General features: G+C 41.3%; 2 protein-coding genes and 1 long non-coding RNA gene across 13 annotated transcripts; 2 read left to right on the top strand and 1 right to left on the bottom strand.

The window, feature by feature from the left end:
* Nucleotides 1-13,080: 13,080 nt before the first annotated feature.
* LOC136954733 (uncharacterized) lies at nucleotides 13,081-34,706 on the bottom strand. 3 transcript variants are annotated; one of them, XM_067248381.1, is made up of 8 exons: nucleotides 34,581-34,706; nucleotides 17,526-17,593; nucleotides 15,619-15,723; nucleotides 15,135-15,284; nucleotides 14,761-14,919; nucleotides 14,333-14,468; nucleotides 14,109-14,204; nucleotides 13,081-13,625 (listed from the first exon to the last, which is right to left on the bottom strand). In XM_067248381.1, the coding sequence occupies exons 3-8, from the start codon at nucleotides 15,701-15,703 to the stop codon at nucleotides 13,586-13,588; spliced, it is 666 nt and encodes a 221-aa protein (XP_067104482.1). In that variant the 5' UTR covers nucleotides 15,704-15,723; nucleotides 17,526-17,593; nucleotides 34,581-34,706; the 3' UTR covers nucleotides 13,081-13,585. The 3 variants fall into 3 exon arrangements, with proteins under 3 accessions (XP_067104482.1, XP_067104481.1, XP_067104483.1); XM_067248380.1 differs by lacking the exon at nucleotides 17,526-17,593 and having other exon boundaries at nucleotides 34,585-34,706; XM_067248382.1 differs by lacking the exon at nucleotides 34,581-34,706 and having other exon boundaries at nucleotides 17,526-17,623.
* On the top strand, nucleotides 33,877-92,115 carry ogt.1 (O-linked N-acetylglucosamine (GlcNAc) transferase, tandem duplicate 1). 9 transcript variants are annotated; one of them, XM_067248377.1, is made up of 22 exons: nucleotides 33,877-34,245; nucleotides 35,171-35,321; nucleotides 35,872-36,115; nucleotides 36,265-36,333; nucleotides 39,811-39,927; nucleotides 40,095-40,174; nucleotides 54,639-54,834; nucleotides 55,596-55,736; nucleotides 55,940-56,040; nucleotides 59,622-59,775; nucleotides 59,874-59,975; nucleotides 60,080-60,259; nucleotides 71,984-72,142; nucleotides 74,314-74,403; nucleotides 74,591-74,716; nucleotides 77,780-77,950; nucleotides 78,094-78,210; nucleotides 78,465-78,629; nucleotides 89,730-89,882; nucleotides 90,112-90,364; nucleotides 90,541-90,664; nucleotides 90,835-92,115. In XM_067248377.1, exons 1-22 carry the CDS (start codon nucleotides 34,209-34,211, stop codon nucleotides 91,013-91,015), a joined length of 3,111 nt encoding a protein of 1,036 aa, XP_067104478.1. In that variant the 5' UTR covers nucleotides 33,877-34,208; the 3' UTR covers nucleotides 91,016-92,115. The 9 variants fall into 9 exon arrangements, with proteins under 9 accessions (XP_067104478.1, XP_067104476.1, XP_067104474.1 ...); XM_067248375.1 differs by having other exon boundaries at nucleotides 90,508-90,664; XM_067248373.1 differs by having other exon boundaries at nucleotides 54,639-54,849; nucleotides 90,508-90,664.
* A 31,620-nt stretch (nucleotides 92,116-123,735) lies between these two features.
* Nucleotides 123,736-125,055, top strand: LOC136954746 (uncharacterized). Its single transcript, XR_010878129.1, has 3 exons — nucleotides 123,736-123,834; nucleotides 124,607-124,740; nucleotides 124,954-125,055. It is a non-coding gene; the product is annotated as an uncharacterized lncRNA (long non-coding RNA).
* Nucleotides 125,056-128,527: the final 3,472 nt, after the last annotated feature.

Raw genomic sequence — 128,527 nt, 5'->3', positions numbered from 1 at the left:
CTGTCTCTACACAATCCTCTTTAGGGAGAGAGTCAAGAACTTGTTGGCTATTGGAAACAAACTTGTGCAGTCGCAATTTTCCAGTACTGCAGAGTTGTTTCGCTTCATGGACTAGACCGATAGCCTCTTCTTCTGAGTGAAAACTGATAAGGTCATCATCCACATAAAAGTTTCTTTCAATGAATCTTATAGTTGCTTCACTGAACTGGCCTTGACCTTGTGCCGCGATGTACTTGAGACCAAAGTTTTCACAGGCCAGTGAAGAGGCGGCTCCGAACAAGTGAACTCTCATTTGGTGGACTGATGGACTTGTGTGAAAATCTCCTTTATCCCACCACAGGAAACGGAAGTGGTCTTGATCTTCAGCTCTGACTCTGAACAGGTGAAACATACATTCTATGTCGCACATCACTGCTACTGGACCCTTGCGAAACCGGCACAGGACACCTATCAGGGTGTTGGTTAGCTCTGGCTCTGTGAGCAGGTGATCGTTTAATGACATGCCTTCATACTTCGCTGAGCAATCAAATACTACTCTTATTTTCCCAGGTTTTTGGGGGTGGTACACCCCATGATGTGGAATGTACCAGGCAGGGCTCTTGTCCAGTTCTTCAGGTGGGACCCGTTCTGCATCTTCACGCTCTATTGTTTAGTTCATGAATGTTGTATAGTCTTTGTGATATTGTTTGTCCCTTTCAAATCTTTTCTTGAGACATTTGAGTCGGTGTTCTGCACAGCTCTTGTTATTTGCCAGACTTGGCTTGTCCTCCTTAAATGGCAAAGGCAGCTCACAATGTCCGTCTGCTTTCATTTTCACTCCTTCCTCCATTATAGAAATGAAGCGCAGATCCTCTTGGGAGAAGTGAGAATCTTCCACCTTTCTTTCGTTGAAGTCGGACTCAAGGACTTTAATCATATCTCGTGGTGTGACTAATTCCTTGACTTGTGTGCGACAAACGTAATGAACTTCATTTGGCAGCTGATCTGATGACTGACTGGGTGTTACTTCCTTGACAATGATCTTGTGGCTGCTTCCAATAGCATCACCATAGTCAACACATGGGTCGGCACCACCGACTATTGTCCAGCCCAGGTCTGTTCTTTGCGCGAATGGCTCATTGTCTTTTCCTGACACAACTTCTCTGGGTAACAGCGCTTGCGAGCAGTTGTAACCTATTGTGGTGGAAATTTGGAATACAGTTATAATGTGTGTGTTTTATATATGAGGAATGTGTTTTAATGGAAGTCTAAAGTTCGTTAAGAAGCTTGATACAGTGAAAGTTGATTCAACTCATTTGGTAGAGATGCCACCTGTAGTTTTATAACACCTAACTAGGAGACGTGAAGTCTAGGGACGGGAAGTCTGGGTGACCTGGGAGAGTTCTTGTCACCTGGGGAGGAAGAGACAGCTGGGAACTGATTAAGCTGCTCTGGCCCTTCCTGTTGCATGGGTGGTGTTGATTAAATACTTGTTTGAAGATGCCCACACAAAGGACAGTTGACCATTTGACTGATCAACTTCTGTGCCTTTAGTATCTACTGGTTTGGGGAGAGATGCCACATCAAAGAACTGTGGGACACTTGGTATGGAGTCAAACTGTCACTGAGCAGTGCTGACCAATCACAGAGTTTGCTACATTGATGGATTGACCATCAGAAGAACCATTTGATCTAAAGTTTATATAAGGCAGGGTTTGAGGGTTGTTCTTCATCACTCTTGCGAACGATCTGTGGCTAGCACCTCCTTCGTTATGACTGATCACAAAGTACTTTGTTAATTCTTAATTTTTACAAGCAAAATAAATTTATTGAAACCGCCATCTCTTGACTATTCAAATCTACACAGTGCCACTAGAATTTTTCCACAACACCTATGAGCAGGTCAACATCACATCCTATGAGAGGTGCGATCTCTTCGGCAAGGTGCTCTACGTGGGGCCATGCTCTTGCTGTCTTAGGAGTTGGGATGTGACTTAGATTGGCAGGAATAAACTCTCTTGTATAGGTTACAGGAAGAGGGATTCTCTTGGAGGAATAGAAGCCTCTGACTTGTAGCCCAGACAGCTTTTCACTTGGAATGACTATCTCTGGTCATCTGCCCTTTCTTGTAGAATGAATGTGGTGTCGCTCTGACTGTCTAGAAGGGCGTACAGCAGGATTTCGTGCTCTGGGTCACTTGTTGTAGATAACCACACTGGAACGATTGTGGATGTGAGGTCACTGCTATTGTGTTGGACTACACGGTGTGATATTGCCTCGCAGGGTACTTCTTTACTTTGTTTGATTTGCTTGTCCCATTCTTCATGTAGACAGGTTGGGTGGTTTCTCTTGCATGTGTCACAAACACTTCTCTTCTCACATTTCTTTGAATGGTGTCCAGTGTTAAGGCATCCAAAACAAAGTCCTTTAGTTTGTGCGAACTTGACTCGTTCTGTTATTAGCTTGTCCATTAACTTTCGACATGTGTGAACACTATGGTTAAATCTTTCACAGAAGACACATCTCTTTGTATTTGGTTTCTCTTCTGCACTGCTTGCTAGCACCTTAGCTCCAACACTTCGAGTCTTTATGGGCTTAATCTTCTCTGAGTCACTTCCTTTGAGTGCATGGAGTGACGTTATTGGATTGCACGCTATCTTGGCTTCTCTTGTGATGAAGTTGACAAAGTTACTGAACGTTGGAAAGGAACCGTGCTGCTCTTCAACTTCAATGACTTTTCTATTCCATCTGGCTGTTAGCCAGTCGCTCTGGATAAGAGCGTCTGCTGCTGCTAAATGACTAAATGTAAATGTAAATGTTAGCCAATCAGGAAGCTTGCTTAGCATTTTCTCATTTTCGCTACTATCATTTAGAACTTCAATACTCTTGACTTGTAGCATAGCAGCTTCACAGCCTCTGAGAAAGTCTGAGAATTCTTGTAATTCAGCACTGTCCTAGGGGTTTAATGCCAACAAATGAAGAAAGTAGGTCCACAGCTTTGTTTTAGTATATAAAAAACACAGAAATTCCAATCTAAATATGTCTTACTATGACATCCTTACTTTTAATTAGTTTAAAATTTAACAAAATAGTGTATTTGGCATTGTCATATGACAAAATACAGATTGCATCATGAAATACAGTATATTGGCTATGCGGGAAACTTGGTAAAATATTACTTTATAAACCTGCTGTATCATATTTGATACATACATTTTCAACACGATTTTACTATAAAATAATGAATGAAACATTAAGCAATTATAGGTTGCTTCAACACAGTAAATATTCATATTGAAAAATCAGAAACACTATAAATGTTATTCTTACTGTAACTTTTTCAAAATTAGCAACGATCGTCCCTACCGAACACAAACCAGTCACTTTGTGAAGGCAGCCATTTTGGAAATGGTATTTAAATGCCTGATACTGCCTGTAGTGCATTGAAAATCTGCCAATTGGCAGAATACATCTAGGATCGTATGCAACAGTTTTTTTTAGGAAAGTATTGCTCATGATAATGCTGTAGAGCTCTCTGAAACTCATGTATCAAATATGATACAAATGGCGCTACAGGGTTAAATAAGGTTTATGTCATTTATAACATTTGTGTCTTGGATATAACAAAAAAAATCATGTTGAAAGCACATCGGCCGGATTTTTACGAAATCACCCGACTTATTTTGGTGACGTTTCATAAAAATCCGAAAGCCGCTCATCAAAATCTATGGGAGACGTAATGCGTCAAAATATTAGCCGAACATATTAACGTGGAAGTCAATGTGCGTCCCTAGGTGTAAAAAAAGGCGTCCCCCGGCGTCGGTATAGTGACGCCAAAAGGGCTCTGCCCAAGCGTCAATATTTGACGAGTTGGGATGAGACCGGGTTGCACATACACACCCATGTAAATCTCAGAAACGGTTTGAAAAACTCATGAAACATAATCAGTGATATTAAAAAAAGTTGAAAAGATATCAAAAGGCTGAATTAAAGAAAAACATGTTTAGGGTTTTGTCTACATTTTAAAGTTTAAATGGTGTCTGTAGCTGAAAGATTGAGGAAGAAGAAGGATTTGAAAGTTGAAGAAGTTTAACAGGATTGAGAGGATTTGAAAAAAAACTCAATTGGAAAACCATGTTAAAAATATTATGAATATTAATATTTAGGTTATTATGAAATATTATCGATGGTCAGGCTTGGGATCTCTCAAGACATCAAGAGACAAAGAAATTACTTTATTAAGGTAAACACTTCAACAGTTATTAGCCAAAACACGTTTATGCTTCCGGCCACGCCCCCTTTTAGAATCCATCGGTACCTCATTTTTGACAATCGGACATGCGCTTCAAAAGTCACTTGTGTAAACGCAACTCCAACTTTGACCGTTGGTGGCGCTAGTGTCCAAGTATGAAACATGAAACTTTGTCAAATGGACCAGGGGACTGTGCCAAATTTCACAACTTTCGACCAAGCGCTTCTGGGGGCTGCCATTGACACCCATGGCGGAAGAATAAAAACTAGAGAGAGTACAATTTCTGGGGAAATTGTAGGGTGTGCTTGCTTGCGTCGGTTGCACAGGGGTCACATTTTTACAACTGATATTTCTGTATATTTTATATAAAAATGCATAGGGCCTACTTATTATTTATAAAGATTACATAGATTTAAAAGCATCTTTTTTTGCTGCTCATTTACAACTCAAAATACGAGTGAAGTGTAGAATGAAATATGATGTCTTCTCATTTCCCCTGCAAGAGGCAGCCTGAATCAAAATGAATAAATTTGGCAGACCGGTGTAAAAATTGACCTAATCTCTATGATTTAAACGTCCTCCCTTCCCGTTTTCCCTTCTCGTGATATTTTCAGGCATTTAACCATACTCATATTGCATTCATTAATCAATAAAGAACCCCCTTTGAAGATTATTCTACGACGTTACCGGCAGTAGAAGATGAAATCGCGATTCAAACAGTACCATCTGCTAACTGAAAATATGCCCCCCAAAACGTAAATAAGCTTGACATTTATTTAGTGGAAAATCGCTCATTCATAAAAAGCTTACTGGTAGCGATCATTGTGAGTAACAACGCAAAATGCGATATAACCCTGTGTGGAGAAGCTGCCCCGGTAAATACTACTACAGTACAGTAGACCAATGGTTCCCAAACGGTGTGCCGCGGCACACTGGTGTGCCGTGAGGCAAGGCCAGGTGTGCCGTGGGATTTTGTGACAGCCATACACATTTTGCAATAAAATATCAAAATGTATGGCTTAGCGCCAGTAAGATTTGCAACAAAATATCAGCCTTGGTGCACATAATGAACTTGGTGGCGCGTTCGAACCGCTCTCGCGCAAAGAGCGAGAGCCGCAACACAGACGCGCAAAGAATGTTACCTCAGGATGTCCTGTCAAACAACAATAACGGCTTGCGGTTAGCTATTTTTGCTCAAACGTCATTAAGAAAGAAAGAAAATGTATCGCTTTATTGTGAGGAGCAAACCACAGATAGTCAGCGTAGAAGAACCACCTAAAGAGAAGAAAAGAAAAACTGTCAGCAGACAGTATCATGAAAGCTACCAGTCTTATGGCTTCACCTGGACCGGGGATGTCAACTGCCCCCATCCTGAGTGCGTCATCTGTCGCGAGAAGTTGGCTAATGCTAACATGGTGCCAAGTAAGTTGAAGAGGCACTTGGAAACCAAACATCCCTTTCATGTTGAGAGAAACTTGGCCTTCTTTAAAAGAGCGAGGGATCTGAACCAGAGGCAGCAAGACCGTTTGTTGGGTTGTGTAAAAGTGTCTGATAAGGCTATGGAGCTTTTTGCAAAACAGAAAAAAACACACACAATAGCGGAGACGCTCATCCTCCCCGCTTATTTTTTTTTTTGCAGGTGTCATGCTGGGTCCAGATGCCGCGAATGCCTTATCAAAAGTGCCTTCGTCAGATAATACAGTCAAAAGAAGGATCGACGACATGTCAGATGACATAGAACAACAGTTGACGGAGAAACTGCAGGTCAGCGGCACATTTTCTCTACAGGTAGACGAGTCAACTGACATAAGTGGGGCTGCCCAACTTCTGGCAAACGTCAGATATGTTGATGGTGATTCAATCAAAGAGACTTTTTTATTCTGTAAAGAAATGGAAAGCCACACAACAGGGGAAGAGATATTCAGGGTAACTAATGACTATTTAAAAGAGAAAAGTCTGACCTGGGAAATGTGCGTCAGTCTTTGTACAGATGGTGCGGCATGCATGACGGGGAGAGTGAGAGGTTTTATTGTCAAGGTGAAAGAACAAAACCCAAATATTGTGACAAACCACTGTATTTTACATCGAGAGGCATTAGTTGCCAAAACCATGCCCCCGGAGTTGGCTGAGGTGCTGGATCAGTCTGTGCAGGTGGTGAATTACATAAAATCAAGGCCCCTAAAGTCTCGGCTATTCTCCCAACTGTGCGCTGAGATGGGAGCTGACCACCAAAGCCTACTCCTCCACACAGACGTACGTTGGCTGTCACGGGGAAAAGAGGTTTTGGAGTTTTCGAATGAACACCCTGTCCCTCATAAGGACAAGCTCGCGGATCCGAGGTGGTGGGCCAAGCTGGCTTACCTTGCAGATATATTTGGGCATCTCAACGAGTTAAACACCAAGCTTCAGGGCAGGAATGAGAACATTCTATCGTCCACAGACAAGATTCAGGGGTTTATGGGCAAGCTTATCCTATGGCAGGAGGCTTTGGAACAGGGTTCCATGGAGATGTTCCCACTGGCATCAGCCGCGCCACAGGCAGCTAGGGAGCACGCTTTATTTGCTGAACACCTTCAGACATTAAAAGAGAGGTTTGAGCGCTACTTTCCACGTGTGGCCGACATCGAGGACTTTGACTGGATTCGAGCCCATTCAATCAGGAATCCTCAACAGAAAAGCTCATTTTGAGGGAGAGAGAGGAATGTGCAGAGCTCCGGATGGACCGCACAATGAAACTCAAATTTAGTGAGCTCTGAACTTTTTGGAACATTATGAAGAGCCGTGTAATAAATGCAAGATATCAAAACTCAAGCTTGTCTTGTGAGGGAAATTTATTCAATAAGAAAAAACGCTCAAACGTTTTGCAGGTGAATAGTCTACACATGTGCGCGTCTTTTAGCAAAGTTGTGTGCAAAGTCTTTTACCACACTCTTTACATCTAAACTGCGCGCATATTCATTTTCTATGCTAAGGATGGCCAGACCTGACAGGCTCTCTTGTGACATGGATTATGAGATATGTTTTGATCAGTTTCAGCTTGGAAAATGACCTTTCAGCGCTTGCGACAGTCACGGGTATTGTCAGAAATAATTTGATGGCCGTGGCTACATCAGGCACACTTGATAGTATGGAGTTGTGTTTTATTATTAGCGTGTTCGCTAAATCATAAATGGAGCCATTTTTTGTCGTGTGAATCTTGTAGAAAGCAATGACTGTACGTTTTACACGATCATAATATGTATATAACTGAAATACAATGACTTATTGTAACTTTGATTGTTTTTTTGTATGTTTAAATAGTCAAACGCAATCGCTGCAACTGCACGATACTACTGTCGCATACGTTATCTTGTTTGCTAATAATGTCAGCTATGTAGGCTAATATATTTTATAATTAAGCACTTTTTCTACTTTCTCTTTTTTTTGAAGTTTCACTCCATTTCAATGTTGTCAGCTTGATAGGAAGTCAATAAAGGAGCAAGGCTAATTTTCCTGGCTCTTGGAAAGGAGGCTCTGTTAACGCTAGGAAGCACAACACAGACAGAGCAGTACAGCTGTCAAAGTATAGGCTAACGTTAGCTACGTGGTACAGTAATGTTAGCTATAGCAAACAGTACAATACCTGTCTCTTCTGGCAGATGAGTGCATCCTTCACCGGCTGGTCGAAAAAGACATTTGTAATTTTGGGAAGTTTGGCATTTAATTCAGAAATGTTCTGTTTTGAATGCCGCTTTTGGGCACCGCTTTTAAATATGCGTTTCATTTTTCCTACGCTACAGTTAGCTACCTATTTGCAGCGGGCTCGCCGGTCTGTGTGACCATCTGACCTACTTCGTCATGTCACTTGCCTAGCTAACAAAGAAAGCACAATTAAATATACTTTCCTTTTTTGTAATTATTCTGACACCTTCAGTTTCGCCAACGCACCAAACAGTTTAATTGAATAAAAAAATTGTTGAAGAAAGGGTTTTACTTCGCCTCTTCACTAACGGAAAGACTAAGTTTAATTATAAATAAAGTAAAGTAAGCAAACAGCGCTTGATCGGCCATGACTGACGTCAACGCAGCAAACCACGAGAAGCTGGAATGTCCGACTTTACAGAGACGTTTTCAACTCCTCCCCGACTGCAAGCGGCTACTCTCGCCGGTCGTTTCATGCAGCCGCAGTCCATGTCGAACGCACCTAATGTTCTGCTAGAGGTAGTCACGCGAGGTTTCGTGACGTTAGTGACGTAAGTAGTGTCATTGACTGTGGCTAGCAAGTTAGCCACGGTTAGCTTCAGTTTTCGCCACAAAAACGAAATTTCTACTTAAACCGTGCAACGGAACGTAAATCCCAATAGAAGCAACTCAATCGCTACCAAGACGAAACTTTTGACACCTAGGTTGTCTATGTAGGCCAAATATTGAGTTTTAGGGGGGCAAAAAGAATAATAATAATAAATATAGCTGCAAGCAGCAATGAGGTGGCCAAGCAGTCACATGAACCAGAAAACGTTTTAGACATCCTCAGAACAGTGTTCCGAGCACATGCAGCAAGTTTGGTGTGAATCCATCAAAGATTTGCTGAGATACGACCCAACTTCCTGTTTGCTGGCTTAACTGCACATTTTGATTGGCTGTACCGGGCAAACGGTTTAGAAAATCTAAAAACCATGTGATGCGCTTTGTGAGGCTTGGTCTGAAGATAATCTCTGCCAAATTTGGTGAGGATTGGACACACTTGCTAGGAGGAGTAAAGAACTCAAAATGGCGGCCGCATCAATTCGGCTGTTATCACAAGTTATCATGTGTCACGCACGGGATGTCCCAAGATATCATGAGACAAAGGAATCACTTAATAAAGGCTAACAAACCAACAGTTATTGGCAAAAACACATTTTCAATGTTTGTAATGTGTAATGTGTTTCAAATGAATGCTGTCATCAGAAGCCTGGTAACAACCCGATTCATTTTGAATCAGGTGTGTTGGAAGAGCTAAACTTATCAAACGTGACAGGGTCCCCAGGACCAGGGTTGATATTGGATACTCAACCCTTGTCGTCAGTACCCACTGTCCTATGTGTTTTTGATGTTTCCCTTCTCCAACACACATGATTGAAATGATTGGGTTGTTGCAAGCTCTGTGGAAGCCTGATAACAAGCATTAATTTGAATGAGGTATACTGAAGCATCTAAAACATACAGGGACATGGACCCTGATGACAGGGATTGAACACCCCTGCTCTATACTGTCATCTGTTTCTGACACCTCTATTTTAGGATGAATGTTGACAGTTGACAATATAGTACTTGATTCAGGGCTTCTTGAACAAGTTAGCAAGCCCTTTGAGTATGACTGCAGGAAATCCAGACATTAATAAAATATAATTTATTTCTGCCCCCCTAAACACTTTCTCGCAAGAAGTCCCACAGATTCAATTTCTAATGTCTCCATTTTGTTATACTGTTGGTGTTATTCCTGTCTGAGCATTTTTGCTAATAAAGTTCACCATTTGTGTCACTCTATTGACGTGAAGCCCTGTGCAGTTTTTTATGGAAGGAAAATAAAGTAGGATTGTTGATGACCAATTGGTGTTTGGTGTTTTGTTAGTCTATTTACCTATCTATTTCAGTTAAACTGTCTCTGCCTGGTGGTCTATGTGTTGCAATAATTAGCCTACAAATTATATAATTTTTTTTGATTGTTTATGTCAATCCTGCCTTTACTGACATACATTTTAAGTTGAAGTTTCAAGTTATTTCAATTTGCCATTTATAACAATTACAAGTAGGCTGCATTAGAATTGTTTTCTTCCTGCACCTCTTTAAAATCTCTAGCAGCCTATCTAAACCTTTAGTAACGTTTCCGATTACATATTAGTTTGGACTCAATGCAAACAGCTTGTAGGTGGTGTATGCACCTTTAAATTGCGACCCGCCAACCAAAGAAGAAGAATCTAACTCAACGTGGAAGAAGACGATCTAAACCTCACTTTGGATTCTCGACAGACAGGTGGGCTACGCTTTGAATATGTCTCAAGAAAATTAAATCTATATGGGGATATGTCGTTAGTCATTTTAGTCTTGAACAATGTATGAAAATATAACTGACTGTTAAATGTTAATATCGCTCTGGATAAGAGCGTCTGTTAAATGAGTAAATGTAATATAAAATGGTATCTTCATGAAAGTCAGTTGGTTTAGCTAACTGTTAGCTAGCTAAATGTGGAAATGAGGCCTACCTCATGCCACGTGGGAAACGGCAGATAAAGTTAGAGCTAGCCTAGCTAAATTGGTCGTCCTGTAGTTAAAGCTAACAGGTTGATATCAGTTTGAACTACGTAATGTTAAACCTATATCGTAAGGTGCTTGTTCTTTGGAATGTATTCAATAACGTCAGGTAGTTAGTCTGGCTACGGTTGGAGATGGTAGCTACATACTAGCATACATTTTAAATATGTTCGTCTTTTCTATGAAATATGTCAACTAAACTAAGCAGCAAACGGTGCTACTGTAGGATTGTGTAACTGGGTAATGGAGAATAATACAAGGTTAAATATCGGACCAAGTTATTTGTAGTTTAATGTAAGTAATGATGCAAGTAATGATGCAATCACAAAATACACAATGAAAACAACACAAGATGTTCGTAGTCTAGTACAATGAATCAGTCGATGATGCAACAGCAGTCTCACAGAATAGAACAAACGAAGGCCTTCGTTGAGAAAGTGGTTGTGACAGAGATCAGAGACAGTTCTGCCCACACCAAGTTCTGTCTCCAGGAGAAGGGGTGAGGCAGACCAGGCCAGGGTCGATGATGTATGGGGGAAGGTGAGGCAGGGTCTCCAAGGGGAAGGGGTAGATCATCCAGTGTGAAAGGGGGGGGGGGCAGGGTCTCCAAGGGGAGGGGTAGTGTGAAAGGGGGGGGGGGGGGGGGGCAGGGTCTCCAAGGGAATGTGACCTCAGAACAGAGTATATCCAAAGGTGGTCAGTCCGGCTGATCTGACCCGTCCTTAAGCAGAGAAGAGTTACTGTCCCAACATTACCTTATCTCCCAAGTTGACACTTTTACTCCCAAGCGCTGAGAGGCCCTATTGTGGTCACTGCGGTCCCTGAGCATTACAAACTCGCCTCCCAAAACAGTCTGCCTGACATCGGCATTCTTGCCCACACACCGAAGTTACAATTTAGCATGATCTTACTTTACACAGATACATTTCAGCACGACCTTACTTGCACAGAAAGCATCCTGTTGCATGATCTCATATGTTCTTTATTAAATCAATTGATCACAATTGGATACATGTTTTAGTATAGAGCATTACATAATGTGTATAGTCAAACTACATGGCACAGGTGTTTTCAGATATTTTAAATCTGTGTTTGTTGATTCTATGAAAACTTAAAATATCTTGTTTAATTTTGTTTTTAAATGTTTCGAATCTATTTTTCTTTCTTATTTTTCTCCTCAATGTCTTCTTTTTTATTATTGCTTAACCATACCTTTCTACTCTGCTTGATTATAATTTTCTCATTTTATTACTCTTTAGCATTGATTACTGATTCTATGTGGATATTTTAAATTTGTGTTTGTTGTCACACCCTTTTAGAGGGTGTGAAAGGAGGGATTTATTTGAACTTAACAATATCTGCTTTGAATCCTCAAATGTGTTCTTGATTTCAGTATTTGTGTTTAATCATTGGTGTTCGACTGTTCGCAAACTCATCTGACTCAATTACTGCTTGCTCATGGAGATATTTTAAATTTGTCTTTGTTGTCTCACCCTTTAAAGGGTGTGAAAGGAGGGATCCTAGAAACTTTAAAATATCTGAAAACACCTGTGCCATGTAGTTTGACTATGGTTCTTAATGCCCTCTAAGTTTTGCTGTACTCTGTTTTCATTACACGTTTTATTTTTTCCAGATTCCGTGATCTTACCTGACCTCTACTGTTTGATCTCACTGGGATATTTTACATTTGTGTTGGTTGTCACACCCTTTAGAGGGTGTGAAAGGAGGGATTTATTTGAACTTAAAATATCCCCTTTATTACCTTTCATTTTCAGTATCTGTATTTACGTAAATTCAGTGAACTCCCTGATCATAGAGATATTTTAAAATTGTATGTCTGTTGTCACACCCTTTAAAGGGTGTGAAAGGAGGGATCCTTTGAAACTTTAAAATATCCAGTTTTAATGTGTCAAAGGAGGGATTTGTGAAGGAACGATAACATACTGCTAATTAATGCTGCTATACCAATCACTACCTTATATACACATATATTAGGTAATGCTCTATACTAAAACATGTATCCAATTGTGATCAATTGATTAAATAAAGAACATGAGATCATGCAACAGGATGCTTTCTGCACAGCAAAAACGTCAGAGTTATTTCAACTCCCATAGTGTTAAATTTAACACTTTCCCTGAGTTTAAATAATCCTCACCAGTTCAGAGTTAAAGCAACACTTTGGATAGTGTTAATATTTTAACTCCATAATAGTTTTAAAAATGTAACACTCAGAGTGTTGTTTCTTAACACATTTAAGAGTAATTTTTACACTAAACTAGTGTTATTCCTTTTCACTGGAGGTGTTAATTCCTAACATTCACAGTGTTATTTTATGACACTTTAAATCGTATTTTTAACTCTTAATCGTGTTACTCCCTTACTCTGAAAGTGTTAATTTAAATCATTCAGTGTTATTATAACACTTTAAAGTGTATTCATGACAGTTGTGTTACATTCAATGTTCTGAAAATGCTTTTTCACTACAAGAAAAAGGAAAAAAATAAACATACGATTAATTCATCTTTTTTAATAAAGACAAAATATCCAAGCACCATACAACTGAAGTCTATGCACATTTACAGAGACAATAATGGTACAATATAAAGGCTATCATTTCCACCATAAGCACTTTGTAAGTCAAAAGGCTTATAAAGACAGTCTGCTTGACAAATGAAACATTTAAACATATTCATATGTCATTCAAAAGTTTTGCCAGCAACTCACGAATTCTTGGAGACTCATCTGTTGTGGTAACGTCAAGGTTGTAGACAGTTGTCTGCAGAAAAGTGTAGAAATGGACCAGGGAGTCATCATAAGACAAGTTGAAGATGTAGTGGGATTTAAACAGTTCATGCACTAGGTCCTGACGATGTTGAAACGTCATCTTAATCTTCTGTAATACACTTGTTTCATCAGGACAGTGAACAAGAAATGAAATGGCGTCCCTGCAGGCATCTCCATCCAGCTGCTGAGGCAGTATGGCTGATCTTCGGCGCTTTGGTCCTTGTGCTTGATGCACTGAGGCTTCCTTGACTGGACGTTTTCCTGTAGTCCTGGAAATGGTTTTGAGGCGCCACGCTAAATATCCAGTGCCTTTTTCCCCATCATAGAAATGCTCCTGTTACATTTAAATGAATAAACACAAATAATCACAAAATGATTTTACAGAAAGTGCAGTTAACAAAAGTAATTTCAAATCAGGGCACTGTCATCGATATTATTGTTGAATTTTGAAACTTTTCACTTTTATAAGCAACTGTAGTCATTTTATAATGAAAACTACAATGCCAAAGCCCTTTTCTGTAAATCTGGTGCTGTGTTTTCTTAACCCTTGTGTTATCTTCGGGTCATTCTGACCCATCAGTCATTGTGACCCACCGTCGTATTGCGACAACTTCACAGCATACAAAAACAAAATGAAGCATTTTCTTTTAATCGTTGGGCTGTCTCAGACCCCCCACATTGCGAAAGTTCAAAGACAATTATTTTTATTTGTTTTTGTATTGGGTAAAATTGGATAAACACAACGATGGTTCGTTATGAACCTTTGGGTCATGTGACCCGAAGGCAGCACAAGGTTTAATAAGGTGGTAAAACTTACATAGCCCTTAGGAGAAAAAAGGGATCCTTCAGTGCAGGAAAGAGAGTAATAAATCCCAGGGCATACTTCTCCAATTGCTGACGGGAAGGAATCCTGCTATAGAGAGAACAAAGTTAATCTTTGATCATTTTTCTTCATGTAGTACAAGAAACATTAGTTATATCATTACAGGTTTACAGCCTTTAATTACATTCCGTTGTAATAAAAACCTTTTTAAATCTTACCCATGGCTCTCAGTCATATCACTCGCCAATATGTTGACAAGCTGTCTCCGAGTGCGGTGCATAAGTGAATTTTCTGACTTGTACTCTTCAAGAATATCTTCTCCTCCAGGCTTCTTAACAAGGCCTTTTCTACCATCTACTCACATAACAGGAAAAGGAAAAATACGTTTTAGTGTTCAATTCTGTCTATTAGATAACATCACAACCACAACATGTCTGTAGACTAAGGGTGAAAGTTCAGAAGAATGTAAAAAAACAGCAGTGTTGTGAAAGGTAAAAATCTAGGAAGGGGGCAAATTAATAAAATGTTCTTTGATAAAAAGTGAGTTTGGAACCAAATGCGTTGATTGGTGATAATCTCAATTTAGTGTGACACCTTATAATTGATGGTAAATCTAAATAATAAGACTTTATCAGCTCTCAATTACCTCCTTTGCCACCCTTTGTTGCAGAACTGCTCATGTCTTCTTTGTTGGATCTATTTCTGCCTGTGGGAATACCCAGTTCTCTAAAGTCACTTTCACTTGAATAAAGTGATAGGGTATCCGTGAGGGAAGATGGTGTTGAATGATCTAAAGGAGAAAACTCTTTGAAAAGAGAGAATTTTATTAACTTAACTTTTTGTGGCTTTATCCATTTTAGTATAAAACATGTAAGTAACCCTAAAGTATTCAGATGATATTTTTTAGTAATCTGTAATAAACTTGACCCAACCTTGCCCACTGCCATGTTTGTTCCATAAAGAAAGGTCAACTGCATCAAAGAGCCCTATTCATTAACACGTTTTCTGACTGACACCAACCTTCATCTGAAATGCTGTCACGTACTGTCAGGCACAAGTCTGGATTGCCCTCCAACAGCTCTAGAAGAATGTCTTCCTCTACTGCTGTGTCAGTTTCATCAAAAATGTAAAGTTGAGCTGCATCATCAGGAAGCCCAAACTTGTTTTTGACTATAAAAGAGGGAATGTAACCAGATAAAGTCACCTGGAGCAAATTTTATATCATCATGCTTAACTTTGTATTTCCTTATTTTGTAAATGTTAAACTGAAAGAATCTGCAGCAAAACGTATACTGCCATGTACTAACTAATGTTGATGATTCCACTATGTACTGTCATTAAAAGTAAAGCCCTGCAATTAAAATAAAAGATGACACAACATTCTAATAAACTGTTAAATACAGCCAAAAATACTGAAATAATTCAGCCACAGAGAATCTTGTGCAGTGATTTGTTGCAAAAGTGGCTCCATATTTTGTTGGGCCTTTAACGGATGGCTATTTACCTTCCCTGATGAATTCTAAATAGGTGCAGCCTGAGTGCAATTTGATGTATTTCTTGATACTATGGTATTTCTCCTTCAGCAACATGGTACATCCTGAAACTGCACCTAGTGGAGAAAAAGGGTGAGATGTTAGCTTATATTTAAGTGGAAACCAACAACAGTGAAGATTGCTTATCATATGCAGGAAAAAAATCTAGTACAAATCTACAGCAGCGCAATTAGCGTCACTGTGTCCAATCCCGACCGGTTTTTAGCTAACATTCTGATAAAATGCCACTTCAAATATTGATAAAAATAATCGTATCACGTTTTCAGCTGATTTACTGATTTCACGTTAAGCTTTAACTTCTTACCTTTCGAGCTAAATATTGTTAAAAAATTTAGAGTTAGCTTAGCCTTTACTAGAGCCGGTCAAAAGACGCTGGCGCCGGTAAATTAGCCGTGCGCTACCCTTGTCCAAACCCGACCGCACTTCTAAACACTGGCCGCTGCTGTTTTTCTGGGGATATTAACTTGATCCAGGGTCACCAAACTGACCATCAATGCTGTCAACATATCCGTGGACGTAGTTATGTCCTCCACAATAAGATATCACGCTTCAACATCTCCAAACTATGCGATAAAATCTCAATTTGACTGTATACCACCACCTGCTGGATGTTTTGTTGAACTGTTCTCAAAGTTTGCTAGCCCCCATCCCTTCCTCCCCTCGACTACAGATCACGTCACACATGATCGTGTATTTTCATTGGCAAGACAAAGTAGTGTTAAGCTAGCGTTGAAAGACATTCATATGCTAACCCATAGTAGCAGTACGATGACAACACAGACACACTTGTCAGAGTAAAGATCGTCGCCCAAGCGTTGCCCGAGTGTCGCCGAGTGGTCTTTCGGCCAAAGTAACTTTCCTATATTATTTAGACATGTAAACGTCCATATATGTTCATGAAATTTTACACGTAGATTGTTTGGTATGCCTAAAATAATACTACTTACACTTTGCTGGCGATAGCAAAAGAAAATGCAGGCAAAAAGACCGGAAACACTCCAAACCCCTATTGTCCAAACCCCGTTCGGGTTTGGACAATAATAGTTTACAGCGGTCGTGATTGGACACAGTGATGTTAAACATGAAGGATGCAAACGGCGCGAAGTGAATATGGCGTAAAGACGCCAAAAGCCTTGTGCAGGCCATCATCACCAAAAAAAAAATGAATTCTCCCTGCTTCACTGCAGTGGACGTGCACAAAGCATTTTGAACCGGACAACGACGATGCCACATTAAATGACTTTCATTAAACGTTACTGTAGTGTAAAACACTGACCAGACCATGATTTTCTAAAACACCCTTAGCTCTAAGTACATGTTTTAACTTTATATTAAAACATGCTGACCTAATTTTACCGTTTTACAGTTGCTGTACTAACTTACCTTAGAGTGTTAGCTAAAGACATTCTTTATAAATTGATAAATGTGGTTCTCAACCTTTGAACCGAATATTCCTGACAGAAATGTTCTCTCTCACACACCAGCCGTCCCCATATTTAAAAAAAGCAAGGATGACGCCCCACCCCCACACATTTTCAGTTAGTGTAAACCCTGACTGGTATCTTAATAGAACCTTAGTAAATACACTGTTAAGAACTTTTATTACATTTAAACACGTATATTTTACCTCTAACGTTAACGTACAGTTGATAAACTTAATGAGAAAATGTAGGCTAACAAACGTTACTTAGCTACGTTAGCAACTAACGTTAGCTAGCTAGCTTAACTATAAGCTAGCAAGTAAATTCCATTAATCCACACGTTGGCACATATCGACTGCATCACACCCCTCTTAATGTTAAAACATGGTTTGAATAACGACCAACACGCTTTATAAATTGATAAATGAGGTTCTTACCTTTTAAACCGAGTATCCCAATCCCACACAATTCTCTTCTGGGCGCACTAAATTCACTGGCACGTTAGCTAAATCAGTGACGACAAATGTCCTTCTCGTCAATGAGCGCGAATTAAACGGATGTGGAAAGTAACTCAAAATGAGTGTATGCTCCTGACTCCTTGAAATGACGCCCCCCACAGAGCTTTTTCAGCACTGCAAGTGTTAAAATAACACAAAAATCAACACCCATTCACTCTGAATAATTTACACTGGGAATTTAACTCAAATTAACACTACAGATTTTGCTGTGTGTGCAAGTAAGGTCGTGCTGAAATGTATCTGTGTAAAGTAAGATCATGCTAAATTGTAACTTTGGTGTGTGGGCAAGAAGGCCGATGTCAGGCAGACTGTTTTGGGAGGCGAGTTTGTGATGCTCAGGGACCGCAGTGATCACAATTGGGCCTCTCAGCGCTTGGGAGTAAAAGTGTCAACTTGGAAGATAAGGTAATGTTGGGACAGTAACTCTTCTCTGCTTAAGGACGGGTGAGATCAGCCGGACTGACCACCTTTGGATATACTCTGTTCTGAGGTCACATTCCCTTGGAGACCCTGCCCCTGTCCCCCCTTTCACACTACCCCTCCCCTTGGAGACCCTGCCCCACCTGCATTCCCTTGGAGACCCTGCCCCCCCCCTTTCACACTGGATGATCTACCCCTTCCCCTTGGAGACCCTGCCCCACCTTCCCCCATACATCATTGACCCTGGCCTGGTCTGCCTCACCCCTTCTCCTGGAGACACGACCCCCCCCCCTTCCTTGGAGGCGCAGCTCCCATCTCCCTGCACGCCATCAGGACCTTGGGGCGATCTACTCCCTTCCCTGGAGCCCCCCCCCCTTAGATTACCTCAGACCTGTGGGTCTTGTCTGCCCCCCTCCCTGAGTAGACCTGTGGGTCTTCTCCGCCCCCTCCCTCTCCGAACATCACCAGATCCTTGGACTGCCCACCTTGTGCCACCATGAACACCCTGGACAACCACATTCCCACCCCACGGTCTTCTGACCAATCGCCTATCACAGACCTCCCTCTCTGGGGGGTACAAGACCTGTCTCCCGAGGACAGGGAGACAGAACTTGGTGTGGGCAGAACTGTCTCTGATCTCTGTCACAACCACTTTCTCAACGAAGGCCTTCGTTTGTTCTATTCTGAGACTCTGTTTCTGTGAGACTGCTGTTGCATCATCGACTGATTCATTGTATTAGACTACGAACATCTTGTGTTGTTTTCATTGTGTATCTTGGTGATTGCGTCATTACTTACATTAAACTACAAATAACTTGGTCCGATATTTAACCTTGTGTAGCATAGTCACCGACAAACTACGTGCCATCACACCTTTCCCCTACCCCTGACAAGGAGAAAGGGGGTTACCCCCTTGTCCTTATCTCCCAGAGCAGGAGCTTTAAAGCTTCTGGCTCAGCATGGGGTCAGAAACAGAGGCCACATGGCCTCAGTATCAGACAAATGATTTATAAGGAAAAACTTTCTTATGTGGATTTACAAACATATTCTCAAGGACTACATGGCTCATGGACACTATTTCAATGATAGTAGTTGATGTGTTATAATGTGTGCTTTTCTCATTTACTTAGAACGTTGTTTAATTGAGGTTTGATTATAACTTCCTTCAGGTATAGTTAAGTCAGCCAATCTTGATATCAAAATGATTGTACCATACTAAAAAACCCATTTACGAATGTTGTATTGTTATATTCTGAAGTTTAAGCATTCCATGGCCAGTTGAAATAACGGAACTCAAAAGCCACAGCCACTTCACACCTAGGCAGATCTCAGGACGATGCCCAGGTGGGGAGAACCTGACCAATGAAAGAGGTCACCTTCACGGGGACCCCCCCCCCCCCCCCCCCCCCTTGTTCTTTGGAGTATAAAACCCCCAAACGTACAAGCAAACCTTGCTTTTTCGCAAGGATTCACCGGAAGTGTTCGCGACACATCTGACCTATCCTTCTCAATCAGCAACTCACTGGACCACTAGGAACTTGAACAAAAGATTCCTTTGCTCTAACCATTTGACAACAACGAACGGAACTTTGACTCTTCTTCTTCAACTGACAACTGTAACTGCGATATTGCTACATTTCTTACTTGTGAACATTGGCATATTGTGTGACTTAATTTGTTACGTTTTAATTTTAGTTTGCAAATGATTTAACCTAGGATTAGTTAACATACTCTCCCATTGTTCTCCAGGAGCCGAGTGCACCAGCTGGGCGTACGCCTGGGTGTAACGCTACGTCCGACGTAGAACTGAAAGTTACGACTAACTTAAAGTTACGACTAGTGCACCAGTTAGACTTAAGCCCTTTATGTGCTGCACCTGGGTGTACATTTTATGCCTAGTGGGGAGCAGGCGTAAATTGGAAAATCGGACTAATATCCATGGTAATTATAATGTACAACAGTTTGATCGCACATGCAGCGCGTCTTGTTTATAGGCAATATATGGAAAGGACATTAAGGCGAGAAAAAGTTGTCCGTGATCGCACAAATCCACTGTTAATTTTATTGGTGATCGATTTCCAAGCTGATTGTTTCTGTTTGTTTGTGTTGATATTATTACATTTCCCCGTGAGCACGCTTCTATTCTGAGTAAACAACTCTAGAAGTTTTATAATTTCTCTATCAGTAAAATGTATTTTCCTTTTCTTTCTTTTTTAAATCCATGGCTTGTTTTGAAGGGATAGGCTACCTAAGTGCGCTTTGGATAGGCTCTTAAATGTGTTGCTTGGCAACGATCGACGCTTTCGCATTTTCACAAGGACGCGCATCTTAAAACCAGGCGTAGCTACGACCGTGGCCTGTCAAGCTTGGTACACTCGGTGTAAATTCAAATCACAAGTCGGACGTAGGAGTTAAGACCAACTTTTTTACGCCCAGCTGGTGCACTCGGCTCCAGAAGCCTATCTCTCTCTCTCTCCCTTCCCCCTCGCGCTCTCAACCTACCATCTTGTACCAACCCTCATCATAGTTTAGGACCTACTGTATACAGTTCAACTCAACTCTCAACTAACCTATAACTTCTCTGGTATTTGTTCATTAGTGTGTTTGCTGCAAGCAAAAACACTATTGTTATTCTGCATACTTATTATTGGGTGTGCTTTGCCTTCGGCAAGGGCACAACCTTTGTTCTCTCACATATATATTATTATTATTATTATTCTTTTTGCCCCCCTAAAACTCTGTAAATATTTGGCCTACATAGACAAAGTAGGTGTCAAACGTTTCGTCTTGGTAGCGATTGAGTTGCTTCTATTGGAATTTACGTTCCGTTGCATGGTTTAGGCTGAAGTTAAGTTTTTGTGGCGAAAAGTGAAGCTAACGGTGGCTAATTTTCTAGCCACAGTCACTGACGTTACTAACGTCACTAACGTCACGAAAACACGCGTGACTACCTTTGGCAGAACATTCGTTTCGCATCTGTTAACTTGGGGGATAGCTAGGCTAACTATAGCTTTACTGCAAGGCAGCTGCAGGAACGCCACAAGCAAAGAGGCCAGGGTGATGACTATTTACTAATTTTACTTTGTGATATGACACACAATTGTGACGTGTAATGTACAGTATAAGCTGATATTAGTAAGGAAGTACATCTACTTTCGGAAACAGTAGTCTACTATTTCACTGAAGTATTAGCATCATGACATTAGCCTGTGTTGCCCGGGCAACACATACTACAGTGGTCTATGATGTATCTGTTTTCAATCGTTAAAATAAACATTCCTCACATATACATTTTCGTTGTAGGATTTATTCTGACATTAGTAAATGATTTGTTGGTGAAATTACCATTACCTGTGGTTTCAAACCAGTGTAGCTCACTGCAACGCTGTAGCTTACGCGAGACACACTACAAAAACATCTACAGTACACAGCTGTTTAGGAACTCCCCTTACTTAAATCAAAAGTCTATCTAACTACTAACCTGAACTTCATTGCCACAGCCTAAACGTTGTCAATCTGTTCATGAAAATAATTAATTTCAGCCTAAACCGTACAACGGAACGTTAAATCCAATTCAACCAACGCAATCGCTACCAAGACGAACACAGCAGTAGTCTACTACTGTACCGTAGTAGTACAATTTACCGGGGCAGCTTCTCCACACAGGGCTATATCGCACTTGGCGTTGTTACTGACAATGATTGCTACCAGTGAGCTTTTTATGAAAGCGATTTTCCACTAAATAAATGTCAAGCTTATTTACGTTTTTGGGGGCATATTTTCAGTTAGCAGATGGTACTGTTTGAATCGCGATTCCATCTTCTACTGCCGGTAACGTCGTAGAATAATCTTCAAAGGGGGTTCTTTATTAATGAATGGATGCAATATGAGTAGGCTAAATGCCTTAAAATATCATGAGAAGGGAAAAACTTAAAAGGACGTTTAAGTCATAGAGATTATGTCAATTTTTACACCGGTCTGCCAAATTTATTCGTTTTGATTCAACGATGAGGCTGCCTCTTGCAGGGGAAATGAGAAGACATCTATTTCATTCTACACTTCACTGGTATTTTCAGTTGTAAATGAGCAGCAAAAAAAAACTTTTAAATCTATGTAATCTTTATAAATAATAAGTATGCATTTTTATATAAAATATACAGAAATATCAGTTGTAAAAATGTCATCCAAAAACGGACCCCTGTGCAACCGACGCAAGCAAGCACACCCTACAATTTCCCCAGAAATTGTACCCTCTCTAGTTTTTATTTATTTTTTCCTCCCACTTTTTTCCGTCGCCTACTCCTTTCACACCGTTTAAGCTACAAACACCGTTCAAACTTCATTTGATAAAGTCTGAACTGCTCTAGTGTGCTATTACTTTTCTCATTGATAACTTTTAAGGTTTTTACGGTATTAAAGTTTAAAGTGCTTAAAATGAATGGGTTTCAATGGTTCAGAATGTTCAAGTGAAATTCAATTGTGACGTCATGCACTGACAGAACTGTTTCTCAGCGCTGTTTTTGACACTGTTTAACAAATAAGAGGTGGTGCCCCTAAGAACTACATACTTTATTATAAATTAAGTATTGCTAATCTTAACCGTGCAAACCCCGCTACACCTGTATTATTCTCCACTACCCAGTTACACAATCCTTAACACTACATAGGGTAACAAGATGACGGTATTAACTAACGGAGATTTTTTTGGTGTAAATTAGGAAATAGCACAGAACCACTTGTATAATCTTGGACGTTAGTGTCTCGACTGTACCCGCATTGGTGAGCTATCTAGAGCTAGCTTGGAATCTAGTTATTAGCGTTCGGTAGCAGCGATGCTAATTCATACAAGGGAAATTGCCATTAGCCTATGCTAGAAGTGTTAGCAATGCCCTTTTGAAGTGGAAACGTAACTTCTTGCAATGTAATATTTACATTTATGCATTTAGCAGACAATTTTATCCATTTAAAGTTGGTGGATGTAAGTTTTGTATAATGTTACGGTTTAGAGATGTTTGAGTTTTAGCTCCTAATCGCCTATGTTTCCCCCCCTGCATAAAGGTAATCTATAACTTTTTAAATTGGTTGTGCAGGTTGCTATGTCGCATATCACAAAGCACTGTTTCTAGTATGGTGAGAAATGAATGCCAATTGCCACGTTTTGATAGCAACTAATTCTCATTGGTTTAAATTGTTTATTATGTTGGGGATGCAATGAGCATTTAAGTTAACGTTAGTTAGCATATTAGGTATCTAACAATTGGTCTTTATCATTGTTTAAACTAACAGTAAGTAAGTAAGTAAGACTTTATTTATATATCACTTTTCATACAAGAATTGCAGCTCAAAGTGCTAACCTTCATTTATTCTTAAATTTTCCAGATACAACTTGTGACTGCTGTAGTGAAGGTAAGCATAAGGTATTGATGAATGTGATGTGGCTTACTGTACACTTGCATATAAATAAAGCAAGCAAGATTGATAGGTGTAGGGGGAAAAGTGTTCCAGCTGTTATGTGGTTGGTGAATTAATGCATTTCAGGAAATTAATTTATGGGAACATTCAATGGTTGGGCTCAGTGGAGTATTTTGTAAAGTACAAGTTGGGTATTTTAATATATTTAATATTTAATTTACCTACAGGAACATCTTATAGGCTATGTTTTATCATTTCAAATGTGAATCAGTGGCTTGGCAGTATCTCAACAGTAAGGTTTGCTTTTATGTGAGCAACTGTCATGATTATTTTGGTGAAACCTTAGGTTAATGTTGAAGCCACTTTAAAGATACATTTCTCTCAATTGGTCTTAATTTTGTATTTAAAGTCAATAGTCTGTTTCTGTATGTTTACATTTTACAGACTTCAATTAGAATTTACACAGTTTAAATAGAATAAAGTTCTAGTGATAACTAGATGATCAATAATATTTCAATAACTGATCTACCCCTCTCAGGCCATCATTATATACTTTTTAATGTGGAAATTATCCTAACAAAAACCATAAAAGAATTCTTAGTCCATAGAAGATATTTAGACGATACAGCTGTGATGACATTTTCTGAACAATTTGCTCTATATGAGCGGACTAATCATGATTGCTCTCTGAATGAAATGGTAGAGAACCTCAATGATGCACTATTATCTGTGTTAGACTCTGTTGCGCCACTGAAAACCAAAAAGAAGTACACAAGCAGAACCTCCCCATGGCTGAGAAATAAAAATGTTAGTGAAATGAAAAGAAAATGCCGTGCAACAGAGAGAAAATGGAGGAAAACAAAGATTTACAATTAGTCATTTAGCAGACGCTCTTATCCAGAGCGACTTACAGTAAGTACAGGGACATTCCCCCGAGGCAAGTAGGGTGAAGTGCCTTGCCCAAGGACACAACGTCAGTTTGCATGACCGGGAATCGAACTGGCAACCTTCGGATTACTAGTCCGATTCCCTCACCGCTCAGCCAAAGATCACTATCCACTACAATATCTACAAAGATACACTAACCACCTATAACAAAACCATCCGTCTAGCAAGGAGAGAATATTTCGGCAACATTATTACAGAAAATGCCAGAAATTCCAGAGTTCTTTTCTCCACCATTGACCAACTGCTAAACACTGTCCCTGCCCCACCTCCATCCTCAGCAGTTAAATGTGAAGAGCTTGCTTTGTTCTTCAAGAACAAAATAACTTTGACCAGAGCTAGTATTATTAATAGTGGGGTCGAAACTGACATCAGTAGATTCTGCAACGTAACCATGAGCACATTTACCTGTATCACACTGAGTGAACTTTCCAAAATTGTCAACGAATCCAACTCCACAACCTCAGATATTGATCCTATACCCACAACATTCTTTAAGCGAGTGTTTGATAGTGTCTCAGGTCTGGTGCTAGAGATTATAAACACATCCCTTAGAACTGGTGTCTTCCCAGATGCCTTCAAAACAGCTGTTGTAAAGCCCCTATTAAAGAAACCCAAATTGGATAACAGTCTACTTGCAAATTACAGACCAATATCAAACCTTCCATTTATTAGTAAAGTACTGGAAAATATAGTTTTAGTCCAATTAAATTATTTTCCTGAAGAAAATAACATCCTGGAAGTCTCGCAGTCAGGTTTCAGGAAATATCACAGTACTGAAACTGCTCTGTGAAACTGTACTGAAAATAATTAGCGACCTCAGACTAAACTCTGATGCAAATAAAGTCTCTATCCTTATCCTGTTAGATCTCAGTGCAGCATTTGATACCATTGATCACGACATCCTAATCAATAGACTGGAAAAGCTTATTGGGTTCACGGATAGTGTATTGAACTGGGTGAAATCATATATCACAGGAAGGAAGTTTTATGTTAGTTTAGGTGACCATAGGTCCAAGAAACATGAGAACTGCTACGGGGTTGCTCAAAGAAGCTGTTACCACTCGGCGACATAATCAGAGAACATAACATAGATTTCCATAGCTATGCGGATGACACACAACTATATATATCCACTGAACCCAACGATGCAACGGCCATCAATTCCATTACCAACTGCCTGTTGGCAATAAACAAATGGATGAATGATAACTTTCTTAAATTAAATGAAGACAAAACCGAAGTCCTACTATGTGGCCCCAAATCCAAAAGAGAGATGCTTATTAAGAATCTTGGAGGCTTAACCCCCTGTCTTAAACCAGAGGTGACGAGTCTCGGTGTCGCTGGACTCAGATTTGAATTTCAACTCTCACATTAATAAAGTGACCAAAACAGCTTTCTTTCACCTAAGGAATATAGCAAAGGTACGACCATTCATAAACCAAAATGATGCAGAGAAGTTAATTCATGCTTTTATATCCAGCCGGCTGGACTACTGTAACGCACCTTTCACTGGTCTCCCCAAGAAAACCACTGAAAGACTACAGTTCATTCAAAATTCTGCAGCTAGATTATTAACCAAAACTAAAAGGAGAGAACACATTAGTCCTGTCCTAGCTACTTTACACTGGCTCCCTGTTACCTTCAGAATTGACTTTAAGGTCCTTTTCCTCACATACAAAGCTCTACACGGACAAGGACCTAGCTACATTGCTAACTCCTTTATAAACTACACACCAGCTAGAACACTGCGATCATCAAATGCAGACCTATTAGAGGTCACCAGAAGCAGTCATAAGAAGATTGGTGATTCGGCCTTTGTCAATTACGCCCCAAAACTATGGAACAAATTTCCCATAAATATTAGGGAAGCAAACACTGTAGACATTTTTAAAAGACAGCTTAAAACCGACCTTTTTACCGAAGCATTTAAGTAATTTTATCTCAAAAGGGTTTTCCTACTTTTATTAGTTATATTATTGTAGAATCTTGGTTTATTAAATTTGGGTCATTATTTGACTTGCTAATTTTACTTTGTCTAGGTCAGAGTTGGCGAATTCTGATAGCGTACAAGAACTCTGGTCGCTTGAAGTATTTAAACAAATATGTAAAACAATCTGTATTCTTGATCTGAGGCAAAGGATCTGTTAACAGAGAATACGGCCCATACTCTTGACCTGGGGAAAGGATCTGTTAACAGAGTGTATGGTTTTATATATACAGACCAGGGTGAACCAAATGTATATGTTACTTTTAAGATGCATGTGTAAAGTTGTTTCCTCTCTTGAACAGAGATCTTATTGGGATTTTTATTTTTGTTTGAATTGTTTATCGCTTGTATTATTGTTTTTATTGATTTTATGTAAAGCACCTTGAGCTACAATTCTTGTATGAAATGTGCTATAAAAATAAAGTCTTACTTACTAAAGGATAAATATTGGATGTCTAAAGTGAATAGAGATTGGTGTTTTGAGAATCCTAACCATCTCAATAGTCTGTATACTAGAACTGTTGAGGATAAAGGTATGATAATGTAAGATTATGAAATAGTTAAGCAGTCGTGTGGTATGTGGCATTTCATAGTTTCTGATGCTTTTCTGTGTTTATTTAGATGCCGCTTTCCAACAAGTGATCCAGGGCAGCAAAGAAGAGGTGTGCTGCTCCAGAGTACCACGCGTCCACTGGCGAGGTTAAACTTCCTCATGAAAAAAAGCTAAACCATCGGGGGTTGGGCCACCTCCCTATCCCAAGGCCAAACAAACTTTACCAAACTCTACCAACAAACAAACTGTTACAAACTCTGAAAAACAACCAACTATACCAAACTCTACCAACAAACAAACTGTTACAAACTCTGAAAAACAACCAACTATACCAAACTCTACCAACAAACAAACTGTTACAAATTCTGAAAAACAAACTATTACAAACTCTAACAACCAAAAACTTTGTGCAACCCGTTTCTGCAATGAGATGTCAGACTCCGTATCCGTACACCTTTGTCAAACAGACAAACTAACTCCAACTAACTCAATGCCAACTACTGTGGGAAACTCTGTGAACAAGCACCCTGTTACTGATGATGGTTTCTCCTTGACTAAACCTGTTACTTTTCCAGAGAGATCAGTGCTGATGGGATCGTTTCATCAAGGTCATCCACGGTTTGGAGATGCACAGAACAAGCAGTGTGGTGCCATCAGTCTGACTGCAGTTTTGAAGAGCAAGACTAAGAGTGTGTTGACTTGGAATACTCGAGATTTAGATGATGTTTTGGTGAAAGGGACTTGCCTGTATAGATCAATGAGAACTCAGGGTAAAATAAGAGTATGTCAGAGGAAGAGGTTACATTGCTGTGTCTGAACTGCCAACGAGACATAGATTGTGGAACTCTGATTTCAGAATAAACTTTGCTGAGTCGTTTACTGGATTTGTTCATGTTGAGGATTATGACCATGCTGTACGTGATGTTGCCATGCCATTTGATGTAGCGTTACAACGAACACTGTTGAGTCATGATGCATGTCTCTTAACCATTTGTGCTAATACATGTGCTATTGTAAAACAGGGAACATGGTTTGCGCTAATTGATTCACATGCTAATCGAAATGTTAACAAGAAACAACACATGGCAAGTATTGTTGCATATTTTAGCTCTGCTGAATCTCTGTACAGGTATGTGTTTGACTTTGCAAGCTCAGTTGGGGAAATGTGCAGTGCAGAGCTGCATGGAATGTGTAATGATGCAGGTACGTCTTCCAGTTACACGGTTAACACGGCAATCTCTCCAAACAGCAGGCCGCTGTACAGTGAGGTTGTGAAAGGAAGTGGTAAGGTGTACAGACAGCAGGTAGTCAAGTCAGCTATTGGTAACAGCACAAAAGATCCTGTGCCGATGAAAGCCGCTGCAACTTCTGATGTATTCTCAAGCACAGCACTCTACAGTGAAGTTCTGAAGCAGAAGCCCAAGGTTTGTGATGGTGGGTTCTCTGGTGATGTTGCTAAAGGTGTTGACATGTCTGAAGTATATGCTGTTAGATCTGATGTTAACACAAATCAACACAGTTCATTTAGCAGACGCTTTTATCCAAAGCAACTTCCAAGAGAGAGCTTTACAAAGTGCATAGGTCACTGATCATAACAAGATAGCCACAAAACATTGCGAGTAGCCAAAACATGAAGCACACATTGTGAACAACCAAAGTAAGTGCCAAAGGGAAGAACCATAAGAGCATGTAGTTAAACAAGTTACAATTAAACAACATGAACCGCTATACGTGCAAGTGTACCTGTGGAAAAAACAAGCAACAACTAGAGAGGGTACAATTTCTGGGGAAATTGTAGGGTGTGATTGCTTGCGTCGGTTGCACAGGGGTCCGTTTTTGAATGACATTTTTACCACTGATTTCTGTATATTTTATATGAAAATGCATACTTATTATTTATAAAGATTAAATAGATTTAAAAGCATTTTTTTTTGCTGCTCATTTACAACTGAAAATACGAGTGAAGTGTAGAATGAAATAGATGTCTTCTCATTTCCCCTGCAAGAGGCAGCCTCATCGTTGAATCAAAACGAATAAATTTGGCAGACCGGTGTAAAAATTGACCTAATCTCTATGACTTAAACGTCATTTTAAGTTTTTCCCTTCTCGTGATATTTTCAGGCATGTAGCCTACTCATTACATTCATAAAGAACCCCCTTTGAAGATTATTCTACGACGTTACCCGGCAGTAGAAGATGGAATCGCGATTCAGACAGTCCCATCTGCTAACTGAAAATATGCCCCCCAAAACGTAAATAAGCTTGACATTTTTTTAGTGGAAAATCGCTCATTCATAAAAAGCTCACTGGTAGCGATCATTGTCAGTAACAACGCAAAATGCGATATAGCCCTGTGTGGAGAAGCTGCCCCGGTAAATTGTACTACTGCGGTACAGTACTACTAGACTACTGCTGTGTTCGTCTTGGTAGCGATTGCGTTGGTTGAATTGGGTTTAACGTTCCGTTGTACGGTTTAGGCTGAAATTAATTATTTTCATGAACAGATTGACAACGTTTAGGCTGTGGCAATGAAGTTCAGGTTAGTAGTTAGATAGACTTTTGATTTAAGTAAGGGGAGTGCCGAACATTTTCTGTCGCCGTTTGACTTCCTAAACAGCTGTGTACTGTAGCTAGATGTTTTTGTAGTGTGTCTCGCGTAAGCTACAGCGTTGCAGTGAGCTACACTGGTTTGAACCACAGGTAATGGTAATTTCACCAACAAATCGTTTACTAATGTCAGAATAAATCCTACAACGAAAATGTATATGTGAGGAATGTTTAATTTAACGATTGAAAACAGATACATCATAGACCACTGTAGTATGTGTTGCCCGGGCAACACAGGCTAATGTCATGATGCTAATATTTCAGTGACATAGTAGACTACTGTTTCCGAAAGTAGATGTACTTCCTTAATAATATCAGCTTATATTGTACATTACACATCACAATTGTGTGTCATATCACAAAGTAAAATGAGTAAATATTTATCACCCTGGCCTCTTTGCTTGTGGCGTTTCTGCAGCTGCCTTGCAGTAAAGCTATAGTTAGCCTAGCTATCCCCCAAGTTAACAGATGCGAAACGAATGTTCTGCCAAAGGTAGTCACGCGTGTTTTCGTGACGTTAGTGACGTAGTGACGTTAGTAACGTCAGTGACTGTGGCTAGCAAATTAGCCACCGTTAGCTTCACTTTTCGCCACAAAAACTTAACTTAAGCCCAAACCATGCAACGGAACGTAAATTCCAATAGAAGCAACTCGCTACCAAGACAAAACTTTTGACACCTAGGTTGTCTATGTAGGCCAAATATTGACTGAGTTTTAGGGGGGCAAAAAGAAATAAAAATAATAATAATATATATGTGAGAGAACAAAGGTTGTGCCCTTGCCGAAGGCAAAGCACACCCAATAAGAAAAGGTAAAAACACTTAAGGTGGCTTCGCCGCTTCGTGGCTTGGCCACCAATAACAAAACAGGCACTGACAAAGAACCCACAAGGCCGAGGACGACCCAAAAACACCTGGGGCCTGATGTATAAACGTTGCGTACGCACAAAAAGCTTGCGTATGCTGGTTTTCACGCACACGTTGTGATGTATAAAGATATACTTGACGTGAGAATGTGCGGGCCGTCACGGAAAGTTTTGAGCAGACGTGCGAATGTGCGGACCGTCCGCAAAGTCTTGTCTGGCTCTGTAACTTGGCGAATTCTAACTGAAAAGTGCCGAAACTCACCAAACATTACAAAATAAAGTTTCCACTACTACGTTTATGACGTTGACTATTCAAAAAACGTAAAAATTAAAGTTTGATCATTAATGTGGATGATCACATTAAAATGCCAAAACCCAAAACGGGAAATGCTATATAGTCTTCTGTTTAATCCGCCACCACTTAATAACTTCTGTTAAACTTGAGGGTGTCAAACGAACGACAAAATCACTCAGGAAATGCATGTCACGCTAACCCTATAGATGCCATGCTGTTACGATGCGCCACCACTCGTTTCTTCATTTAAAGTTTTACATCAGACCATTTCTTTTTAATTTCTGCCATGGTCCGGTTCTCTGAACCCACATCATTTATGGCCCTATAATAATAATAATGATTTTATTTGTAATGCACTTTACATTTAGCTAAATCTCAAAGTGCTTCAGGTTAAAAACAAGGGCGCAAATAGTGACAGTTTTCCACTCCGCCGACTTTCTTTTGTCGCTAATACCTGATGACAGGCCGACAAACAAGACACATTTTCTCGCCTCCACCTCTGTTGTCAGAACCTCGATCTCACAGTCACCGTATTTCTTCGAATAAACGCTATGGCGTTTATAAAATAACGTTCATTTTTGGTGCAGCGTTTATTCGAGGGCGGCGTTTATTCGAAGAAATACGGTAATTCAGACAAAGAAATGACCTCAGGAGCGCATTTATAGTCCATCTGCATATTCATTTATGGGAGGAGGCAAGGCGGGGTCAGTGGCTCGTTCACGTGCGGTCAATCTCACGTTGATTGTGATTTATAAAGGAAAGGTGCGCAGGACCTGGGGGGTATTCGTCGTAGCTCGCTAAGCAGTTTAGCGAGCTAATTTTCAGGCTAAGATAAAAAACGCCCCTCTTTTTGGTTCGTGGAAGCAACTTTCGATAAATCACCATAGTAACATATCAATTAGCACTAACCTGCTCCAGAGCAGGCTAACGTAAGTGTAGCTGGATAAGCTTGCCACACCCCCGGAAAATAACATGGCAGCTCCCTTTTTGAGAGACCCAGTTGACCAAGGAGCTATATTTTAGTTCGATTAGCTTTCCATACCAATAGAGTTCTTCGCGATTGCCAAGATCGTTTATTTCACACGGATGAGTTCTTGTTTGAGCGATATCGATTCAGCCGACAAGGACTCATTTATTTGCAAGACCTTCTACATTGCCGCACATCACAAATATCACACGCCGCAGCAAGCTTTATGCTTTATTATGAGCTTATGCTGCTGTATGTGAATATGTAAAGCTATGTTTTACGAAATGTCTTGTCTTATCTGTTGTGCCTGTGCTTTTTATATGTTTCACTGTGGGAGAGTGGGAAACGTCATATTGATTCCTTTTTATGTCTTGACATGTGAAGAAATTGACAATAAAGCTACTTGAAACTTTAACTGTTCTTCAGACTGCATAGCCTTGAGGTTTTTTGCGTCAGGTAGGCTATAGGCTACATTTTTATACAGTATAGGCGATGCAGAAAACATTGGTAAAGCCGCAGCATGCGTTGCTGTAAGAAAAGTGTACTTGGCGCTTAACCAGCTGATGAATCAATTCATCATATTCCCTGGCCATGTCCCAGTCAATTAAATCAAAGAGGGATTTACACATAGGCCTAAATGCACATATATAGTAGGCCTACATGATATAAGCGCAGTATATCCTCATAATTGTCTATGAATTCGTATCAATTAGATACTCTTTGGCCTTGTTTTTATCTAGCCTACTTATTCTGAAAGAGTTGAGATCATTATTTTCGCTAGCAAGATCTCATTCGATTATTAATTTCCATTAAGCCTATACCAGCAGGCACATTTAAAGAAATGTGATCTGATTGATTGGGGTAATGAGGCACAAAAAAATGAGCCTATACATTTCCCCAAAACTTTCGCATTTAGCTTATTGGCAATTTTTTGCCAAGCTGCTTGTCTTGCTCTGGCAGCGGTGGCGGTGTTTGACTTAGCCATGATAATATATGCTTATTGTCTTATAGTGACTCATTATAATAGTTTTGCTCGGATGGCGAGAATAGCCTATCACCGCTCTCTCTTTCGTATTTTCCGCCATCATACCGTTAGAAAATCACGGTTTTGGTGATCGACCTTTCCTGCCTTTTGAAGTAGGACGTGCACGTGCAATTTCCCTGATAAGTTTAGCCTGATTGAAATTAACCACATGATTTGGATGCGGATCAGCCGTTGACGAACCGATATTTGCTATTCTCACTCATCTCGCTAATGTTAACGGGCTAAAGGGACAATTGATTAACTTAGCTTCAACCCTTACGACGAACGGGGCCCTGGCGTACGACCGGTTTTATAGATGTAAATATTTCTGTGCGTAGGTACTTTTCGAGTTTTGGCCGTACGCCATCTTCTGGTATGAAAGCTGCGCAATCCTTTATACATGAGGCCCCTGGAGAAGGAGCACAGAGCAGGAATTCAAGAAGAAAGGGCTGACGTGGAAACAGGTGGAGAGGATGGCTCAGGACAGACGAGGGTGGAAACAATTCATCAATGGCCTATGTTACATTTAACATTTAATCATTTAGCAGACGCTCTTATCCAGAGCGACTTACAATAAGTACAGGGACATTCCCCCGAGGCAAGTAGGGTGAAGTGCCTTGCCCAAGTACACAATGTCATTTTTGCACAGCCAGGAATCGAACCGACAACTTTCTGATTACTAGCCCGATTCCCTAACCGCTCAGCCATCTGACCCCCAAAATGTCCCAAGAGGAATACAAAGGCCTAACTAACTAACTAAACTAATCCTAAAGTAGGATTTCCTGGGGACATTAAAAGGCACCGGTTAACAGGATTGACCCACATGTTAAAACGGCTTGCCAGAAGCGGTCCGTGACCGCCACCTTGCGTGACACACTGACATAGCATCTCTGCCGCAGTGGGTGTATCTCAACATTGAGTCTTCATCCGCACGGTAAATGTTCTAATCTAGAATATTATCCCTACACTGGCAACTACAAATACATATACAATTGAACGAACAGGTAGTGTTACATTGTACATTATATCTCACATGCACTCAAATTATCATGTTGTATACATGCATAGTTTTATCTATGCATGTATACAACAATCAATCATTTTCCTCGGAACTATTTTCTGTCCGATTCCGTTCTTCCTCTCTCGCCATTTTTTACTGTAATCGAGCGCTGCTTTGTTGCGAGGATAGCTCATAGCATAGCAGGAGCTCGTGTTGAAATGTAAAAACAGCTAGGTAACTGGCGCCAGATGTTTGTCCTTTAATTGTACGATACCATTTCATAGTACTTGCAGCGAGGCAGATATTATTACCAGGATTAAGGCATGATCCAGGATTTACTTTGTTAGTTAGCTAGATTCATCTCGTGAACACAAAAGTTGGCTCCACGAAGATAGCTTACTTAGTGTTAGCTGTCATTAGCTGATAGGCTAGCTGTACGTCGACTGACGAAAACCCGTATACTGAAGTGGACCTTGCCAAATTACACACTGACGACCACCGTACAAGACTCGAAGGCCGAGGGGATGGCGAGCTCAGTGGGAAATGTGGCCGATAGCACAGGTATGTTGGAGATCTGAGAAAGTTGTCGAGTAGTGCCTAATTTACTTGAATTGCTAATTTTAGCCAACACAGCTAGACTACTTGCTCCTTCTTAGGCCAGCTAACTAGCTACTTAGTAAGTAGCATAGCTGACAATAAAGCAATGCATAAAAAAGATGGGTTGCTTGCTGTTTTTGAATTGTTACCACGCAATGTTTGGCTAGATAGCTAACCATATGAAATGCAGCAGTTGTCTTGGGTTGCGTTGTGAGTACAAATTGTTAGGCACGACTATATAGTAGTTAGGGAACTATGTTAGGGTGTTGTCCGATAGATAGCATTAGCTAGCTAGTTACCCACGATTGCTCCATGTCTTCCTAGCCATGTGTTGTCATCGCTGCCTTAGCTAAGCCAGCCCAGGATCCAAAATTAAATGTCTTTGTTCCATTTGTATTCGTTTCCTCCCTATAACCAATCATTTGACCCCCTGTCCTCACACTCCATAAGCCAGTCATTTTCAGTCAACATTCCGCCCTACTGGTGGAAACAATTTTTCAACTCACAAACAAGCTAGCTAGTTGTTACGCAATGTTGTGACTCAACTCACTGTTGATTTGGACTGCCACTGCTATCTATCAATATGAATTTCGCCATGGAAATGATATACCGTATCTAGGTATTGGATAGTGAGTTGGGCAATTTGCTATGTTATAAACACTGTTAGCTAGTTTTGGATGCTCTTTCCACGGCCCAAAATGGTCTACATTTCTATACTTAAGTTACATGACCGATTACGATTTTATCAGCACCATTTCATGTTCATTTTTTTTCCATTTATTATTTGTCTCCTTTCCTTTGCCTTCCATCATCTCTAACATGTTGTTTCCCCCCTCCTTGGGTTGTGTTGGTGCTCCAGAACCGACCAAACGTATGCTTTCCTTCCAAGGGTTAGCCGAGCTGGCGCATCGGGAATACCAGTCTGGGGACTTTGAGGCAGCAGAGCGCCACTGCATGCAGCTGTGGAGGCAGGAGCCGGAGAACACAGGCGTGCTGCTACTCCTCTCCTCTATCCACTTCCAGTGCCGCAGGCTCGACAGGTGAGGTGGGGAGGCCGATGGCACCCCCTCTCTGTCAACAAGGGTCCCAATTATCCCTCTCCTTTACTTTGAAAAAAGAGGGAGAGGCTCCATCTGTGGGTCTCCCCTTTATTCTCACACTTACGATGCTGTCAGTCGTCCGCTGGGAATTCCATACTCTCCTGATCCATGTCCTTGATTTTCATTTCTTCATAATGACTTCTACTTTTCCAGTGGTGGTGGCTTAGTTTTCTTCTTACAGGTGGTTGGATTTGATGCTAGTTTCTGCTGCCTGGTGGTTCCTAGCTTTGCTGTTAATTTAATGAACAATGACCGGTTTTGGATTTCATATTGTACTGGTGATATTGTCATATTTGAAAATGTTCAATACTGTCATAAATGCACACGTCTTCTAATGTGAAACAGTTATCCAAATGTTAATTCTCGCACCACATTTTCTGAAGCACATTTCCAGCCAATAATAATCACTCTGCCTCCTTATCAGTTGTTCTCTCAAACAGCCAGTCTCATGACTGACAGTCCTATTCTGCCCTCCCACATCCCTTTCCAGGTCTGCCCATTTCAGCACTCTGGCCATCAAGCAGAACCCCATGCTGGCTGAGGCCTACTCAAACCTGGGCAATGTGTACAAAGAGAGGGGGCAGCTACAGGAGGCCATTGAGCACTACCGCCATGCTCTGAGGTTAAAGCCGGACTTCATTGACGGATACATCAACTTGGCTGCAGCCTTGGTGGCGGCAGGGGACATGGAGGGAGCAGTGCAGGCCTATGTGTCTGCTCTACAGTACAACCCCGTAAGTGTTGGAGGAAGAAAGGGAGATCGAGTTATTTTACTCAAGTCTGGCCTATAAATGCAGTGTCCATGCAGGCTTCTACACCTATGACTTCATCTATTGAATCTCATGTTAAGAGATCTAACAAAGCTGTGTGTCTTGTTTCACAGGATCTCTACTGTGTTCGTAGTGACTTGGGCAACCTTCTTAAAGCTCTTGGGCGTTTGGAAGAGGCTAAGGTATGTATCATCAGGTCAACATCTGCCCAACTGTAATCCTTTTATTTTTATTTATTTACTTTGTACTTTGGTTTATTTGGATTTTGTTTACCATTTTAAAATCAATATTCCCCCATGAGACAACTGTATCTCTTCCCCCCCTCTCTTCAGCCTTCTGCCCCCATTGCCTTTTTTCAGTTAATAACTTTGTAGGCAGCTATGCATACCTTTTCACTGTTGGCATAGTAGTTCAAACATCTTTATTCTCCCTAGTCACTCCCTCTTTCCTAATGCTTTTTGCCTCACCCTATGACCCCCCACCCCTGGGTCAAACCCCCTTCCACAGGAAGAAAGGCTGTATGCTTAAATTTGGCAGTAATAACACATTCAGTTTATGAACAAGACCTGGTCAGTTGGTTTTGGAGGGAAAATGCTGGCTCGGCCTTTTAGGATAAATGAGCTGATGAGAAGTTTAGTTAATCTTTGCAATGCAAAAGGTAAGATGGCCTCTAACTAATCCACTACACTCCATTTTTGTTAAATCAAGAACCCACCACTCTTATGGCCTTATCCAAACCCTGCAGATTTGCTAGTCTTTTACCTTATATGTTTGATCCCTTGCCAACCCTAATGCAATATATACTGGATTGTTAGTTGAAGCGTAATGATCTTGTCTTGGGTTTTGAATTAAAACTCAAAGTTTACGTTTGTGGTTTGGTGACATTGGAGTTGAAGAGTAATCACTTTGAGGTTACAGGCCATCCTATCTGGAGGGGGGGGGAGTGGGGAGGAGCTCATGGAGCGTCCCGCCCCCGCGCTCATTCGCTCCGCCCCCCGCGCGCTCGCTGAGGACCGGTGGAGTGTGCGCGCTCAAAGCTGTCTTCCTGACCCCACAGCTATGCCAAAATAAGGCTCCAACAGACCTCTCACTGCTCTCAATCTTCCAAAAAGTCCCTTTAGCTTAGTTCAGCTACTCTAAAATGTATCCCAAATCTTGCCAATTGACAATTGTCCCAAGTAGTTATGTCTGGTAAGGTGGGTTTGTAGTGGTATAGTCCCTGCCCTCTAAGAGCAAGAGGTTGGCCCCAGCTGTGTCAGGCAGACAACTCTCCTTCTGCACTCTGCCGCCCGCGACAGTCTGCTGGATTAGACAGAAAGAAACCATGCACGCGCAGCACCAAGCATTGACCTCTTTATTTCAGAGCTGTGAAGAGGCTTCTAGATACCAATCATTAAATCTCAAGACTTTTCTCCCTACTTCATTGGCCAGGACTACAAGAAAGCAGGACAGGATAAGGATAAAGCCAAGTATTCATAAAAATACAAATACACTTTTGGGGAAAAGGGGGGAAAAATAAAATAAAAAGTAATGATCATTACTTCTTCCCTTTTTTCTCTGAGGATGCTACAATGATTCATCCTAAAGCACTGTAATCAGCTCATTTGGTAAAGGTCAAGCCAATTAGCCTCCCTCCTCCTCTGCCTCAATAGTTGGGACCTAAGATTAAGTTCTTCCATAGTGATCAGTAAAACCACACCAGAGCCTTTCTTCCCCTCCCTGTCCCTCTTTTAGACATGTATTTATTTTCTTGTAAAAAGAAGAGAAACAGTTCATGCATGTAATTAGTTAGAATACTTTGTGTTTTTCTGTGACTTCTTTTGTTGAAGACCTTTAAACAAATTCCATATGAAGAGATAAAAGGAAAATGTGTTTGCAAACTCATACTAACGCTATTGTTTTCTTATTTTGTCTCTTTTGGTTTTTCCAAGACTGATATTGTTATTTAGAAGGTTTCAGGTGGGTGACAGAGTATTCCTGCGTAGGTGACTGGCGGACAGGAACTCTAGGGCAGCCTCAGTCCTCACCTCCTCTTCCAGCCAGCCGAGGCCACCTCTCTGACACACTCAGAAAATATGGTAACGGGTTTGTAACTGCCAACAAGAGAAAAAAACACTTCACTACTACTCCCTGCCTGAGCTCCTCCTGTCTTGTGGCTTCCTTTGAAGAGCAAAACGACAAAGTTAGCCAAATAAAATAAAAATGTAAATAATTAAGAAGAAACACAGTATATATTTTTAACAACGGCCAACTATATAGTGAGTCAATAAGGAAAGCATAATGAATTTGGAAGCATTTGACGTGAAAGGTGAATGTAAGCAAAACACAGTAAGAACCATCTAACTCTTACACTTTGGTTATTTTTTCCTGTTGATTTTATTTATTGGTTATTTTTTCCTTCTTGGTTTGGAGCGGCAGCGATCTGTTGGTGACGACAGATATTGCGCTGTGAGTCTGCAGTAGCGCAGGGGCTGCGCAGCGAAAACCCTCTAGCGACCATAAAAAGGCGACCAGAAAGAAGTGTCAAGCGCAAGCGAGCTCCCTGGCCTCAACCTCCCCACCCCCACCCCCCCCACACACACACACACCCGTCCCTTCACCTTCCCTGGCCCGTTGGCAGCAGACCGCCCCCCTCTTCACCCACTCCCAGCCTAGACCCCCAACAGCCCCCCGCCTCAAAAAGGAACAAATTTACTCTTAAAAGTATTCACATCTACTTGATACTGTTGGGAAAAAGTTACCCTCCCTTTAATTGACCTAAAAGTACATCAAGACTTTTGGCTGTCCTGATATTACTCAAACCTATCCAACAAGCCCACATCCCAAACAGATGCAACTACCTGTGCCAAATCCCCACCCCCCTTGTTCACCACCCTTCAGTGTCCTGAAAGGCAAGGTTGTTTCAGGGAGTGTACCTGTCTGGTGTAGTGGGCTTCTATGGGGGGCTCAGTCTGCCACCGAAGCCACCCCCCCCCCCCTCCCCGGCCAGAGGCCGTGAGCGCAGCGGCTGACCTTCACCCTCCCCCAACAGCGGTGGGATTGTTCGGCGCATGCGAGCAGTGGTGGTCGTGGTTAGACACGCACATCTGGGCACCCGCACGGCGATGAAGCGCTCGCTTTACAGGGACCTCCACCTGCACACAGCATCCGCCATTTAAGGTTGGGAGTGATGGATATGTCCTTAGATGACACAACTAGCACAATCCCATTATGGTTTTGTTAACAGATGAATGGGGTTTTGAATAGTTGGGTTTAGCAAGGTTACAGTATTTTGGCTCCATTATTAGACAAGAAATACTGCATAGTCACGAGGCCTGAACTGCAGAATGGCGGGCTGTGTATGGGTGCTGGTTGGATCTGCGCAGCGTAGGAAAAAGCACAGCAGCTTAGCGCGGCAGAATACAGTGCATACAGCCCATGCTGCAGACTCACTTTTTGCTTTAGTGGAGAACATTCATTAATTCTGTTTCCTCTACCCCCTTTATTTTCCTTTCTTTTTTCAAATCTTTTTTTTCTTTCTTTTTTTTTTTTTTTAAACACAACTTTCCCTTTCCTTTTTTCTTTCTACCTCCCTCTCCTTATCTTTCTTCCTCCCACTTCCGTTTCTTCTCTTCCACTCCACTCTCTATCTCTACCTTTCCATTGTTAAACCACTCAAGGCCTGTTACCTGAAAGCTATTGAGACGCAGCCCAACTTTGCAGTGGCCTGGAGTAACCTGGGCTGTGTGTTTAATGCCCAGGGAGAGATCTGGCTGGCCATTCACCATTTTGAAAAGGTCTGTATTTTATTATTAGATATAAATATTCTGACATGTTAAAGGTTGGTGTGAATTAAAACATGTATAGATATTTTAGCAGATATTCTACATGCCAATTCCAGTGAATTACTTGAAATGGGAAGAGAAAATGCTTAGGTTATTATTTTTTTTTTAAATATTGATAGGCAGTGACTTTGGATCCCAACTTCCTTGATGCCTACATCAACTTGGGCAATGTTCTGAAGGAGGCTCGCATATTTGACCGGTGAGTCAGAAAGGGCCAGCGTTGACTCTATGCGATGTACCTATTACAATGCCAACCATGAGTATGTAGCCAAACTTGATTATTCTTCCATAATGTTTTGTGCCACACTAATTGAGGGCTAAGCTGTGAAGCCACCTATTGGGGGTCTACCTTTTCTTATTATTATTGGGTGCCAAGCAACGAAGCTGCTTAGCTACCTATTGTGTTTCCTACCTTTTCTTATTATTGGGTGTGCTTGGCTTTGGCAAGGTGAAAACTATATTTTTTCTCATATATTTATTATTAGGATTCGACCGTCAGGAGGAAGCCTATTGCGTTTGTTGGTATTCTTTTTCTAGTAACGTATGTGGCACAATACCTCATGTTCCCATTGGTCAAAATTTGGCACATTGATGTTACAGGACAGTGGGTATCAGAATTCGGATTATTCGCCATGTATGTTATATAAACACGGAATTTACTGTGGCAGGGAGGTGCAAAACACTAAACATATACGAATCTTAAATTAAGTAAAAGTACACTACTACAACTATTTCTAAGAACTAAACAATCTAAGAATACAACAATTTTAAATATAAAATAAAAAATATATAAAAATAATAATGAGCAGCGTGAGTGGTCAACATAGTACGCGATTGCACTGAGGTAAGGTGGCTTGTGCATACTGTAATTGCCATTAGATGGACTTATAATAGTTAAATAAGTGAATTAATGTCAATGGGAGTCCTTGGCCTTGTTGAAGAGGCCAGTAGCAGATGGAAAGAAATGAAAAGAGATGGAAAGAGAGGATGGTGCCCAGGAAGCGGAAGGACTCCACAGTGTTGACTGGGGAGTCGCACAGGGTGATGGGGGTGAGTGGGGCTGTATTCTTCCTGAAGTCCACAACCATCTCCACTGTCTTAAGACCATTGAGCTCTAAGTTGTTCTGGCTACACCAGGTCACCAGGTTGTCAGCTTCCCACCTGTAGTCAGACTCATCCCCGTCAGAGATGAGCCCAATGAGGGTGGTGTCGTCCGCAAACTTCAGGAGTTTGGCGGACGGATGACTGGAGGTGCAGCTGTTGGTGTACAGGGAGACGAGCAGAGGGGAAAGGACGCAGCCCTGAGGAGATCTGGGGTCTCATTTTTAAAGCTTATTTAGTTATTAAATTGTATAACTAAATATATATCTTTAATACTGTGCATATACAGTTAGGTACATAAGTATTTGGACATTGACACAATTTTCATCATTTTGGTTCTGTATACCACCACAATGGATTTGAAATGAAACAATCAAGATGTGCTTTAAGTGCAGACTTTCAGCTTTAATTTCAGGGTATTTACATCCAAATCAGGTGAACGGTGTAGGAATTACAATACATTTTATATGTGCCCCCCCCCCCTTTTTAAGGGAACAAAAGTAATTGGACAATTGGCTGCTCAGCTGTTCCATGGCCAGGTGTATGTTATTCCCTCATAAAGGGAGTTCGTTATTTCATTGACAAGGAGCAGATAAACGGTCTATAGTTCATTTCAAGTATGGTATTTGTGTTTGGAATCTGTTGCTGTCAACTCTCAATATGAAGTCCAAAGAGCTGTCACCATCAGTGAAGCAAGCCATCGTTAGGCTGAAAAATCAAAACAAACCTATCAGAGAGATAGCAAAAACATTAGGTGTGGCCAAATCAACTGTTTGGTACATTCTTAAAAAGAAAGAACACACTGGTGAGCTCAGCAACACCAAAAGACCCGGAAGACCACGGAAAACAACTGTGGTGGATGACAGAAGAATTCTTTCCCTGGTGAAGAAAAACCCCTTCACAACAGTTGGCCAGATCAAGAACACTCTCCAGGAGGTAGGCATATCTGTGTCAAAGTCAACAATTAAGAGAAGACTTCACCAGAGTAAATACAGAGGGTTCACCACAAGATGTAAACCATTGGTGAGTCTCAAACAGGAAGACCAGATTAGAGTTTGCCAAAAAACATCTAAAAGAGCCTGTACAGTTCTGGAACAACATCCTATGGACAGATGAGACCAAGATCAACTTGTACCAGAATGATGGGAAGAGAAGAGTATGGAGAAGGGAAGGAACTGCTCACGATCCAAAGCATACCACCTCATCAGTGAAGCATGGTGGAGGTAGTGTTATGGCGTGGGCATGTATGGCTGCCAATGGAACTGGTTCCCTTGTATTTATCGATGGTGTGACTGCTGACAAAAGCAGTAGGATGAATTCTGAAGTGTTTCGGGCAATATTATCTGCTCAGATTCAGCCAAATGCTCCAGAACTCATAGGACGGCGCTTCACAGTGCAAATGGACAATGACCCGAAGCATACTGCGAAAGCAACCAAAGAGTTTTTTAAGGCAAAGAAGTGGAATGTTCTGCAATGGCCAAGTCAATCACCTGACCTAAATCCAATTGAGCATGCATTTCACTTGCTAAAGACAAAACTGAAGGGAAAATGCCCCAAGAACAAGCAGGAACTGAAGACAGTTGCAGTAGAGGCCTGGCAGAGCATCACCAGGGACGAAACCCAACGTCTGGTGATGTCTATGGGTTCCAGACTTCAGGCTGTCATTGACTGCAAAGGATTTGCAACCAAGTATTAAAAGTGACAATTAGATTTATGATAATGTTAGTTTGTCCAATTATTTTTGGTCCCTTAAAAAGGGGGGGGCCACATATAAAATGTGTTGTAATTCCTACACCGTTCACCTGATTTGGATGTAAATACCCTGAAATTAAAGCTGAAAGTCTGCACTTAAAGCACATCTTGATTGTTTCATTGCAAATCCATTGTGGTGGTATACAGAGCCAAAATGATGAAAATTGTGTCAATGTCCAAATACTTATGGACCTAACTGTATCATCATATGTCAAAAACTGGAAATAGTCGTTAAGATCCCGCGACATCGCTACACTCTACGTCCTCGTTATCAGTCCAGACTTCAATAGACTACTTGTTCATAACAAAACACTTTTGTTTTCAAATTGTATCTCGATTTGCGGTATCACTGGCACAGTTGACGCTACTCGCACTTTTTTTTTTTTATTGGTGATCCAACGGCCACCAAATAATGTGGTTTTCGGGCCTCCACCAATAGGTTAAGTGTCTGAGAAGTTGTCATGTGCCATGATTCAGCGTGAAGAACAATCGCATGCCAGGGTCATTAATATACTGGATTAGCATTCATGAGGTGCTTTGCATTGACCATTTATGGTTAAAAATGGACGTGTTCATGGCTTGGAAAAATGCAGATTCACGTACGCACACCTGTGGGTAGTCTGTGATTTATAAAGGGAACATTGCTTTCAGGTGTGCGTATGCACGGTTTTATAAATCTGATTTTTTTGGGGGCGTACGCCATTTTAGGCTTTTGGGCGTACGTACACTTTTAGTAAGAATCCTACGCACAGTTTTATAAATGAGACCCCTGGTGCTGATGGACCGGGAGTCAGAGACTTGTGTTCCCAGCTTAACTCACTGCTTCCTGTCAGACAGGAAGTCTGTGATCCACCTGCAGGTGGAGTCGGGCACGTTCAGCTGGGAGAGCTTGTCCTGAAGCAGGGCGGGGATGATGGTGTTGAAGGCAGAGCTGAAGTCCACAAACAGGATCCTGGCATAGGATGCTGGGGAGTCCAGGTGCTGTAGGGTGAAGTGGAGGGTCATGTTAATGGAGTCAAGTTAGTGGAGTGGGGGGCTCTGGGCTTGTAGTTGGTAATCTGCCTGAGCCCTCTCCAGACAGAAGCAGTCGTTAGCAGAGAACTGGCACTTCAGTCTCTCTGAGTACAGTCGTTTAGCCTCTCTCACCGCCTTGCTAAACCTGTTCTTCGACTCCTTGAATCTGTCTCTATCCCCACTCCTAAATGCTTCTTCCTTCTCTGACCTCAACCTTTTGAGCTCTGCTGAGAACCAGGGCTTGTCGTTGTTTAAGTTCACTCTGATGTGTGTTGGAATACAGCAGTCCTCACAGAAGCTGATGTATGATGTCACAGCCTCTGTGAGTTCATCCAGACTATTGGTAGCAGTCGTGAACATATCCCAGTCAGTACAGTCCAAGCACGCCCGCAGGTCCTCCATAGCCTCACTGGTCCACTGTTTTGACGTCCTCACAACAGGTTTACAGAGCTTTAATTTCTGCCTGTATGCAGGAATCAGATGGACCATGGTATGGTCAGTGACCCAGTGCTGCACGAGGGATGGCGTTGTAGGCTCTACTGACTGTCCCCACACCAAGACTTCATTCATCCACATTCATCAATAGGTGGCGCTACAAGCATTGCCCAAAGTCTACGGGATGTTCCCATCCCGTAGACTGTAGATGTTCCCAGTCCAAAATGTCTGAAAATTGGTAGACATGCCTCATTTCCCATGGGGAACTAAAAAGCCTCAAGGACCAATAACGGTGCGTGTCCAGTACAGCGGAGCGGGCAGTGCGACGCGTCGGCTTCCAATTCATATTCAATGAAACCGGGTGTTGACGCTCACGTAGAGCATTGTGGGAAGGCGAGCGGCGCGGAGTGTTGCGAGTTGAAATTTCTCAACTTGATATAAATGAGGAGCGTTAAACGCTAGCGTTGGCCAATCTGATTGGTTTCTTGTAACAAAGCAACCGTTGGTCATGGTAAACATTTCTAGCTAGATTTTACAATTTCAAGATGGAGGACAAACACCCAGTCCTCTTAAGAACAAAGTTACGTAATGTGACTAGGGATGGGCGATATGGCCAAAATCTTCTATCACGGTATGACTAATTTTATATCACGGTTATGGTATATATCACGGTATAGTAATTGAATGGTATTATTTAAAGGCAACGACAGTACGAGCGTTCCGATTGGCTGATGCGCAGTCATGCTATCCACGTGGTGACCTACTCCCAGCTCAATACGGATCAGTAATGCCCTCTGACGAAAATTTCTAAATGAGCGAAAGCGAGTTTTACTATCCATATCTAACTTCGGTTTCGGCGTATCAACCTCGTTAAAGCTCGGTCGTTACGTTAAAGCCTCAGTTTGATATTTCCCGGCATGACCACTCTGTTAGAAAGTAGTTAGCCTTCACTAGTCATCCTAGATCAAGAATGCTAGCAATGCCACCAGTGTAATTTTACAACAATAATTTGAAAAACTTGAACAACAAACCTGCAGAATGGGTCATCAAATATATAATTAATTATCATCGGCATGAATGTGGTCCGCTTAGACAAAATACACTCCACATCGAAAATTCTGTCAGACCAACGCAAATGTGCTTCAATGTCAAACGAAAATAGCAAATAAAATAAAAATCTATTTCCAAATATCACAAGAATGCGATTTATATGATGGCTTATATACAATACAACAACCAGACATTTAACTGACACATGTAATACCAAAATATCACAAATTTGTTAAGACTTTGGATGCAAGCCTTTTTTTTCCCAACCTACCTGCTGCAGTTATCGTCTTCTCTGCTGCAGCGCAACAACAACATGCAACTACTGTGTGAATTTGTTTTCAAAATAAGAGTATACATTTGTTATATGAATGTCTTATGTGAGTAGGGGGGTGGGGGGTTATGGCATATATGCCTAAGAAGAATGTATGAAATACACAATTTAAACCCCCCAAAAATAAAAACTACATGAAGTATACCGCGGTTGAAACGGTATAGCCAAATCTCTCCCGGTAGACACATTTCTACTGTTGCACTGTATATACTGTCATACCGCCCAGCCCTAAGTGTGACAAGACTGAATTTAAAAGTATAAAATCACACCAGGGACACTGACAACATCGGCAACGTGACTGTTCTGTGCCACTGCTAGCTTGCTGACACTCGCTAGCCCAGCTTACACACGACTGGTTGAGTGACCGGTGGCGTAATATGTAGTCTACTGTAATCTTGCACTAGTAGAATATTGTGTATTTTTACACAAATGTTGTGTTAAAGTGGTATTTTGATCGATATTGTGAGTACATGGACCCAAGTCTTCACGCTTGGCCATGACTACAACTCGTCAATCACGCCCCCGAGCGTGGTGAACTGTGGGAAGTCAAGCGTTGCCGAGCGTAAAAAAAACCCTGTAGTGGACACGCACGTAAGGTCTGCCATGATGGATTTTGCTTTACGGGGACAATTTGGGAAAACCTAAATTAATTTTCTCTTGAAACATAGCTGCAATTGACAGGAAATTTCGTAGAGATGTGTAGGATGGATATCTTTCCATTTATTTAGGAAAGTGAATACAATAAAAAATGACTGAAATGGGTGTATTTATGTAAATGTACACATTACCTAAATATCATGTATCAATAAATCAAATGTCATTCTGACAGATGGTTTTTCAAACTGAAGAGGCTTCATGATGGCATCACTCTGAAGTTCACCTTGATATGTCAAAGAATTACTAAATTACAACTGTTTGAACTTGGACCAAATATGACCATGCTTGCCACAGTAGAAACTGATTCAGAACGCAGCAATTCCCAAGCTCACTAGGATAAGATGTTGTGCTTGTAAGTGCAAAGTCAGAGGTGAACGACAAGTCTTAAGTCGTTTTTCTACTTGCGTAACTAGTTAGAGTTGACAAACAAAAATACAGCCCTGGATGGTGTTATCGCAGGAAACATAGCTGGCTACATCCGTGGTGTCGCCCTGTTTCTTTCACAGATATCGGTCCGTCTTTTTGTTAGCTAGCTTCCGGGAGAACTACAAGGCCACACGCACAGGCCAAGGTGATAATGTCTCATATGTAGCTCTAGTTAAGTAGCTTGATATGCATTTCTGTGATATCAACACTCGGCTCGCATATCTCTACAACTCTGGGGAAAATAGAAGTGGGTTCCCCTAGGTTCTTCTGGTTAGCAGTCCCACACACGTCATTAGTATATTACTACTTGTGCTTAGCCGAGTCTCTACCTATCCCCGGCATGGAGAGGAGCACTACTATTACAGTCGGCATCGTCCAGGTGAGCGTAAATTACTAGTCCGGGGGTCAGTTCTGAATATAAGAACAAAATGGAGCACAGCTGGCTTCTCCAGGTGAGGAAAATGGTACATAATTCCTGCTTGGATGTACTCTAATGTAGCAGATAATCCAGTTCTCCACAGCACCGTATGTACCAGCTACCAGCTAGGTACATTGGGGCAAAAAAGTATTTAGTCAACCAGAAATTGTGCAAATTCTCCCACATAAAAAGATGAGGCCTGTCATTTTCATCATAGGTACACTTCAACTATGAGAGACAAAATGAGAAAAACGTTCTTAATTCTTTAAATATTTAAAGAATTTATTTACAAATTCTGGTGGAAAATAAGTATATGGTCACCTACAAAAAAGCAAGATTTCTGGCTCTCACAGACCTGTAACTTCTTCTTTAAGAGGCTCCTCTGTCCTCCACTCGTTACCTGTATTAATGGCACCTGTTTCGTTATCAGTATAAAAGACACCTGTCCACAACCTCAAACTGTCAGACTCCAAACTCCACTATGGCCAAGACCAAAGAGCTGTCAAAGGACACCAGAAACAAAATTGTAGACCTGCACCAGGTTGGGAAGACTCAATCTGCAATAGGTAAGCAGCTTGGTGTGAAGAAATCAACTGGGGGAGCAATAATTAGAAAATGGAAGACATACAAGACCACTGATAATCTTCCTCGATCTGGGGCTCCACGCGAGATCTCACCCTGTGGGGTCAAAATGATCACAAGAACGGTGAGCAAAAATCCCAAAACCACACAGGGGGATCAAGTGAATGACCTGCAGAGAGCTGGGACCAAAGTAACAAAGGCTACCATCAGCCAGTACATGTCCGGTCCCGTCTGAAGTTTGCTAGAGAGCATTTGGATGATCCAGAAGAGGATTGGGAGAATGTCATATGGTCAGATAAAACCAAAATTGAACTTTTTGGTAACAACTGAACTCGTCGTGTTTGGAGGAGAAAGAATGCTGAGTTGCATCCAAAGAACACCATACCTACTGTGACGCATGGGGGTGGAAACATCATGCTTTGGGGATGTTTTTCTGCAAAGGGACCAGGACGACTGATCCGTGTAAAGGAAAGAATGAATGGGGCCATGTATCGTGAGATTTTGAGTGAAAACCTTCCATCAGCAAGGGCATTGAAGATGACACGTGGCTGGGTCTTTCAGCATGACAATTATCCCAAACACACCGCCCGGGCAACGAAGGAGTGGCTTTGTAAGAAGCATTTCAAGGTCCTGGAGTGGCCTAGCCAGTCTCCAGATCTTAACCCCATAGAAAATCTTTGGAGGGAGTTGAAAATCTGTGTTGCCCAGCGACAGCCCCAAAACATCACTGCTCTAGAGAATATCTGCATGGAGGAATGGGCCAAACTACCAGCAACAGTGTGTAAAAACCTTGTGGAGACTTACAGAAAACGTTTGACCTCTGTCATTGCCAACAACGGGTATATGACAAAGTATTGAGATTAACTTTGGTTATTGATCAGATACGTATTTTCCACCATAATTTGCAAATAAATTCTTTAAAACCAGACTGATTTTTGTCTCATAGTTGAAGTGTACCTATGATGAAAATTACAGGCCTCATCTTTTTAAGTCGGAGAACTTGCACAATTGGTGGCTGACTAAATACTTGTTTTCCCCACTGTAGCTACAACTACAGTATTAGCTACCAACCAGTTTGCAAATACTTCATCAGCTTTGTTTTGTTGAGCTAGTATTTTGGTAGGACCGATGGATTATTAAAGCAATTAACCATGAGGGGTATCAAATGATGATCATAAGTCCTGTAGAGCATTCAATGCCATTGAATATCCGAATGGTGTGGATTAGTGCAAGGCAGTTTTCCCTACTTTCAGCGCGTATAGCCGGTCACATGACCCCCTAGTCTTCAGACAGGGACGTTGTTACTGACACAATGATGACTAGTCACAGTAAACTTGTTATATTAGCCAGTTTTCCAGAAATACATTTCTTTCTTTTTTTTGTGGTGGCATATTCAGTTTATAGGTGGTACAGTTTGAATCGTGATTCCAGCAAAGATACTGCCAGTGAAAACGTTGTTAGAAGTTTCTTGTTTCAAAGGGGGTTCTTTATTAATGAAATGATGAGTACATGCTTAAACATATCACTAGAAGCGTTTTGGCTCTGAATTGACAAAAAAAACTCTCAAAATGCTGGCTATGGATGCGAAAAACGCAGAAAATCTAACCCGATCCGAACTTTTTGACAGACGAAAGTTTAGGAGGTAAGCGCAATTCACTTAACATGATATTGTGTTTATTTTTTCAGTGTGCAAAGGCCTTAAGTCATAATATAGGTTAGGACTATTTTTGCATTTAGCCTACTCAAGAACCCGCTTTGAAATAAGCTACTGTAACAACGTTGTCACCGGCAGTAGTTCAGATGGATTCTCAATTCAAACAGTACCGTCTGCTAACTGAGCCCCGTTCGTCGTAAGGGTTGAAGCTAAGTTAATCAATTGTCCCTTTAGCCCGTTAACATTAGCGAGATGAGTGAGAATAGCAAATATCGGTTCGTCAACGGCTGATCCGCATCCAAATCATGTGGTTAATTTCAATCAGGCTAAACTTATCAGGGAAATTGCACGTGCACGTCCTACTTCAAAAGGCAGGAAAGGTCGATCACCAAAACCGTGATTTTCTAACTGTATGATGGCGGAAAATACGAAAGAGAGAGCGGTGATAGGCTATTCTCGCCATCCGAGCAAACTATTATAATGAGTCTCTATAAGACAATAAGCGTATATTATCATGGCTAAGTCAAACACCGCCACCGCTGCCAGAGCAAGACAAGCAGCTTGGCAAAAAATTTCCAATAAGCTATAAATGCGAAAGTTTTGGGGAAATGTATAGGCTCATCTTAAGTGCCTCATTACCCCAATCAGATCACATTTCTTTAAATGTGCCTACTGCGGCAGTAGGCTTAATGGAAATTTTCAGAATAAGTAGGCTAGATAAAAACAAGGCCAAAGAGTATCTAATTGATACGAATTCATAGACACTTATGAGGATATATGTAGGCTACTGAGCTTATATCATGTACTATATATGTGTATATGCATGTAGGCCTATGTGTAAATCCCTCTTTGATTTCATTGACTGGGACATGGCCAGGGAATATGATGAGTTGATTCATCAGCTGGTTAAGCGCCAAGTACACTTTTCTTACAGCAACGCATGCTGCGGCTTTGCCAATGTTTTCTGCATCGCCTATACTGTATAAAACTTTAGCCTATACCTGACGCAAAAAACCTCAAGGCTATGCAGAGTCTGAAGCAAAGTTAAAGTTTATTGTCAATTTCTTCACATGCCAAGACATAAAAAGGAATCGATATGACGTTTCCCACTCTACCACAGTGAAACATAAAAAGCACAGGCACAACAGATAAGACAAGACATTTCCTAAAACATAGCGTTACATATTCACATACAGCAGCATAAGCTCATAATAACGCTTGCTGCGGCGTATGATATTTGCAATGTACGGCCCGAGAAGGTCTTGCAAATAAATGAGTCCTTGTCCGCTGAATCGATATCGCTCAAACAAGAACTCATCCGTGTGAAATAAAGGATCTTGGCAATCGCGAAGAACTCTATTGGTATGGAAAGCTAATCGAACTATATTATAGCTCCTTGGTCAACTGGGTCTCTCAAAAAGGGAGCTGCCATGTTATTTTCCGGGGGTGTGTCAAGCTTATCCAGCTACACTTACGTTAGCCTGCTCTGGAGCAGGTTAGTGCTAATTGATATGTTACTATGGTGATTTATCGAAAGTTGCTTCCACGAACCAAAAAGAGGGGCGTTTTTTATCTTAGCCTGAAAATTAGCTCGCTAAACCGCTTAGCGAGCTACGACGAATACCCCCCTGAAAATATGCCCCCCAAAACATAAACAAGTTTGACATTAATTTAGGGGGAAATGGCTAATTCACAACAATTAACAATAATTTGCTACGAGCAAGCTAGCTGCTGTTGCTAGCCAAACGTCACTGAGGGGATTGTTTGAAAGCGCCAGAAATTAGAATGTTTCCTTTGACATAAACTTTAGGCTGTGGCATTGAAGACAGCGACGCACCACACAAGTTTGAGTTTAAATACATTATTTAATGTGACATTACTTAATGTACATGCAGGTCTTGATTTGCTTAAATGTACATGTGCTGCTAGTATACCACAGCACGATACTCACTGTGCAACTGCACATCAATCTATGCGTCATTGCCAAAGTGTGCTGACGTGGTGACGTAGCTAGCACTGAGTACCCTTCGTTGACTAAGGCACTTTTTGCCACAAAAACGTAACCTCCTAAACCGTGCAACGGAACGTAAATAAAAATACAAGCAACGCAATCGAGACCAAGACGAACATTTTGACACAGGCGTTGTCTATGTACTCCAAATATTGACTGATCCTTAGGGGGGCGAAAATAAACAATACAAATAAATATATATGTGAGAGAACAATGGTTGTGCTCGCCGAAGGCGTGAGCACACCCAAAAACAACAACAGCTGTAGTATCGTAAACTGTGAAACACACACTCAAAAAGAGGACTGTAGGCAACGTAAGTTCTGCATCACAGCCAATAAACATCTCTGCCATCCTATACAGTTAAGGAATTTAAATTCAAGACTACAATGAAACAATTGGGCTAATATAACACATTTGAGAGATATAATTAGTTGTAGTTTTTTTTTGGCTCGATTGAGACGATAATCTTTAATCAAGAGTTTGTCATGAAGGTGCATTCACATTTTTAGGCCAGGCTTATTCAGCCTACAGTTAACAGTCAAAAACAATGTAGCCATGTACACACGTTACCCATCTTATTTAGAAAAACGTCACACATCACTTTTGTAGTTTAGGCTCAATTACATTTTTCAAAAGCAAATGCCTATTTTCGTTATTTTGTTTGCACTATTTTATCGAAAATGATGATTGAACCTCAGGAGTAATCTCTCGAAACGTCTGAGAGTCTGTTTCTCTTAGGAGTAAGGACGAGACCCCCTAGGCTAAAAAGCCTCTCCACAGGCGCACTGGATGGAGTTAAAGTATTATACTTCAAGCATATTTGCTTGATCCTGGGGAACGTGTTAAGCGATTGCATCTCTGGAGATGACTTCAAATAGTCTGTGACCTCTGTGTCCGCTGTGAAACTGTCTGTGGTGTCCACCTTGAAATAAAAAAAATCTGTCACTGTTTCTGGCGGTGGTGCCCGTAACTGTGGCCACACTGCTCTGCCGAGCGAACCTCGGCAATAAGCACGGTCTTGATATGATCTTTTTTGCCCTCTTTCACCCAGCGCAGCTTAAATTTAGGAAGAGTCACTGCAGCCTGCAACGCTTCGGTACTGTCCAGTATTGAGAACCGTGTTTTATTTGCCTGCAGATTACAAGACAAGATAGCCTACTATTACTTGTATAATAAAACGCCCCAAATATTGGCTATGACAAAACCCGTTTCAAATGCCATTTTAATATTATGGAAGTTTCAAAGTTTCAACTTAAAAGTCTGTGCGTATAGCTCGCTGACAAATCGCTGGTTTTGTGCGCCTGTGCGCAAAAGGTAAACAGCGTAGTTTTGGTCACTGTTGCCACTTTTGGATCTCGAATCATGGAAAAATGGATTAGGAAAACAAAATATTTGCACTCGACATGAAAGTACGAGACTTGGGATGAAGGTTGTTGTTGTTAGGATTATTATTATTACTCCTCATCCTCATAAATTTTCTGAAATACAAAGTAGAAACTAGAGAGGGTACAATTTCGTGGGAAATTGTAGGGTGTGCTTGTTTGCGTCGATTGCCGGTGTAAAAATGGTCCTAATCTCTATGATTTTAACGTCCTTTTTCCCCTTCTTGTGATATTTTCAGGCATTTAGCCTACTCATATTGCAATCATTCATTAATAAAGAACTCCGTTTGAAGCTTATTCTAACAACAAAGTTGTCACCGGCAGTAGGCCTATCTCAGATGGAACCTCGATTCAAACAGTACCATCTGCTAACTGAAAATATGCCCCCAAAAACATAAATAAGCTTGACATTTATTTAGGAGGAAATCGCTCATTCAAAAAAAGTTCACCGGTAGCGATCATTGTCAGTAACAACGCAAAATGCGACCATTTGGTCTCAGTTTAGAGCCCTGCGTGGAGTAGCTGACCCCGGTAAATCTTGACTTTTGCGTTGCTTGAATTCGATTTAATGTTCCGTTGTACGGTTTAGGCTGAATAATTTTTTTATGAACACATTGACAAAGTTTAGGCTGTTGCAATGAAGTTCAGGCTAGTAGTCAGATAGTTATACCTATTGAAAGACTTTATTTAAGTAAGGGGAGTGCCGAACATGTACTGTCGCCGTTTGGCTTCCTAAACAGCTGTGGAGTTGTTTTTCTTTCTAGTGTGTCTCGCGTACAGTGTTGCAGTGAGCTACACTGGTTTGAAACCACAGGTAGGCCTAATGATAATTTCACCAACAAATGTCATGATGCTAATGCTTCAGTGAACTTGAAATAGTAGATGTTTCCGAAAGTACATGTACTTCCTTAATAATATCAGCTCATATTTTACATGACACTTCACAATTGTGTTTCATATCACAAAGTAAAATTTGTAAATAGTTATCACCCTGGCCTTTTTGCTTGTGGCGTTTCTGCAGCTGCCTTGCAGTAAAGCTATAGTTAGCATAGCTATCTCCCAGACGTTAACGAGCTGCTAAACTAATGTTCTGCTACAGGTAGTCACGTGTGTTTTTGTGATGTTAGTGACGTCAGTGACTGGCTAGCAAGTTAGCCACCGTATTTCAACTATTTCAAAGCATGCAACGGAACGTAAATAAAAATACAAGCAACGCAATCACTACCAAGACAAACCATTATATAGACATTGTCTATATAGTCCAAATATTGAGTGATCCTTAAGGGTGGGAAAATAAACAATAATAAAGATATGAGAGAGAACAATGCCGAAGGCTTGAGCACACCCAATTATAATACACATAAAAGTACATCCAACTCAAGTACATAAATTACTGAAATAAATACTGATGAATCGGATAAAGCACTCTGTGTTTATGCTTCAGTCACTGTGTCAGGAATACTAATGGTGGATCTGGATATGATAAGTCTAAGTATCACCTTTCATTAGAACCCACAATTGTCAAATGTAGTACCTTTTTATCCTAGTATGGATAAAGTATTTGGCCATGGTTACCTAGGGTACTTTTGAAGTATCCAAAAGGCACTTTTGCAAAACTGTGTGTGTGTTTTCCAGCTAATAGCTCCCAGTTCTAGTCATCTGCAGGCATCTGTATGCAAAACAAAATTCAGGTGGAAGTAAAAACTTGTTTCATTGTGTTCAAGGTTCTATTACTCGAACACCTAAGGCTTCTTTAACCCTAAGAAAGAAAAGTAGTTTTTGAGCCTTGTCTGAATTCTTCAAAAAAATCTTGTTTCCCGCTGACTTCTCTGTTTTCTTGTCTCTTCTAGAGCTGTAGCGGGCTACCTTCGTGCCCTAAGCCTGAGTCCCAACCATGCTGTTGTCCACGGCAACTTGGCATGTGTGTACTACGAGCAGGGCTTGATCGACCTGGCCATCGACACGTACCGCCGAGCCATTGAACTGCAGCCGCACTTCCCAGATGCCTATTGTAATTTAGCCAACGCCCTCAAAGAGAAGGGCAATGTAAGAAAGCACACGGTGTGTGTGTATGTCCCTCCGCAAAGACCTGCTCCATACATGCATCTTTACTACTATAACACGATGGACCAACGCATGCCCCATCCTTCTGGCTTAAGTCTGGTTTTCCTCCTTGTGCTCCTGTCCTATGTGTGTGTCTATCGATCTGACTGTTGGTTACTGTGCATGGCTGCATTCCTCCCTTGGCGTCAGTGATGCCAAGGGAGGAGATGAATGATTGTCTGCTATAAAGGATGACAAGAACCAACCCCTATGCTACAGTACTGGTGTATTTGCTTATCCTTCAAGTGCATTATTACATTTAGACATTTACATTTAGTCATTTAGCAGACGCTCTTATCCAAAGCGACTTACAGTAAGTACTGGGACATTCCCCCGAGGCAAGTAGGGTGAAGTGCCTTGCCCAAGGACACAACGTCAGTTGTCATGACCGGGAATCGAACTGGCAACCTTCTGATTACTAGCCCGACTCCCTCACCGCTCAGCCAACTGACTTAGCAGGTAGTTACACGATATGCATGACTTACAATGAAGGAGAAACAATGAGACAGTTTACATTTCTATCCTTGTATAGGTAGTCGTTTTATAGTCCTATTGAAACGGTTTGTATATGAGAGAAATCCTGTGTGCATTTATACGTGTGAGGGAGGAAGCCAGTGGAAGTGTGTGCTTGGGATATCGCATGTGTGTCTCTTTCTGTGTGACTATGGTTTATTTAACCCTGTGGCGTCTCTGTACCCATATAGGTGTCTGAGGCTGAGGAGTGTTACAACACAGCCCTACGTCTGTGCCCGACACATGCCGATTCCCTCAACAACCTGGCCAACATCAAACGTGAGCAGGGAAACATTGAGGAGGCTGTACAGCTCTACAGGAAAGCCTTGGAGGTCAGCTCTCCTCCTTAACACTGTTTCTCTTTCTCAGGCTTTATAAGTTTAATGCAGCCACCCTTCTTGATCCTCACAACACCCTATTATATTTACCATGTCAAACAAAGGTCTGCTAGACCAATCTAATGTGGTTGACAAACTGATGTACCAGAAGATTTTATGTTGATTGTGTGTTCGTGCTTCTCCCGGTCCCATTTCAGGTTTTCCCAGAGTTTGCTGCAGCCCATTCTAACCTGGCCAGTGTGTTGCAACAGCAGGGGAAGCTCCAGGAGGCACTCATGCATTACAAGGAGGCCATTAGGTTAGTTAGTACACACACTAGAAGCGCAGAGAGAGGTCATTTTGACCAAGTGAATTTTATTTTTATTTTTATCTTCGCACTCTATCAAATTCCAGGACCCTGCTTGCTTGACTTTTCATAGATGTGTGTTTTATCACCTAGTATTTTTTTTCTTCAAAATTCCACCGGGAAAAGCTCATTTAAGCCTATTCCACTCCTGCTTACTGTTAAATAACTGCCGGGTGCACATTCTGCCATTCTGGGAAACTGGATTTCAGTAAGCTAGAGCTACACCGTTGAAAGGAACTTTTGAGCCCAAATGCATTGATTCACTACGCGATCGATCATATGGGGGGGATGGAATCGCATCTTTGAAAGATGCATCCACGGGTTACCAGCTTAACAAAAAAAGTCCTTTGCACAATGCAGTAGGCTACCAAGATTAGCCTATTTATTCTATTTAGTCCGTAGATGTAAAGGGAACAAAACGTAGGCTATTCTAAATGATCTGTCAGACTAGTTGTAGCAGATGGGGCTGCCTATTAATTTATCAAATGCAACTCTCATTTTACATGCGCTACTGCCCTTGCATAACCTGCCATCTACACTTGAAACTGGAGTCCCAATGGTACAGTAATACATTTACATTTAGTCATTTAGCAGACCCTCTTATCCAGAGAGACTTACAGTAAGTACAGGGACATTCCCCCGAGGCAAGTAGGGTGAAGTGCCTTGCCCAAGGACACAACGTCAGTTGTCATGACCGGGAATCGAACTGGCAACCTTCGGATTACTAGTCCGACTCCCTCACCGCTCAGCCACCTGACTAATAGTCTGTATAAAACCAAAATACACATTCTCAAATAGTATATTATTTTTATTGACATATTATCCACTGTCTTGTCATTCCAAAAGTTGTTAAATTGAATAGGCTAAGCATCAAGTCTATAGCCTAGAATTTCCAAACAATTCGCTCTCATTTTTGCAATAGTTGGACTGTGTTCTGACAATAAATGAAGATCGGTATCACTGGATCTAAATAGACGATTGAATGTTTATGATGTCCGTGTGTTTGTTTAATACTTTTGACTGAGGAAAAAAATGCGATCTTGTAAGCCGACTATTAAATGTTGATATGTCTAACCCGCAACATGTTTGACATTCTTTAGCGTTTAAATTACATTTTGCTGAATGATTTGAAGGGCTAGACAACAAACGCTTCAATGAAATAATCACAGACTAACAACACGGACATAAATGACAGATTGCTGAAGACATTTTAAAGTCCCATGACATGAAAATGTCACTTTTGGAGGTTATTTAACATTAATGAGCCTGATCTATTGTCCCCCAGTGGCTAGAAATGTTGATAGGTGTAAACCAAGCCCTGGGTATTCTTCTCCGCCTTTGAGAAAATGAAAGCTCAAACGCTCCGTTTTGAAAATGTTCCTCTTATTTCGTCATAAGAGGAAAGATTACCTCCCCTTTCTCTGCTTTGCCCGCCCAGAGAATTTGGCCCGCCAATAAGAAAATGAGCTACGACCGTGCTAGCGCGATATCGTTTTTTTTTTTCTTTTTCAGAAATGGTACGTCCCAAGGAAAGCTCATTGTGGGACTGCTCGTAGTGGCTGTAATTCTGCACCAAGGCCTATATAAAAGCATCCAAAAACAGCATGCCATGGGACCTTTTAAAGGGGTCATTGACTGCAAAATCGAGTTTACTTTGTCATAGTTGAATAACGACAGTTCGGTGGGTAAAATGGACACACAGTGAACCTCAAAGTCCATTGACACCTCTTTCCTATGCAAATCTCACAATTTGAAACTGCTGGAGTAAAACAGCAAAACAGTTTCAAAAACAACCCTATTTGGCTCTGGTCTAGGGCTGCACAATTAATCGCATTTTAATCATGATCACGGCTTCCCACTATAAAATTCGAATCGTACGATATTTAAAATGCGTCATTCCGTTCATAGTATAAACGGTTTTTTTGCTCAAAAATAAATAAGTAAAATAGTGCCCTGTTGAAGTTTTGCTATATTTTCTTTGTTTTTAGTGCTGTCAAACAATACAAATATTTTATTGCATTAATGTCATAGTTAACTCGCAATTAATTGCACATTTTTATCTATTCTAAATTTCTTTTTGTCCCATTATTTCATCTCAGTTCACAATGACAAAACACACAGATCACTTTGGTCTTGTCAATGGAACCATTTGGCAACTTTTAAAAGTAAACTTTCCATTCAGAATCTTATTGGCATCCATTTTGGCGTCTCGCGCTCGCCATCCACTCAAAACGTTAGCCTACTACTCTTTAGCCGGATCGCAAGCCCAAACAAGTGTGTGCGGCGTGCCTATTTTGTTTCCGGTCTAGCTAGAGCCGGTGTGGTGTTGTAGTTTTTCTAACGTCGCTAGTTGTTGCAACAGCATGTGAAAAAAACTATGTTTGCTAGGCCCAAAAAAACGTACGCCGTTAAAATGGGTTTGCGTTAACACCGTTAATAACGTGTTTAACTGACAGCAATAATTGTTTTCTTTATTCTTTAAGGAGATGCACTGAATTTTGGTGAAGAGGAACTATTTTGATGCACATATTTGTACGTTAGCAGGAATGTAGCACTATATGGATGTGACAGCAGTTAGCAATTAGCCTATGTGACAATATTTTTTGGGGGGTTAAAAGCAACAAATAATCGTGATAAATAATTGTGATTATCATTTTGGCCATAATTGTGCAGCCCTACTCTGGTCTGTACCTTTGTCACGCCCCAATCTCAGGGTATGCGTAGATCTCAGACACTAGTTTAGCTGCGTGCTGCTCTGTGTACTTCCACGGGAATTACAATCCACCAGTTTTGAAAACCTTGGACAATTTGCAGAAGGATTTGCTAAGATGCTGTTGCTGAAAAGAGGTGCTGTTCCGATCTTATGTTCATAACAACCGCAAGCTGTAGTATCATTTTGTCGCTAACAGTTATTAGCAATGCTAATGTATCTTGCCTGTATCTACAATAGGTACAATGTGTGATGATTTAGTTTATTGGCAATGGGGCTAACGTTATTTCATGTTCCTGACTGTTTCATTTGAATAAATAACCTGTGTTGTCATGTAAATCTACAATGTTTGTCCAGATCTTTATCAGGTTTTATTTTATTTTTCAGCAAGATGGCTAGAGCTAACTGAAGCGGAGTTGAATCACGATAGTTTGGTTGTTAAGCTGTAACGTTACCCACCTAAGTCGATCCCATTTGCATCAACAACAGAAGTGTAAACAACTAACGTTGTCATTTCAAATGATTCAATCTGTTGAAAACAGTGTTGTGTAGACACTATAGTTTATTTGTACATTTTTATTTCAAGTCTCCACCTTCGATGTTTCAGTGAGTATTTTTGGTCGAGTTGCGTCTTTGCTCCGTAGCTTCACTCGTTGTAAACCAACCAATCAGCGTGCAGCTTATTACCCTATTCAGAGACCTTAAGGAACAGTGTGAAATACCCTATAAAATCTATAAATGACCCCTTTAAGACTGTGCCTTTGCTCTGTGCAACATCTAGCGATGATTACATGTCAGTAAAAACTTCCCTGTCTTCCACCAGAATCAGCCCCACGTTTGCAGACGCCTACTCTAACATGGGTAACACCTTGAAGGAGATGCAGGATGTTCAAGGGGCTCTGCAGTGCTACACCCGTGCTATTCAAATAAATCCTGCCTTTGCAGATGCACACAGCAACTTGGCTTCTATACACAAGGTAGGATACATTCCTCAACAATCTACATTCACCAACCTACCCTCCACACACGCCATAAGTGGATGTCTCTCATGTCAGTGTCTCTACTCTGCTCTCAGGACTCTGGTAATATTCCGGACGCCATAGCTTCCTATCGGACAGCACTGAAGCTGAAACCTGACTTCCCTGATGCTTACTGCAACCTGGCTCACTGTCTGCAGGTAATCATTCAAAGCCTACTGCAACTTTGTCCACTAGGTATCCATTTCCCACTCTCACACACAAAAACATACTTACAGACTCAACTGTCGCTTTCACCCATTAGATTGTGTGTGACTGGACAGACTATGATGAGCGTATGAAGAAACTGGTGAGCATTGTTGCAGACCAGCTGGAAAAGAATCGTTTGCCCTCGGTGCACCCCCATCACAGCATGCTGTACCCGCTCTCCCATGGCTTTCGCAAAGCCATCGCTGAACGCCACGGAAACCTCTGTCTGGACAAGGTACAGGACCATTACAAACCCAGCCAACTATTGGCCTACTCAGCTGTTAATTGTGCGTCTCATTCCCAAAAGCATTGCTAGTACTTTCTGGAAGGTTCCGTTGCACGATTTAGATTTTTTTTTTTTAAGTTTTTGTGTCAAATGGTGCATCTAATGCTAGCCATCTATCCGCAATCACAAATGTCACAAACCTGCACATGTTAGCAACAAAGCCTGTACAATACAAGTCTGTTTCAGTAGAGACCAACACCATGGAAAATAAGTCTTGGTGCAGCTGTTTCTCAGTTTTTGTTATCTGGCTAATTTGCTTCGGGAAGATGGCTGGCTAGCTTGAAGTGCTACAGTACAGTAAATGACTAGCTGCAGAACAAAATGACAACAGGCCAGGGTGATGTCTCGTGTTGTTATCTTGATATGCTTTCCTGTGATATTAACACCTTGTATTTTGATCAGTTTTAGAGAAAAAGTATTGTAGCAGTAGAGTCTACTGTGTGTACATTTATATAATCACAAATATTTGCAGATTCATGCATCTTTTGTTAATTCACGCTTCTTCTGTTGAGCAACTGAGACGCAGAAGGCTACGGTAGTGCAGTGAATTTTCATTGGGTGTGCTTGCTTTTGGCAAGGCACAAACTATATTTTCTCTCATATATATATATATTTATTATTGTTATAATTTTACCACCCTAACTCCTCACAAAATGTTTGCATTACATAGACGATGTGTTTGTCAAAATGTGCTTCTTGGTCCCAATTGCGTTGCTTGTATCTGCGAAATCCAGGCAGGATTTACGTTTTTGTGACGAAAAGTGAAGCTAACGGTAGCTAACTAGCCACAGTCAGAAGTGTCAGGACGTCACATGATGCGTGCATTCATAACAAGGCATGTACAATACATACTTAGCTGTAAGTCAGTCGAGAGGTACTGTAGCTGGATACTGTAGCAGGCTAGTTAGCTGGTAGAACTGCAAGGCCACACACAGGCCAAGGTGATAATGTCTCATATGTAGCTTTAGTTAAGTAGCTTGATATGCTTTTCTATATAAACACTGTATTTTTGTCAATGTTACAGCTGGCGAAAGTAGCGCTCACATAGCTCTACAAAAATAGAAGTGGGCTCCCCTTAGTTTTTCTGGTTAGCAGTCCCACATATCATTAGTATTATTACTACTTGTAGTTATCTGAGTCTACCTGCCACCAGAATGGAGGACATGGGCACTATTCCTACCACTGTAGCCTCCTTGGTCATTTTCTTATATTAATACACAAACAGGCATACAACAGGAACAATGTTCGTACGAATTTAGTCTCCTTGGTCAGTTGTTGTGTCTTCTGTGAATGCGAAACTGTTAGGTGCCGGTGCACCTTTGCTCTGACTTACTGGTTATAGTTATGATTGAGTATTTCGTCCTGTTAGATTTCGGGGAGATTCGGTTCTTTTGAGGCTCACGGGAGCCTCTATAAAGGTCACGGAAGAGGGCGGTCGAGGCTCTGGCCCATTTCCGCTCCGAGATCAGTAGGGCTGTCCCCGACTAAGATTTTCTTTGGTCGACCAAGACTTGACTAAAACGTCTGAAAATCGACTAATTGAAATTTGAAACGCTTTTTGTTTCAGAAGAAAAAAACGTACAAACATTTTCCCGATCTGACTCAATGGCTGCTGGACATTGCAGATTCAGCCGCTAATAGCCTACTAATAATAAGACTCGTATCACCAGTCCTGTTGTAACTGAATGCCGATGGTATTTAGTATCTCTTACAATGTACTACAAATTACAAATATTGTTTGTTTAACATGCAAATCATCAGAGCGCGCTTATCACTGCCTGAACTTGCAGCATGCGAACTTGCGTAGAAGCTGAGTGGGGAACGGTGCAAAAGAGAAAGATTTTGTTGTCTTGGCCGGAGAAGATAATGTCATTCGATGTGGATGTGATTCTTATAATAGGCATATTCATTTTTCGACCCAGCGCGTTAGCACGAGCGAAGTAGGGCTAGGCCAACTTACGTTTTTCAGGTGGTAGGCTACATCATATTCAACATCGAACTATGAAAAATAAACCGTTGTTGGCAGAGATTGCATTCAACGTTTTTCGAGTCACCCGGTACTTTGTAAATGTACTTTAATGAAATGCTGCCATACCACAGATTTCTTTGCCATTTTGACTAATAACACCGACAAAGAAGGCTATGGCAGAGTTTGTAGTTCGGCAGCCGCTTGTGTCATCCCGCTTGATGTCTAGAGATCAGTCTACTCCAGCGCTGGTGTGAGCAGCGCCTCAATTTACTTTGAGACCGGCTGTTTAGTTTTCGGTTCATTTCTTTGTTAGTTTAGTTGGGGGGGTCTTCGTGTAGTGTGGTGGAGGTGCTGGCTCCGGCTTCGACGGCCCTGTATAGGGTTGGCCCGGTGTCGCACCTTCTTTTGTGGCTGGCTCTCCAGGTTGGTTTCCTTTGTTACCTACTTTCCTTTACGGGGCACGGGAGGGGTTTCGTACCGCATAGTTTTAAGAAAATAAGACGAACAAACGAATGTTTCCATAAATAAAATCTACGTTTGTAACGTCAACTGTTTGGTCTCCTGTGTCCTCTGTTAACTATGGTACGAACCGGTTGGGTCGTAACAGATACAGAAAATACTATTTTACAGCATTGCATAGCACAAAGGTAAAAATGCGTTTATATAAACATAGCAAACTTGCTCTTAGGCAGAACTGTACATGCAAGTGTTGTGTAGTTGTGTCAGGAATATTAATCTATCAAGCATTGCAAAGTCAGTCGGTGAACAAGTTTAAGAAAGCTTTATTGCTTGCGGCCGGCCCACAAGGAGACAAAAACATCACACGCCATTGTGCTACAAAGTTTGTCTGCTAGCATGTTGCGCTAGCTACCTATTTAAGCAGCCTCGCTCTTTACAGTCATTGGTTAAGACAAAGGCATGCAAATGTCCCATGGCTCTTCTTCATTGGCTCCCTTGCATAGACCTGGCACGCACATGTGTGCTTACGACATCAACCCTGATTGAAACACAACAATAGGATCTCCGGTCCTGGGGTCGTAAACTCCTTCACATAGGTGTCAAAAAATGGTCACCAGACCTTGCGTCTCCACCTATAGTCCTTGTCACAAAGTATCTCCTTAAAACAACCAAACCAACCCCCTTCTTCCTAGTCCTCAGCCCCAAGATAAGGATCTTGTATGTTTACCCAGAGTTCAGATTTGGGGTTATGCCTCTCTTTGCACCCAAAGAATACTGAACACAGAATCATTCTTATACAGGATAAATGTGTTACATCTTCAATTTTTCCAACAAGTTGTAAGAGTGCTAAATGACTAAATGTAAATGTATAGTGAATTAGGCCTACAATCATGACAACTGGCTTAAACCATTGTGCATGTAATGACTTCCATAATGAACAAAATGTATAGATCTTTGTGGTGTTAAGACAATTGAACAGAACCAATTTAATACATTTTGATCAATATAACATAAGCAATTGATAACGTAGGAAACGGCAGCAGTGTTTCTCATTCATTGGCTAGACCGTGGCGGCCCACCAAAGTCTGTGTCCGCCATAGTTTCATGAAGTTTCATTAGGGATGAACGATTAATTGCATTTGCGATAATATCGTGATGTGACAAAACGAGATTGTGTAATCGCAAAGGCTGTGATTTTAATTTGGTCAACTGACACGCAAGAGCAAAGCAGTTTGCAGACAAAAAATACGCTACACTTTACCTTGACCTGTATGATGGCCTCAGGCTCGACAGAACCTGACACTACAGACACTTAAGTGTCAAATAGGCACAGTAAGTCAGTTGTGTGGGAATATTTTGCCTTTAAAAAAAGATGCTGCGCAGTGTCAAGTACTGTGCAAAACTTGCCTGGCTAACGTTGCTACCTCACGGGGCAACACCACCAACCTAATTCAGCCCTTAAAAAAACACCACAAAGCAATTTACGATGCATAGCAAAAATGCCAACACCAGTGTGTCAAATAAGCCAAATATCACCTGACAGGATCACGGATCAAAATGTTTCAAAGTCTAACTCCATATTCAAGTACTTAAAAACGGCACGTGGAAATTACCGTAACAGCGTTCATCACGAAAGATGATATGCCCCTCAGTACGGTGATACACATACAGTAGGAACACTATGGCTGTCAGTGCCATACTGTTTCTACTGACTGGATCAGATATGTTCAGACCATGTTTCTTGTTCTTTTAAGATTTAACTTTCCAACGGTCCCCACAGCGCAAGTTATTTTTCCGAAACGGTAGCTAGCTAGCTTTAGTTCGCTTTCGGGCTAAGTTACCTAGCATAATACTCGTAGCAATGCAACTACCATGCTACTGTTACTCGTTAGCCTTCTCATTAGTACATTTTGAAGTCCTACTAAAGCGTTTTTTCTATCGGAAAATATTCAATTGGGTTGGGGTTCGAAATCACATATGTGATGTTGCGCTGTGGGACCCACATTCGAACGATCACATATGTGACGCTACTCCTTGAGAAAGTGCAACGCACATGTTATAAGCCTACGTTTAGCTTTGATTTACAAAAATAATTTCAAAGAGGTACAGGCGGGATGTCGGGGGTACTCAATAGGCGGACTCTGATCCGGACCCAGACGCAATACAATTTGGACTGAAGCCAAAATCAACATTTTAATTTATTCATGATACATGCGAGTTTTCATTGGTGCGTGATTTTGTGCCTATATTTTTTTCCTACTAGATGTGGTTTCTATCTTCCGTGTCCAATCCAAAGGTTCAATCAGGAGCTGTAATAACTGTTTTCACCATGACAACTCACTCACCGTTGGCCGCGACCTCTGTGGGTCACGCAGGTTGTGTGTGTCATTCGCAACAACGCAGGCTAATCGATTTGCTAAAGGTACCTTTTTCTTCCTTAGCAAAAATCAAGGCGAGACAAAACCTGACAAAAGGTGAAAAGTTTATTCAGAAAATTGCAAATTTCAGACAGAGTGGGCTGACATGTATGCACAAAATCTTTTAATTTTGATTAAAAGATTTTGCAGATTAATCTTTAGTTTAATCTGCAATGAGACGGTTGCCCTTGTCAAAAGTGGTAACGTGAAACGTCACTATGACACAAAGCATAGACAACAAAATTACCCCCAGAACTCTGAGGTAAGGGCCAGAAAAATAAACCATCACTGTTCCGGACCCTGGACTGAATGGAAATTTGGTGAGTGGACCTTTTGGGTTTCTAAGTGAGTACCCCTGCGGTATGTTCGAAACATTTTTCTAACTTTGTGTGTTATGTTGCTGACTGGAGATCAATAGTACATATAAATTTGTATTACTAATAAATCATAATAATCGCATATTAAATCGCAATTGCAATATTAGACAAATTAATCGCTATTAGCTTTTCCTAAATCGTTCAGCCCTACTTGTCATTACTAACATTGTTGCTTTAGAAAAGCATCTTTGTCTCCCACTCAGTCACCCCCTCTGTCCCTCCGCGGTACGAGTGCATGCTCTTTCAGTCACACGTGCTCACTGGAACATTCTTGGCTACCTGCGTCCAAGACATTTGTGGACACATTGTATGACTGCCTATGAAGTTAGTTGTCAGTCCTCGCTTACAGCTAGCTAGCTAACATTAGCTAATTATGTACGTAATTCCAGATAGATGGATTTAACTTTAAAACAAACCAAATCTTCTTCCAGGGGAGCATGCCTCCGAAGGAGCATTGGCGATTTGTTTTAAATTATGAGAAATTTATTTTATGTGCATAAGTGACTAGAATAGATACGCTTTTAGAATATAGGTACCAAAGCCACTGAAAAGAACTGGCATCACCAGCTGCATCACAGGCACTGCACTATTATCTATAATTCCAGACATCTGTGTGTGTCACCGACATCGCGGGCACTGTGCCCTATTTATAATTCCAGGAATCTGTGTGTGTGCGCCACCTATTTTAACATGGGCTCTGTGCAACAGTGCTTAAAAATATCACTAGAAGGAAAAAAACTGGAAGGGAAGTTTGTCATAATATAGGTTAGGACCATTTTTACCCAGGATTGCCCAATGTCTTCGTTTTGATGCCTCTGTTTCAACTATGTCAGGTTGCCACATGGCCTATCACCATTCCCTCTTGCACCAAGGGAAATAAGAGAACTAATTCTGCACTTCACTCTTAGTATTTTGAAGTGTAAATGAGCAGCAACAAAAGTATTCTTTCAATTTATGCAGTCTTTCTAAATAATAAGTATACATACTTATTTTAAGATATACAGAAATCAGTTGTAAAATGTTAGTAACAAAACAGACCCATCGACAACCGACGCAAGCACACTTCACAATTTCCCCAGAAATTGTACCCTCTAGTTATAATTGGGTGTGCTCACGCCTTCGGCGAGCACAACCATTGTTCTCTCACGTATATATTATTAGGATTCCTCCGTAAGGAGGAAGCCTATTGTTATTGTTAGTTAGGTGTGCTTTGCCTTCGGCAAGGGCACAACCATTGTTCTCTCACATATATATTATTATTTATTTTTGCCCCCCTAAGTCTTTGTCAATATTTGGACTACATAGACAACGTCAATGTCTAAAGTTTCGTCTTGGTAGCGCTTGAGTTGCTTGTATTTGTATTTACGTTCCGTTGCACGGTTTAAGTAGAAATTAAGTTTTTGTGTCGTAAGGTGAAGCTAACGGTGTCTAACTTGCTAGCCACAGTCAATGACGCTACTTACATCATTAACATCACGAAAACTCGCCTGACTACCTCTAGCAGAACATTAGTTTAGCAGCTCGTTAACTTCTGGGAGCTAGCTAAGCTAACTGCTTTACTGCAAGGCAGCTGCATAAATGCCACAAGCAAAGAGGCCAGGGTGATAACTATTTACTCATTTTACTTTGTGATGTGAAACACAATTGTGAAATGTAATGTACAATATTAGCTGATATTATTAAGGAAGTAGGCCCACATCTACTTTCGGAAACGGTAGTCTACTATTTCACTGAAGCATTAGCATCATGACATTAGCCTCTGTTGCCCGGGCAACACATACTACAGCGGTCTATGATGCATCTGTTTTCAATCGTTAAAATAAACATTCTTCACAAATACATTTTCGTTGTAGGATTTATTATGACATTACATTACAAGTAAACGATTTGTTGGTGAAATTATCATCACCTGTGGTTTCAAACCAGTGTTGCTCACTGCAACGCTGTAGCCTACGCGAGACACACTACAAAAACATCTACTGTTTAGGAAGTCAAACGGCGACAGAACACTCCCCTTACTTAAATCAAAAGTCTTTCAATAAGTGAAACTATCTGACTACTAACCTGAACTTCATTGCCACAGCCTAAACTTTGTCAATCTGTTCATGAAAATAATTAATTTCAGCCTAAACCGTACAACGGAACGTTAAATCCAATTCAACCAACGCAATCGCTACCAAGACGAACACAGCAATAGTCTAGTACTGTAGTAGTAGAATTTACCGGGGCAGCTTCTCCACACAGGACTATATCGCATTTTGCGTTGTTACTGACACTGATCGCTACCAGTGAGCTTTATGAATGAGCGATCATACAAACACGGAATTTACTGTGGCAGGGAGGTGCAAACACTAAACATATACGAATCTTAAATTAAGTAAAGGTACAGAAGTTGAACTATTCCTAAGAACTATACAATCTAAGAATAAAACAACCGACGCAAGCAAGCACACCCTACAATTTCCCCAGAAATTGTACCCTCTCTAGTTATAATTATTACTCATTGATCTTCAAATAGCAAACCAAGCAGTATTTTTGGAAATACAAAGTAGAAATAATAATAAAATAAATGCTAATAAATAACAGTACATCCAACTCAAGTACATACATTAAAATAACGGGTTAATAGTGGTAAGTATCAGAAATTAATATTGATGAATCATGTATGATGCTGTGTGCCAGCAATACTATAGTATTTTGATATGGGATATAATAACTCTTAAGTACCAATTACTTACCAGGAATTAGAGCCAACAGTTATGAAAAGTAATACCTTTTTATCCTTGTATGGATTAAGTATTTGACCATGGTTACTAAAGGTCCTTTTGGAGTCTCCAAAGGGCACTTTTAGAAAACACCTGGATGTACCCTTAGAAAAATGTGTAAAATATTCTCTCTTTTTTTTTAATGGTGTTAAAATCTACTTTGGACTTGGACGAGGTTAGGCTTCATGCTGTGGTCCCATTGTGTTTTCCAGCTAATACCTCCCACCTATAGTCATTTGCAGGCATCTGCAAAACAAAATTCAGGCGGAAATAAACACTTTTTATTTTAGTGTTTTCTAGCATCTACTACTCCAAACCAGAAGCACTTACAGGTATTCTGACAACAGTGGAAAGAACTGCAGATTGTCACCTCTCAAAAGAGACAGAATTTCAAAGGATTGTTAAGAGGTTAATCAAAACCGACTTTCCATGTTGTTGTTCCAACTTACATTTACTTTCTCAGTCTGGAAATATTTTACCTGATTAATTTGACACCACACAAATGCAGTATAATTGAATGAACTAATGCGATTAACAGAGGCATTTGCAATTAAATGAAACTATAAGCTTAACGCACCTGAGTCCGGAGTAAAGAAAATAGGGAGATTGTTATATAAGGTGAATTTGCTTTTACAATCGATACACGGCTCTAGACTGCGAACGTTTGAGACGTGCGACCTGCAAATTTCATGTTGAAAAACGAGGAGGGAGCGAGTCTGCCTGGTTTGGCCAGTGTGTGTGAGGGGGGAGGGTCCGTGGGTAACGTCATCTACACTTTTGTCTTGCTCGGGTGTCTCGCGAAGGGAGTGACGGCTAATATTAACCAGTCTATAATCTACAGTAAAGTTAAGAATCTAAAGATTAAGTTTAGTTGGTTATGTAACGTAGGATATAACTGTGCAATTAGCAAGCATTTTGTAGAGAAATTCAAACATGTCGCATCATAACAGGTATTTACACAAATGCTCCTGTAAGGAGTTGGGAAGACGGGAGGTCGGCAAACTTCTCCCTTTTGGTTTTATTCCGTCATTTATTGAAGTAGGCCTACAAAGACAATACTTTTTTTAACAGAAAACGTAGCTAGCTACCCTCAACGTAGCCCAGAACTCACTGCGCCCTTAACCTTTTCATAATCCTGTTAAATTTGCCTGAAAACGCCTAAACAGCATACCCAAAGTAAATTGAAAGCTGTTCTTGAACCATTTGGAGTACATGCATGTAAATGATCTCTTTTGAAAGCTGACACTCTGAAGTTATTTCCCCTGTTGTCAGGACCCCTGTAAGTCCTACTGGTGTTGAGTAATAGAAGCTTGAACACAAGGAAAGTGAAAGTTTCTATTTCCGCCTAGATTTTGTTTTGAAAACAGAGGCCTGAAGAGGCCTAGATGTGGTAGGTATTAGCTGGAAGACTAAATTGGACCACAGGTTGAAGCCTTATCCAATTCAAATCAAAAGTCAAACATAATACCACAATATATTCATATTTGACACATGTTTTTATAAGAGTACATCCAGGTGTTTTCTAAAAGGGCCTTTTGGAGACTCCAAAATGACCCTTTGTAACCAAGGTCAAATACTTAGGATAAAAAGGTATTATTTTTCATAATTGTTATCTCTAATGAAAGGTGGTACTTAGAACTATCATATATAATAGCTAAATCCCTAATTAGTATTACTGAAACACAAAAACTGAAGCATGAACACATTGGAGTGCTTTATCTGATTCCCAGGATTGGCGCACAAAGAACACTGATTCTGTCAACCATATTGCGCAATCGACTTTTATTTTGACGGCTCCACAGACACATACAAATGAGGTATTGGCATTTTCAGCTAGCTCTCAGCTACAAGGCTAACGAGCTAATTTCAGAGCCAGTCGAAGCCAGTTCGAGAAATTAGTTTAGAACGAGTGGGGGGGGGGGGCAGGACGCACAGACCTAGTTGGCTTTAGAGGGCTGTCAACGGGGCATGGAAGCTCCTATTGGGTCAAACAATCTGTCAATCAAAAGGGGAGGGTTCAACAGACATTTTGATGCCTTCATATCGTAAATACTCCGTTGCTAACCGGAGAAAAGAACACTTTCATGTGAACAAGTTGTTTCTTCCGTCGGCTAACTTGCATAATGAAACAAAGGATAATGGCTATTCATGAACGTAAAACATTGTATTTGGACGAATTACTTTACATGGTTAGATACTTTGAACCCTTGGGAATGTACGCAGATCAAGTTTTGATGTGTTGTTTGCATACCTGGACGACACGGAACCTTTGAGGGTAAGTAGAGACGTTTAGCTTTGTAAACAACACCAAAGTGGTGACTGGACCAAGACGTTAACTAAACTTGTTGTTGTGACTCGATCTTGAAATGGTTTACATATCTACAAGCACAAGAATTGTAGCTTTCCAATGATGTATAACATGTGTAGTAGTCAAAAAAATATATTTATTAACATTTAGTGCGTAGTAACAGGGGGGAGTAGGGGGCAGTGTTTTCGGTCCCGCGGGCGGGCCCGGACGAAAAACAGGTTAAAGGTGCAGTGTCCACTTGAACCTGTCCAGGGAATTATGTACAAGACGTAATCTGCCATACTCCCAAATATATTTTGAGGGTTGAACAGAACATTTCGGGAGCATATACGACCAAAATGGCCGCAATTTTGAACATAAAAAAGAAATCAAATAAGTAGTTTTTATTTGTCGAGTACAAATAAGTCAAGAAATTGGCCTCCCATGTGGTAGATCCCGACCGATAAAGGATTTTTAAGGGCGATACCGATACAAATATTTGGTGATTTAAAAATCCGATATTCCGATATCGGCCGATACAAAAAAATATTTTTAAAATCCAGAAACACTTAACAAAACAAACTGATTTCCCTAACAGTAGTTATATGTAGTTTACATTTAGTCACTTTTAGCAGAAGTTCTTATCCAGAGCGACTAAGTACAGGGACATTCCCAGAGGCAAGTAGGGTTAAGTGCCTTCCCAAGGACACAACGTAAGTTTGACATGGCCAGGAATCGAACCAGCAACCTTCTGATTAATAGCCCGATTCCCTAACTGCTCAGCAATCTGACTCCTGTTATTATTTCCTCACTAAAATATGTTAATGCAGTTTCTGATAAATACAATTTATAAAAATACAAACTGAAGATATGAAAGTCCTTTGAAAGAATATATCCCAATATCGGCCCGCCGATATATCGGTAGGGCTCTACCTTGTGGTTATTTTATATAAACTATTAATTGAGTTGAAAGAAAATGTGCTATATAGTGATAGGTATCGTTATCGGGATATGAAAGGATCCAGTTTTTCCCCACAGAATTTGATTCTATTTAAACATTAGGGGCTTAGCCCAAACCTCAGTCATTTTGATGTGTGTAGATAGGGACGTCAACAAGCTTTATGTATTGTGTGTGTGGAGTCAGTTGGCTGAGCGGTGAGGGAGTCGGGCTAGTAATCCGAAGGTTGCCAGTTCGATTCCCGGTCATGCCAACTGACGTTGTGTCCTTGGGCAAGGCACTTCACCCTACTTGCCTCGGGGGAATGTCCCTGTACTTACTGTAAGTCGCTCTGGATAAGAGCGTCTGCTAAATGACTAAATGTAAATGTGTGTGTGTATATATATATATATTATACATACAAATTGCAGCCTTGACCCCTCCTCTTTCTGTGGCCTACAGATCAACGCCCTTCACAAGCCACCCTATGAGCACCCTAAGGACCTGAAGACCAGTGGCGGCCGTCTGAGGGTGGGCTATGTCAGCTCTGATTTCGGAAACCACCCCACCTCCCACCTAATGCAGTCCATCCCTGGCATGCACAACTCGGAGAAGTTTGAGGTTGGTGGGACTATTACTGTAAAATATATTACTGTTAACACTTCACCATGTTGGCACTCTTCACCATGTTGGCACACTATCTTTCAGTGCAACAAGGAAGGACTCCAAAAAAAAAAAAAAACTGTTTGGACCAAAGTCGGATATAAAAAAATTACACTTTTTTACCGGGCTGTACGAACGTCTGCTTAAAAAAAAAGTCACGGTATTGCGATTACAGCTCTAAAATACTTTTGTTGAACACGAAACATTTAATTTTTAAGCAAGATATAAACATTTTGAACAGCAGTAAACACGTCAAGTTGAATAGTTCAATTCTAGTTATTAGAACTATTACAGTTCTGGGAGTCAGGGAGTCAGGTGGCTGAGCGGTTAGGGAATCGGGCTAGTAATCAGAAGGTTGTCTGTTCGATTCCCGGCGGTGCAAAATGAAGTTGTGTCCTTGGGCAAGGCACTTCACCCTACTTGCCTCGGGGGGGAATGTCCCTGTACTTACTGTAAGTCGCTCTGGATAAGAGCATCTGCTAAATGACTAAATGTAAATGTAGTTCTAAACAGCAAATGTTTACTCCTCGACAGGTCTGCCAACGCCTTTGTAAACCGAGATTTGTTTGACAAAAATGTTTTAACAAATCGAGGCGACAAAGCATTTGCTGACCTGTCGAGGAGTAAACATTTGGTTTCTTATATACTACAACAATACGTGCGAAGATCACAAATCAAACAGGTCGAATCTGGAGCAGACGCCATGTTGTCAGAGCAATCAGCTGCACTTGCACTGGTGACGTCACTACATCTCCAAGGCAACATATCAACAACATCAATTCGTCTTCTGTCTGCTTTAGATACTTCTTTAAAACGGGAAGCGATTGCGGGGCGTTTGCGGACCTGTGCAAAAACCATATTTTTTTTTTTTTTTTTTTTTTTTGGGCAATTTAGACTACTTTGTTGCCGAGCAGATGCCTCGTTGTTAAGGTCAATGGCTACATCTCCAAGACAACCGTTTGTTGCTAGGTCCGTAAAAACGTTTATTTACCTCTGCGAACTTTCAGGAGGTATATAAACGGATTTATTAACTTTTGAGAACGTCTTCTGGACCAATAGGAACAGCGTATTGGTCCAATTGTTACACTAGTATATAAGAAACATCATTATTGTTTTAATTGAATTTATACACATCAACGGTGAAAGACTTTTTTTAAAGTATATACGTGAAACCAGCTAAATTTAGGCCCTAATGTGTGCTAAATTGCAGAAATGTAATAGCAGGGCTCAAGTTTTATCAAAAGTTTGGCGTGAGATTACCATACTATGTTTCTTATTGTCTGGCTTTTAACTCTTTATAACTTGAGACAACTATCAACTCCATAGTAATCTGCGTTTCTCAGCATGAGAAATGGTTGAAATGTGAGTCTCACAGCAAATGCGTGAGATTTGAGAGACCTCTAGTAGGCTAATCTGCTCTTCCCCAGATTTTCTTTTTTCTATGGCTCTGGTGTAACGTAGGCTAACGTGAAACTAGCTGATGCTAGCTAGTTATTTAGCCGTGTTATCTGCCTCAGTCAGTAGCATGCCTATACAATAGTACTGTTCAAAGTTTATTTCACCAGTGCTAAACACGCCAGCTCTCTTAACTTATTGCAACCGAAGGGTTACCTTCTCCGCTGCGTAAAACCTGAGGGATTCGTGCACTTTCCAATCCTGACGAGACATTCAAAAAAACAACTCATACCGCAGCAACGGTATAACGGAAAATTTGAGAAGTATTGAAACCGTGACATACCTTGAAACCGGTAACCGGCCCATGCCTAATGTAAACACAACAGGAGATTGTTGTTACCTGTTTTGCACCTACTGGAAATACAGTTTGAGCCCTAAACCCTAGATCATTGATTAGATGCACGTTACATGTAGAGTAACGTGTGTGTGTGTGTATATATAGGGTGACTCATGCATGCCTCGTCTTGCACTGAGAAAAGTCCAACATGGACTGAAATGTTTGCACTTTTTATCATCGTCTGTCCCTACCACTGAACCAAAGATGACTAACAAAGGACAGGTGAAGGTGAACCCCTGTGAACCACACAAAAGTATGTTCCCTGGAAACAGGATTACGGTTTTGCAAGTTGAAGGTATTTGCTGATGGTTTTTATGCATATGTCTGCTTCTCCTAGGTGTTCTGCTATGCCCTGAGCCCAGATGACAGCACCAACTTCCGTGTCAAAGTGTTGGCCGAAGCTCATCACTTTACTGACCTGTCCCAGGTCAATCACTATAGTTGATCATCATATTGGTGGATTTAAATGACTTGTGCTGCAGACCAAACCTGGGTCAAACACTGTCAGACAATTTGAGTGCATGTGTCTCTAAAATAAGTTTTGCATGTGTTAAATTGCCTCTCTCCATTCCCTCTCTTTCTTCTCTTCCTCCACTTCACCTCTCGTTGCGTAGATACCCTGTAATGGTAAGGCTGCCGATCGTATCCAACAGGATGGACTCCACATCCTGGTCAACATGAATGGCTACACGAAAGGTGCCCGCAACGAGCTCTTTGCACTGCGCCCTGCTCCCATCCAGGTAGGACTGCTGCACACATGCATACAGATTCCTAGTTTAAGTAGGAAACCAGTAAAGTGAAAGTTGATGATTTGATCACTAATTGGGTGTGCTTTGCTTTCGGCAAGGGCACAACCTTTGTTCTCTCACATATATATTTATTATTATTGTTTATTTTTGCGCCCCTAAGGATCCCTCAATATTTGGACTACATACACAACGGCGGTGTCAAAATGTTCGTCTTGGTAGCGATTGCGTTGGTTGTATTTTTATTTACGTTACGTTGGATGGTTTTAAGTTCAAATTAAGTTTTTGTGGCGAAAGGTGAATCTAACGGTGGTTAACTTGCTAGCCACAGTCACTGACGTTACTAAAGTCAGTAACGTCACGAAAACACGCGTGACTACCTGTAGCAGAACATTCGTTTCGCATCTGTTAACTTGGGGGATAGCTAGGCTAACTATAGCTTTACTGCAAGGCAGCTGCAGAAACGCCACAAGCAAAGAGGCCAGGGTGATAACTATTTACTCATTTTACTTTGTGATGTGACCACAATTGTGAAATGTAATGTACAATATTAGCTGATATTATTAAGGAAGTAGGCCCACATCTACTTTCGGAAACGGTAGTCTACTATTTCACTGAAGCATTAGCATCATGACATTAGCTTCTGTTGCCCGGGCAACACATACTACAGTGGTCTATGATGCATCTGTCAATCGTTAAAATAAACATTCCTCACAAATACATTTTCGTTGTAGGATTTATTATGAAATTACATTACAAGTAGGGATGGGTATCGAGAACCGGTTCTTGTTTAGAACCGGTTCCCAGTGAATCGATTCCTTGGAATTGTTAGCAAAATTCCTTAACGATTCTGTTAACGATTCTTTGTGCCGTTAAACATTTAGAATGCTAAGTTTAATAATGGATTAAAAATCGATATGCTCAGTTTAATAATGGGACACGCGAACGTCTGTCTGAATAAACTATAAAAGTTTGCGCTTAGACAGACTGCAGCAAACATGGCAACTAGGAAGAAGCGTTCTAAAGTTTGGTTGTCTTTCACACGACAAAATGACAACAAAGCCACTTGTAACGCGTGTAAAAAGTCTATTTCGTCGAATGGAGGAAATACTACAAATATGAAGAAGCATTTGAACACACAGCATGGAACGTCATGTGTTCGATGCATGCAGCAGCGCAGCTAACGTTCGCGCTTCATCTCTAACTAGCTAAGGTAGAGCTAAACTGCTCAAAAGTGATCACAACCACTTGTTACTGTGTGAAGCAATTTGCCTTTATTGTGTGTAGTTGATCTAGTTATCTTCTGTCCCGTCGTTTGAAGCATACATTTTAGCTCCGGCATTCGTCTCCCATTAGTATTGATCATTTCACGTTATCGGGGCGGCGTGTGTTATCAGCAAACGTTCGCGTGTCGCATTATTAAACTGAGCATATCGATTTTTAATCCATTATTAAACTTAGCATTTTAATTGTTTAACCTTTTAATAGTCCTGTTAAATGTGCCTGAATACGCCTAAACAACATACCCAAAGTACATTGAAAGCTGTTGTTGAACCATGTGGGGTACATGCATGTAAATGGTCTCTTTTGAAAGGTGACACTGAAGTTATTTCCCCTGTTGTCAGGACCCCTGTAAGTCCTACTGGTGTTGAGTAATAGAAGCTTGAACACAAGGAAACTGAAAGTTTCTATCTCCGACTAGATTTTGTTTTGAAAACAGAGGCCTGAAGAGGCCTAGAGGCGGTAGGTATTAGCTCATTTCAGAGCCTGTCAAAGCCAGTTTGAGAAATTCGTGTAGAACGAGTGTGTGTGGGAGGGGGTGCAGGACGCACAGACCTATGACTGTAGAGGGGAACATCGATAAGAGAATCGATAAGGAATCGACAAGCAGGAATTGATAAGGAGTCGGAATCATTAAAATCGTATCAATACGCATCCTTAATTACAAGTAAACGATTTGTTGGTGAAATTATCATTACCTTTGGTTTCAAATCTGTGTTGCTCACTGCAACGCTGTAGCCTACGCGAGACACACTACAAAAACATCTACACAGCTGTTTAGGAAGTCAAACGGCAACAGAACATGTTCGGCACTCCCCTTACTTAAATCAAAAGTCTTTCAATAGGTGAAACTATCTGACTACTAACCTGAACTTCATTGCCACAGCCTAAACTTTGTCAATCTGTTCATGAAAATAACTTCAGCCTAAACCGTACAACGGAACGTTAAATCCAATTCAACCAACGCAATCGCTACCAGGACGAACACAGCAGTAGTCTAGTACTGTACAGTAGTAGTACAATTTACCGGGGCAGCTTCTCCACACAGGGCTATATCGCATTTTGCGTTGTTACTGACAATGATCGCTACCAGTGAGCTTTTTATGAATGAGCGATTTTCCACTAAATAAATGTCAAGCTTATTAACATTTTTGGGGGCATATTTTCAGTTAGCAGATGGTACTGTTTGAATCGCGATTCCATCTTCTACTGCCAGTAACGTCGTAGAATAATCTTCAAAGGGGGTTCTTTATTAATGAATGAATGCAATATGAGTAGGCTAAATGCCTGAAAATATCACGAGAAGGGAAAAACTTAAAAGGACGTTTAAGTCATAGAGATTAAGTCAATTTTTACAGCGGTCTGCCAAATGTATTCGTTTTGATTCAACTATGAGGCTGCCGCTTGCAGGGGAAATGAGAAGACATCTATTTCATTCTACACTTCACTCGTATTTTGAGTTGTAAATGAGCAGCAAAAAAAATATGCTTTTAAATCTATGTAATCTTTATAAATAATAAGTATGCATTTTTATATAAAATATACAGAAATATCAGTTGTAAAAATGTCATTAAAAAACGGACCCCTGTGCGACCGACGCAAGCACACCCTAAAATGTCCCCAGAAATTGGACCCTCTAGTTTAAAATTTTATTTTTAATTTGTTATTATTTGTAATAATAATGTATTTGCAATGATTACAATACAAGAATGATTTGTTCTGTTTTCCTCTCTCCTTGCTGTCCTCCTCCTACCTCCTCCCTTTCTTCTTCCTCAGTGCATGTGGCTGGGTTACCCTGGCACCAGTGGAGCTCCTTTCATGGACTACATAATCTCAGACAAAGAGACGTCCCCCATTGAGGTTGCAGAGCAATACTCTGAGAAACTGGCCTATATGCCCAACACCTTCTTCATAGGAGACCATGCTAACATGTTTCCCCACCTCAAGGTAGGCAGGGTAATCCTTGGGTGGTATTTAAACCTTGGTCTCTATGGGCATAAACTATATATTTATTAGAGCGCTGCTGACCTTCCAAGACTTATCATCATGTTCTCCTCCCCTCTGTGGTCATACATGTGATTTGTGGTCAGAAAAAAGCAGTGATTGACTTCAAGTCAAATGGCCACATCTTCGACAACAGAGTTGTGCTGAACGGCATTGACCTGAAGGCCTTCCTGGACAGCCTGCCCGATGTCAAGGTTGTTAAGGTGAGAACCAAGGATCGAGGCCTCTGTGTCATGAGGTAAAGAAGTTCTAAACTCCAGACACCTAGAGCCCACTGTTGGTCTTGTGAATTTGTAATCAAACATCCTGGCATGTCCCTTGTGTGAGGCGAATTGAAAGCATTCATCTTTTGTCTTACTTTTTTAAAATTATTGTTGTGTTTTTGTCTTCCCATCTTTTTCCAACTCTCTCTTTATTTTGGATTTCTCCCCATCTCTGCTGTTTTCCTTCCCCCAAGATGAAGTGTGACATCCAGGAGACCTCAGACAACAACGGGGCCCTCTCCATGCCTGTCATCCCCATGAACACTGCAGCAGAGGCCATCATCAATATGATCAACCAGGGACAGATTCAGGTCACCATCAACAGCTTTACTGTCAGCAATGGACTGGCCACCACACAGGTAGAACACACACACTTTATTGCACAGGCTGTCACGCTTGTATTCAAACACACACCTTACACAACAATACTGAAGAGAGACACATTTTGACATCTTTCATGTCTACATGACAAACTGTGAGGAGTAGGGGTGGGTAAAATAGTCATAATATACAGTTAGGTCCATAAGTATTTGGACATTGACACAATTTTCATCATTTTGGCTCTGTATACCACCACAATGGATTTGAAATGAAACAATCAAGATGTGCTTTAAGTGCAGACTTTCAGCTTTAATTTCAGGGTATTTACATCCAAATCAGGTGAACGGTGTAGGAATTACAACACATTTGATATGTGGCCCCCCCCTTTTTAAGGGACCAAAACTAATTGGACAAACTAACATTATCATAAATCTAATTGTCACTTTTAATACTTGGTTGCAAATCCTTTGCAGTCAATGACAGCCTGAAGTCTGGAACCCATAGACATCACCAGACGCTGGGTTTCGTCCCTGGTGATGCTCTGCCAGGTCTCTACTGCAACTGTCTTCAGTTCCTGCTTGTTCTTGGGGCATTTTCCCTTCAGTTTTGTCTTTAGCAAGTGAAATCCATGCTCAATTGGATTTAGGTCAGGTGATTGACTTGGCCATTGCAGAACATTACACTTCTTTGCCTTAAAAATCTCTTTGGTTGCCTTCGCAGTATGCTTCGGGTCATTGTCCATCTGCACTGTGAAGCGCCGTCCTATGAGTTCTGAAGCATTTGGCTGAATCTGAGCAGATAATATTGCCCGAAACACTTCAGAATTCATCCTACTGCTTTTTTCAGCAGTCACATCATCGATAGATACAAGGGAACCAGTTCCATTGGCAGCCATACATGCCCACGCCATAACACTACCTCCACCATGCTTCACTGATGAGGTGGTATGCTTTGGATCATGAGCAGTTCCTTCCTTTCTCCATACTCTTCTCTTCCCATCATTCTGGTACAAGTTGATCTTGGTCTCATCTGTCCATAGGATGTTGTTCCAGAACTGTACAGGCTCTTTTAGATGTTTTTTGGCAAACTCTAATCTGGTCTTCCTGTTTTTGAGACTCACCAATGGTTTACATCTTGTGGTGAACCCTCTGTATTTACTCTGGTGAAGTCTTCTCTTAATTGTTGACTTTGACACAGATACGCCTACCTCCTGGAGAGTGTTCTTGATCTGGCCAACTGTTGTGAAGGGGTTTTTCTTCACCAGGGAAAGAATTCTTCTGTCATCCACCACAGTTGTTTTCCGTGGTCTTCCGGGTCTTTTGGTGTTGCTGAGCTCACCAGTGCGTTCTTTCTTTTTAAGAATGTACCAAACAGTTGATTTGGCCACACCTAATGTTTTTGCTATCTCTCTGATAGGTTTGTTTTGATTTTTCAGCCTAACGATGGCTTGCTTCACTGATGGTGACAGCTCTTTGGACTTCATATTGAGAGTTGACAGCAACAGATTCCAAACACAAATACCATACTTGAAATGAACTATAGACCGTTTATCTGCTCCTTGTCAATGAAATAACGAACTCCCTTTATGAGAGAATAACATACACCTGGCCATGGAACAGCTGAGCAGCCAATTGTCCAATTACTTTTGGTCCCTTAAAAAGGGGGGGGCCACATATAAAATGTATTGTAATTCCTACACCGTTCACCTGATTTGGATGTAAATACCCTGAAATTAAAGCTGAAAGTCTGCACTTAAAGCACATCTTGATTGTTTCATTTCAAATCCATTGTGGTGGTATACAGAGCCAAAATGATGAAAATGGTGTCAATGTCCAAATACTTATGGACCTAACTGTACATGTGAGATAATCGTAGCATGTCTTGCTGCTGGCAATAAGAAATAGCTTTTGAAGACATTTAATTTGAATTCATTTTTATATATTAAAGGGGTCATTGATTGCAGAACCGAATTTACCTTGTCACAGTTGAATAACGATAGCCTGGTCCTAACCAGACTCTCATTGCATTTGCTCTCTGTACATTGCATTTGTACAGAGAGTCTGGCCTCGCTCAATTGACAAGCGTTGACTTCCTTGTAGGCGGGTACTCTGTTCAAGTTTAAAACTATTGGATCTGCCCAGAGCCACTCTGATCTGCCATAACCAATCGCTAGCGTTCGCCAATTCCTTCACCACTACTGTAACAGAGCTAGCTGCCGTAGCTGGAAAATCAAACTGTTCCCGAACCCTGGGTGGAGGAGGGCCTCAACATCATGGCCACCAACAAAACTCAACAAAACTTGTTCTTGCTCCGGCTTTAGTTTATAGATATTCGGCAGTGTTGCCACAACGGACCGAATGGCTTCGCTCGCATCTTTCTCCACCGCCATTACGGAACTACAACACAAACTAGCGCACAACATCAACGTCATCGTTCTCAGCCACTCCCTCTGTTCGCTGATTCGCCGGTAGAAAATCAACCTGAAAAATCTGACTTACGTACCTCATGGTCCTACGTACTTCCGCTCAATTGAGCGGAAGTACGTAGGAGGGCAGAGCCAGGCTAGAATAATGACAGTTCAGTGGGTAAAATGGACATACAGTGAACCCCAAAATCCATTGACACCTTTTTCCTATGCAAATCTCACAATTAAAAAATTTAGCTGTAAAACGGTAGTTTTTGAAAAAGCTACCGAACTGACGTCAGTTTGGTGGCTCTGTCAGGCCAAATAGTGTCCTAGGGCCAAATAGTGTCCTACCTGACGTCACAATGCCGTTCCGATGCAAGGACGCGTCCGTCGCTATTGCCGACCTTAAATTCCTGAGATATCTACGCGTGCTAGCAGGAAACTGTCATGGTTGCTATACTGGTTACTAGGTAGGAAGTTTTGTATTTAGGCTTATTTAAACCAGTTTATTCTACTCTAAGATTTAAAGTTTTCACTCCTTCGATAGCTAGTGCTAGCTAGCTAGTTTTTTTCGTCGAAAAAATTTCTTATTTAGCATGAATTTTAACAGACCGGGAAGGCAACACGTATAGTATTATACCTGCGCGCGTTGCTGTGTCGGGAATGTCGAACGAGTGAAAACTTCAAATCTTAGAGCATTGTGACGTCAGGTAGGTCACTATTTGGCCCTAGGACACTATTTGGCCTGACAGCTCCACCTTTTTTGGCTCTGGTCTGTACCTTTGTCACGCCCCAAAATTTGCTGCGCGCGGCTCTGTGTACTTCCACAGAATTACAAAGAAGAACGTTTTTCTAGCATTTTCAAAATGGACTACGGTGGTAAATGCAGTGTTCCAGGCTGTACAGGGAATGCTGACACTTTTCAGAGTCTTCCTAAAGAACCAAACACTCGACGGGCTGTGATATTTGTCTGAGAAGATCTCTGTGCAGTTCTACCCTCAATTACACATTTGCTTGAACCATTTCACTGAGGATAGTTTTGAAAACCTGGGACAATGTAAAGCAGAATTTGCGTAATCATTAGATAGATCATAGATAATCATTTCAAATGATATCTAGTCAATCTGTTGAAAACAGTGTTGTGTAGACAAAATAGATTTACAAAATAGATTTACTCAGACAGTTAATATATTTTATTACGTCTCCACCGTCTTGTTTCAGTGAGTGCTGTTGGCCGTGTTGCGTCTTTGCTCCGCAGCTTCACTCGTTGTAAACCAACCAATCAGCGCACAGCTCATCTATATATTCATGAGCATACCATAAAAGGAGAAAACCTAGTTGTTTTTTCCCGGGACAAATTCACTGGAAGTATCAGGAGGCATAGCACAGCACCCGGGCCATTTTCAACCCAACCAATGTTAGATACCCTATTCGGAGACCTTAAGGAACAGTGTGAAATAGCCCAAAAAAACTATCACCCCTTTCATTTCCCTTTTAATAAGTGCTGTGTGGTTTACTATAACCTCATGCAACTTTACACATAATCCCAACCACCACAACAATAATAACGAGAGGGTACAATTTATGGGGAAATTGTAGGGTGTGCATGCTTGCGTCAGTTGCAGATGGGTCCGTTTATTAGCTTTAATTTTCAACTTTTCAACTGATATTTCTGTATATTTAATATAAAAATGCATACTTATTATTTATAAAGATTACATAAATTTAAAAGCATACATTTGTTGCTGCTCATTTACAACTCAAAATACTAAGAGTGAAGTGTAGAATGAAACGGTTGTTTTCTCTAGCAGCCTCATAGTTGAATCAAAACTAATAAATTGGGCAGTCCGGTGTAAAAATTACTTAAATGTCCTTTTAAGTTTTTCCCTTCTCATGATATTTTCAGGCATTTAGCTTACTCATATTGCATTCATTAATAAAGAACCACATTTGAAGCTTATTCTACCAACGACGTTGTCACTGACAGTAGGCCTATCTCAGATGGAATCGCAATTCAAACAGTACCATCTGCTAACTGAAAATATGCCCCAAAGAACTTAAATAAGCTTGACATTTATTTAGGGGGAAATCGCTCATTCAAAAAAGGCTCACTGGTAGCGATCATTGTCAGTAATAATGCAAAATGCGACCATTTGGTCTCAGTTTAGAGCCCTGCGTGGAGAAGCTGACCCCGGTAAATTGTGACTGGGTGTTCGTCTTGGTAGCGATTGCGTTGCCTGAATTCGATTCAACGTTCCGTTGTACGGTTTACGCTGATTTTTTTTCTCTCCATGAACAGATTGACAAAGTTTAGGCTGTTGCAATGAAGTTCAGGTTAGTAGTCAGATAGTTGCACCTATTGAAAGACTTTATATAAGTAAGGGGAGTGCCGAACATGTACTGTCGCCGTTTGGCTTCCTAAACAGCTGTGGAGTTGTTTTTCTTTATAGTGTGTCTCGCGTACAGCGCTGCAGTGAGCTACACTGGTTTGAAACCACAGGTAGGCCTAATGATGATTTCACCAACACATCGTTTACTTGTAATCTAATGTCATAATAAATCCTACAACGAAAATTTATTTGTGAGGAATGTTTATTTTAACGATTGAAAACAGATGATTCATAGACCGCTGTAGTATGTGTTGCCCGGGCAACAGAGGTTAATGTCATGATGCTAATGCTTCAGTGAACTTGAAATAGTAGACTACTGTTTCCAAAAGTAGATGTACTTCCTTAATATCAGCTCATATTGTACATTACACTTCACAATTGTGTTTCATATCACAAAGTAAAATGAGTAAATAGTAGTGCTGTCAAACGATTAAAATATTTAATCGCATTAATGTCATAGTTAACTTGCGATTAATCGCCATTTTTATCTATTCTAAATGTCCCTTGATTTCTTTTTGTCCCATTATTTTTTTTCAAATTGTAATGCTCTTATCAACATGGAAAAGTGGATGGATTGCTTAGTTAGTCCAAATGTTAAAAAAATTAAAAATGAAAACAACATTGCAACATTGCCTGGCTTTGACGAGGGGGCGGAGAATTCGCATCAGCTGTGTGCTTGGCCATCAAGTGGTATTTCAGACTGGACGTGCTGGGATGATAGCTCAGTTCACAATGACAAAATACACAGATGAATTTGGTCTTGTCACTGGAACCATTTGGGAACTTTTTAAAAGTAACTTTTCCATTAAAAATCTTATTGGAATCCATTTCGGCGTCTCGCGCTCGCTATCCACTCAAAACTTAACATTAGCCTACTACTCTTTAGCCGGCTCGCAAGCCCAAACAAGTGTGTGCGGCGTGCCTGTTGTTTTGTTTCCGGTCTAGCTAGATCCGGTGTGGTGTTGTAGTTTTTCCGAAATCAGTAGTCGTTGCAACAGCATGGGAAAAAAACGAAAACGTTTTCTAGGCCAAAAAGAAAGTTAATCTCAGGATAAAAACATTTACGCTGTTAAAATGGGTTTGCATTAACGCCGTTAATAGCGCGTTTAACTGACAGCACTAGTAAATAGTTATCACCCTGGCCTTTTTGCTTGTGGCGTTTCTGCAGCTGCCTTGCAGTAAAGCTACAGTTAGCCTAGCTATCTCCCAGACGTTAACAAGCTGCTAAATAGAGATGCTCCGATCAGGTTTTTTGGTGCCGAATACCGATCACTGAAATCAGTATCTGCCAATCCGATAATACCGATCACAGTGTTGATTTGAAGCATTCTATTTATTGTGTAGCATTATTTATGAAATTAATTATTCTTAACAACATTGGTATTGTATTTAAATTTCGAGACGAGAGAGTATCATGAATTGACAACCATCCGTTCTATTGCAGGGAACGTGCAACATTCCAGTGTAGAAGCTCTCTCGCTTACTATAAAATGTGTAAATAATAATAAATATTAAAATAATAATAAAAATATAAGTCTTTAAATAAAAATCACAACAATAGAATCACATGTGCAACATTCCACTCTCTAGAGGCTCTCAAGAGAACTTGGAGCTTATACAGTAGCTTTCCTGTGGAAAAATAATAGAAACTTAACTGCAACATAAACAGGCTATAGCCAAATATCGGCTATGTTTCAAGTCAATTTGTCTGCCTTTAGGAGGAGATAACAGACAGAATAAAGATAAAAGGTGCACAGGAAGTCAGCAATTAAACAAAAAACAAAACATGTATATCTATCTGTATAGTGTCTCACTCACTCTCACATCCTTTACTCACTCTCTCACTTCACTCACTTCACGCACGCACTCACTCAGAGAGGGGGCATACTAAAGTATTCAAGCCTTACTTCTGATTAAGCAGCATCACTGGAAGATTTGCATTGATAAATATAAGCATATCAGCATTTTTAGGAGTCAACCTGTTCCTCTTCTCATCTAAAATATGTCCTGCTGTGCTGAAAAGTCGCTCGCTTTTTTCGTTCGAATGCGGGTCTCAAAGAGTAATGTCGCACATGTGCGATTCTGAAAATTCCTACCGACTATTTTCCGATAGGCAAAAACTATGACAAACGCTATTGTATGGCTTCAAAATGTACAATTACAGGCTAACAAGTAACACTAGCAGGTAGTAGCATTGCTACGATTATTATGCTAGGTTGCTAGGTAACGGAAGCTAACTAAAGCTAGCTAGCTTCCGTTTTGGAAAACAACTCTGGTGGAAGCGTCGGAAATATTTATAACTCACGCATCTAAATGTTAAAGAATCATTTCTTACCATTGGCGGCCTGAAATGCCTATCTAATGTTTTATTGAAACATCTCTGATAGTAGTTCTCCAGATGTTATGTCATCTGATCGGCCATGTTTGAGCGGCCGTTTTGAGAACGCCGATCAAAACCGATAATGGGAATATATCAGATTGGAGCATTCCTACTGCTAAACTAATGTTCTGCTACAGGTAGTCACGTGTGTTTTCGTGACGTCAGTGACTGTCTAGCAAGTTAGCCACCGTTAGCTTCACTTTTCGCCACAAAAACTTAATTTCAACTTAAACCATGCAACGGAACGTAAATAAAAATACAAGCAAAGCAATCGCTACCAAGACGAATCTTTTGACACCGTAGTTGTCTATGTAGTCCAAATATTGAGTGATCCTTAGGGGTGGGAAAAGAAACAATAATAAAGATATATGAGAGAGAACAATGGTTGTGCTCTCTCCGAAGACTTGAGCACACCCACTTATATAATATTCAGGCATGCTTGGCCACTGCAGCAGTTTATTTAACCTAATATCAAATCATCCAAAATTTGGAGAAAGACGAGTTTTCATTGGTTTACTTACATTTAACAACTAATATTTCTGTATCTTTTCACACTAGAAGTGCCAGTGAAGAGAACGTTCTGTAGCCTTAAGATTAATATGTCTAGCAAAATATATATAGTTTTTATATAGCCTATAATTATGTGCAAAATTATAACAAGTAATTCAATCAACTGCATTTACTTCACTACATGGGCATTTGTGTTTAGACTGGTTTATGTAATAAAATTCACTGATTTAAAGTGAAAGTATGCACTTTATATTGTCGTTCTGTTAGCTAGCCAGCATTTCAACTAGGGATGCACCGAATCCAGGATTTGGATTCGGGCAAATATTGGCCTTTTTGAGGGGGTTTGGTCTCGGCCGAAACCAAACCCTACTCAGGTGGCGGGAGTCAGGTGGCTGAGCGGTGAGGGAATCGGGCTAGTAATTCGAAGGTTGCCAGTTCGATTCCCGGTCATGCAAACTGATGTTGTGTCCTTGGGCAAGGCACTTCACCCTACTTGCCTCAGGGGAATGTCCCTGTACTTACTGTAAGTCGCTCTGGATAAGAGCATCTGCTAAATGACTAAATGTAAATGTACTCTTGCACTACGCACGCTACGCTGGTCGACATAATGACACGGCTGTAATACGGGAAGGTGTTTACGTAGGTGGACTGTTCAATGCAGTAGGCTGAGAGAAAGTGAAAATGGAACTTGTGAGCAGAAAAAGTGTTGTTTGGCAGTACTTTCAGTCAAAAGAAGGCGATTCAAGTCTAGCTACATGTTCAATTTGCAATGCCGATTTGTCTCGTGGGTAGGGATGGGGATCGATACCCGGTTCTGTAAGGACACGGTTCCAAATTTCTCAAAACCCGAAGATCAATAAGGTCCGAGCTTATTGATCTACGCTATCGAGACTAGGTAATATAATGTAACTTATGTCTCGAGAGATAAGTCATGTCATTTAAATCAAATCACTGGTGCACAAACATACACATCGATTGTCTAATAAAATAACTACATTCAATTGAATGGCCTGCCAACCGCCTTTAAACTAAAAGAAGAATTTACAATGACAACTGCGGGTTCGCTTCATTTCTAATTTTGTAGCTAGCTACGATGGCTGAACGTACTAAGCGGTCAAAGGCTCGGCTACATTTGAATAAAGCCAAAGATAAGGACGAAGCGACGTTGTGCATCAGCTAAAGGTAAAGTGCAGTACATTCGACTGTCTTCGAGAAGCAACGGTGCCAACTCCAGCTGTCCTCCTGCTGTCTTCCTCCACCAAAGGCATGGTGAGCGCAGTCAGCGCACCCCAGCTTTGTAGCAAGTATCCATTGTTGACAATAATAAGCCTCAATAATAAGAGCCAGGGCTCTACAGTGCAACTATTTCACTCGCATATGCCCCTAAAATTTGATGCGTGCGCGAACCGGAAAAATTATTTACGAGCACAGTCAGTATGTGAGTAAAAACTAGTCTCCCCCGCCCCGCTGCTGATCATTCAAAACATAGTCACCGGGAGCATGGCTCTGTGGGCTGCTTAAGCAGCTTGTTAAACAATGAGAGAGAACAAAATACAGTACATCTGTAGTGGACAGTTGTAGATTTAGCCAAAGCCAGGATCCATTGTGCCAATATGTGCCAGCCTCTTCCTGAGAGCAAAAAAGTTCCCCTTGTTGTATTTTATATCTGTTTTACTTGTTATTGTTATAAATGTTGTTCAGTAATCTTGTTTACATAAAGTGTGGCGTGGGTTGTGTGGATGCTGCTATATGTTTAACATTTGCCAAATTCATTCATTTAGATGGTGGTTAGCTCAATCTCACCCCAGAAAAGTATCGATAGTGGTATCGATAAAGACTCGGATCGTTAAGCATTCTCGAAAATTGTATCGATATCGATAACAATTTACGATCCCCATCCCTACTCGTGGTGGCAAGGACCCTAAACAATACACAAAATCCCGCTGTTAAAACATTTGCGTATGAAACATCCGAAAGAAAATCAAGAAATCTAAAAGGCTAATATTTTGGATATTGATTGGATCTTGAGATAGGGTAAACATACGCATATGGTAAAATTGTCAAAATTGTTTTTCCGACTTGTCTTCCTGGCATAATGTTGCCAATTTTTTTTTATAAATACAATTTAAATCAAATACACTGCTGTGGACGTTGTTTACTTCATTAATGTGTTTACTGTGTTAATGGACTGAGGATGGGAGTAGGATTCGGATTCGGACGAATCTTAACCAGTGGATTCGGTATTCGTCCGAACCCCAAAAATCAGGATTCGGTGCATCCCTTATTTCCTCCATAAAGGAACTTTTTGTAAGAAGCTGATTCAATGTTATGCCACCAGTCAGCACTGCTAACCTGCCCCTAACGGTTGTAAAAGCGAATTTGCTTATAAATAACTAAACAAAATGTCCCTATTTTCCTTACTACGAACTGTGGTGCATTAAGCGCTTAGTTTCATTTAAATGCGAAGGCCTTTGTTAATTGCATGAGTTCATTAATTAAACAAAATTCGCTGAAGTTACCTCTAGTCCACCTTAATCCAATCGCTTAGTAAAGCGTATATCAATATGGTTGAAAAAGATCCATCGTGAAACTGGCAGCAAATTGTTTTGGGGAAATGTCGAAATGCTTACCCAAACAATGTCAAACATTGCACTGCACGTTGAACTTTTCTTTTCTTGGTTCTCAAGATAATTGTGGGAAACTCGCTGCCCTAAAATCCCATAAAAAGATACAGACAGATTCCTGGCATTATTAGAGAGATGACTTAGCTGGAAACAAGAATTTTAATGGCGAAATGCAAATATTTTTCGTAAGGCTAATAAACATAACTAATACATTTTTTTGGTGCATATATTCACACATGGGTGAAACAAATAATATTTTATGACTTTGATAGTTTGTAACAATTTACCTAATGGTATGTTAACCCATTTGTGAAAATTAATGACAGATTGACCAAGGCCAGTTCAGTTTCCTAGCTATCATTACATGTCAGTAACAACGTCACTGTCTGAAGACTCGTGGATGGAAAACCGGCTGCACAGTGATGCAAATCAAAAACGGCATCACACACCCCCAACTCGACTGCAAGCTTAGTTAAACAAGCAACAAATTGAGTATTCAGTGACCCCAAACATGTTGTTTATTATATTGAGTGACTTCAACTACTTCATGTAGTTTCGATGTGCCAAATTAAAAAAGAAAATTAAAAAATTGTGCTAAGGCATTTTTTATGTTTTGGGGGCAGTTTTATGCAAAAGAAAAATAAGAATACTAGCAATGGGTTAGGGTTAGGGTCCTGATGGAGGAACCCTAAATACATGATTCATGTATCTGTTTACATACACCTGCCTCTCATCCTCCTCTCTTGTAACACCCTCTGTACCGTGGGAGGAACTTATTCAGACTCCATTTTGTCCTCCTCTCATCGACCATTTGTGGTCTTTCTTAGATCAACAACAAAGCTGCCACCGGAGAGGAGGTGCCACGCACCATTGTGGTGACAACCCGCTCCCAGTATGGCCTGCCAGAGGATTCAATCGTATACTGCAACTTCAATCAGCTCTACAAGATAGACCCTCCTACATTGCAGATGTGGGCCAATGTAAGATCAACCAATCAGTCCACTCATCTTTGCGACCTTTATAGCTCAGTGATCAGAAAGAGAAGAGGAAGAGTTAAATTCACTGATAGACATGATTATATGGATAAAATGACATACAGCTCTGGAAAATATTGAGACCACTGCACCTTTTTCAGGTAATAAACACAGTAATATTTTATTTTATGAAAACTTATTTCTCATAACATCCCTTCTTCTCTGTCCCGATCAGATCCTGAAGCGTGTGCCCAACAGTGTGCTCTGGCTGCTGCGTTTCCCTGCTGTGGGGGAGCCCAACATTCAGCAGTATGCCCAAAACATGGGCCTGCCTGCCTCCCGCATCATCTTCTCCCCTGTTGCACCCAAGGAGGAACATGTGAGGAGGGGCCAGCTTGCCGACGTGTGTCTGGACACCCCACTCTGCAACGGCCACACCACGGGCATGGATGTACTCTGGGCTGGCACACCCATGGTCACTATGCCAGGTGAAAAAAAGAAACATTTTGAGAGGGAGATGTTTTCAAGCCTGGTAAAAATGTGTATAGGTGTGACTGTGTGGCAGAGAGTAGTGGATATCTCTGACAACTGTCGGTCCAGTGTAGAATCATAACCTGTGTGTGTGAGACAGGTCGGTCTTTAAATGACAACTCTTTCCGTACAGGAGAGACTCTAGCATCACGCGTGGCTGCTTCCCAGCTCACCTGTCTAGGTTGTCCTGAGCTCATTGCCCTCACCCGTCAAGAGTATGAGGATGTGGCCGTCAAACTAGGCTCTGATATGGAATAGTAAGAACTATATTGTTTCTTCCTCCCTCTGCCTCTCATTTTCACCCCAATCTCATCTTTTATATTTATCTGCTCCTATTCTTAGTCCCACTAGCTCATCTGTCCTGGCCTAGCATTTAGATTTACGAAAGCTGTCTGGTTCTTGATTAAACCCCTCTCCTTTCCCATAGTCTGAAGATGATCCGAGCTCGTGTGTGGAAGCAGCGTATCTGCAGCCCCCTGTTCAACACCAAGCAGTACACCATGGACCTGGAGAAGCTCTACCTGCAGATGTGGGAGCACCATGCTGCTGGTGCCAAGCCTGAACACCTGGTGAACCTGCAGCCCATCGAGAGTAGCGAGAGTGCCTGAAGCAGCTGCACGCTTTAAAACCCTGACCCATCCTTCCCCAACCCTATTCATTTTGACCTTCACTCCTTACCCCTTATGCCGAACCATGACCCCTAATACCCTGCCCTGTCAATGGGACTGTTGTGGAACCTGTAGGTATAACTCGCCTTTCTTCCTTGTCTCCTCCCCTCATCATCATCATTTAACTGCATGTGTGTCCACGAGCCAGAATGAGAGCCTGATTCAGCCCACCCCCTCCTCCTTCCATGCCACACGCTCACCCCAGCTTTTCACCTGAGACTATAGCCCCACCAACCGCCACTGCATCCAGAGAGGGTGGAGAGAAAGATAAATACCCCCAACCATTCCCCCCTCATCCTCCCTTGTATGTCAGAAACGTACAGTCCTATTTGTGATTTTCTGCTGTCTTTTGTGTGCGTGTGTGTATGGGACTTGTTGGGGGCTCATTGTGGAGAAAGTCCCTGATCACCTCCCAAGGCTCCATCAAGTTGTGGTCTACTTATATTTGGATGAAGTGTGTAAAAGGGACTATGTGAAGATGTAACTCTGACAAAAAGTTTAATGAGCTTTAACATGATGCACATGTAAAACTTTTCTTTTTTTTTTTCGTTAGTTTGCAACTGCTGGGTTTTGTACGTTATCTTTAAAGCTATTGAGAGAGAGAGAACATGGTGAAGGGAAATATAGATGTTTCAGTTATCTTGGGATAGAGATTGGTTCTTTTCTTTCTTTTATTTGCCAAATGCCCACTTTTAGTTGTTTGTTTTTTGTCACGTGTCAATGTAAAGAGAAATGAAGAAAAATGCTCCCATAGATTTTTCTTGGCCTCTGCTGAGTGACACACACCATGCTTGGAAGGGAACTGTGGGCTGGGCAGACAGAAGAGTAACTTCAGTATGTTTTCCTTGGAAATGGTCAGGGTTTCAAAATCAAAGAAATTGACTGTACCCTAAATTCTATCACTCTAACCAGGAAGGAACTAGGTAAGTATTTTCTAAGCAGGTTTTTGTTTTGTACTCATCTATTTTATTTATGCGCTGTCAATGGTATACTGCAACGCTCAGACTCAATCTGTTGAAATAAAGAAATATGGCAAATCATGTGGAATAGGTTTGTCTTTTTGTCCATGGATCATCTACCTTGACCATGACCTTCTAACATAGCAAATTACAAACGTCATATATGGGTCCCATTTAATTATTAGTTTGATTATCTTTTTACTGGCTTGTCTCTGAAAAGTGACCTCAGTATGGGATTGCTGAAAATAGTTTCATGGTTGCAGTCATTGTGAAATATGTCATTGAATGTCACTTTCACCCATCAAAGTTGGAAAGGCACATTTAACACCATTAAGTGCTACATGTTTTTCATTCTTTTGTCATTTATATACTTCCCTTTTAATACAAATATTTCATGGTATATATTATTTATTAGTTGGTCAAATTCCTCCATGGAATGCATCTGGAAAAACGAAATGTGGCTGTGTAAATCCCGTTTTTTCGGGGGGGGCTTTCTCTTAAAACTCGTTTGACGTCATCAAGGCCAAGTACTTATTTTATTTTAATATAATAAAAACATTTATAGGGGTTTATTATATAAAATCAAAATTATACAACCAAGAATACAGGTTTCTGGCTTGGGAAATATACATTACATTCAGTGACTACATATATGGACAGTTCGTATTTGAAAATATGTAGTTGAGGTGGTGTTTTAAGGTATCTGCATTTATGGATAAAAAATTTGGATAATCATACAATATTCAAGAAGAAATATACATGTTGTCAACATATATTATTCCAAATGTAACTACATTCCAAGCAAAAGACGGGTATAACAGAATTTGTATTGTTTCAACCAGGGGCATAGCCAAAACCTTTCTACTGGGGTGGCCAAAATACCTAGCATACTTCAGATATACAGAAAATGGGTAAAATGTGAGGAATCAAATCTGACGGGTCTCTCCCACCCCAGAATATAGTTTTGCATTTGAGAAATCTACTTACATTATAAAATATACATTTTTCATTTTAACTCGTCTCATATGTGCATATCCTACATATGCGGCTACTGGCTACCACTATGTATGACCTGAGTGGAATCTACTCACATCCAAGGTAAGGTAAATAAATCACTTTGTATTTCCAGGAAAAATGTAAATCAATGAAACTGCATCTTCATAAACGTTCAGTCAATATATAAGTAACTTAAAGATTTTATTTTACAGAGTTACAACAACAAAAGAACATTTTATTTGTACACTTACAAAATCACTTGTACTGTTAGACCTTCCCTAGATTATAGCAGGTGTTTTTTAAGGTATCCATAAAATCCAGGGTATTTGCTTTTCTACATTCTATGCTCAAAACCCCAAGATCGCTCAACCTATCTTCAGATGGTAGTTCTGAGATGTGTCTTGATCAGCTTCAGGCAGGAGAAGCTGTGCTCACATGTGTACTAAAAGAAAGTTTTATACCACTTCATTGTCTTATGATGAACGCTGTAGTATTCTATCAATGCCTTGGATAAATCCACTCCACCCATGTTCTGGTTGTAGTCTGCTACGGCATCTGGGATGGACAGTCTTAGTCTGCCATACGCCACTCTCTTTGACCTTCCTATTAACAGTTTTTCCACTATGGTCCATGGTCAAATTGGGGCGTGGCCTGTAGCGCCACCTTCTGTCTAAAGTGACCCATGTTTGGTATGGTGTGCTCTGCAGTTTCAACATGCCAAATTTCTAAACTTTTTACGCTACTGGTCTAGGGGCTGCCATTGACTCCCATGGAACAAGCATTATAATAATACCACCAATAACAATAGGGTTCTCCTACCGGAGGAACCCTAATAATAAGAAAAGGTAGAAACATTTAAGGTGGCTTCACTGCTTGGCCACCAACAATAGGGTTCTCCTGACGGAGGAATCCTAAATATAGCTGCAGGCAGCAATGGCGGGTTCCTCTTCAGCATAGCAAACCTTTCCAAAATTGACATGATACAGACATGTATTTCATACATGTACACAACATTTCAAGACAATTGGAGCAATGGCTGATTTTAAGTAATTTTTTAAATAAATATAGCTTCACAAATTGTCACTGTAGAGAAAAATCCACGCTTCCGACATTATGGGTTCTTGAGACTTTTTTGTTCCCCATGAGCAATAAGGCATGCGCACCAACTTTCAGACATCTTGGCCTGATGGGGTCAAAATTCCATCCTTCTGAAAGTGAAAACTTTGAAGCGTGTTTTGTAAGGCCACCTGTGCTTGCAGGCCCATCATGCAGAGATCCATTCTTTAAAAGCTTTGACTACAACAATAACTTTATGAAAGTGAGGATACACTTTACTAAAGGAAGTTTGTGTAGGTTATGTTCTACTACTGCTTGCTTGCTCTGCCCATACACTTTCCCCATCCATGGTGTTTCCCTCTTTCCCAGCACAGGTCTCGCCTAGGCATAAATGCGGCGGTCGCATGAGGTTTAGAAGTAGCCCAAAGAACATACCACACGCAGAGACACTGTTTTCAAATTTCCCAGAGACTGGTTAGAAAAACCATGGATATTGGAACTCTCCCTGAATTGAACTCTGTAGAGTCTCAGTAAAAACACAATGCCAAAACCCTTTTCCCATGTATAAACCACAAAGATTAACATGGTAGAATAGTCATAGTTCATGGGAAACTATTCACCCAAAAGATTCAAACAAAACAATGCAAATGCATTGAAAACGCTATTCAGGAGCTAAAAAGCTCTTTAAAGTAATAAAAAACTGAACGTCTCCAAAACTGATTCTGAAGCCAAAAACGTGTCAGTAGTATGTGGGTGGGATGAAATACAGTTGATTTGAGTCGGTTTGACCTGTTTTAGGCTGAAATATAAGCACTTTCATGTAATGTGGAGCACTAAAGTAAACATGATATTACTGACGAGTAAACACTCCATTTCAATGCCAAAACCCTTTTCCCGTGTGTATAAACCACCAAGATTAACATGTTAGAATAGTCATAGTTGATGGGAAACCATTCACCCAAGGGTTTCAAACAAAACAATGCAAATGCATTGAAAACGCTATTCAGAGCTGACAAGGTTATAAAAGCTTGAAAAAATGAAAAATCTGTTCCCTGGGGGAACATATTTCCTTGGAGGCCTGGGAAAAGAGTTTTGTAAGGTTGTAATAAATAAAAAGGTTATAAAAGGTTGACAAAATGTACTGTACTCATAAATGATGCAACCCTATTTTTGGAAATAATTTATTTTCAACATTTCAAAACGTTTTGTAGAAAATATTTTACATTACTCTTTTACACTGAGAGCACAGGGGGAGTAGATTTCCCTGGAGGCCTGGGAAAAGAGTTTTGTAAGGTTGTAATAAATAAAAAGGTTGACAAAATGTACTGTACTCAAATGATGCAACCCTATTTTTGGAAATAATTTATTTTCAACATTTCAAAACGTTTTGTAGAATTTGTTTTTCAAATATTTTACATTAGTCTTTTACACTGAGAACACAAGGGGAACATATTTCCCTGGAGGGCTGTGGACAGTGGTCCCCCCCCCCCCTGTATATTACAGTGGCCATTTATAAAGCAATACAGTGATGCTGGTTATGTATGCTATTGTGATCATGTATAGCAAGTTTGATCTATACATCAGTCTTTTACACTGAGAACACAGGGGGAACAGATTTCCCTGGGGGAACAGATTTCGCTGGGGGGACAGATTTCCCTGGGGGGACAGATTTCCCTGGGGGGACAGATTTCCCTGGGGGGACAGATATCCCTGGGGGGACAGATATCCCTGGGGGGACAGATATCCTTGGAGGCCTGGGAAAAGAGTTTTGTAAGGTTGAAAAAAAGAAAAGGTTGAAAAAAATGTACTGTACTCATCAATGTTGCAAACCTATTTTTGGAAATAATTTATTTTCAACATTTCAAAACTTTTTGTAGAAAATATTTTTTCAAATATTTTACATTGAGAACACAAGGGTAACATATTTCCCTGGAGGCCTGAGGATGGTTCCCCCCTTGTATATTAAGAGTGGCCATTGATAAAGCAATACAGTGATGCTGGTAATGTATGTTATACCTGTTTGGGTATAGATGATTTGATTGAATTGTATTTTAGGCTGGGAATGAGTTACAAAGACATTCTAAAAAGCCTGGTATTGCAAGGAATTGTTATTACCGAGAGGCATTCAACCATGACCAGGTCCATGACTGCACCCTTAGCTTGCTCTGGGTAGCCTTTGTGCCCCACACAGGTATAGCAGAACGGCCCGCATTATAGTTAGGCTACACCCAATATACTATTTTGTGGCCACAAATTAGTATTTCATGGCCGCAAATTGGTATGTTGTGGCCACAAAATAGGTATAATGTACGCACGAAATACTATTCCGTGGCCACAATTTTGTATTTTGTGGGCACAAATTGGTATTTAGTGACCACAAATTAGTATTTTGTGGATTTTTTTATTTTTTTTTCGATGTCATGCTTACAACGGGCTCCGTTGTAAAGCACTTTAAAGCAATAAAAAACTGAAAGTCTCAAAAACGGAATCTAATGGCTAAATCTTGTCAGTAGTATGTGGATTAGATGATATACAGTTGATTTGAGTCAGTATGGCCTGTTTTAGGCTAAAATCTAAGCACTGTCATGTAATGTGAACTAGTACAATGCACATGATTTTACTGACTAGGAACACAGAGTATCTATTCCAAAACACATTTACCATGTATCAACCAGCCACAGAAACATGTTATAACAGTTAAAGTAACCAGCTGGTCCAAAACCCCAGTTGACACCCCAACATCACTGCAATTCTGGCACTCACTTAAACACGCACGTATAGGCTACGTCACACGTGTAAGGGAAACCCCACTCAACTCCTCGCACCCTGTTTTCTCCCACCGCCTGGTAATTTAAATGACGTAGTTAAAATTGCACAGGACAAACAGTTAAGGGTATACTTAGTTCGCCGCTTGGCAAGACCCTCACCCTAGGTCTGAACTTGTGACGCCGTCCGCTTCCAAGGGAGAACATTCGCTGGACGGCGTTGTCGGATTCTCGGCTTAATTGGTTATGGTCAATCAACAATTGGCAAACGTAGCACTTTCCTACTTCCCCCACCCTAACTGCTACAGGAGGCAATATTCCTCCCCTTCTGTCACAGGAACACTTTAACCCCTCTCACTCACTGTCTTCGTCGCCGGCAGTCCTTGTGACTGCGAACGCTCAGCCACCCGTCTCCCAGAGTGCTCAACTCAGACCAGCCCATCTCTGCCTCGGCCCAGTCCCCTTTTTAACCACTCCTTTCCCCTATAATCAGCCACACCTGCAACCTCTAATTAAATGAGCCTGCAGCTCATTTCTATTACACTTTTCCCCCTCTTGAGAGACGCTGGTGTTCTCTGTTGGCTCACTGGACGTCCCCCTTCCACAGGCGCAACACCTGGAACTTGATTTTCCCCTTGCCCTGGCCTGGATGCTGTTGTATCTGTAGAAGATTTATGTTTATTAAGGATCCCCATTAGTCTACACCGTAGTGGAGACTATTCTTCCTGGGGTCCAGGCAGAAAACATTACAATAGAAATCATAAAATGCAGTACAGCATGATCAATGTTGGTGAACAAAAACACAAACTTAGAAAACAACATTTACAGAAAAAACTAGAAAGGTACATTTCCTGAAGAAAATGTGTGTGTTTGCTGAAAGCAGTTGAAACGATTGTTTTGATGGCTTGAATAGCGAAGAAGGTTTTACAACATTTTTAGAAGAAGTATGTGCTTTAAAAACAAAATGGTGAGAAAGTGTTTAAAGTATATCTGTCACTGTTATGCATTGCGATATTTTCTTACTGTTGAAAATGGAGAAAAAACTGTGACGAAAAGAGTATCTTATTGACTTTCATACATTTTTAAGTATTAAAAGTATTAAAGAATGAAAGACTGAGAAACAGAAAAAAGTTTGAAGAAAAATGAGCAAATATAGTGATGAAGAGTATATTGCATAACGGTTATCAATATCATAGCAGACAAAAGTATGTCAGCAGTATGAAGGTGACAAAAAGTGTTGCTTTGAAACCAAAATGGTGAGACAGTGTTAAAAGTATATCTGTCATTGTTATGCATTGCAATATTTTCTCACGGTTGAAAAAGGAGAAAAAAGAGTGATGAAAAGGGTGTCTTATTTAATTTCATAAATGTTAAAGCGTTATGTTAGAGCCTTTTTATATTTTATTTCATTCTAACCCTTTTACATTTTTAGCTACTTAATATTAGTTAGACCTGTACACTTCTTATTTAAGATTCTTGTATGTTTAATGTGTGCACCTTCCTGCTGTAAGGCTGGGTGTCAAACCTGCCCCCACCTCTCATATGCTAAAGTATGGAGTTTCTGGACGGTCTCAACTTGATGGCCCTCACACCCAGGGGCGTCTTAATAGCACTTGAGGCCCCTGGGCTATGGATTTTTTTTTTCTTCGTTTTTTGAGGCCCCCCACACGCTAATCGCACAATCGCACGAGTTGCTTGTATTGTTATTTACATTCCGTTGCACGGTTTAGGCTGAAATTCAGTTTTTGTGGTAAAAAGTGCCTTGTGTCAACAAACTGAACTCAGTGCTAGCCTACGTCACAACGTCAGCACACGTTAGCAACGACGCATGGATACAACGTGCATTGCTGTTGCACAGCAAGTATTGTATCGTGCCGTGGTGTACTAGCAGCATTATACATTTAAGCAATTCAAGACTTGCATGTACAGTAAGTAATGTCACAATAAATTATGTATTTAAACTCAAGCTTGTGTGGTGCGTCGCTGTATTCAATGCCACAGCCTAAACTTTGTCAAAAGAAACGTTAATTTCTGGCGCATTCAAACAATCCCCTCAGTGAAGTTTGGCTAGCAACAGCAGCTAGGCTAGCTTGCTCGTAGCACAATTCAGCTTCTCCACGCAGGGCTCTAGACTGAGACCAAAAAGTCGCGTTTGAGGGCATATTTTCAGTTAGCAGATGGTACCGTTTGAATCGCGATTCCATCTGAAAAATACTGCCGGTGACAACGTTGTTAGAATAGCTTGTCTCTAAGGGGGTTCAGCTTGTTTCATATTAAATGGACCCACCTGCAACCGACGCAAGCAAGCACACCCTACAAATTGTACCCTCTCTAGTTTTTGTTACATTTTGTTTATATAAGGGGGAGGGGGGGCCTCCCCTGCCTCCACATACAACACCAGATGCCACTGTAGAGCAGAGTAATGACATTGCGAATACGGACGTTTATCATCATTATTATTTTGTATTATTATTAAGAGGCCCCTGATTGCTCGAGGCCCCGGGCTTAAGCCCAGGTAAGCCCGTGCATTAAGGCGCCACTGCTCACACCCCATTCAAGATGTGGTCTGATTGGTTGTCCTTGTGTATAAAGGGAAGTGTAATGCATTGTTCTGTGGATTCTTCATCTCCTGAGACCTTCTACCTCAGTTCTCCCTTGTCCTACTGTCCTACTCCTTGCTCATTTCTTTCTCTCTCTCTGATTTACAATGATCATGGTAGAGTAGGTAAGATTTAAATCTTTCATTTTGTAACATGTTTGCCTTGTAATTGATTTCACTCATTTGCAATGTTATTAAATGTGTATTTCATTTAACCATACTTTGACCATTCTTGCTCTGATTTAACCCATATAGTCAAATACCTGGAATTCTATTGGCATTTGGTTCATGCTAATACACTGTTCAGTTTCCCATCTTCCTTTAAACCATAGGAATTCGTTTTGGTTGTTTGGCCAATATTTAACCCCCTACACTGCCACAGTAAATTCCTTGTCTGTGTGATTTTTCTTGGCGAATAAAACCCATTCTGAAAAGTATTAATAATTGAAAGATGTAGAAACAGAAAAAAGTTTGAACAGTGGAACAGTGAAGAGAGTTGGCCAATCGGATTGGTTCCTTGTTTCTTGTAACGTAGCAACCGTTGGTCATTGTCAACATTTCTAACCTAGAATCTAGGTTTCAGTATCAGGATTCAATGGGAGATTTCCTACTGTGCGCTAGATCTACTGCTTCAAATTGAAAACGGAGATGATATTTTGATTACAGACAAGTTCCTTAACCTCTGTTGTCAATATCGCCGCTAAAAAGTAAATACTGTTACGAAGCATTTGTTTGTAGGTAACGAACGATAGACGTAGCAAGCTATGTGACCTTGTTTCGCCGTTCTATGGCTATGGAGTATGGCAGGCCTAGTATGGGGGGGTGATTAGTGCCCCCACACTCCAGAACTAGAGAGGGTACAATTTCTGGGAAAATTGTAGGGTGTGCTTGCTTGCGTCGGTTGCACAGGGGTCCGTTTTTTAATGACATTTTTACAACTGATATTTCTGTATATTTTATATAAAAATGCATAGGGCCTACTTATTATTTATAAAGATTACATAGATTTAAAAGCATCTTTTTTTTGCTGCTATTTACAACTCAAAATACGAGTTAAGTGTAGAATGAAATATGATGTCTTCTCATTTCCCCCATGCAAGAGAGACGACGTTACCGGCAGTAGAAGATGGAATCGCGATTCAAACATTACCATCTGCTAACTGAAAAAATGCCCCCAAAAACGTAAATAAGCTTGACATTTATTTAGTGGAAAATCGCTCATTCATAAAAAGCTCACTGGTAGCGATCATTGTCAGTAACAACGCCAAATGCGATATAGCCCTGTGTGGAGAAGCTGCCCCGGTAAATTCTACTACAGTACAGTACTAGACTACTGCTGTGTTCGTCTTGGTAGCGATTGCGTTGGTTGAATTCGATTGAACGTTCCGTTGTACGGTTTAGGCTGAAATTAATTATTTTCATGAACAGATTGACAAAGTTTAGGCTGTGGCAATGAAGTTCAGGTTAGTAGTCAGATAGTTTCACCTATTGAAAGACTTTTTATTTAAGTAAGGGGAGTGCCGAACATGTTCTGTCGCCGTTTGACTTCCTAAACAGCTGTGTACTGTAGATGTTTTTGTAGTGTGTCTCGCGTAAGCTACAGCGTTGCAGTGAGCAACACTGGTTTGAAACCATAGGTAATGATAATTTCACCAACAAATTGTTTACTTGTAATGTAATGTCATAATAAATCCTACAACGAAAATGTATTTGTGAGGAATGTTTATTTTAACGATTGAAAACAGATGCATCATAGACCACTGTAGTAGCTATGTGTTGCCCGGGCAACAGAGGCTAATGTCATGCTAATGCTTCAGTGAAATAGTAGACTACCGTTTCCGAAAGTAGATGTGGGCCTACTTCCTTAATAATATCAGATAATATTGTACATTACATTTCACAATTGTGTTTCACATCACAAAGTAAAATGAGTAAATAGTTATCACCCTGGCCTCTTTGCTTGTGGCGTTTCTGCAGCTGCCTTGCAGTAAAGCTATAGTTAGCCTAGCTATCCCCCAAGTTAACAGATGCGAAACGAATGTTCTGCTACAGGTAGTCACGCGTGTTTTCGTGACGTTAGTGACGTTAGTAACGTCAGTGACTGTGGATAGCAAATTAGCCACCGTTAGCTTCACTTTTCGGCACAAAAACTAAATAAAAATACAAGTAACTCAATCGCTACCAAGACGAAACTTTTGACACCTAGTTTGTCTATGTAGGCCAAATATTGACAAGGATTTAGGGGGGGCAAAAATAAATAATAACTAGAAAAGGCTGTTCCTGCAAAACAGCAGTAAGAATGCTGAAAACCTGAATGGGGATAGCTGACCATGCTAAAAAAACTGAAAATAGTGAAAATTTAGTAGAAAGTTATAAGCTGAAGCTTCAAAGCAACCGAAAGGTATTTTTGAAAGGGGCTGGAGCAGCATTCCAACAATGATTTGAAAGGATTTACCATTACTTTTAAAGGGAGAATAATTTGCACAAAAACCTTAATATTTTAAAAAGTGAGAAATGAGAAAATACCCGCAAGCTGAAATGAATTTCAAAAATGTGTGAGTCACACAAAAGAGGCAGTGTGGAAGCTGAACTGCATCATCTTAACAAAGCTAAGAGCTAAAATAGCCTACAATGCGGGAGAAGCTGAAAGCTGAACTGTTAAACAGTAGAAGTAGGCTAGCTAGTCGTAACAAGAATATTATCATTTTAACAGATGAAATTATAGTTGGGATAGTATTAGCAGTAGCAGATGTAGCCTATGCGTTTACTCGGCTTTCTTAGTAGGATTCAATGTGTTGATGGAATGAAACATACAGCAGTAGAGCCGATACAGGAAGACACGGCGACACTTTGTTGCAGAAGGATGATGGCGCAAGTTTTGGCCGTGGAGCATACAACGATTAATAAAAAAGAATCATGTAGACGTGTTTATTGAGTAATCGCATAACTAATTACACATGTAAACGGAGTAATCGTATTATTGGCATAAACCGACAATTGCTAGTAATCGGGTTTCTCATGGTCAAGTAAACGTTAGTGATGGGCATTCCGGCTCATTTTCGTGAGCCGGCTCATATGGCTCAGCTCACCAAAAAGAGCCGGCTCTTTGGGCTCCCGAACGGCTCTTTAAAAAATACATGTTTTAACTATGAATTTGACTATGATGGGTGTGAAAACAATTTGAATTAAATTATGAAATGAAATCATACTCGACCGTAACCACATATCTTTAAAAATGCATTGATTTGTCATGGCTCTCCTCCGAGTTTTGACTACTCTCTGACTGTGTGAGTTGGCTCAGCCCTCCCTCATGCAGGATTGACAGGAACAGAATGTGAGGATGATCGTGTGCGCCTTTAAGCCTACAATTATTTTTTTGTTGTTCTTTGAGTTAGTCAATTATTTTAAATACAATTAAAATTAGTTATTTCATAATCATTTAGTTTTTATAGGCTGTATTAATCTATTAAAAATAGAGTCGGCTCTTCAGATATGCGAGCCAGCTCCCGACGTTCACCTTCAAGAGCCGGCTCTTAGAGCCGGATCGTTCACGAACGACCCATCACTAGTAAACGTACCAATCACCTGTGTGAGAGACTGAGTGGTGCGTGTCTGTCGTTACGGTGATGGTGCAGCTATGATTGCTAACGCGCTGAGGGCAGAGAATAAGAGAAATGTAGCTAGAATCCACACCTCAAACAAGATAACCTAGACGCAAAACTGTACGTCCAATCCAAAATATAAGGATATTTTCCGAGACCCTAGACTCTGCCGAAACCAGAGATATTCTTTATATGTCTGTGCAGTCAGAAATACGACTCTACCTGCAGTTTCAAAAACGTGTTCCTTTTGCTTTCCTGGTGCGTGTTTGTTTGGTTGCCACGGCGATGGAGCAGCTGTGATCGCTAACGAGCTAGGCAGAGAGAAAAACGAACATTTACCTAGCATCCACACCTCAAACAAGTTGACCTAGACGCAAAACTACACGTCCAATCAATAAAATTAGGATATTTTCCGAGACCCAAGACTCTGCCGAAACTAGAGATGTCCTTTATATGTATGTGCGGTCAGAAATATGTCTCTACCGGCAGTTTCGAAATCGTCTTCCTTCCTGCTTTCTCTGACGGATTTTACCCACCTCTCCATTGAAGTTAGTGAGATATTTTAAAAGGCTGCTCTCGCTTCAAGGCCCATAGCTGAAAATCTGTAAATGTGAGCTCTTTAGTAGTTACATTGGCTGAAAGAGGACTATTTTTTTTTATTGTATTTTAATGTATTTCAAACTGTCATAATTCAAAATTGGCTGAATATTTGAAAAAGCTGAATCATTTGGGAATAGCTGAATGTCTTGTGAACATTTTAAAGGTTGAATGGTGTCTCTAGCTGAAAGTATGCTGAAGTAGTTACGTTTGAAAGAGGAGGAATCTTTTTAATGATTTGAAAGGATTTACCATTACTTTTAAAGTGAGAATAATTTGCACAAAAACCTTAATATTTTAAAAAGTATAAAAGTGAGAAATGAGAAAATACCTGCAAGCTGAAAGCTGAAATTAATTTCAAAAATGTGTGAGTCACACAAAAGAGGCAGTGTGGAAGCTGAACTGCATCATTTGAAAGGCTTAACAGCATTCTCACAATAAAGAGAAACAGGAAAACAATAGTGAGAATGCTTAACAGCATTCTCACAATAATAAATATATATGTGAGAGAACAGGTTGTGCTCTCGCCGAAGGCTTGAGCACACCCAACTATGGCGTGCGGAAAGGGACATTTCCTAGGCTTACCAGGAGAAGGGTAAGGAGCAGCCTAACCATACGTCGCCGCCCGACCGTGTGGATTTTTGAATGGGACCGAATGGGACTGCAAACGAGAGACTGGCGGCGACGCCATGTAAGGAACGTCGCTCTGGATAAGAGCGTATGATAAATGACTAAATGTAAATGTCTACCCGCGGCGACGCATGTTCGAAAGTATAAAAAAACCTTATGCCTACTAAGTACGTCTGAGATAAGTACGTCGCCACTAAGCCGTGTGAGACAGACGTCGTCGCCAAACAACACACCTACTAAGTAGCTACGTCGTCGAAGTCACTGACTTGTTTTGTCAAACCTTATTGAGTGAAATCAAGTCGTGCAATCAAGTCGTGCAACACTGTATTTATTCAATAAAAAGTGCTTACAAAGAAACGGTTGCATGTGAGGGTCATGTAAATCAGTAGTGTAGGGAGTGGATGTGGGATCAGTGCAAGTGTAGAGTGTGTAGATAATTATTACAAACTAAAACGCAAACAGTGATGATGTTCCTGCTAGTATGGAGAGACCCAGCTTGTTAAAGGGCTCAGCTTATTAAGGACCAAGGCACAGGTCACAGGTGTGCCCTTGCAGCAATCACAGCTCCTCTACCTGCCTGCCCTCCTGCAACAGAAACAAAGACACAGAAACAGAAGACAAAGGAGAGGAAACCCAAACATTGCACAGAGCCAACAATCTAACATGGTTTATGCCATCATCAGCAAGTCATTCAGGTAATTTCCTATTGACAGCTGTGAACAGTATGGTAAATGGACTGCATTTATATAGCACTTTTCTACCTTAGCGGTACTCAAAGCGCTTTACAATGTTTGCCTCTCATTCACCCATTCATACTCTCAAACACACATACCGACGGCAGCGAGCTACCATGCAAGGCGCCGGCCTGCCCATCGGGAGCAACTTGGGGTTCAGAGTCTTGCTCAAGGATACTTCGGCACATGGCCTGGGAGGAGTCGGGGATCGAACCGCCAACCTTGCGATTAACAGACAACCCTCTCTACCCCCTGAGCCACAGCCGCCCCAACAGTATCCTCTCTCAAGTAGGATTTAACAATTATAGCCTACCGAAGAAGCCGTGCTTTTCACTGAACCACAACCTAGAATAGTCTAGGTGACCACAATACAGTTAGTTTCATGCTTGTAAAGTTTGCATTCATGAAATGTGTTATATTGCTTGTATTCGGTTATTTCCCAACATGTGGCAACAGTGCAGTTTAATTGTATTGAGTTTATTTGATGTGTTTGCTAACTTGGTGGTGCTAATGAGTTACTAATGAATGTAGCCTTGCTAATGGGAGTTTTAATTTATAATTTTGCCTTCTGACTACACTTCTCTGTTTAGCACTGCTGTAGAAGTGCAAGACAGCAAATTAAACATTTTCAGACCATCAGTAAAGGTTTCAATTTTTTTGTGTGGACGCTACACTAACAGAAAACAGCAGACTGTTAGAACATGATACAAAAGTGTATTTGTCACTAGCCTATTGATATTGATTATAATATTAAGCTTTAACACATGATGCTATACCATTGAATTACAACTGCAGACAAACTTACAGGGTTAATACTATTGGATTAGATAGACATATTAGATAGTACCCAATTGCTGTGAAAGTAGCAAGTCAATGAAGTGAATCACCAAGTACCAGTTCAAGACAAAATCACTGTATTTATTATAGATCTATTATTTGCAGTTGTCTGTCTCAAGTTGAGCATCTTAGAGGACTGGAATAAGCAAACAGCAAAATGTCAGTTTATCAATGATACAAGCAACATAATTCATAGATAGGAATATTTCTCTCCTGGACATGACCAAGGGTTATGTTCTCATGAGCTTAATATAGCAGGGTATAGATCAAATGTTGTTTATTATATTCAGAGTATTCCAAACAGTATAGAAGTAAAAAAGTAATCATTATCTTTAATTATTGTTAACTGATCAGTGGTTATGGACAGACCTCTTCAATACACAGCAGCCAAGGGGTGAGGCAGTATCAAAAATGGGAAAAGATTAAAGTTAATAACAAATAGACTACATATTAATTCATTTTAACAAGCAGTGTTTTGGCTACACAAAGGAAAGAATGAGAGTGACATAGGCTACAAAAAAGAAAATACACAAAAAAGATATTAAGATATTATCCACTGCCTGTCTTGGCCTTCTGAAAGTTGTTAAATTGAATAGGCTGAACATCATCATGTAACATCAAGTATAGCCTAGAATTTCCAAACGAATTAGCTTTCATTTTTACGTATGCCACTTGGGCCATGTCCTGGCAATAAATAAAGAACATTATGCTACATGTTTTGCCAGGATAACTGGATAGACCATTGAATGTTTATAATGTTTGACTGGGTACAACAACGCGATCAGTCAACCGACTATAAAATGTTTTTAATGACGGGCTAGCATATAGCACAACTTCTGTCTGATACGCAAAGTGTGTGGCATCCTTTAGCCAAATAATTAGCCTACATTTTGCTGAGAGATTGAAGGGCTACACAACAAATGTTCGAATTAATCACCGGCTAATCATCTTCTGACATTGCCTTTGCTCCGTGTTAAAATCTCCAAAATGATGAACTGGCAAAAACTTTATAACTATAAATTTACTCTAAAATGTAGGCTACTTAAAAGTATGGCGACGACGTATGCAACTTATCCAAAATTAGACGTCACACGACAGTCTCCCTATGCAGGTTCTCCATGTCCCTTTCCGCACGCCATACAGAACAACATACAACCGTCGCTACGCCTGACAATCACAATTTTTTTTCTCCCACTTTTTTCCGTCGCCTACTCCTTTCACACCGTTTAAGCTAGAAACACCGTTCAAACTTCATTTGATAAAGTCTGAACTGCTTTAGTGTGCTATTACTTTTCTCATTGATAACTTGTAAAGTTTTTAAGGTATTGAAGTTTAAAGTGCTAAAAAAAATGAATGGGTTTCAATGGTTCAGAATGTTCAAGTCAAATTCAATTGTGACGTCATGCACTGACAGAACTGTTTCTCACCGTGTCAATTTTTGACACTGTTTAATACTTTCCTGCCTGAATATGCAGACTTTTTCAAATAATATACCTAAACTGTTTATACCATTTTGAAGACAAGATTTAGGGCTTTCTAATGATGTAAATATTTATATTATCATGTTAGGCAAATCATCCTTTATCAAGACGATTTCACGGAGCCATTCTGACAAAAGTCTTCTCCATCTGCATTACTTTTTTAGAAAACCTAATTTTTAACCACTTTCACTACAAGATAGAGGATAAGTTAGACTATTTTGTTTAAAAGTTATGACCACTGAAGTGATGAGTGGGATAACGCAATTCCAAGCTAGCGCGATGGCTCTCCATAACTAAAAACGGTTCTACTTTTTTCCACAATCGACCAAATTGGCCAAACAAGGTATGTACATTGAACTTAAAGTGTACATAATCTAGCTAGATTATTTTTCTTTAAGAAAGTTTCACAGAAATCTGCAAAAATCGAGGCTCAACACTGTCATATCCGACTGTCACGAACAGCCAAACCGGGGTCACGAAAGGTTTACTGCAGCTGGCGTTACTACAAACAAAAGCTTCGTAACTGAAAAGTTTTTACTTTTAGTTGACGATATTGAAAACAGACGTTAAGAAACTTGTCTTTACTATAAATTTCTTCTCCGTTTTCAATTTGAAGCAGTAAATCTAACACAGTAGGAATTCTCCCACGACATCCGCTCGCTCCGCTTTGACAAATATGTTTTCTCAGTCCACCATACATTAGACAAGCTAATTTCGAGCACTTTCAATACAAGATACAGGCCATGTTAGAGTTGATATATATACATAATTGTGTGGGCAATGTAGAACAGCAGACAGATTTGAAATATGATCTTTTGTTTTAAAGTTATGGCCATTCTAGTGACGAGTGCTTACAACGCTGTCATCATAGCTGCCATAGAACGGCGAAACAAGTTCACATAGCTAGCTAGTTACGTCTATCGTTCGTTACCTACAAACAAATGCTTCGTAACAGTATTTACTTTTTATCGGCGTTATTGACAACAGAGGTTAAGGAACTTGTCTGTAATCAAAATATTGTCTCCGTTTTCAATTTGAAGCAGTAGATCTAGCTTACTGTAGGAAATCTCCCATTGAATCCTCTCTCTAGCTTCGCTTCGGCCAAAGATGGACGACGATGATGACCATGCATGCATTATTCACGCCTACAGTACGGTGTTCTGTACAAATACCACTTTGATTTACATGATCCGCTGGATGTAACATGATCTTATCTACCCACAATAGTTCAGCCTTTTTGCAGCAGCATTTTGATCAGAGTTAGAGTAGCTTTTGCAGTTGCACAACAAAGTCACGTAATGTGACGAGATTGAATTTAAAAGTATTAAAAAAACTCACCAGGGACAACGACAACATTGGCAAACCTGCACCATGGATTATTATATTTATGACATCTTTAAATTCAGTTTCTGAACAGGACTGGGTGTGCAGGCACACATGATTAATTTCTCCTCCATCTTGATACTGAGACGTAGATTCTAGGTTCTAGGTTTGCTGACAATGACAACCGTTGCTACGTTACAAGAAACAAGGAACCAATCCGATTGGCCAACGCTCTTCATCACTATATTTAAGAGCTAGAAACACTGTTCCACTGTTTAAACTGTATTTCTGTTTTTACATCTTTCAATTATTAATACTTTTCAGAATCAGAATGGGTTTTATTCACCAAGAAACTTCAAACAGACGTGGAAGTAGAAGTGCACCATCATTGTCTTTGGCAGGTTGAATTTCTTCAGCTGCCGTAGGAAGTACATCCTCTGTTGTGCTTTCTTGGTGAGGGAGCTGATGTTCAGTTCCCAATCGTGGAAGGACTCCAGTGTTGACTGGGGTTGCACAGGGTAATGGGGGTGACTGTCTTAAGAGCATTGAGCTCTAACATAACGCTTTAACATTTATGAAATTAAATAAGATACCCTTTTCATTTCACTTTTTTCTCCTTTGTCAACCGTAAGAAAATATTGCAATGCATGACAATGACAGATATACCTTTAACACTGTCTCACCATTCTGGTTTCAAAGCAACGCTTTTTTCACCTTCATACTGCTGACATACTTTTGTCTGCTATGATATTGATAGAGCTACTAGTAACTGTTCTTATTTATGCAATATGGCAGCACAAAGCACTTAAAACATTAATAGGTTTAAATGTCACAAATGTATTTCCTTGCTGCTCACTACATGTTTAAACTACCTACTCCATTCAAACATCAATGTGTTCTATTGACCAGCTGTTTACAGCTTTAAACCCCCCATCTTTCTATATTTTGAAATGGTCATGTTTTAAAATCAATGGAAGTCAATGAAACATAGGTTGCTAGGCTTGTTAAACTGCTCCGCTCATCGAGTCACGCGCTCAACCTGAAATTTAACAAGCCAACTGTCATTTTCAAGCAGTTGCTACAGTTGACTCGACAGGTAAGTCCAGTTATTTTGCTTGAAAGGTTGGTATACATTGCTAATAGATATCAAAAATATTATACGAAATGATGTTTACCTTGGGGTAGGCTATTTAAGTATTTACAGGAGTACCTCTAGTACTACCAACTTGCTATCTAGAAAGCATACGTTTTAACACAGCTAACTAGCTAGCTAACTGTTATAACCAGACTACCGTAGCTAGCTCGAGCGCGACAGTAATGAGCATTCTTGTTAGCTAGGTTGCTAACCATGGTCTGCTGTTCTAGCTGAAAAATTATGACTCGGAGTCAATGGGTGGAAATAATTTCTGAAAACAATCTTCTCTTTTACAGTGCTTGTCCAAGTGACTGCTGTACGCCTCACTGACTTGTGGTGAGTTTTCTTATGCTCTGACTTACTGTACTGTAGACTCACGGTGTTCCGTACAAACTCGGACGTATAGCGACTTCAAATGAGGCTGCAACGGTCAAAAATAATCCTACAGCTAATCTGATAGCATCGTAGTTGCCGGAAAACGCTTGGCAACTTTCTGAGCTATGATTGACATGATGTTGAACCAATAATACACGTTAAAATATTAAAAAAACGGCGACATCCGGCGTTGTTCGGAACATCAAGAGTAGCTCACGGTGTTCCGTTTTCCGATATTATTTAACTCATGGTGTAACGTTTGCTTCTTTCCACCAGGGGTCCAACAGATGGAAACATGTTTAACTGACAACCACAACGATAAAACATTTAAAGACACTTGTTAGACACATATAAGAAACTTATGTGTTTATACTCATAATATAATATACATAATATGCACATGTATAATATGGATACTATTATATGGATGATAATAATATGTATAATAACCTAATATACATTATTAGTATATACTATCCATATAAATTACCCTAAGTATGTATATTACGGACTATTCTAATTGCCCATTATTTTAATAACCAAATAAGTCACTTAGATTTGCTTTTGCTTGTGAAAGGCAACACATTACACTTTCTTTCATCGCAAGAAAGTTGGAATAGGAGCTTGTATTTGTGTAGTTGTAGGCAGTTATTCGCTAGCACACAGGTTTTCAGGGATACTTTATGGGAACACAGTGGAAGCTCCTGTGATTCTAGAGGTTACCCCTTACCTTGAATATGCGTGTCAAAATGAAAGCTGGTGGAAAGTTGGCGTCCGTCACAGGGTTCTCCCAGGGACAAGTTATTCCTTAGGCTAGGCTATTTCTCAGCGTTAGAAATACAAGGTGTTGTGAAATGGACAAATTGTATATGGACAAAGCCAACTTCAATCCATAATTGCATTCACTCTTTATTTCCATAGCTATTGTGGTCTCAAACTAGCATAACTACATATTCTACACATACATATAGAATTGTAAATCAATTGGAGCCCTGCCTTCAACAGAGAACTGTGAGATGTTGTGTTTAGAAATATATTAGGATCATTAGCTTCCCTGCATAAGAACAGGTACTGACAGGAGGCACGACAAGAACGCTGATCCATATGCCCCCCCAAAAAACTATTAACATTAAAGTTGATTTTAAAAGATTAAACTGATTAAAGATTAAACTGTTGAAATGCAGAACATATTCAACAAAAACATTAAACAGAACTGGGTAAAATAGCCAAAGATAGCAAACATATATACAAAGTGCTAGATCTCACTGAGGAAGCACTTGGGGCAGTACCAGTCCCCTGCTGGCACACTTACAATCCCCAAACAAGTGAGGTGGAACCAGAGCTCACAAAGTTCGCACTGAACCCACTCGTAGATGGCATCCTCCTCACCTGCCTCCTCACCTGAGGGAGGGGATAGGCTACGGCAAACAGCGCAGTGTCCGCCAAGCTCCTCCACTACTGCCATCTGCCTCTCCTTCTCTGCCCTCTTCCTCTCCTTTTCCTCCCTCTTCCTCTGGGCCTCCTCCTTCTTCCTCTACGCCATCTCCCTTTTCCTGAGCACTTCTGCCTGTCTCCCAAGCCGAGCTTCCTCCTTCTCCTTCTCCTCTTCCTCCTGTCGGACCAGCAGCTCATTGTACTCGTCACTGGTGACGACCCGAGCACCAAGTGGTGGCCTCCTCCTCACCACTGGTAGCCGCTGGTCTTGACGGTTGGCCATCACTGGGGGCATTAAAATGTCTCCCCACTTGGCTGAGACCAGACCTGCTCGCACCAAAGGATTGGATTGGGCAGGTCCATGGCAGGTGCAGGTTCGGCAGCAAGGGGTTGCTGCAGGGGGGGCAGGGCCGGTGGAGGGGGCTGGGCCGGGGGCTGGCCCGGTGGTGGTCGCCGTGGACGGGGCTGGGCAGGGGAAGAGGCCTGTCCTCCTGAAGGCTGCTCTGATGTTCTCAGGCTTGGCAGCCTTAGGCCAAGCTTCCTTAAGGAGGGGGGAAAAGTTTTTTTCCCCAAAAAAAACATCCCCCCTCACCAGGCCAAGACGGGCAGCATCCCGGTCAAAAATCCTCTTCAGAGGACCAAACACCCCCACATCCAGTGGCTGCATCACGTGGGTGGTGTGCGCAGGGAGGCACACAACAACCACCATGTTCTCCCTGCAGAACCGTGTGGCTTCCCTGTTCTTATGTGGCTTCGCCTGGTCGACCACAAGGAGCAGAGGCCTCTCTGGGGGGGCATGTTTGATAAAGTGGCCTAACCACTTCAGCCACAGGCCACTGTCCATATACCCCTTCTCTGACCTGCCATAGATGGCACCAGGGGGACCTTCCAGGGCATATGGAGCACTCGGGAGGCAGCCAGTGAAGATGACAAAGGGGGGGATGTCTGCCCCTGCAGCACTGATGCAGCTGTGCACAGTGATGTGCTCCCGGGTGGTCACCTGCTGCCGGTAGATGTGCCTCTTGCCCTTAGGCGTCAGCACCCGCTCCCTGGACTTGGGTTTGTCCCCAAACCCCGTCTCATCGGCATTAAAAACCAAGTGCGGTTTCATATGGAAGCCGTGTTGGTGGAAGATTGGCTCGTAGAGATCAAAAAAGCCATCGATGGCTTCTTCCGTGGCCGCAAATACCCTGGCCCTGTCGATGTGGCTGGGGATCCTGGTAGACAGCTCCGGGTGGCGAGCCCGGAACCGTGACCACCAGTTGTCAGTCAGGCCCCGCTCCAGATTGACCAGAGATGCCTCCCTGAGGCTTTCACCATCTCCAGCGCGTACACCTTTATGGTGGCCCGGCTCAATGGCCACCCATGGTCTGCCATCCACAGGGAGTACCTGATGAGCTCCTCTTCCTCATCCGGAGTGATGGCCAGGTTGGTGTGGGGCCCATGGGTGTACTTACCAGTCACCCAATCCTGGAGGGTTGTGGCAGGCATGCCACTTTCCTTGGCCACTTGCCTCATACTCCTCCCCCCCCTCACCTCTGCCACCCTTACCTCCATCTCCTGAGGGGTGTAGGTCCTCCTCCTCTTGGACTCTTTTGATGTCATAGCTGTAGAAATAGACAAAGAAAACGACAATCCTTTATTCAGGCCTATCACACATTGTGAACACACGTGTGGATGGTGGTGGAGAACACCAGGGGACCAGACCTAGTGCTTCACATGTCCTGACAAGGGACACAGACAGGAGAGCAAACTGAGAATGATAACTAAGCGTTATTGTTTGTGGCATAATAGATGAAGCTCGAGTTCTTCTAGATATTGTTTTTGCTGGTGCGCCACAGTTAGGCTACAATACAGTATATTGATGATCATATATATTGATCATGCTAAGTCTACTAATAAAGGCAAAAGACACCACAGGGATTTGAACCCCGTCCTGACAAAGCACGAGTGCCACCACTGGAGTCAAAGGGAGCGCCACACAGTATTAGACCCTACTGTACCTGATTTCTATTTCATAATATATTAAATAAGGTTGACTATAGCATCAGTAATAACTGTTCAGTAATTGTATTTTAAGTAAGAGAAATATCACATCCTAACAGTAGTGTTCAGTCTAATGATTTTAGGTTGCGGCTGCACAAGACGCAACATGACAGTTAAGGTTTCCTGAGGATTTTTTTTAAAAATAAATGGTCTTATTGGGTAGTTTATGGTTTCACTCAAAAATACGCGTCATGACAGTCAATTTTCCTGCGGTGATTCTAGCATTAAACCATCGCGTAATCAAGAAGTCATTTTAAAACTACAAATTGTATGAAATGATACGTCAAAACATACTTTAAGATGTTTTTGTTTAATTTAGACATTTGTAAGTTGATAAAACAAGGCTTAGAGAGCAGTTTCCCTTACGGAGATATGGCTCCGCCTAGCTAGCTGCTATGCAAATTCCTCTCCCGGCACCATTTTTAAAGCCCATGATTCAACGGTAGGGGGAGCTTCGCTACTTACTGTGCTCTTGTTGACAGCAGAAGTCCAACTGATGTCAATTTGATTTGGCTGGAAGCGGGAGAAAATTAACTTTGTAACAGTATCGATTACACATTTTGCCAGGAAGTATTTTTTATTGGCTGGCGTGTTTTATGTGACGTGTACGGAACACCGTGAGTAAAAGTTGTGAACGGAACACCGTGAGTCTACAGTACTGTAGTAACGATAAAATAAACCAAATTGGCATTAGTGTACTGTATAGTAAGCCGGGGAGCCCATTATAGGTCGGCTAGCTCTCGACACTCGGAATTTTATGAAAATATAAATGGAGTTAGCTTATACTCCAAATATAAAACGTTATGTCACAGCATTGTACTTTAATATGTAAATAGACACCTACAGCATATCTAAACATCCCTGCTTAGAAATCCAATCCTAATATGTCGTCAACGTCAGAGTTTGAATCGTCGATAATGGGTCACATCCATACACTTTCACAATAGACAATGACTTTAATATGAATTCCCTTCTTTTAACGGCAGATACTCATCGTCGTGACCGTCCTACATTGAACTGTGGTGAGTTCGCATAGACACACAAATGCTGCCATTACATTTATCTTTCTATGAAGACGACGATGACATTGAAATACATTTCCTTTTCTTAACAGTAGACACTCGCTCTCCAGGCAGATATTTCTTCTCAAGAACTGGTAAGTTAGTTTTTTGAGGGTTTATTTTTTTCCTTAACAGTATGTACAATGAGCTATTATGATTTAATGTACAAAAATGTTTCAGACACATACAGCTCTGAAATTGTGTTGAAAATGTTATACACACATTACTCTAAATGGGCGGTAATATTTCATTTGTGTACAGCTTTATGAACTAGATGTTCAACTATTTTTTTATGGTTCTGTCAACTAAATTACTTCATTTCTTTGGTAGGTCTGTCCTGGGAGAGAGGAAGCTGTGTGCCTTGGGTGTGTTGGTCTCACCCCCACCAAATTCTCGGTGTTGGTTTGAAAAAACCTCACCTTGAACTGAAATAAATCTCTCTTGGTTTGGGTGTTCTTTAAACCTCACCTTGCCAGAAATCTTTTCTTGAAATACGAGAATTATAAATCAACTTGAAATACCAGAATTATAACAACAACTTGAAAGATCTGAATCTCTCTTGGTTTGGGTTTTCTTTAAACCTCACCTTGCCAGAAAAATCCTTTCTTGAAATACCAGCATTATAACATCCATCCATCCATCATCTTCCGCTTGTCCGGGGGTCGGGTCGCGGGGGCAGCAACCTAAGCAGGGAGGCCCAGACTTTCCTCTCCCCGGCCACTTCCACCAGCTCTTCCTGGGGGACCCCGAGGCGTTCCCAGGCCAGCCGTGAGACATAGTCCCTCCAACGTGTCCTGGGTCTTCCCCGGGGCCTCTTCCCAGTGGGACGTGCCCAGAACACCTCACCAGGGAGGCGTCCAGGAGGCATCCTTATCAGATGCCCGAGCCACCTCAACTGGCCCCTCTCGACGCGGAGGAGCAGCGGTTCTACTCTGAGCCCCTCCCGGATGACCGAGCTTCTCACCCTATCTCTAAGGGAGAGCCCGGACACCCTGCGGAGAAAACTCATTTCGGCTGCTTGTATTCGCGATCTCGTTCTTTCGGTCACTACCCACAGTTCGTGACCATAGGTGAGGGTAGGAACGTAGATCGACTGGTAAATAGAGAGCTTCGCCTTTCGACTCAGCTCTTTCTTCACCACAACGGACCGATGCAGAGCCCGCATCACTGCGGACGCCGCACCGATCCGCCTGTTGATCTCGCGCTTCATCCTTCCCTCACTCGTGAACAAGACCCCGAGATACTTGAACTCCTCCGCTTGGGACAAGATCTCCTCCCCGACCCGGAGATTGCACTCCACCTTTTTCCGGTCGATAACCATGGCCTCAGATTTGGAGGTGCTGATTCCCATCCCAGCCGCTTCGCATTCGGTTGCGAACCGCTCCAGTGAGAGCTGGAGGTCACGGCCCGATGAAGCCAACAGGACCACATCATCTGCAAAAAGCAGCGACCCGATCCTGAGGTCCCCAAACCGGACCCCCTCAACGCCCTGGCTGCGCCTAGAAATTCTGTCCATATAAGTTATGAACAGAATCGGTGACAAAGGGCAGCCCTGGCGGAGTCCAACCCTCACCGGGAACAAGTTCGACTTACTACCGGCAATGCGGACCAAACTCTGGCACCGGTCGTACAGGGACCGAACAGCCCCGATCAGGGAGTCCGGTACCCCGTACTCCCGGAGCACCCCCCACATGAGCCCCCGAGGGACACGGTCAAACGCCTTTTCCAAATCCACAAAACGTGTAGACTGGTTGGGCGAACTCCCATGCACCCTCCAGAACCCTGCCGAGGGTATAGAGCTGGTCCACAGTTCCACGGCCAGGACGAAAACCACATTGCTCCTCCTGAATCCAAGGTTCGACAATCCGACGGACCCTCCTCTCCAGCACCCCTGAATAGACTTTCCCAGGGAGGCTGAGGAGTGTGATCCCCCTAAAGTTGGAGCACACCCTCCGGTCCCCCTTTTTAAAGAGGGGAACCACCACCCCGGTCTGCCAGTCCAGAGGCACTGTCCCTGATGTCCACGCGATGTTGCAGAGTCGTGCCAACCAAGACAGCCCTACAACATCCAGAGCCTTAAGGAACTCCGGGCGGACCTCATCCACCCCAGGGGCCTTGCCACCGCGGAGCTTTTCAACCACCTCGGCGACCTCAGCCCCAGAGATAGAAGGGCCCCCCCCAATGTCCCCAGACTCTGCCTCCACGTCGGAACGCGTGTTGGTGGGATTAAGGAGGTCTTCAAAGTATTCCTTCCACCGATCCAGGACGTCCCCCATCGAGGTCAGCAGCGCACCATCCCCACCATATACAGCGTTGACAGTGCACTGCTTCCCCCTCCTGAGTCGCCGGATGGTGGTCCAGAACCTTTTCGAAGCCGTTCGGAAGTCATTCTCCATGGCCTCGCCGAACTCCTCCCATGCCCGGGTTTTTGCCTCCACGACCGCCAAAGCCGCATTCCGCTTGGCCTGCCGGTACACATCAGCTGCCTCTGGAGTCCTACCAGCCAACAAAGTCCGATAGGCCTCCTTCTTCAGCTTGACGGCTTCCCTCACCTCCGGCGTCCACCACCGAGTCCGAGGGTTACCGCCGCGACATGCACCGACCGCCTTGCGTCCGCAGCTTCGGTCAGCCGCCTCAACAATGGAGGCCCGGAACATGGCCCATTCGGACTCAATGTCCCCGGCCTCCCCCGAGACATGGTCGAAGCTCTCCCGGAGGTGGGAGTTGAAGCTCCTTCTGACAGGGGATTCTGCCAGCCGTTCCCAGCAGACCCTCACATTACGTTTGGGCCTGCCAGGCCTGACCGGCGTCTTCCCCCACCATCGTAGCCAACTCACCACCAGATGGTGATCAGTTGACAGCTCCGCCCCTCTCCTCACCCGAGTGTCCAAGACATTCGGCCTCAGATCCGACGACATGACTACAAAGTCTATCATCGAACTGAGACCTCGGGTGTCCTGGTGCCAAGTGCACATATGGACACCCTTATGCTTGAACATGGTGTTCGTTATGGACAAGCCGTGTCTAGCACAGAAGTCCAACAACAAAACACCGCTCGGGTTCAGATTGGGGGGGCCGTTCCTCCCAATCACGCCCCTCCAGGTCTCACTGTCATTGCCCACATGAGCATTGAAGTCCCCCAGGAGGACGAGGGAATCTCCGGGAGGAGCGCTATCCAGCACCCCTCCCAGAGACTCCAAAAAGGGTGGGTACTCTGCACTGCCATTTGGTGCATAAGCACAAACAACAGTGAGGACCCGTCCCCCCACCCTAAGGCGGAGGGAGGCTACCCTCTCGTCCACCGGGGTGAACCCCAACGTACAGGCGCCGAACCGAGGGGAAACAAGTATTCTCACCCCAGCTCGACGCCTCTCACCGAGGGCAACTCCAGAGTGGAAGAGAGTCCAGCCCCTCTCAAGGAGACTGGTTCCGGAGCCGATGCTGTGCGTCGAGGCGAGGCCGACTATATCTAGCCGGAACTTCTCTACCTCGCGCACCAGCTCCGGCTCCTTTCCCGCCAGCGAGGTGACGTTCCACGTCCCTAGAGCTAGCTTCTGCAGCAGAAGATCGGACCGCCAAGGCCCCCGCCTTCGGCCGCCGCCCGTCTCGCACTGCACCCGACCCCCATGACCCCTCCTGCGGATGGTGAGCCCACTGGAAGGGGGTCCCACGTTGTCTCTTCGGGCTGTGCCCGACGGGCCCCATGGGAAAAGGCCCGGCCACCAGGCGCTCACCATCGAGCCCCACCCCCGGGCCTGGCTCCAGGGGGGGGCCCCGGTGACCCGCTTCCGGGCAGGGGCAACTGAGAACCATTGTTCGTTTTCTTCATGGTAGTTTTTTGAGCCACGCTTTGTCTGATCCTTCGCCTGGAACCTGTTTGCCTTGGGTGACCCTACCAGGGGCATAAAGCCCCCGACAACATAGCTTCCAGGATCATTAGGACACGCAAACCCCTCCACCGCGGTAAGGTGGTGACTCAGGGAGGGGCATTATAACAACAACTTGAAATATCTGAATTATCATTGTTGGTTGAAGAAAAAATTCACTGTGTCCAACTGTAAGCATTTGGGTGATATTGTGTTTAACTACACACCCCACACAAGTTTAACAACCATCTTTGAATACTACTGATATATATTTGTATATTGCTGAATTCAAAACAACTTCATATATATATACACACACACACAAACTTTATTACTGCAGGCTTGACAACTGTTTAACTTGTTTCTGTGAAATTCCCTGAAAGCATTTTAGAAATCTCCGACCTTCATCTTTCAGTAAATTATTGTCTTTAGTTTTTTTGTGAATTATAGAATATTGGTTCTTTACTGTTTTGCTGTAGTTGTACTAATACATCTGATTGTAACTCAAGTGTTTTGTTATTGTAATCACTTATCGAAATATTTCACTGTCATTAAAAAGAAAACTGCTGGTTTACCATTTGTAATTAATCTCTTGCACAAAAATGCAGAGGAAAGGAAAAAGATCTGCAGCCGCAAAGCAGCGCTGAACGAAGTTGGATCTCACAACTGTAAGCATGCCTGATTTACAGAATCAGATACAAGGTCCTTGGAACAGACAACAGGTGGTACAGCACACTCACATTGAAAATGCAGAAAACACCCACAGACTGGATGTTGTAAGTGTTCAAGCTTCCCACAGTCGAAGTGATAATAAATACGGTTCTTTCTCCAATAATCGACAGTGCACTTGTAATGCGCTAACATTTCTTGTCCATCACTTTGAGAATGAGCATCTGCAAGGACCGGACCTTGATGATATATTAAAGAAAGGTGACGCCATGTACAGAGAGGTTAAGAAAAAGCTGATGAAAGAGGGAAAACTTGTATCTAATTATTTGGCATTTGATGAACTTCCATGCAGAGTAACGACTGATGGACATCGGTACACTGTATTAAAATCACCTGTTATGAATGGTTACATGAGAGCTTCTGCCCCGAGTAAAGAGATGGAGGAGTGGTACCTTAATCTTTCAACAAGACTTGAGTCTTTGGCATCAGGTGCTAACTATGCATTGCTCACACTGGCTTCAAACACCATTGCTCTGTTCAGAGACAGCTCTGGAAGGTATGGAATCTTTGATACTCACTCAAGAACGCCTGAGGGGTTTGCATGTCTGAATGGTACGGCCATAATGCTCACTTTCAAACATTTAGGTGAAATGATCGATAGGATCCACACAATGTTTTCAGATGTGTCTGATGTCAGCAGCTATGACTTCATGTCACTTTCCTTCCAGAGCGTAATAAGCTACGCAAATGACAACCAAGACATACACGTATCCAACCCTCAGAGTCCTGCGATTGAAGATACATCTAATCCTCAGGAGCTGTGCATCAACTGTGATGACCCTCCAACATTGAACCCCCTTAAGAAATTGAGCAAAGAGAAGAGAATTAAGACAATGAAAAAACAGAGAGAACAACAAAGAAATGAGTCAAGGAAGCAGAAATGTAGACAAAAATATGCAGATTCCGCATTTAAACAGCAGAAAAAAACGTTTGAGTCTGCTAAATATAAAAACAAACTGCTGCATGATAGGAACAAATATGCAAGTTGTCTTAAGTACCGAGTGAAAAAACAACAGTCAGTACTTCATAGATATTCACATGACATACAATACCGTTCAAAACAGAAATCTTGTGCCACAGACCGCTATAGTCAAGATGAGGCATTCAGAAGGAAACAGAAATCTGGTGCCACAGACCGCTATAGTCAAGATGAGGCATTCAGAAGGAAACTGAAATCTCGTGTCACAGACCGCTATAGTCAAGATGAGGCATTCAGAAGGAAACTGAAATCTTGTGTCACAGACCGCTATAGTCAAGATGAGGCATTCAGAAGGAAACTGAAATCTCGTGTCACAGACCGCTATAGTCAAGATGAGGCATTCAGAAGGAAACTGAAATCTCGTGTCACAGACCGCTATAGTCAAGATGAGGCATTCAGAAGGAAACTGAAATCCTATATCACATCTCGATATGCAAATGACATGCAATACAGAGAAAAACAAAAACTGTACATTCTTAACCGGTACAGAAAAGACACACATTTCAAACACAATCACGTTAAACGTTGCACACTTCGTTCAAATTACAGATATGTTAATGAACCATTTTATAGAATGTTGCACAAAATGAGGTGTGCGGTACACATACGAAGAAAATACCAAAGGCACGTACACATCAACCCACAACTGACGAATGAAAATCAAACCCCAGTGGTTCAAGTGGAAGATAGGTTAATGCAACAAGCTATATCCTCCTTCAAGTTAAAGACACAAAATGGGCCCACTTATGTTTGCACAGTTTGTCACAGAGCCTTGTTTCCAGATCAAGTGAGGGTATGCAAATGTGAAAGCTATCAAAATAATCCAGACATGGTATCAGTTTGCTTGACTGGTAAATATTTTCATGTTTGCACTGAAACATGCGCTGATCTTGAGCAATGTACTGTTCCTGAGAGGAGAGAAGAATGGGTCTGTCATAGCTGTCATGAAAATCTTAAGGTGGGAAACATGCCGGTCATAGCTGTGGTGAACAAGTTAGAGCTGTCACCCATTCCGTCTGAACTCTTTGATCTAAACATACTTGAGGGACACATTATAGCCAAGCACATCCCATTTGCTAAAATCATCACCCTTCCCAAAGGACAACAGAGAGCAATTCATGGTGCTGTGGTTTGTGTACCTTCAGAGGTGGAAACGACTGTAAACTGTTTACCAAGACCAAATAGCCAAAGTCAGCTGATGAAAGTGAAGTTAAAAAGACGCCTGAGCTATAAAGGTCATTATCAGTTCCAGACACTGAACATGAAGAAAGTTTTGACAGCCATTTTGAAGCTTAAAGACATTCATTCCGAGTACAAGGACATATCTGTTAGAGATGATGCCGCCTCTTGTGATCTAACCATTGACAGCATGGCACAAGGTAATTTTGTCAATGACACAAGCGATCTGATGGACACTGACAGCAGGGATGAAACAAGTAACACAGAAGAACATGGACAAGATGATCTGGAACTTAACTCAGACAAAGAAGGGAATAACCAGACAACTGGTGTTGTATTAGACACATGTTTGCAACCAGCTGACATTGGACAAGAGATATTAAGTTACGCTGACGGTGTATTTTGTGTTGCCCCTGCTGAAGGAAATAGCCCTGTAAGCTTTTTCAGAGTTCCAAAATTGGAGGTTATGGCTTTCCCAGTTCAGTTCCCTACTGGAGAGAACACATTAGATGAGCTCAACCGAATGAAAAAAATATCACCGAGCAGATATTTCAACTCTAGGCTCTTCTGTGTTGACAATCGTTTTGCCAGGGACACAAATTACATTTTCTTTGCACAGTTTGTGACAGAGATTCACATGGCTTCTTCCAGTATGAGCATACAGCTCCGCAAAGGGAAAGTAATACAATCACTGTACATACTGTCCTGTCACTGAACATACTGTCCTGTAACTGTAGGCTACATACGTTTGCACTGGCACCAATTACTGTTATATGTAGTTTTATATGGCATCATGGTCCTGGGGGAATAGGTTTAGTGTTTATTTTGTATTTATTTAGGAGGTTTATTATATGTTAGCTTGTCATAGGTGTACACTTGTTCTGAGTACTTATATGTCATGTTATGCCAGGTTGCTTTGCGTTGTCTTGTCCTTAGAATTTCAGTGCACAGTCTGACCCTGTGTTGGTCTGTGCATCTGACATTAAAAGACTTGAACTTGAAATTCTGTTTCGTTTATATTATGTACAACCATATGCAATTGAAAATGACAATAAAATACACTTGACTTGAAGATTAGCCTAACAACAGTTGTATATTGCCACCAACTAAGTTTGCGCATTTGCGCACAATACTGAGGCAACGCAATCGCAGTGCAAGGGAAGTTCACAAAGCTCCAAGCCAGACAGACAGACAGCCAGCCTGATATTACTGCATTTATTTGTCTCTGCACCAATTGTTATATCATAGAGTATTGCAATTGTGACCACCAACTTCATACTAATAGCTAACTAGCTAACCAACATTGTATTTGATAGTAGCCTAGCTCGCACGTGCATCCTAAGACCAAGTAGGTCTTAGGATGCTCGTGCACGAAAATTAACGCCTGGAAATTACGACAACAATTGTTGTCGTAATTGGTCTTACTTGGTCTTAGGATGCTCGTGCGAGCTAGGCTACTTACGTATTAGATGTTACAATTGTTGTCGTAATTTCCCATCGGAGATTCAAGCAAGCAGACTTTAATTTAGGAAAACCAGACGCTGATTGAGCCAAACCAGGCGTTAATTTCGTGTGATTTGATAGACACGTCTCAAAAAAGCACGCGTTTATTTAGACGCGTGCTTTGTGACACGGTTCAATTTGAGGCGAAAAAGACTAATGGACGCCGTCTTTGTATGGAAGTCGGCGTAATGGACCTAACGGCTGGTAAGGTAATCGCACATCTGTGCCAATACAAAAAGTATTGTGTATTGTAGCAGCATTAATGTTATATGCGGCAACGCCTGTAGGAGCTGTTAACAGCACTGTAGTGTCATCTATGGAACGCCGACAGGGTCAAATGTACTCGTAATTTAAACGCGTATTTTTGTTCGGACACCAGTTTAGGAAGCGCCTGCAGCTGTTTCATAAGCGGCTGCAGCCGTAAATGTGCAGGCGAAAGTTACACATGAATGTATGCGTTAGTTAACGCTGTCAGGCGTTAAATAAACGGCTGTATATTTACACGTGCAATTGCAGGCGTTAAATAAACGCCTTTATATTTACACGTGCAATTGCGGGCGTTAAATAAACGCCTGTATATTTACACGTGCAATTGCAGGCGTTAAATAAACGCCACATGCAAATCACTGCCCACAATTTCCCTAGCTCCTCCTGCAGTTAGCTGGACTAGTGTGATTGGATTCTTCCCTGAATTTTCAAGTACCAGCTCCTCCCCACTGTAGAAGCGGAAGATTTCTGTGCACAGTCAGAAGTTTGAAGGAAGATGGCAAGAAGAAACTTTCTACGACACTGTAAGCAGACTCTTAATGACTGCACTCGGCTTTTGTTATCGGATAACACTGGACACGACGACCTTCAGTCCACGTTGACAAGGTACAGTTTTTCGAAATCATTATTTGTGACATGAATCGTAATCTTCACCGGCTAGCTAGGCTAACAGGGGTTTAACTTGGTCATTGGCTGTGCGGATAGCTTTTGTTTGTTTGTTTTGTAGCAATGGATTGCTACTGTGATACTTCTGCATTCCTAGCTAGCCAGTCACTGACTAGTCTAGACTGTTGGATAAAGACTAGCTATTTGCGTTTCGTTTTTTTCCGTGAAAGCTGCCATGTTAAGGCTAGACAGTCCATATCCAACTATCTGTCCCCTAGTTAGCTAGCTAAATGAGTTAGCCTCAACCCCCAACCATCTGCTATCAGTAGTGTACAGTAGGCTCCAGTGCTGCAAACTCCTCAGATTCGTTTTTTGTTGTTACCCAAAGTCGATTAGTCTAGCTAGCTGGTATTTTGAAGTCACTGCTAAAGGCAAACAAGCTCAACCTTCAACTTGGCTGGCGTTAGCTTTTTCTTTTATCTTAAAACGAAACTTTTTCTATTTCATTCAAGCCTATGATCTTACCGGGCCACCACAGGCTACGCTACCATATGCTGCTACAACTTTTAGGTTCTAATATTACTGGTATTTCTCCCTTTAGGCTATTGGTATTTCTCCCTTTAGGATATTTTCAGTTGTTAGGCGATTTATTCGGGAGACCTGTGTTCACGTTCTTATTTCAGATACACATGGTCGATAAATTATTACTGTTTTACATACAACCACAAAAAACTGTAGCCATGTCTACTTTAACACCATTGTCTTCTTTCAGGATGGAAACAATGCAGCGAAGCCTAGAGTGGGCAAGGGGTACGCTCTTGAATGATGCTTCAGCAGACGGTCTAATAGCTGAAGTATCCGAGTTCATCCAGGAGATTCGCACCTATGGCCGGCATGCACAACCAGGTGAGAACCATTTCAGTGGGGGTGGGTGCTCACAGCTCAGCTAGTCCTTTGAGTTGTTTCACACATCGTTCTCTTGCTGCCCATTGCAGTTGCCATTGTATTTTTGTGTCCATTGGTGTTAAATTCCAGTGGTATTTAACAGTGCATGCCTGGAGCATGTGCAAGTTACAGTGTCTTAAATGTTCTAAGCACAGCATTGTATTATTGTTGCAGCCAGTTCCGGTTACCAGGCTCCATTGACTTGGACTGGAGCAATGGGGGCTCCTCATTATCAAATCACCGGAGAGCAACTGAGGTTTCTCATGTCCTGTGCTTTCAGCCTCTCTCAGCCTTAATACCGCCTTAATACTGTGAACACCATACTGTCATTGAAAGTAGTTACTGATTGAATACATCTAGTAGAGATGTAAGATACTGAGAACTTATGTCCGGCTGAGTTGTGAGTGATGAGGTTAAAATGATGTTACATTAAATTTTAATTCTGGTTTTGTCTAACCTTCCACCTCCAGCAACCAATCTCTCCAAAAACATATGGTCCTACTCTCCACTGTTCTCTTGTTGCTGCCAGCAGGGGAGAGTTCCGGCTCAAAAAGAGAAGCCAAGTCTTTGGCTGATAGAGGCTTCTCTACATGGATAAAAACCTCTCTGAAGAGGGTTGGGTGTCTGGTTGCAATCGGGAGGAGACTAAGACACTCCAGTCCCTCTTTGAACCTATAACATATACAAATAAAATGTCATGCAATTTATTGACCCAGATTGACTAATCAGTTTATGTTTAGTCCTCATATGTATAAAAACTCACTGCTCAACAGCATCCCGTAGCCTGCTTTCCAGGTAGAACTAGGTGGCAGATTCCACCAAGGCATCCCTCTCCTCCAAGGTCCGCATATATCGGACTGAACCCAACATAGAGAGTTCATCAGAGGCCTCCAGCACCGCTTCCTGAGCCTCGTCCACAGTTTGTGCTATTTGTACCTTTGATCATTGAAATTAATGAATGAGCAACTGCACACTGTAAATCAATAACCTTGAAAAGATGTATCAACAATGAAATTATTCATAAAAACCAACAGGATAATAACTTAATAGCAACATGAGAGAAAGAAAAACATTCACAGTATCAAGTACCTTGGTCAACTTTTCCCTGAAGTTGTAGTCATTGATTTCTGCTATGTCTGTGACAGGAGGTTGTAAGCCACAGACTTGCCTGTAAAGTCGTTCTGAAAAGAACTGTGGCTCTACACCCCCGTGTACCAGACAGACAGAAATCATTCTGCCCACCTGTTTGTACACGCCATCATAGAGTGCTGTTGAATATATAAATATTTTTTAATACATAGTATACACATACATAATTGAACATTTTTGGAAGATATTGGGCTCAAAGGGCTAATAACAAATGTGTATTTGTTGATGTAAAAGTAACTCACCTTGAGAGTTGCAGGAAAGGGATCTTTCCCAGTCTGGTCCCTCAAATATATCAGATGAGTGGATGGCACTCATCAGCAGACGGAGGAACTCCCTCGTGGGCCCACCCTTGTCCCCCTCTCCAATTCCATTAGCGTCCCTGAAAACAACGTCCAATTTTGCCTCAGGGTTAAAGCGTGCCCGCCGAAAACCTCTGAGCGCACACTCGAATACGCTGTCTCGCAGGATGTTCATTAGGTTGGCATCAGGGCTTGATGTTGAGTCCACCATGCTGCTCATCAACTGCATCAGTTGCTTGAGATCCACACTAAAAATTAGAACAATTCAAAATAAAGGCCATAAACTGACTACTTAGTCTGTTAATTTGTCAAATACTTTAAACAACATATTGCTCTCATAACTTACACAGTGTCTTCATCTACATCAGGAGATGTAGAACGGGCACTCCATGATGGGGAGGCCACAAGAAGTGGTTCTGAATGAGAAGCTCCAGGAAGTGGTTCTGAATGAGAAGCTCCAGGAAGTGGTTCTGAATGAGAAGCTCCAGGAAGTGGTGCTGGCAGCGGCAAGGCCACAGGAAGTGGTGCCGACAGCAGCAAGGCCACAGGAAGTGATGCTGGCACAGGTGTGGGGTTGTTTGTGGAAGCAGTCTGTAAAGGATCAAGTAAAGGCATATCAAATAAAAATGTGAAGAAAACAATAAAGCTGTTAAACATGAGGTTCTTGTTTTCTGAAAATTATTTAGTAAAAAAGTAAATAATCGTGAATTCCTCTCTATGTAATGTAATGCATAATTAGGTGAAGGCCTTGAGTGATACATCTGTTTTACTACCAAAATTTAAGAGTTGAACCATTAGACATGAACAATAAGATCTACTGATCCAGTACATCACATCAAGCACAGAGTGAAAAATCTGGGTTTTATTACCTTCTTCCGAATGTATAGGGCTGACCTTCCTAGTTGGCCACTTGAAAGTATTTCCACAGGTGTTACAGCGGTTAAATTTAATTGGTGAACACGCCTGTGCGAATCCACCTTGCAAATATCGTAATCAGCTTCAGGGTCGAGCCGAGGGAATAGGCGCTGTAGCGCATCTTTAAAATCCCTCTCTGCCTGGTCTCTTGGAACCACCAAGGTCTGAGTGATAGTGCTATCTAAAAGGTAAGTATACATAAAGGAAAGCTCATGAAAATGAACATATTGCTATGAAGAAAGCAACAACAACAAAGATAAATTGCAATATTCTTACTGCCGGTGGTGGAGTAGCGTGTGGCTCCTGGCCTTAAAAGTGTAACCCTAAAAGTTACGGTCCGGTTACGCCTCCTTGTTGTGACAGAACGAGCAGGTCCACCTGCCCGTGGGTGAGTGTTCATTCCACGTGGGTGAGTGTTCATTCCACGTTGTTCATTCCTGAAAAGCTCAAATCTTCGAGGGAAGTAAATACTTTTTGTTATATTAAGGAAAACTGTAGAATCACAAATATAAATAAATTATAATTTACATTTAGACAAAACTCAAAAACACTAAAACAGTGAATGACCACTGAGATCTCTCTGACTGTGTCAGGCTATTATCTAATAGGCTATATCATCTCATCAAATAGCCTACGTGAAGTCCTCTCCATAGAAAAAAATATAAATGTTATATTGTTATTTTATATGATATATTGAGACCTTTCTGTTTTATTAATGATTGCTACAGTATAACGGTGCGTGTCCACTACAGCGACGCGAATCGCTTGCCTTCCCACAATGCACCACGCTCGGGGGCGTGTCAGACAGATGAATGCAGAGTTGTAGTTCTCTAAAGTCACTGTTGTAGTTCGTATAACGTCATGACAAAGTTTGCAGATTTAGGTAACGTACTCGCTAAGTCGATAAAAATACCACTTTTATACATATTAAGTAAAAATCCGATGTAGCATGATGTTATCTACTATACACACTAGTTATGGCTCTTTTTTTGCTGTATTTAATCAGAGTGAAAGATGTTAAAGTACGCGATCGGACGCCAACGTTGTCTCACAATGTCGATGAAACAACTTTTACACACATGATGCAAGAAATCCAATATGCTAGCTATATGTAGAATTATATATTTTTTGTATTTTATTCAGGGTGAAAGATTTAATGTTACAGTATGCCACCGGGCACTCAGGGTAACCAGTCGTGTAACCGACTACTGCTATTGCTAATGCAATAGCCTGGGGGCGCTGTTTCGCTGCCACATTGAATTGCCATTTGAAAAATGCATTTCCATTTCAATAAAGAGTCGAAAAACCTTGTCAATATGATGTGCAATATCACATACTTATAAATAAGCTTTCATTGCAAACTGTACACTTTGCACATTGAATTG

This window comes from Osmerus mordax, chromosome 12, assembly GCF_038355195.1.
Source record: "Osmerus mordax isolate fOsmMor3 chromosome 12, fOsmMor3.pri, whole genome shotgun sequence".
NCBI classification, from domain to species: Eukaryota; Metazoa; Chordata; class Actinopteri; order Osmeriformes; family Osmeridae; genus Osmerus; species Osmerus mordax.
This window is presented reverse-complemented; position numbering and strand designations above follow the sequence as displayed.

Coding starts and splice junctions, on each gene's coding strand:
- ogt.1 (XM_067248371.1), top strand. CDS start 34,209: ATGGCGAGCTCAGTGGGAAATGTGGCCGATAGCACAG. Junction 34,246..35,140: donor AAATGTGGCCGATAGCACAG/GTATGTTGGAGA, acceptor TTGGTGCTCCAG/AACCGACCAAACGTATGCTT. Junction 90,365..90,507: donor ACCCATGGTCACTATGCCAG/GTGAAAAAAAGA, acceptor TGTGTGAGACAG/GTCGGTCTTTAAATGACAAC.
- LOC136954733 (XM_067248380.1), bottom strand. CDS start 34,609: ATGGCTAGGAAGACATGGAGCAATC. Junction 14,920..15,134: donor TGACAGCATTTCAGATGAAG/GTTGGTGTCAGT, acceptor CTCTTTTCAAAG/AGTTTTCTCCTTTAGATCAT. Junction 14,205..14,332: donor GATATGACTGAGAGCCATGG/GTAAGATTTAAA, acceptor TTCTCTCTATAG/CAGGATTCCTTCCCGTCAGC.